The sequence below is a fragment of the Nicotiana tomentosiformis genome, chromosome 6 (genome assembly GCF_000390325.3).
Source record: "Nicotiana tomentosiformis chromosome 6, ASM39032v3, whole genome shotgun sequence".
Lineage (NCBI taxonomy): Eukaryota > Viridiplantae > Streptophyta > Magnoliopsida > Solanales > Solanaceae > Nicotiana > Nicotiana tomentosiformis.
The window spans coordinates 1,187,578-1,331,756 of NC_090817.1; the positions used below are offsets into that span (position 1 = coordinate 1,187,578).

At 35.5% G+C, this 144,179-nt stretch overlaps 10 protein-coding genes across 14 annotated transcripts; 4 read left to right on the forward strand and 6 right to left on the reverse strand.

The window, feature by feature from the left end:
• The first annotated feature begins 7,849 nt into the window (after positions 1–7,849).
• On the forward strand, positions 7,850–12,174 carry LOC104104273 (probable protein phosphatase 2C 27). Of its 3 annotated transcripts, none has more exons than XM_033658211.2 (5): positions 8,274–8,408; positions 9,200–9,283; positions 9,670–9,876; positions 10,944–11,155; positions 11,304–12,174. In XM_033658211.2, the coding sequence occupies exons 3-5, from the start codon at positions 9,670–9,672 to the stop codon at positions 11,860–11,862; spliced, it is 978 nt and encodes a 325-aa protein (XP_033514102.1). In that variant the 5' UTR covers positions 8,274–8,408; positions 9,200–9,283; the 3' UTR covers positions 11,863–12,174. The 3 variants fall into 3 exon arrangements, with proteins under 3 accessions (XP_009610615.1, XP_033514102.1, XP_009610621.1); XM_009612326.4 differs by lacking the exon at positions 8,274–8,408 and adding an exon at positions 8,517–9,080; XM_009612320.4 differs by lacking the exon at positions 9,200–9,283 and having other exon boundaries at positions 7,850–8,408.
• A 2,174-nt stretch (positions 12,175–14,348) lies between these two features.
• On the reverse strand, positions 14,349–16,974 carry LOC104104292 (putative glycerol-3-phosphate transporter 5). Its single transcript, XM_009612340.4, has 2 exons — positions 15,688–16,974; positions 14,349–15,191 (listed from the first exon to the last, which is right to left on the reverse strand). The coding sequence occupies exons 1-2, from the start codon at positions 16,640–16,642 to the stop codon at positions 14,647–14,649; spliced, it is 1,500 nt and encodes a 499-aa protein (XP_009610635.1). The 5' UTR covers positions 16,643–16,974; the 3' UTR covers positions 14,349–14,646.
• Positions 16,975–19,317: 2,343 nt separating this feature from the next.
• Positions 19,318–21,101, reverse strand: LOC104104298 (probable E3 ubiquitin-protein ligase RHY1A). 2 transcript variants are annotated; one of them, XM_009612357.4, is made up of 4 exons: positions 20,970–21,101; positions 20,576–20,739; positions 20,042–20,157; positions 19,318–19,744 (listed from the first exon to the last, which is right to left on the reverse strand). In XM_009612357.4, exons 2-4 carry the CDS (start codon positions 20,726–20,728, stop codon positions 19,432–19,434), a joined length of 582 nt encoding a protein of 193 aa, XP_009610652.1. In that variant the 5' UTR covers positions 20,729–20,739; positions 20,970–21,101; the 3' UTR covers positions 19,318–19,431. The 2 variants fall into 2 exon arrangements, with proteins under 2 accessions (XP_009610652.1, XP_070033136.1); XM_070177035.1 differs by having other exon boundaries at positions 20,576–21,067.
• A 2,862-nt stretch (positions 21,102–23,963) lies between these two features.
• LOC104104336 (uncharacterized) lies at positions 23,964–24,365 on the forward strand. Its single transcript, XM_009612398.1, has one exon. The coding sequence runs from the start codon at positions 23,964–23,966 to the stop codon at positions 24,363–24,365; it is 402 nt and encodes a 133-aa protein (XP_009610693.1).
• A 6,300-nt stretch (positions 24,366–30,665) lies between these two features.
• Positions 30,666–35,583, reverse strand: LOC104104314 (homeobox protein knotted-1-like LET12). 2 transcript variants are annotated; one of them, XM_009612375.4, is made up of 6 exons: positions 35,090–35,583; positions 33,761–33,881; positions 32,849–33,048; positions 32,280–32,411; positions 31,284–31,417; positions 30,666–31,194 (listed from the first exon to the last, which is right to left on the reverse strand). In XM_009612375.4, the coding sequence occupies exons 1-6, from the start codon at positions 35,480–35,482 to the stop codon at positions 31,191–31,193; spliced, it is 984 nt and encodes a 327-aa protein (XP_009610670.1). In that variant the 5' UTR covers positions 35,483–35,583; the 3' UTR covers positions 30,666–31,190. The 2 variants fall into 2 exon arrangements, with proteins under 2 accessions (XP_009610670.1, XP_009610663.1); XM_009612368.4 differs by having other exon boundaries at positions 30,666–31,199.
• A 6,607-nt stretch (positions 35,584–42,190) lies between these two features.
• Positions 42,191–42,550, reverse strand: LOC104104330 (uncharacterized). Its single transcript, XM_009612388.3, has one exon. The coding sequence runs from the start codon at positions 42,548–42,550 to the stop codon at positions 42,191–42,193; it is 360 nt and encodes a 119-aa protein (XP_009610683.1).
• Positions 42,551–48,688: 6,138 nt separating this feature from the next.
• LOC104104537 (transmembrane 9 superfamily member 11) lies at positions 48,689–51,288 on the forward strand. The gene has a single exon (XM_070177036.1). The coding sequence runs from the start codon at positions 49,010–49,012 to the stop codon at positions 50,981–50,983; it is 1,974 nt and encodes a 657-aa protein (XP_070033137.1). The 5' UTR covers positions 48,689–49,009; the 3' UTR covers positions 50,984–51,288.
• Positions 51,289–54,541: 3,253 nt separating this feature from the next.
• LOC104104538 (adenylate kinase 5, chloroplastic) lies at positions 54,542–61,473 on the forward strand. Its single transcript, XM_009612646.4, has 19 exons — positions 54,542–54,903; positions 55,370–55,462; positions 56,084–56,212; positions 56,292–56,426; positions 56,972–57,118; positions 57,377–57,451; positions 57,536–57,629; positions 57,792–57,841; positions 57,971–58,096; positions 58,447–58,482; positions 58,549–58,629; positions 58,733–58,871; positions 59,336–59,415; positions 59,505–59,570; positions 59,970–59,999; positions 60,089–60,198; positions 60,589–60,726; positions 60,845–60,874; positions 61,108–61,473. The coding sequence occupies exons 1-19, from the start codon at positions 54,661–54,663 to the stop codon at positions 61,130–61,132; spliced, it is 1,827 nt and encodes a 608-aa protein (XP_009610941.1). The 5' UTR covers positions 54,542–54,660; the 3' UTR covers positions 61,133–61,473.
• A 2,290-nt stretch (positions 61,474–63,763) lies between these two features.
• On the reverse strand, positions 63,764–69,789 carry LOC104104539 (ATPase 9, plasma membrane-type-like). Its single transcript, XM_070177037.1, has 14 exons — positions 69,475–69,789; positions 68,870–68,989; positions 68,673–68,771; positions 68,072–68,209; positions 67,263–67,577; positions 66,845–67,171; positions 66,639–66,758; positions 66,390–66,512; positions 66,204–66,308; positions 65,799–66,108; positions 65,202–65,716; positions 64,820–64,993; positions 64,530–64,712; positions 63,764–64,258 (listed from the first exon to the last, which is right to left on the reverse strand). Exons 1-14 carry the CDS (start codon positions 69,526–69,528, stop codon positions 64,061–64,063), a joined length of 2,781 nt encoding a protein of 926 aa, XP_070033138.1. The 5' UTR covers positions 69,529–69,789; the 3' UTR covers positions 63,764–64,060.
• Positions 69,790–102,361: 32,572 nt separating this feature from the next.
• On the reverse strand, positions 102,362–103,012 carry LOC104113950 (large ribosomal subunit protein eL39x). The gene is made up of 3 exons (XM_009624272.4): positions 102,879–103,012; positions 102,685–102,788; positions 102,362–102,568 (listed from the first exon to the last, which is right to left on the reverse strand). Exons 1-3 carry the CDS (start codon positions 102,879–102,881, stop codon positions 102,520–102,522), a joined length of 156 nt encoding a protein of 51 aa, XP_009622567.1. The 5' UTR covers positions 102,882–103,012; the 3' UTR covers positions 102,362–102,519.
• Between the last annotated feature and the right edge of the window lie 41,167 nt (positions 103,013–144,179).

A 144,179-nucleotide genomic window follows, 5' to 3' on the forward strand; every position in this document is an offset into this window, starting at 1 on the left:
CCACATGTAAACACATACCCGGTTTGAGATCGAGCTTTATGGGGATCAGATAAATAACCTGCATCTGCATAACCAATAAGATCTGCACTACCTTTGTTAGCATAAAACAAACCCATACCAAGAGTTCCCTTTAAATATCGCAAAATATGCTTAATTTCATTCCAATGTCTCTTTGTAGGAGAAGAGTTATATCTTGCTAGTAAATTAACAGAAAAATGCTATGTCACGCCTTGTAGCATTAGCAAGATACATAAGTGCACCAATTATACTGAGATATGGTGTTTCATGACCAAGGAGTTCTTCTTCCTCTTCTAGAGGTCGGAATTGGTCCTTATTCACTTCAAGTGATCGAACAACCATTGGTGTATAGGCAGATTGATGGATAAAGATCTCGTCTGCTAAATGTTCAATTTACACACCAAGACAAAGTTTTGTCTCTCTAAGATCTTTCATCTCAAATTATTTCTTAAGATATCCAATTGCCTTTTGGAGCTCTTTTGGAGTTCCAACAAAATTCATGTCATCAACATAAAAAGTAAGTATAACAAATTCGGATGCTATTTTCTTTAAAAAAAAAATACATGGACAAATAACATAATTTATGTAACCCTCTTTCAGCAAATATTCACTGAGGCGATTATACCATATGCGCCCATATTGCTTTAAACCGTACAAAGATCTTTGTAATCTGATTGAGTACATTTCCCGAGATTTTCAATATGCTTCAGGCATTTTAAATCCTTCAGGGATTTTCGTATAAATTTCATTATCAAGTAACCCGTACAGATAAGCTGTAACCACATCCATTAGATGTATTTCAAGCCTTTCACGTAAGGCTAAACTGATGAGATATCGAAATGATATGGCATCCATAACGGGTGAACATGTTTCTTCATAATTGACTCCAGGTCATTGTGAGAATCCTTGTGCGACAAGGCGAGCCTTGTATCTTTCAACTTCATTTTTATCATTCCTTTTTCGCACAAAAACCCATTTATGACCAACTGGTTTTATACCAGCAGGTGTTTGGACTACTGGTCCAAAAATCCCTCTTTTAGCAAGTGCGTTCAATTCTGATTGAATTGCCCCTTGCCATTTTGGCCAATCAGATCTTTGTCTACATTCTTTGACAGATCGGGTGCAAAATCCTCACTATCTTCCATAATGTTAAGTACAACATTATATGCCAAAATATTATCCACCACTATTTTAGACCGATTTAAATTAATCCCATCACCAGTAGAACTTATTGAAAGTTCCTCTCTCACTTGAGTCTTGGGTTCATTGATTTCTTCAGGAATCTCAGAACTAATCAGATCTTGGGTCTATTTAGGAGATCCCTTCATAGTATCATTATCATTTGCCGATTTTCTGTGTTGAGGATTTTGATCCTTAGAACCCAAAGGCCTACCACGCTTCAGGCGTGCTTTAGGTTTACTAGATCTCATGCTAGTAGATGGTCATGCTGGGACATCACTTCGGATAGGCACATTCTCTGTAGGGATATGTGACTTAGTTATCCTATTCAAATTAGTAAATGTGTATGGCATTTGATTTTCTATATTTTATAAATGGATGATCTTCTCGACCTCCTGATTACATATAGGGGTACGTGGATCAAAATGAGATAACGATGAAACTTTCCACACAATTTCTCTTTTGATTTCCTTTATCTCTCCCCCTAATTGTGGAAAATTTGTTTTATCAAACCGACAATCTACAAATCGAGTAGTAAATAAATCTCCTGTCAATGGTTCAAGATAGCGAATAATAGAGGGTGATTCAAACCCAATATATATTCCTAACCTTCTTTATGGGCCTATCTTACTGCGTTGTAGTGATGCTACTGACACATATACAACACATCCAAAAATTCGTAGATGGGCAATATCTGGTTCATGACCAAAAACTAATTGTGATGGAGAATATTTATTATAATGTGTCGGTCTGAGATGGATAAGTGATGCTGCATGCAAGATAGCATGGCCTCAAACAGTAGTAGACAATTTTGTTTTCATAAGTAGCGGTCTTGCTATCAATTGCAGGCGTTTAATAAATGACTTTGCAAGGCCATTTTGAGTATGAACATAAGCTACATGATGTTCAACTTTTATCCCAACTGATAGACAATAATCATCAAAAGCTTGAGATGAGAATTCTCCAGCATTATCAAGACGAATAGCCTTTATGGGATAATATGGGAATTGTGCCCTTAATCGAATTATTTGGGCTAATAGCTTTGCAAACACCAGGTTGCGATATGATAGTAGGCTCACATGAGACCATCTTAAAGATATATCTATTAGGACCATAAAATATCTAAACAGCCCACTTGATGGGTGAATAGGTCCATATATATCCCCATTATACGTTCTAAAAAGGCAAGGAATTCAATGTCAACCTTCATTGGTGATGGTCTAGTGATCATTTTGCCTTGATAACAAGCATCACAAGAAAATTCATTATTTGTAAGAATCTTCAGGTTCTTTAATGTATGCCCACTCAAAATTTCAGTAATTCGTCTCATCATTATTGATCCGGGATGGCCCAAATGGCCATGCCAAAATACGAAAATATTTGAATCAGTAAACTTCTGGTTTACGATAGAGCGTGCTTCAACTGTACTAATCTTTGAATAGTATAAGCCAGAAGATAAAGTTGATAACGTTTCTACAATGCACTTCTGGCTAGAACTATTCATTGTAATACAAAGATATTCCATATTCATTTCATCTATCATCTCAACATGATACCCATTTCGGCGGATATTTATAAAACTCATGAAGTTCGACTTGGAGGAGAATAATGCATTGTCTATTATAAGTTTCGTTCCCTTAGACAGAAATATAGTGGCTCTTCCGGAGCCTTCAATTAAACTTATATTACCAAAAATTGTTAAAACATTTGCTTTTTTCTTATGCAAATAAGAAAAGTATTTCTGATCTTTGAATATGGCATGAGTTGTTCCACTATCGATAACACAAATATCTTCATGATTGGTCTTTGATCCAAACATAATTTGAGGATTATCCATATTCTTCAAAATGACATAAACAAAATAAATATGATAGTAAACATCATTATCAAAGCATAACTTTTATTTATGTACAACAATTACATAACCATACTATCTACTACAAACAACAAAAATTAAATTTTACATCTTTACAGATTCATCACCGATACATGACTTGTTTCTCCTTCCGGGAGTGCAAAGTAATCAACCACATCCAAATGCATGAAGTCTAAATTATCTTCATAAATAAAATTTGCTTCAGCATTTTTCTGTCTCCTTCAGGGAGGCTTGATAAAGCTCAACCAGGTGCTTTGGCGTACGACAGGTACGTGACCAATACCCTTTTCCTCCACATCTATAGCATGCATTTTCTGGCTTTGCTGCTTGTACCGCTTCATGCTTTTGTTCTTTCCTTTTCCACTGCTGGTGGTGAGAAGGGTTCTTTGGTGCATTATTATTACCATGATTAGAGTTTTTCCCCTGATCACGACCATGACCACGACTGGGGCCATGTCCTCTTCCACGCTTAGCTTGGTGGAAGTTCATCTCATTCACTTTAGGGAATGGACAAGAACCAGTAGATCGACTTTCATGATTTTTTATTAATAGCCAATTATGTTGCTCAGCTACAAGAAGATATGAGATAAGTTCATAATACTTTTTGAATCTCATCTCTCGATATTGCTGCTACAGGAGCATATTTGAGGCATGAAAAGTGGTGAAAGTTTTCTCCAACATATCATGATCAGTTATATTATTGCCACATAGTTTCAATTGGGAAATAATTCTGAACATAGCAGAATTATACTCACTGATAGATTTAAAATCTTGTAACCTTAGATGAGTCCAATCATAACGTGCTTGTGGAAGAAAGGCCATCTTCAGGTGGTCATATCTATCTTTCAAATTATTTCACAGTATGACTGGATCTTTAATAGTGAGATATTCCATTTTCAAGCCTTCATCAAGGTGATGACGTAGGAATATCATTACTTTGGCATGATCTTGGTTTGATGCTTGATTTTTGTCCTTGATTGTGTCTGCCAGACCCATCACATCAAGATGAATTTCAGCATCAAGCATCCAAGACATGTAGTTTTTGCCCGATATATCCAGGGCTACAAATTTAATTTTAGAAAGATTTGACATTATTTAGAAAAAGAAAGTTCGTACCTCTGATACTTTCAAAGTATTTGCTCGAGATGACAGAGTCTCGTGCTGATAACGTGCTATAAAATAAAGACTATAAAGTAAAGACAAGTATATAGAGGAACTGATATATTATTCATACTTCACACTTCTGTACATAATGAACTGAAAACTCCTCTATTTATAGAAGAAAGGAAGCTGCTACTTAGGGCTGGCAAGTGGTCCGGTCCCGGGCCTAAACGGGCCAAGTGGGCCGGTCCAAACGGTCCCGGTCCCAAATTAAACGTGCCAAACGGGTTATTTGTAGGGACCGGCCCGGGACCGTTTGGTCCCGGGCTAAACGGCCCCGGCCCGCGGGCTAAACGGGCTAAGTGGGCCCAACATATTTTTAAATATATATATAAATTAAATAGATATTAGAGACAAAAGGATGTTTAAAAAAAATATCTAAGAAAATGCTTTGTAAATTTTATTATAGAATTGTGACCTAAATTTTAGTATTCAATATTTAATATCGAATATATATAGTATATAAGATGTATATATAGTATATATATATAAGCTATATTCGATAAGCTATATATACATCTTATTTACTATATATAAGATGTATATATAGTATAGTATATATATATTAAATGTATATATATCGATATAAGATGTATATATAGTATAGTATATATATATTAAATGTATATATATCGATATAAGATGTATATATAGTATAGTATAAGCTATATTCGATAAGCTATATATACATCTTATATACTATATATAAGATGTATATATAGTATAATATAGTATAATATATATATTAAATGTATAATATATATATATATCGATATAAGATGTATATATAAGTAATAAGCTATGTTCGATAAGCTTTATATACATCTTATATACACTGTAAGATATATATATAGTATAGTATAGTATATATATTAAATGTATAATATATATATATATATATATATATATATATATTGATATAATATCTAAGTCTAAAGACAAAAATATTGTAAAGAGATATGCCTTGTAATTTTATTATAGCATTAAAAAATATGGCAATATCTTTCTTAGTGTTCATCCCCCTATGGAATGAGCACAACAAGGTGTTAACATAAGTATCAAATGGGGCATCATTTGGATTAGCAAGGTTTTCACTAGTTGGGTTAACATCAGGAGCAGGACTAGTTGATGTATCATCATCCGGTTGAGTTTCATCAAAATCTATTTCCTCGTCATCATTTTCATCAATAGTTGGATTAGAATAAAGAGCATTCATTAATTCATGGTCTAATTGTTCACCAGCTCTAATATTATGGCAAAATTGACTTTCAGTAAATTGTAATAAACTATTATCGCAATCAAAAATAGCAGGTGTATGATGTATATGGAGTTTGGTTCGGGGAGCTCGGGGCAGTGGAAGAGGAACAAATTGAGCACTAGATTCGTCACTCTTGGATTTTCCCTTATTTTTATCAAAAAGTTTTTTTAAGAAAGTCATCTTAATTAATAAAGTAATAGAAAATAAATAAAACAAACAAAATTATAATATTAAAACTTAAGAGTTGGAACGAGTTTACCGAATTGACGAACAACTTGTTGAAAATTGATTATCGTTGAAGACTTCAATTCACCAACTTCACAATTGTTTCACAAATTGTAACAATAAAGTAAGCAATAGTAGCAATTATAGAAGAAAATTAGAGAGAGATTGTGATAGATTAATGATTTTGTAAGAAAAAATGAAAGAATGATGGGGTATTTATAGTTGAAAATAGGGAAAAAGTGTAATTATAAAAAGTTTGGGATTAAAACAAAGTTGAGGGGTTAGATGACTATTTTATAAATAGCCAACTACTATTTTTGACAGGCCGTTGGGACCGTTTGGCCCGCTGAGGGACCGGGTCGATCCCTGGCGGGCTAAATGATCCCGAGTCTGGCGGGCCCAAATCATAGGACCGGCCCAGGCCCATTAAAATCGGGCCAAACGGTCCTGGCCCGTTTAGCCCGCGCTCCCGGGCCTGGACCGGCCCACTTGCCACCCTTACTGCTACTGCAAGCTGCTGTGTAAGCTGCTACTGCAAGCTGCTGTGTAAGCTGCTACTGTACCAGATATAGATAATCTTCTACCAGAGGTAATGTTTATCCATAACGTACTACCAAAATGATAAACTTCACCAGGAGGCTTATTTTCAATAGAGTACTAAATAGATAAACATATTTACGGCGGAGTCTCATATGGATAAACTTTTTCAGGAAGATTATTCACAACAGAGTACTAAATGAACATATATATATAATATATTTATAACATTTTTCGATTTCCTCTTTTGTTTTTTTGGGTTTTTTAACAAAAGATATGTTAGCTGAGTTCAACTACCACGAAGTACTATGGTACACGTTTATTATGCGGAGATAATTGTGGAATTAATTAATTGTTCCGGCTTTAATAATAATAGGTTATAGGTTGAAACTTAATAAAAAAGCTAAAAGTTTTAATGGATCTCATTTACCACGTGTTTCATAGCAGACACGTATCATTTAGTTAGGTATATTATCCCATTCCTCTTCTTTTACCAACTTTTATTTCTTATATTTTCTAGTAGTACTTTTTATTTCTCTTTCATTTCTTGGCGTGCATTAATTTACAAACAAATAAAAATATTTAAATATGTGTTTTGTTATTTTTCTAGAGAAGTTTTGATATTTTGACCTTTTCCTCCTTCCTCCGTCTATATATGGTGTGTTTTTGTTATATTTCATTTTTTATCATCGCTTCCTGAATCATCATTTTATAATTATTGCTTCGCAAATTTGGATTGTCAAGACTTCAAAATAAATACAATACAATAGATGCAAACCAAAAACAATATTGTAAATTACAACATAATCGAGTTGAAGTAGTTATGATAAGGATAATGGTATCAAATAGTGTAATAATATGTACATACGGTAATATATTAGTATTTACTTGTGTCCAATTGAGAAAATGCTTTTGATCAATTATTTACTATACAATCATATATGTACAATAACATAATGTTGTTTTGGAGTCTACTAAGCTTATGTTGTTAACATGGTTTCCCTTAATATATTTTGTTCTGGGCCAAAAATAATTAAAACCCCCAATTGTTGCGATAGATTTAATCTTTCTCTTAAAAATTGATTATTCATTTTCATTGTAAAATGTAAGAACTCCTTTACTTTCAGAATATCTTTTTCCTTTTTGAAAATTAATTTGCTCAACTTCAGCATTTTAGTCAAAAGCTTCTGAATTCATCTCTCATTTAAAAAAAAAATCAACACTAAAAATCTAACACATATTTTGAAGTACTAAAAATATATTGAATGAATAATGATACAGTCAGACTTCTCTTTTATAACAATCCTTCACTATAACGATTAAATTTTTTTTGAAATTAATTTTTCATGTTATGTTATAATATATATTCTCTATAACAACACTTCACTATAGCAGCAAAAAAATATCGAAACAAACAATATTTTATAAAGAGATTTGACTGTATATACAGATAAAATACAAAATAATATTTCTTTTTCCTTTTTATTTCTTTCCTAAGTTTGAGAATACCTAATTAAATTAACAGGAAAAGAAGCCACTAGTACCCCCCAAAGTTTCCTATAAAGTAGGTACAAACCAACAAATATTAAAAGAGAAATAAAAAGATCTACACCTAAAAACCTCCAAAAACAAAAAGGAAAAAGCCCCTTCTGTTTCATTGCTTTCACAGTAATAATACAGCTATAACTACACTTTTTCTTAGAAAAAATCTGGAAAACTCAAGTTTCCATTTGTCTCTCTTCTATAATATTACTATATTTTGCATTAAACAGTATATATATAATCTTGAGATTAATTATCATCACATCACATATTCCAAGAATCTTCTCCTCAATTCCCAATTCATGTATATTCTCCGCTTCACAAAGTTTTCAACTTGCAGAAAATAAAGTGAAAAAAATTCCAATTTGATTCTCCCAAAAAAAAAAAACCATTTTGGGTATATTTTTATTTGCTAAAACTGATAAAAAAGAAATGTGTGTACAAGAGTCAGAGGAAGTGAGTGAGGAAATGGAGAATTTGGACATTTCAAAGACTGATGATAATGTAAAGATTGGATCTTTACAAGTGGAAGGTGAATTGGGAAATACCCAAAAAGAGAATTGTGAAAAAAACACATCTTCTAGCCTTTCTGTGATCAGAAACTCTTTCCCAGTAAGGATCTCTTTCTTTAATTATTACTACCATTATTGATCTTGTAAATTTTGTAGCTTTGGAATTTTTTCAATATTATATAATTTTGTTTTCTGGTTTACTTATGCATTAATCTCCACTTATATGGATAATTTGAGATTGAGGTGTAGCTGTTGTTGTAGTTATACTTTAGAGTTGTTCTTTGGTTTGCAAATGGATGTTGAGAGCTGTTGCTTTTTTTGTATAATGAATTTGGTCAATTTGGGATTGTTCAATAATCTAGCAAGATGCAAAGATTTGATTTTTTTCCCTTTTATGGTGTAGTAATTATTGGAGATGTACTTTGAAGAAAAAATAATTGGGTTGTTGTCAATTATGGTTTGTTATTTTGGTGGCTTGGGTTTGTCATCCTTCTCTACTGGTTGCTATCAATCATCTTTCTTTCTTTTTTGGTTTTCTCACTCTCTACTGGTTGCTTGGCTATATTAATGCTTTGTTTTTTGTTGTTAATGTTCTTATCTTTAGTATTTCCGACATGACCTTCTTATTACTGTTCTCCTGTTCAAACCCGTTGAGAATTGTTTTCTTGAGACGAGGTTCTTTCGAAAATAGCTGCTCTACCTCCACAAGGTATGGGTAAGGTCTGCGTACACTTTAGCCTCTCCAGACTCCCACAACGTGGGATTACACTGAGTATGTTGTTGTTGTTGTTGGTTTTCTCACTCTCTTTTGTTAGATGGTCTATTTATTAATTATGGGTGTTTATCTTTTGTGATTTGCATATCTTGGGATCCTTTCTTCTTCTTGTTAAGTGTGGGATTCGTCGGAGAGGCTCCAGTATTAGATGGATTTGGAGATCTTTTTCATCTGTTGTACAGTGCTAATCGATCTTTCAGGTAGAAAAAGTTATTGATAAATGGATATTCTTGGTTATATATGGAAATCTTTGTCTTTTGGAAACTAATTTGACTGATGGTACATTTGTAGAATCCTGTTTTTTTTGCTATGTATGCCATAGTAAATCGTTGGAGTTTTTGGGATAAGGTAGCAAATCGTTACAATAACTTGCATTCATCTTGTGTTTCTTTGAGTAGTATCACACATTTCATGTCCCTATGGTTCTTCTGTATTGTTTCCTAAACTAATTCTATTACGTTTCGTGTCTAAATAGAAAGTTCACTTGAACAGTACAACATCTAAGCTGATTGTGGCATGGCTATAAACTTCTTCATTGCGTTATAACTGATTTTTTTTTTCCTTTTCTCTTCCCTTTGTTCTCTAGATGGAAAGTATTTCTGAGGATACAACTATTGCAGACCGTAAGCAGATACTACTCTTCAATAAATTCCTCCCAACTCTTAGGTCTGGGGAGTGGTCGGATATTGGAGGTCGTCTTGATATGGAAGATACTCACATCTGTATTGCGGACTTGGCTAAGAATTTTAGTCATAGTATTCTTGGTGAGGAAGAGGCTATCTCTTTTTATGGAGTAAGTTCTTTAAACTCATTTGACATCACGATATCCATCCTTGACTATTTACTCATTTTACTAGTAGGTGCATTTGTATCTTTCCTTACTATAAGATTTAGTTTAGGTATTGATGTAGGGAAGGTTGTATATTTATGACAGTGTTAGAGCCATTCTTTTAGGTCTTTTCTAGATATTAAAAACTTTATGAAGTATTCCAGCTGCCTCAAACTAAAAGAGAGTGAGGGGACTTTGGTACTAAAGAAGGAAAAAGAGTGCAATACAGAAGCTGGATACGTAGTGTGAATCTTTTGTAATCTCTTTGAAAACTTGATATACAATTCGAAAATATACACATACTCTCACATTCATACTCATGTGTGTACAATTTCAATAAAAAACAGAAAATGGCAGAAAGAAGAACATTAGAAGCAAAACTACAAAGGAGTGCCCTGTGTTCCTCAGGGTTGTGAGATGAAGCACATTGCTGGCGGATTTCATGGTGCTGGCCTTGTGCTATTGCAAAATGGTACAGGATTAGTTATTAACTGTCTAACAAATGTATAAAAACTGTAGGTGGCAACTGATGAATTAGAGCTCTCCTGTCGTTGCTTATCAGATCATGACACTGCTTTGCACCATAAAAGAGCCAAAGAGACCACTCTACTTAAATGCAGAGATAGCATAATGATCAGAAATGTTAGTCCAACTAAAAACACTGCGGAATCAGAAACACCATGACACATTGTTGTTTGTACTTGTTAGTTGTTACTACTCTTGGAAAATGTACCTGCTGAAGCGCAGTCGGTCTAAGCATCGTTGTTACTTGTGGCATAGGAGTTCACACTTGGACCTGCAGCGTATAAGTAGCTTATCTTATTAGTTTCCTATTTAGGACCAAATATAACGTCTAATTATTTTACTAGTTATTTATTAAGAATCACTCATCACTTTCATATAAAATAGGATTTCCATAAGAGGAGTGGAGAAGAATTGGAAAGAGATAATAAGCCGAGTTTTTTACAAATTCTTAGCATATCTAGTATCTGATATTCTCCGACCACTGATGTAAATGGTTTTAGTGACAGGTCTTTGATGGCCATGGTGGGAAGGGAGCAGCAATCTTTGTACGTGACTTCTTACCAAGAATCATTGTTGAGGATGCAGATTTTCCTTTGAAACTCGAAAAAGTGGTCAGTAAATCCTTTTTGGAGACAGATGCTGCTTTTGCCAAGTCATGCTCTGTTGATTCTGCCTTGTCCTCGGGCACGACTGCACTCACTGCTATGATATTTGGAAGGTAACCATTCCTATGCATTCATCTTATATTCTTTTTCGTTTTCTTTTCACTGTTTTCCTTTTATCCTTGTCTTCTTATTTATAGGCTACATTGGAGATCTGTGTCTAATATTAGTTTCTATCTTTCTGTACTAAAATCTGATGGACAGATCATTACTCGTGGCAAATGCTGGCGATTGTCGAGCAGTACTCTCTCGAGGTGGATTGGCTATAGAAATGTCAAAGGATCACAGACCTTGTTGTGTCAGTGAAAGAACACGTGTCGAGTCCTTGGGTGGATTTGTCGATGATGGCTATTTGAACGGACAGTTAGGCGTGACCCGGGCATTGGGTGACTGGCACATTAAGGGACTGAAAGAAGTCGAAAAGGGCGGGCCGTTGAGTGCTGAACCTGAACTAAAGCTGCTTACATTAACAAAGGAGGACGAGTTCCTAATCATCGGTAGTGATGGAATATGGGATGTTTTCAGAAGCCAAAATGCAGTGGATTTTGCCCGACGGAGACTGCAAGAACATAACAACGTAAAATTATGCTGCAAGGAAATCGTGGAGGAGGCCAATAAACGTGGTGCTATCGACAACTTAACAGTAGTCATGGTATGTTTTCACTCTGAACCACCACCAACTATAGTATTCCAAAGATCAAGAATTAGGAAGTGTATATCTGCAGAAGGACTTCAGAACCTGAGATCTTTGCTCGACGGGTAGAGCTGTCGCTTGCAATTACCACTTTTGGCATTAGGAAGCGTATAATGCCACTTACTACATTCTTCTGGAGTACATTGTAAAGTCCTAAGAGGTAGGATATGTTCTACCTTTTAATGCTCCAATTTAGAATTCAAGCAGATGGAATAAATGCTTGAGGGAGAAATGAGCAAGCCAAGGAACCAAAATTTTTGTAAATATATCATTCTTCAATTGTATGCTCCCTTTACACTAAAGGGCACATATCTGAACTTCAATTTTATGGTAACATAAACATTAGATATATCAATGAGTAATAAATTTTCTTTGCTTAAATCTCAAAAAGCTTAGATGAAATTTGAAACAATTATGCTTTAAACGCTCTTGCTTTTACTCATATTGCTCGATCAATTTAGCAGCTTTTTTCTACTGTCAAACCTCTCTATTTATGTCTAAAGTTTCAAAGGAAGCCTTGGAAACACCAGATTATATATGAAAAATAAAAGGAATCATAATCAACATGCATACTTGGATGCTTTATATAAGTCGTACACAGCCATATGATTGAAGCAAAAACAAAGTTTTTCTCATTTCCTCAACCATATTCCACATGCAGAGAACACCTCCTTTTTTCTTTTACAACAGCAACAATAATCTCAGTGTAATTCCACAAGTGGGGTCTGAAGAGGGAACTGTGCGAGTAAGGTGCAAGCAGGCCTTACCCTTACCTTGTGAAGGTAGAGAGGTTGTTTGTGATAGACCCTCGGCTCAAAGAAAGCGAAATCCCGGCAGTAGTAAAAAGGAAATATAATAGTGAAGTAGCCATCCTTATACAATATATTCATAAGCTTATTGCAGCGGAGCAGTAAAGATACTATGATTAGAGATTTACTATGGCTCTCTAACATAACCGGCACTGCCTTAAGATAGCACTGCAAGCATCTTTGACATGAAGAAGATATATTCTAAGAATCATCTCACTATAGTTAAAATGTACAACATGAAGAAGATATTAGCAAAATAGTATCAAGAAATATCTCTCTAGATAGATAGTGGACCACTATAATTGCAATTTGAAATATGATCTACCAAAGAAACTAAACTAAGTTAAAGTAAACTACTAAATGATGCAACGGAATGAAAGCAAGAATAACAATATATATTTTCACTGAACTTAACTAACCTGAATACCTTCATTAAACTTCGATTTCTGATGCTAAGTTGAAAGCAGATTTTGTTGAGATTTTTGCATTAAAGATTTCTTTCTTATTCAACACAGCAGGTCTATTTTTGCTGACTAGAACGTTTAGTGCATTCAACCAATTGAATGTAGTTACATGCAAAGCCATAGTAGGAAACCCCTCATAAAAGATAAGCCAATATGATGTTTCCAGACTCTGCAAAAGCATTCTTTTCCTCTTGTAAACTGCTTTCACCAAGATTATTGGTACATCTTGTTGTTTTGATTTGATAATAAAATACTGGACATTTCTTTGAGAAGTAAAATACCGGTCTTTTTCGCTTTTCGATCTTTGAAAGTCAGTCTGTAATTTGTTTCTCATCTATTGCCTTGCTAGAGAAATTAGCTTTGACTCAAAGTATGCTTTTCTTGCATCTTTGTTGCTGTTAAGCCAACAACTTCGAGCCCTCTCTTCTTTGTGAATCCAAAATATAATCAAAATTTTAAGGCATTTTCTGTTAATCAATTTGACAACATGCCTATACCAAAACCAGGATAACAAAATGAATTGAGTAGTACCTTTTTGGTCATATTCCTACACCTCTTTTGACTGAGCATGAACTCCCTCTGATATCTTCAGAAGCAGCTAAGCTTTCTTTATTTCTAGACTTCGAAACAAGCCAACAGAGAAATCTGCTTTCAACTGGAGCAACTTTACTTGAGGCAATATAAAACTGTCTTTAGCAACACATTTTAGGATCTTGACCTGCTATCAAGTTAAAGTGACTAATGATCCTAAAGAAATCCAGGAAATAAAGGAGGTACAATCACAAGAAACCATAATTGACAACAGATTACAGGATTTACAAGATACACATGAACAGAAAGCCAATTATCTGGGCATGGAACTTGGATATAGAGATATTGAGCACAACATATCGATGCTTCCCACGTTGCGCTATTGAATAAGAAAAAGAACCCACATTCTAGTGAGTTGCCCGAGGTTTCGTCAATCCTAATTAGACCACCAATTACAGCGTACCAAAACTAAGTTTTGAGATCAATTAACTGATCCTGCAAAAGCCCAAGGCCATGCTCAATTCAAGATCCAAGTTAAACCAAATTCTAGCAGCGCACAACAACAACAACAAAAAACTCAGTGTAATCCCACAGGTGGGGTCTGGGGAGGGCAGTGTGTATGCAGACCTTACCCCTATCTTGTGAAGGTAGAGAGGCTGTTTCCGATTGACCCTCAGCTCAAGGAACAGTGAAAGTGGAATCTGATATTTCAGCGGCGCTCAAATATATAAATAAATAAATAGAGAGGAGGTGAGAAAATTATTTCATCAATATGTTTCAAAAGACTAGCATTACATTCACCTCATGCTACAAGAAATCCCAAAGGCACAAAAATGATACTTGAAAGTCAGCTTAATTATACAGAATAATAGTAGTTGTATAAGCATTATCTTGAAAGTCTACTGTTGAATTCCTCATTTCTCTATAGAGAGCTATAAGAATCTATACAAAAAAATAGGAGCTCCTGCACTACTTCAAAGATTCAAATCGTGAACCATTTTCATAATCAAATAGAGGTATTTGTAGCTTTGCCTTCAAGAGGTTCCGAGTCACCTTTTAATCATGCTGATCCAAAGCCATTTCCCCTCATTCAGCTTTTCTTTAATCTCATTTTTCACAATAGGGATTAACAATAGGCTTGCAAAGGATATTGAAAGAATTAGCATAACAAACACACTGTTCCATCCTCTTGTTGAAATATATCCTGCTAAAAGTGGCCCGAGAGCTGCCCCCACCGAACCAGTAGCGTCTATAATTGCACTCACAGTAGCTAATGCACGAGAGTTCCCCTTTATGTCGCTCTGAGTACCAAGATCTGCTGCAACTGCTGTGGTAATAAGGGAGTAAGGACCATTAACAAGTGCACCAGAAACGAGCATCAAAGCAATGTTGGTAAACATAGATACACTCCCATATATGCGATAAAAAAGAAGGGCTGGCATTGATAACAACAAGAATACAATGGAGGTAACCCCACGAGCTTCAATTATGTCCGATGTGACCCCTGCCAAAACCCCTCCAACGACTCCTCCAATATCAAAAACTGTCGAAAGGATCCCAGCACTTTTGTGAGATAGCTGCACACCAGCTACAACTGCAATAACAACAAAATTGTAAGTGTAACCCATGTAGGAGTGGTTGAAACGAAGCTTAAATTTTTTCACAAATGACATAAGATTTAAAAAAAAAAATGTTTTGTTAGGCTCATCAATGTAGAACAGGGGAAGACTTTACTCATAAACAGAGCAATTGTATGTTAATTAATATCATTAGCTCAGCAGATTAAGAGCTGATTTTGAACACCATAACCATTTCAAACCCCAAACTAAGCAAGCGAAGGCTTTGCTACCCCTATGCTCGTCTAGCATAAGCAAATAAATACAATATGCAATGAAACAACCAAACGCATCTCCAATCTCAAATACTCCAGTGTAAGAGGAAAGCAACAAGTTCTTATCATTCAAGTCGAGTTATACATATAGAAAATAGGATGCTAGCGTTGTCAACGACCAAAATGGAAACAATACTCAACTTAATCAAGTAGCATCAAAAAGTAGTTTATCCAAGTAAAAGCTCGGCGAAATGAGTACCTGTGTGCCTTAAGTAGAAGGGCAGCCAATACAAAAAAGTGTAGGCCACTAGCTTAGAGAAAAATAAGCAGAATGCATAGGGTGCAACTCCTGGTAACCTCCAGGCTTGTAAGAACCCAATTGCACCCTCAGTTTCGGGTTCCACGACGACTCCCTCCTCTTCAGTTTCACCTGTCTCTGAACCAACCAATGCAACTCCCTCTACATTCATCTCAATCTCCTTTGAAGGCAATTCTAAACCAATATGATCAGGGCTCACTACAAGAAACATATACACAAACGCTGCCACGACCAAAATGAATATCCCGGGCAATAAAAAAGACCAACCCCAACCAAAACTCAATACAGAGGAAGCAACTAAAGAACCAATAATATTACCAACTGAGGTATTTGAATTCCAAACTCCCATTATCAACCCCCTTTTAGCTTTGCCAAACCAATTTCCCATTACTGCCACAACACAAGGCCAACCAATAGACTGAAACAACCCACATAAAATCTGAACAATTACAAAAAATAACAGCCAATGTATATCAAGAAAATAACCTAAACCAAAAGCAATAACCAAAATGCCACTACCAAGCATTCCAACAGTCAAGAAAAGCCTTAAGTCAATATTATCACCAATATGTCCAGCAAAATACATCCCAATTGAGTATGCTAACAAGAATGCAAGATCAAGCTCCCCTAAACGGTGAGGCCCACTTGGACCCTCAAATGGGGCCCACCCATTAGTGCCATTTTGGGCTTTGATCTCAGGGCCAAGAACTGATTTTACTATACTTGGAGGTTTTCTTGAGGCATGAAAAGCTGCATAGGCTATAAAAGTTAGAAAAAGGACTAAAAATTTGTGGAAAGTTAAAGTCTTTTGTGGTGGATTGAGGTTTGGAAAGAGATTGAGACCTGGTGGGGGTCTATTAGGTGGAACCAAATTAAGGGGTTTGAGTTCCATCATGTTTTTTCTAATTTCATTGATTTAAAAATCCAATCTTTCGTGTTTTTTGGTGTGATTTGGGTCTTGTTTGTATATGGGTTTATGATATTACTGAGAAATTGTGCAAAGGGTTTTTGAATAAGAAGAAGAAATTGTGCAAAGGGTTTTATGAATTCTTTTAGGACAATGTTTGTTCAGATCTAAAAGTTTGAATGATTCTATGTCGTAGAAGTTAAGGAAGGGGAATTTGGGAGTTTTGACTGTCTTCCCTCCCGGGAACCTCCCAGGAAATGCAAACCTTTGCCCTCTCCCTCCCCAACACCCACCCACCCCCTACGACAACAATATTTCACCCCTTCTTTTTTTTTTCTTTTTTTTTGGATTTTGAGGTATGATATAGTATCAATTTGGGACCCGATTAATAGTCTGTAGCTTCTCAAAAATCCAAAAGAATTTATTTTTTTTAAAGCACTTCTTTTTTCCTAAAGTTATTTGGGCCAGCTTTTTTTGAGGAAAAAAAATTCTTTTGAGAAGAAACATAAGTAATTTTTGAGAAGCAGAAAAGAATAGTTTCTTTCCAAAAGTAAAAACAGTTTGACTTTTCTTCTTACCAAAAATACCCTTAAATAAAATATAATATATATCAAAATAACCGTTAAACCTAATACTTAGGATATTAATGTATTAATTTTTTTTATTATTTTTAGGATAACTTTATAATATATAGTGACTTTATGGGTGAATGCTTTTATATTTGTTGAATGTTTTTTAATATATTTAACTTATATTAAAAGAATTAAGTATTTTTAAATTTTATTTTCATATTTTACTTAAATAAAATAAAAATATTTAATTATTGCATGTAATAACAAATTTTTAAGATTATTTATTTACTTATAATATTAACTATTAAGTAAATCTATTCATGTCCTTATTCGTAATTTGATACTTAAAAGCACTTTCTGAAAAGATTGATCAAACATAAATTATTGCTCAAAAGTGTTTTTTAGCGTGATTAGCCAAACACAATCTGCTTCTATCCAAAAGTACTTTTTTTCAAAAAACACTTTTTAAAAAAAGTTTCAAAATTTCTAACGTCATTAAAGTAGAAAATGGTCGTCATGTCTAATCTTAAACCTCTAATTTTCGAAGTATATTATCTCAACTTTGAGACTCTATTAATTTAGTTCAAAATGCCTAACCTCATTAAATGAGGAAACAATTATTATGTCCGTTTACCCGAAAAACGAATAACAATTGAATTGATACGTGATTCTAAGAATACGTAGTATAATTTGGTACAAAGTGAGAAAATATATAAATGAGTATCGAAATTAACTGTAAAAGAGATAAATGCAAGCCAAACAGATCAATTAACTTCGGCTTTCGAGTTAGATTACTCTCTAACCAAATGAAAATTCTGCTAATGTATGAATAGAGTAACAAGGTATTGAAAGCTAAAATAAGGCAGTGTATTGGTTTTCCTTCCAAAAAATATCCCGCCTCTGCAAATGATCAAAAACCTTTTATATATTAGGGAAGTCCTATTTTGAATATAATTAAAGATACAGAAGGAATTCCATGATAAATTAATTAATTGGCATCTCTTTAATATGCGCCGAGATTTCTGCCGAAATTCTCGCCCTAATTGCGGCTATTCTAGCTTTTCTGTTTTTTGGCTCGTTCTCGATCTTGGCCGATCATGATCTTGATTGGGCTCGGTTTTGCTTAGTCTCGATCTTGACCGATCTCGATCAGCCTCTATTTTGCTCGATCTCGATCTTGGTCGGTCTCTGGGTCATGAGTTCAGCAACCTAACTTCGCATCATATCTTGATGTTATACGAGGTTGAACCTTGATCTATCATCTTCCAGTCTCGATCAGTCATACCGAAGGGCAAGATCGATTTTGACCGTATAAAATATCAAATCTTAGACTTAGTAATTAAAAATGTAAGGATTATATTCTTTTCATTTCAATCTTTGATGATTTGTCTCTTTTTTCGATGATAAATTTTATTTTCTAATTTTGTAATTATTTTTGAAGTTTGAATATTTGGTTTAAAGTATAAATTAATCTATTGTCCGATATGATTTTTATATATGAATTCGTATTTCTTTAAGCCAAACCATATCAGTCTTAAAAACCAGGAAATTAAAATAATATTTCTCAGGTAGAATATAAGTAGCTCTTTAAGATATGTTGGAATTGCTCTATTAAGTCAGCATAAACTAGTCTAGTTTGTATTTTTTGAGCTCGGTTCATTTAATAAATAAGTTTAAAACTTCGAGGTAAAAGTTAAATACGGTCAGATTAATGTGTTGTTTCTATCATGTATAATGAAAATAGCATTTCTTCACCGAATTATGACGTTATTTTGATATTGCTCTCTTAAGTTTTTGAATTTAAATAGTTTGAGATAGGAAAAGTTATCTAGTTCTTGATAATAGAAATAAATAGAGTTTATTTCATCATAGCAGAAAGAAATCAATTTTGTGCCAAAATAGAGCTCTATTGATTTTAGTGATTGAGAGTGTTTGATAAACATCAAGTGTTAAATATTACTACCATTTACAGCGCAGTTGAACAAGCTCTCTTAATTAACCTATAGCTCGTAGAAATGATCAATTTGTATATCTTAACTAAGTCCACAACTAATGCAAACAAAGTATCCCAATTACTCAACATCACTAAACTTGGCAACAAGAAAGCTTTTATATTACTATTTTACAAGTTTCGGGCATGAAACAGAAAGATGCAGCTTATTCTTCTTTTTTTCATCCGATAAAATTGGTACGATATAGAAAAGATTACAGAATAGTCAAGATTTCCATTCTGCAACAAGGACAATGCGAATTAGACTCGAGCCATGGCACTAGACACTTGGAATGGAACTTATGGGCACAAGGCAATTGCATTAGGTTGTCCCTTATCCTGAATTTGTCCAAGCAAATGGCACATTCATCTTGTTCTGAAGACTTCCACCTCAGCTCTGTCCAATTGATGAACCTCTTTGTCATACTTTTCTTTAATCTAAACACTTCTTTCTGCAAATTTTTCATCCCCAATATTGGCTTAATCTCCACCACCCCTTGCTTTTTTTGTCTATTATTTACAGTACTCCTGGATTTCATTACAACAAATGAAATAAACTATCAATCCCAAGTGGAATAAACATGGGCGAATCGATTCAACTGAATCCAACATTTTTGACACAGAACATAGATATATATATGAAAAAGTTATTAAATTTACAACAAAAATAAAAATTTTGAACATATATTTCGATAGTGCAATATATTCAGTGATAAGATCGTTACATGTTGAACATATCAAATTTAAACTATTGATCCGCTTAGGTAGATAAAGGGTCAAAAGAAAGACAAAAAATAAGGGGGTTGGGGAAATTTAGACTTTTACCTCTTGTTTTCTGATTTCCATTGTGCACTTAGCCTTTCATCCACCCTTTGCTTGGCTTCTCTTGCAATTTCAACTAGTTTCTCATCTTGGTATACATGGCTTGCTGCACTTCTTTGCTGTTAATTCAGTTTTAAGAATAAGGACATAAGAATTAGTATCAACTCATTCTGTCCACATAAAATATTGAATATGCAGCTGCAAAAAATTTACTATCAACCACCGGCAAGAGTACTAGTGAGACGGATTAGATTCCTCCTCCGCTAATTAGAGGTTTCGAGTCCAAAAAGGAAGAATACTTTTTGGTAGACTCTGCGCACACAAATCCAGATTAATCTAACCATTAAATTATTCCTAATACTAAATGAATAGTCTGGTGCACAAAACATTTCTCATTTATGTAGTGTCCAGATCAGGGCTAAACCCCGTGTGACGTAGATGCAAACATTAGTGGCTACTTCCACAGATCAAACCTGTAAAAAAAAAAATTCTATCTAACAAGGAGGAGTACTAGTAGTCAAAGGAATTTACTAGTACCTTGGAACAGCTTGAACTAAGATGGTATTGATCATGGTTGCTTGTGTAGATGCAAAAAGAGGACTTCCTTGTATTTGATGAATCCAACCAACTTCCCCTTTGATGAAATCTCCTCCTTCTAGCATGCTCAATACCAGGAAGCATACCAGCCATTTTTACACAAACTCAAGAACAGAAAAAAAAATCAGACAAAACAACACCACAAAGGAAATCAGAAACAGTCTTTAATTTGTAGCTACTGTTATAAAGCAGAAGAAAGTTCTTGGCTTATACTGATCAGTTTCTTGCTACAGAACATGATAGTAATGAGAAAAGTGAAAGAACAATCAATAAAGATACACGTCAAGATCATTGTCATTTTCCCTATTAAAAAGAAAGAATATAGTACCCTCACCTGAAAAGCAGAAGTCTTTTTGCAAGTGAGTTTATCTTTGCTCTGAATCTTGGCAGATTTTAGGCCCTAAAGTTTTTGGCATACAAAAAGCATTCCCCACCCATGTTACTCATCTTATAGTATATATAAGCTACCATCATTTCACTTATTTAATATAGAAAAATGAATATAAAGTACTCAATGGTGTGACCTGGTAGTTCATAAACTGATTAAGATCATGAGATTTAAGTTCACAGCTGAGGCAAAAATATATTAGTACCATTTTTTTCAATTTGTCTCTATACTTCTTGAGATAGTATATACCTTGTATAATTAGTGGAGGTGCGTGATTGACCCGAACATCAAGATTGTAGGGAAAAAAGAAAAAAAAACTGATATAGGAAAAATGTGAGATGTAGCTCTACAAGCCTTAGCAGATAAGCAGTGTGACAAGACGCATTTTTGTACTCCATTTGTTTCTGTTTATGTGATCATTTCTTTTATCAATTTGTTAAATTTTAAATTAATGTAATTTATAATTTTTATTGTATTTGTGATAATAAAATTTTATAACCGTACAAAAGGTAAGGCCTATTTGATACTATAAATTATAAAAGTTTTTTATTTTTTATTTTTTATTTTGTATCCAGTCAATTAGGATAACATAAAATAAGATGAATTGAGTAATAAAATAAATTATAATATGCTATTATTACTTTATCCATGTTCATTTGACTGGATACGGAGTTATAGAATATGATTTATTATTCACGACTTTAACATTTGTAAAGTGAGATGGACACAAAATTTATTAAAGGTTAAGGCAAAATTGAAATCAAATATTAAGAACTTATACATATAAAAATGTTTAAATCCTTTTGGGAAGAGAAAATAAAAGAAATCTTGTTAAATAAACTGCGATGGAGAAACAATTGTTCTTATTGTGTTAATTTGTGTAAGCAAGTTAGTATTAAAAACAAAAACAAATTGGTAGGTGCGACTTCCTCTAGGCTGAATTTATTGATATATTACACCATAGTCAAGGCTGAGTTGCATTATCAAATTTATCATATTTAATTGAAAGTGTAGCTATTCAAGAACATTAAAAAAAGACAGTGGAGAAATTCGAAAAAAGTTTGGCAAAAAGTGGAAAAGGAAATGAACAAATAAAAGGCTGAAATTAGGTAATTTAGGCAATGTTTTTTCGAGAAAAATTGCCTTATCCATTTCGTCAAATCTACATCAAGTTGAGATTGCCTCAACAAAGATTGATCAACCTAATTTATTACATATTTTATTTTATGTGACCGTCCTTGACTAAACAGAAAGTTAATAAGAATTTTTTTCTTTTTTACAAATTTATAATTTAAACACATTATAATATATCTATAACTATACAACGTCATTAACAGTACAATAAAAAAAATTCAAATTAAATTACTTTCAAATAAAGAAAATCATTATCCTTTTTCTAAAATAGACTTAAAAAATGAGTGCACATAAAATGTTCTTTTTGTTTTTTGAAAAAAAGAGAGACAAATTAACCTACTAAAATCATATACTGACTAGTAGTAAATGAGTAAAACTCATATATATTTTATAGAAAAAAAATAAATTTCTTGATATTGAGTTATTAATTTATTCCAATTTAACTCCTGATGATATTTGGCTAATTATATTTAACCTTTGATTAACAGAAAATGTGATTTTACTCCAATTATTAATAGTAGAAGTTAAAATGGATTCTTTACTTCTACAAGGGCAATTCATGTCACCTGAATTAAATAAGATTGTGCAATTAAAAAAAAGGAAAAGTAAAAGTACCGCGTATATTTTTATACGGCAAAGGTTCAAATATACCCTTGTACTTTCCAAAATGGTCTACGAATACCCCTCATTATACTATTGGATTATCTATACCCCTACAGTCATACTTTGGGTTCAAATATACCCCTCATTTAAACGGAGGGACACGTGTCATCGTTCTGTTGGCCTAAATATCTCATAATTAATTAAAAAGACACATTATCTATACCCGAAAAGTAATTTTCTAAAGCAATTTTTTTTTTGTAAAAACTGGAAAAAATTATTTTTTTTTTTACTAAAAACTGAAAAAGCGAAAATATATTTGTTTTTCAGTTTTTACAAAAAAGCTGCTTTAAAAAAAAACTGGTTTTTTTTTTTCTAAAACAATATTTTTATAAAAACTGAAAAATAATTTTCTAAAGCAATTAAAAACTGGAAAAAACTGAAATTTTTTTAACTAAAAATTGGAAAAAAAAATATTTGTTTTTTTTGTTTTTACAAAAATATTGCTTTAGAAAATTATTTTTCAGTTGTTGTTTTTAGTTTTTATAAAAAAATTGCTTTAGAAATTATTTTTCAGTTTTTTAAAGCAATATTTTTTTAAAAATTAAAAAAAATATTTTCGATTTTTTCAGTTTTTAGTAAAAATATTTCTGTTTTTTTCAGTTTTTAATTACTTTAAAAAATTATTTTTCATTTTTTTTATCAGTTTTTACAAAAATATTATTTTTAGAAAATATTTTTCAGTTTTTTTAAAGCATTTTTTTGTAAAAATTGGGGAAAAAATATTTTCGTTTTTTTTAGGTTTTAGTAAAAAAAATCAGTTTTTACAAAATAAAAATTGGTTTAGAAAATTACTTTTCGGGTATGGTTAATGAGTTTTTTTAATTAATTAGGAGATATTTAGAATTGGCCAACAAGACGATGACACGTGTCCCTCCGTTTAAATGAAGGACATATTTGAACACAAAGTATATATGTAGGGGTATAGATAACCCAATAATATAACAAAAGTTATTTTTAGATTATTTTCAAAAGTAATAGTATAACGAGATATATTCTTTAATCATTTTCGAAATTACAACCCACCTTTAGCTATTATTATACGAGGTATAGTTAAAACAAATTCGTCATTTTCCATTTCTCTACAAAAACTGTGTAAAACCCCTCAATTTCTCCTCCATTTGCACTCTCAAATCTCAAACTCCAATGGACGAAAATCATCCTTTTTCTGTACCCAATTCAGCTCCATCTCTGAAGCAGAAGTTGAAGAACTCCCTTTGCTTCTCCTGTTGTTTCCCTCACCGCCACCGTTCTCCTCCGCCTCCGCCGTCATCCTCCGATGAGAACCCGGCGCTGATTTGGGAACCCAATAACCTCCCGAATTTTAAAGACAAGGTTTTAATGGTTTTCAACTTTGGATCAAACCGGCACAAGAGACAACACTCCTCCTCTACTGATCAGTTCCGTTATGATCCGTTGAGTTATTCGCTGAATTTTGAAGATGGGTTTGATGATGAAGAGCCCCCTTTGGGTAATTTCACTTCTAGACTCCCTCCTTCCCCGCCTGTGAAACCCATGTCTGTTAGAGAAGTTACTGCTGCTAGTTAAAGTAATTTATGTGTAGTAATATTTGAGTGTTTTTTATTAGCAGTAATTTTACCTTTTTTGCTCTTTTTTATTACAGTTGAGGTTGATTTTGTACATACGTTATATTATAATCGTAAAAATCTTGCCTTTTTGCCCTTTTTATACCTTTTTTGTTTTTATACCTTGTTGCGTATGCGAGATTGTTTGTATATTACCTCTATTGCTGTTTGGCTTGTAGGAAAATTAGGGGGAGAAAAAACTCAAAATTCAGTGACATATTGAATTTTGATTTTGAAATTTTCTCTTTTTGCTGAATTTCATATCCAAGTTGATTTCACCTGTAAATTGTCATAGAATTGCCCTGTCATCCACCTGCCATTTTACTTGGTTCAAAAGGCTCCTTGTTTAATTTTTTAATTATCAGGTAATACTTTGGTTCAAATGCTATTTTTCTTTACTGGTTAGTGCTAATTGAGCTTATGGACTTCTGCTAGCAGATTCAGCTAAATAATGTTCTGAAAATATTCCTATTATTGGATAGACAGAAGCCTTGGTTTTGTTAGTTTTTGAAATACTTGGGTAAAAGGGAGAAGTATATTACTAATAACTAGTTAAATCTAGTACAAACTGGTGAGTTTATGCTTTCTAGAGCATAGTGGTTTCTCAATATTTCTAACAGAAGTTGCTCTCCTTCCTATCTGATTCTAAACTATTTAGTACAAAATGATTTACCCGCTTAATTCCTTCCTTAGCCGGTATATCTGCTACTGCCTTTCGTTCTCGAAAGCTATGCTGGATTTCCCCCCTTCTGCAGCTGGCTCATCAGCAACCTGCCGTCATGCATTTTAGAAATGTAAGCATTTCTATTTGAGTTTAACAAGCTCATAACCTCTGTTGAATCTGTTTAACTTTCCAGAAGTTTTAGGGCGTGCTCTACAGCTTAGCTTTCGCCCATGCAAGCACGGGCAGACCAGGGGATTCGCCTGAAAGTTATACTATATATTCTAGGTCAAAGTTATTCTTTATGTATATATTGTATATGTTGAATTCCCTTAACTTCTTCATATATCTACTTTTATATTTTGAACCCCGTTATTGAAATTCCCGGCTTCGCCATGGCGTGCAATGCCAGTAGTTCAGCTTGTGTATGATTTGATGCGGGTACTACTGTAATAGCCTAACACCCAGGGCTCCTCTTTATTCCTGATTACTCCGCCAATGCCTCCTTTGTTTAGATGTCCCTTCACTGATCCATCTACATGAAAGTTTAAAATATCCAGCTAATGGTGGCTGCCATCTTCCCTGAAAGGTAAGTATAGCGCTGCGCATACGTTCATCATTAGTTAGCAGCTTAAATTCCGCAGCTCTCATATGCACATTTGCTAGGGAGATATTGTTATCACTATTATTATTGTGGTTGTTCTTTCTCTTTATCCATAGGCAGAAAGGGAAACAGTTCCTTAACAAGGTAACCTCTATTTCTTGTTTGGGTTGTATGAACTCAGAATTCAGTCACATGCTGAAATTTGATTTGGAATTTGTGTTTGCTGAATTTGGCATGTATTTCATCTTTATAGTAGAGTTATATACCTGCTATAATTTTAGTTTGGTCCAAAGGCATATTTTTCTTTACTGGTTTAATGCTGCTTGAGATTATGGACTGGTGCAGAGAGATTCAGGTAAATAATATTTTGGAATAATACCTACTGTCGTCTTTTATTATTGGAAAACAGTTGTTCAATAGATGGAGCTCTTGATTCAATGGTATAGGGGAAGTTGAATTTGGTTTTGGTAGTTTTTAAAATATTAGGTATGAGTGAAGTTTTAACTATGAGACAATTGTGAGAACGTTTTTTTTATAATCTAGGAATCCCGAGCAATTCATTTAGCGCACACAATTCAAAATTCAGAGAATAATGGATCTGCATCTTTATTCTTTTCTACTTAAATATCAAACTATATTCTTTTCTACTTAAATATTAAACTTTTGTTTGTAGCACGGTTCGAATCAGAGAGGTTCGCCTACACACATCATGCACCGCGCTCTACAATTTCGACAATATTGCATCTCCAACGTGTTATTTGAACTTTTCTTTGTCAGAGTTTTTTGTCTTCATAAGGTAGGGGTAAGGTCTACATATACATCAATCCCCCAGACTCCACTTGTGAAATTACACTAGATTTATTGTCGTTGTCAAGTTTCTTTAGCTATACAAGTAACTATAATGATTAATGATACATTTTTATTACCATAGTAGTATTTTATTACACCTACCGTATCTGACACTTTATATTAAAATATTATTTTATTAGACCTGCCGTACCTCTTAAAATGGAAAACTTTCGTGTAAATATGTAGTAAAACTTTCAAGATTTCAGACAAAATGGAAGTATTGGTTAATGGTAATTCTTTTTGAACAACACTAAGTAGTTGCTTGCGTTGAGAATGCTGGCACTTATTAGTTTTTAGCTTGTTATGGGCTAATCTTGGAAGTTCAAGTTGGTATGGTATTAGCATGAAGAATTAAGTAATTTTTTTTCCATCGGGCTATGTTATGATTGGCGAAATCATCCCGTACATGTAATAATACGAGTTATAAATATTCGATGAATTAATTGAAATGCACGCAATTTGACCTAAACACCAAAAGAATTTAGCTTTAAAAGATATACTAGCAATTTTGTGTTGAGGAGCTAAAAGATATCTCGAAGTTTCACCTTTGAAAACAAAGATCATTTGGTAAAGATGGTAGCAGTATTTTCACTAAAGAGGTCAAAAGAGAATTCCCTTTTTAAAATATTTTTAATATAATACCATAGTATATTCTGTCATTGCATAAGAATATGACTTGCATATGACTCATACTTTTTGTAAGATCACAAGATGTTGTTTTTTGTCGGCAAAAAAGGAAAAACAAAAAGAAAGAGAAAATAAAAGATTCAGTATTAGATTACACACAAAGAATAGCTAGCATATATTTGGATGAAGGTGGGCATTAGTCAGCACATCATGATGTGCACATGGCATAATCCACAGTATACTTTGGTTAATGAATGACTTGATTAGTATCATTTCAATGTCTTCACTAACAAAGCAAACATCAATTTACACGATTTTAGACCTAACCACCTCCCCCCCCCCTCAAAAAAAAAAACCAAACATACAAAAAGGAAGAAATTGAGAAAGAAAAAAAAAGATGAATAAGAGAAGCATTTGCTAGTCAAAATATCCAAGAATACCATGACTTCATGTTATGGATCCAATATTCACGATCAAATACAAAAATAAGAGATTGATATATTGATACTATAACAAAGGAATTATACTGAAAAGTAACAATAATTAAGGATAATTGGTTATGGATATTGGATCCATAACACTTCATCTCAAGGTAAAGTCTAGGGATGGCAAGCGGTTTCTTTCTTAACTCGCAAAATTTCAACCCGTCCCGCATAACTCTTTTAACCCGCATCCACCCGCCCCGCCCCGCAACTTTTTTTTTCCTTTTCAATTTGTCTTATTTTATTTTTGCGGTCAATGAACGCGGGATCAGCATGTATACACGCATAGTCAGAATAAATATTTTAACATCTTAATTTATTTCAATCAGAAGTAGCGGGTAATTTTCTCATTTTCTGTTATTGTTCAAGTTTTTACTCTGTGTTTTCATACAGTTATCGTAGAGATTTGTATTATACTTATTCGTCAAGTGACCTCATTGTTTTTGTCATAATAGAAGAACATTAATTTATAGTGTATGAGATTGGATTTGTTAAAATTAAATATTTTTTATTCCTTTTCAGTTGTGTGAAAAATGAGTATTTAAACTCACACCCGCACCCGCAAAAAAATATTTTTTTTTAGTTTAACCCGTCCCGCTCCGCTCCCGCATATATATAAATCCGCCCGCCCCGCCCCGCCCCGCATATGTCTAAACCCGCCCCGCCTCGCACTCGCACCGCCCTATCGTCATCCCTCGTAAAATCAGGATAGTCTTTACCGTTGTGCCTAAGACTTAAATAGTACTACTCTCAGAATATTAAGAAAACTTTTAATACGCAAGTTAAATGCATGTGATGTATCAACTTATCATCACACGTTGTAGACGCGACATTCAGAGCCACAACACTCTTTCCATCCGTCTTTACTTTGATGAAGACTAGTGGGATTTACTATACCTAACAGATAAGATATTTGTTTTCGGATAAAGAAATTCATAAAAACAAAATTATTATTATTATTATTATTATTGTTGTTGTTGTTGTTGTTGTTTTTAAGAATTGACCAGTAAACAATAGATGGTATTTTCCTATTTAAAGAAATAAAAAATGCACCGTATGACGCACCGTATGAAACATCTATCCATAATTTTTAATCAGAAATTCCAAGTTTGAATTCAGTGAAATGAAATAAATCTTGGTTGGTATCGTTACTCTTGAAATGGGCACGAAAATGAATTAGTTGCATAAGTGAGTTTTGTCTTATGAATACCAATTTTTTATTTTTTATTTTTTTTAAAAAAAGGTCATTGTATTTTGACAACGTTTATATTAATCTTCAACCTACACTCCTTTCCTTTATTGATGTGGATATGAAAAATAGCAACCCCGTTGCATATTAAATTTTGCTAAGATATATGCCACATTAAATGTTTTTGAAAAGAACCTTCCTTGTACTCCTTTATATTAATCTTTACCCTACACTCCTTTCCTTTATTTATGTGGATAAGGAAACAACAATCCTTTTCCTGTTAGATTTTGCTTTTATTATAAATATAAATACAAAGAACCTTCCTTGTAATCCTATAGGTTTATTATTTCTCTGCTCTTCCTTTTGCAGCCACTTGCCCTCTTCTCACTCCCCTTTTCCTTTCACACACACATTGCACACGCACTAACAAATACATTATAAGTAAACATCCATTCATTCTCCTTCTTCACACCCTCCCCCAACAAACATATACATATTTTTTCTGATTTATTTCACTCGGCGGTCGGTATTCGCTCGACTAATTCAGATTTGCATAGCGTTTTCTATCAAAGCTCAAACTCAAGATTTCTGGTTAAGCATAGAAGTATATAATCTTTCCTCTTGTGCGCGACTAATTTGGATTCGCGTTGTGTAAGTCCTATTAAAAGCGCCTCTTTCAAAATTCTTTTTCGTATTTAAAGCTCGAACCCGAGACCTTTAACAAGAGTGAAAGGATCTTATTCATCCAATATCATGAACAATTATACTCCCATAGCAGAGCAAAAACAAGACGGCGACAAAAATACCAATCTCTACGAGGAATATTCATCATCTTCTCCGACTGGTTGCGAGCCGTGTGGTTGTTTAAAGTTTTCTTGCTTTAATTGGGCCCAAGCCCACGAAGTTCACAGCAGGTCTTTGCTAGAGCAAAAAGAGTCATGGCTAGTAATAAAGATCAAGATTATGAAGAATTTGGTAAAGAAAATTGGAGTACACTGCAATTTGAAGAAATCAAATAAAGCCCAATTTCAATATGATGCTCAAAGTTATGCCTTGAATTTTGATGATGGAGCTCGTGTAGAAGAAGATGGGCTTTTGTGTAATTTCTCATCTAGATTCGCTGTCCCTGTTACTAGTCAAAAAAGAGATGGTTTGTTATAAGGAAAATTTTATTATTGATGTATAGCTCGGAAAAAATTGAAGTATTAGTATGAGCTAAAGATGATAGCTCCAATTTTATATGACACTCTTCTATTACTAGAAATTTAAGATGTTTGATATCATTGTTTTATTGAGCCATACAACTTTCGTACTAATATTTTCACGTGATTTTTCTCTATAAATTTGATTTTTTTTCAATCATTATTAAGAGTATAATCAGATGCGGAGCCAGAATTTGAAATTTATAGGTTTGATGTTGCAATCTTTTTAAGTTATTGAGTTCTAGATTATATTTCTATACATATTCAATGATTTTTTTAAAAATAAATAGAAAGCATGAACAAAAGTTACTGGATTCGGCCAAACCCGCATCCAACTCAGTAGCTCCACCCCTAAGTATGGTATCTTTTTTTCAATATTATTTATTTAATGCATTAGTCAAGTAAAAATTGTGAAAGCATTAATTAGTATCTACACATGTAAAATAAATTAGTCAGTCTATTGGTATTTATTCAATTTAGTGTCACTATATTCGAGATCTTATTGTGTCCTAACCCAATGGCAAAAAAGTATAGCACAGGAAATCAACTATCGTTTTAAAATCTCAAAACCCTAAAGTTAAAGATATGAAAGCAACTTCCACTTAAATGGATAAGCTTCATTCTTGTTAAGTGTACACTATTTGATCATGAGACAATGAAAATAGATATTTGGATTCTATTCAGAATCTGCAACTGGTTCTATTTGAAACAATGAGCAATAGTAGTATCCAAAATTGCAAAGCCTCTAATACATTGTACTAATAAAAATTACATAAACCGGAACCTATTGTGCTTCGTAATAGAACCTCATAAATAATTAAGTGTAGCAGCTTTCAAACATTTATATTAAAGTCGATTACGCTAATCAACCATTACTGTGGTCTAGATCCAGATAGACACTGGCTGCACCTCTAACTGATATACATAACTTTTATTTTAAAAAAAAAAATCTGATTTCTTAAAATATGCGATATACAGTCTAAGTTTGAGATAGTGATGTATGTGCACCCAATATCGTTTCCTGATCATCAGCCGGTTGCCATTGATTTAGTAGTTTTAACCAAAACACTACTAATCAACCGCCAAAAAATACCTTTTAGCACATAAAATGACTTCCATCGTACCAAATACATTCAAGTTCCCTATCATGTAAAGTGATCAGTTCTTGATTTTTCACCTGCACTACTTTTACCAAAAATCAGAATTAGTAAGTATAAACTTTGTAAAGCATATGATAAAGTTATAACAGTAAGTGAATCATCCTACCTCTTTCGTTTGCTTTTCTGTGCAGAAGATGATGATGTAGTGTGCCAGTTCCTTTTCCTTTGGTTGATGAACCAATTGTTGACTTGTTTTAGTTGCAACCCTGTCTCTTGCACTAACTTTGCTTTATCTTCCTCCTAATGTAGTTTTGTTCCCATAAAGTGAATAATGTTATAAAGGATTAACAAGTTATAATACAGGGGATTTTTGGTCTATCAGCACAATTTAATCCATTATACTAGATACTGTTACTTTATCGGTCGAGTTACCATATTTGACTTATTACGAAGAGTTACATGATATTATAACTCAACTTAACATTATGTAACTTAAAATATCATGATACGCGGCACACCAAATTAGATAGGATTAGGAATGAAGTTATTCGAGACAAGGAGGGTGTGACCCCTATTGAGGACAAGATGCGGGAAGCACAACTTAAATGGTTTGGACATATGAGGAGAAGAACCACAGACGCTCCGGTAAAGAGGTGTGAGAGGTTGACATTGGAGGGACTTAGGAGAGGTAGAGGTAGGCCGAAAAAGTTGGGGTGAGGTGATTAGGCATGACATGGTGCAGCTACAGCTGACCGAGGACATGACCTGTGATAGGAAGGTATGGAGGTCGAAAATTAGGATAGTAGGTTAGGTAGTCTAGATTATTCATACCGGTAGTGTTAGGTACTCTCGCATTTGGTTGGTAGTAAGCTTATTTGAATACCTCTCGTTTTTTTGCATTTTGATCATCTTACTGTCTTGTTATGTATGCTGCTTTTACATGGTTTTCGGTGTTGTCCCGTCTTGTTTTCTTGTTATTATTGTGGTACCTATGCTTGTCTGAGCCGAGGGTCTATTGGAAACAGTCTCTCTACATCCACAAGGTAGGGGTAAGGTCTGCGTACACACTACCCTCCCAAGAGGCCACTATGTGAGATTATATTGGGTATGTTGTTATTGTATTACCATATCAAACTTATTTGAAGAGTTACAGTGTACTTACTGTAGGATAAGGCCACTTGGAATGTGACTTCCACCAAGCTTTTAAGGCAGATGTAGTGTCACCAGGCAGCTTTCCTGCTCTTCTTTTGCGTAAAATTTCTTCTCTAATGTCCACAATCTTTTCCTTGTAACCCTAGAAAAGAATAAAGAGGAAACTAATTGTAGTTAACAGAGGAGGCGTATCCAAAATTCAGAACTAATGGATAGAAAGAATGTAAAAAATAAAATAGTTCGGTTTAAAAAGCATTTCGCGTTTATGTAAGGTACAGTTTATCAAAGGGTCACACTCTAAAAAAGTACGATGTAAACAGCCTATCTGATGCATACATTAGTAGCAGATCAATTTCACGGCTCGAACTCATGATCATACGGAGACGAGTTTACCATTATTGTTTCAAGGCTTCGGTGGCTGACGAGTGTGATGTTGTTATATGTATGCTTTTTAATTTAATTTTTTTTCATTTGTACATAATTCGTGCCGAAAGCAAGGGATTCAATTGAACCCGTAAAATTCGTCCTAAATTCTCACACTAACAAATCATTGTACAGAACCAATTTATGATTCTTTACCTGCTTGAACTCCTGTTTCAATTCCTGCCTCACACGCTCCATTAAAAACCTCTCACTTTCAGTAGGTACAAGAGGACCAAAGCCAGTGCTATCTGATCCATCTAAAACTCCATTATAACAGTTTGTGTTTGTCTCACTGTCTGTTTGGTCATCATCATCATCTGACATAGTTGCACCTGTACCTTCTCCTGGTCCTACCCCTGTTAGCAAATTATATCCAATTATCACTCTACCATATAAAATTGACACAAAAATGGATCTAGAATTTAAACTTGATGAGTTTAATTATTAAGTTTTTCGTATTGTATTTGTTGTACTTGTGAAATTATGAGTTCAGACTTCAATATAATAATTATTATGTCTAAGTATCAAACAAATTGGGGTCAGCTATATGAATCCTCACTAAATATGTTCCTCATTTAAATTCATCTTCGACCAACATTATACAAAATAAAAGTAAAAATAAAATGTGGTAAAAGTTCTCTATGTTTCTTACTGGCATCAGAATCTCTTATAGGTTTAAAAGATTCTTCGAAAACATAGGATCTAAAGTAAACGTGCTAATAAATGAAGCATATCTATAAATATTATTCTGTAATGAAAATACTGAATTCAGTCGAATGCGTAGAATGCAAGTTGCATCTATGGTCTATCTCTGCCTACATGTGTATGTAATGGTTGAAAAGATGGAGAAGGGTTTTTTTTTTCCATCTTATGCCAAGAGGTATCAATTGACACCCCTTCGTCTAAGAATTACAGTATTTAGCTAGATCAAAATTTATTTTTATGTATATATAGTAAAGGGTGAACTTAATATAGGTGATGAGTATTTCAGCTAAACACCAAGTAACAAGTGATAGGCAGGTTATAGTAGGAGAAATTTGAAAAAAATAGAGTAGAGAATTGTGTGACCTGTTAAGTTTTGTAGAGATTGATCAAGCTCCCAACAAGCCATGACTGCTTCCATTGCATGGACACGAACATGTTGTTGCAGTTGCTCTTTAAAGGAAGAGAGCAGCAGAACATAATGCGTCTACATCACAAAAAAACAAGATAGTATAAGTTATATATATTGACAGTGTGAAATTTTATTATACGAGAGCAGTAACATCAGACAATGGAACAGAACTAGCAGTAGATAGGCATTCAGTTAGCTTGAAAACGGACTCGTAGTGAGAAATCAGATTATTATATCAGACTTGGCATATAAAATTGCTTGTAATAGACACTTGTGCAAAAAATTTGTACACTACCAAACAATAGAACGTAAAGGGCAAAGACTTAGACGTGAGATAACAAGTCAAACTATCTAAATGAATACACAAACATAATAAAATTCGGAGCACATAGTTTTCTGTTAAGATTAAAAAACAAGAACGTCTAAGGCAGAAATGAATACTGAAATTGTTCAACACACTTACCACAAAACGTAAAACCAAAAACCAAAACAATGAGGGAAGTGCTGCACAGGGTTGATGTGAAGTATTCAACAATTAAACAGTGAATATTTCAGAGAAAATCTGTGTTTACGAGGGAGAAATTTATTATGAAGCTTAAAATAATGACAGTATAACACCTATTGCTCCTTAATTGGTTCTTTGAAATATGAAACATTTTAAGTTTAAAGAGTGAAACCTAAAGGACTAGAATAACATAAAAGAAAGCTATAGTTCTAAATTCAACCACAATCTTGCCCGTGGCATATATTTAAATGAATAAGTACACAAAAGTGAGCCTATTATTAAGATATTGTGATTCGTAATTGCTCACTTGACCTTTAGGGATTTCTCATTTATTCGAAAGATTCAATCACAATTTTCAATATATTGGATTGAAACACACTTTCCGAAAATCAACCAATCATTAAAACATTTAGAACCCAAAGAACCAAAAAAAAAATTAAAGAGCAAGATTATAATAAAACCGAAGCAGAAGCAATATAGAAAACACGAAAATAGTAATACAACTACTGATATAGAAAAGAAAAAACGCTCGACTATCTATTAACCCGGTATTAATTCTGGATCTCAAATGTTTGACTACTTTAGCTAATCGTCGAACCTACACCAACTCTCCTCCGATCCATTTGGAACAACGAGAAAAAACATGTAAACTGCATCATCCGATTTTGCAATGACTTAAATCCAAATTTAATCATATGCATATGGTAACATATAAACCGTATCCATGTACATACAATGGAAATTAAACAAAGAAAGCTTAAAGTGGAAAATTAATTACCATAAATTGATCGAGGTCTTTATCATCGATAGGCCGTTGACTTTGGCCAACAACATAGTACTTAGCCACCGAATTCTGAGACTCCGTCAACTGCTCGTCGATCCTCGGCAGTTGGTCCACCGGCGTCGCGATTCTCAGGCAAGCCACGTGTGCCGACAGCAATTGATCACACAAATGATGGTTCAAAATATCCGCTTTATATTTCTCGCTCTCCCAACTGTCGTTATTATTATTATTATTGTTGTTGTTACTGAACTCGTCGACCCTCTCTCCTCTATATTGTTGACTTAGCTTTATCGAGAAGCTCATCGACTGATCCGAAACATCGTCGGCGTTTTGTTGTTGGTGTTGCTGCAGAGCTAGTTCTTGAGAAAAATGGTCCTGAAACGCCATGTTTAGCGTTATTAGAGCTTCTGTTTACAGTTCTCTCCTCATCTCATAGATACAGAAAGAAAGTGAGAACGTAGAGATAAACAAACAACGTTTACTACAGCAGTCGTGTATGTATGTATATATTTAAAATAAAAAATATCACATTGCGGGCATAATTCTTTTACATGAATCAAGTACTCCCTCCCTCTCAAAAAAAAAATGACGGTATTTCTTTATTTGTTACTTCTAAACGAATGATACAGTACTATTTTTTTATACTGTTGGTTTTGAGAGTGTGTAATCCTTTCTTATGGCTTTAAAATATTTAAAATTATTAATTATTGTGCCTTATAGTATTTTTGTATAGTTTTAAATAAATAAGTTTTATTTGAAAAAAATTAAAGATTCTACATCTGAATTTATGATCAAATTTAAGAAGTTTGACTCTCAAAATTCGAATGATATTACATAAACTGGGACAAAGGGAGTAATATAGTTTGTTTAAAAAAGAATGACACATTTCTGAGTTGAAAATATTTTAACTTGAATTTTACCCGTAATGATAAACTATTATAGTCATAGAAACGTTATGGCATATTTAAAACTACAAGTTTCAAAAATCGATACGAATATTATGACATATTTGAAGCGAAGGAAGCACATGTAACTCTTTTAATGAGAATTTAAGAGTCGGTGAAACTTGAACTTAAATTTTCTAGTGCTTTGATACTATGAAATAATTTTTTTTAGATGATAGTAGTAATTTAGACATAGAAATCAATTGAGATACTATATGTTAAAAAGCTAATACTATTACTTGATCAAAACAAGTTACAAATACTGTTACAAATGACCGATATTATGAAATGAAATGAAATTTTACTATCATTGATAATTAAATCATGACCAAGCTACCAGCTGCTGTTTGGAATAGATGAATTGAATAATTAAGCATTTGAGATAAGTCTCATTTGGCACCTCTTATCCACTAACATTATCTACCTAATTGATTTTCTTCTAGAAAATGTTGATTTTCCAGTGATTAATTAAAGCTTCAATCCCAAAATATTAGCAGAAAAGAAAATTCTTCCTATATGTTGTGTATGCTATTTTTTTTAAATAGTGCAGATATAAAATATCTTTCAATATCGTATTTTTTTTAGCAAAACTTTCTATTTGTTACAACTTACAACCAATGCCTCTTTATTATTGTTTTGATACTATTTTATATAGTGAATTAAATGCCGTAGGCAACTTGACAGATCATGTTGATAATAGTGACAATCATATAATAAGAAAGATTAATTATTAATTAATAAGTATTAGGACCACAATGCCATTAGTTAACTTTTTAAATCAGACATGGAGGTGACGGCTTGTCTTTTTGCTCTATAAAGAGTTAACGTTTCTGGTTGTGATTTGTTGAAGTATTATAATGCTTAATTATTCTAATCAATGGATAGTGATGGAAATTTCTTTTAGCGTATTGAAAAATTTAGTAGCATCTCAATTATTATAACACCTCTACTTTTCCATTTTAGCTTAGTCTTGCATCTTATTAGGCGCGGGTAAGTATTTACCAACTTTCATTATTTAATTGGGTTAGTGCAATGGGCTCCTTCTTTTCAAAATTTTCCAACATTATTTTACTCTACGACTTTATGGTAAGCAAGTAAAAGAATTCACTCGATTATTTATAGAGTTAATAGGTACATATGCTCGTAGAAGGTATCATATATCTAGTGGCATGGGCGGACCCACATAGTGTCAAGCGGGTTCAAATAAATCCGATTCGTTGAAAATTTTAATATTTTGCGTAAGTTAAATTTTAAAAAATGAGAATATATAAGTTATTTGAACTCACTTCATACAAGTTCATCCGGTGAAGGAAGTGGTCTAGTGGGTTCAAGATTAACTTAAGGGTCCTGAGTTCCAAACGGAATGACAGTCTTTTAGGTTTTTTCCTGTGTGTATCCTTAAGTGCACTTGTTTATTCCTTTAGTTTATTTTTATTTTCTTTTATCTCTATTTTCTAATTTATATCTATTTTATTTCATATTTGATCTCCTAATGAAATCCAATAAGAATTAATCTACAGTTTATTTAACTTCAGTAGATGAAATCTTACAATATTTTTTGCTAAAATATGCAAGTGCATATCTTGAAATTATTTGTAATGTGTTAGTTCATATTAAACTAGGTTATCCTAAATTATTTATTTTTGTTACAATTAAATTGTTAGTTCACTTTATAAGCTATCTTCTTTTATAGTTTGTAATAGTTTATTTTAAGTTATAACTTTTTATTTTTTGTTGTCCTATTATTTTTGAAAATTAATAACTTTATTTTTTATTAGAGTTTAATAAAAATCTAAAATATAAATTGGGTAAATAGAATATTTTTTTAAGTTTAAATAAAAATATAAAACTAAGTAACTGTTAACATTTTTAGTTAAAGTAATTAGTTTTTGTTAAACGTTTTAAGTTTCATGCCCTATTTCTTTTTTAAAGAAGAACAGAATTCATATCTCTTTTTATTATTATTTAATTGTTCATTTTAAGATACCTTTATGAACCCCCCCTCCCTCCCCCCAAACAAAGCGGGGGCAAATCCCGCTTATTATAACCATCGTATTAGTTAACGTTAATTTAAATTGAATCTGCTTGTGTAAAATCTTGGATCCGCCACTGTCTGGTGGAACTATTCTGACACTACGGTTATAAAAATAAAAAAGAAATTCAGTAGGCAAATTGGAGCATAAACATTGGTATGATGGGTCTGCAGTTGTATTGCAGGTTTGGCCCATTTGCATAGAGTCCAAAACATGACAGGCTTATTACATTTGACAATAAATTGGGAAAAAATCTCAAGATTTTGGGTGTGTTTGGTATGACGGAAAATATTTTTCGAAAATTATTTTCTCATTTTTTATTGTTTGATTTCACAAAATAGTTTGAAAAATATTTTTCTAGATATTACATTTTCCTGAAATTGAAGAAAAATGACTTTCCTAGAAAAAATTAGGAAAACATTTTCCAAAAAATCCACTTACCCTCACATCTAACCACCAACCCCCTCCCTCTTCTCTCCCCTCTCCCACCCCCTCTCCAAAAATGTTTTTTTTTTTTTCAGATTTCAATTCTTTTTTCTTTTCCGTTACCACTCACCTTGCTACCCCATCTCCGATGCCCCCCGTCCCCCAATTTTTTTCTTTTTTGTATTTTTAATTTTCTATAATTTTTTCTACAACACCTCTCCAGACTCCCCCCCCCCTCCTCACCCGACAAAAAATAAATTTTTTAATATTTTCAGTTTACTGGTTCGAAATACGAGTTCCAAAGTTAAGAGTTTGGAAGTTTGCGGGTTTAGAAATTATAGAGTTTACGGGTTTGAAAGTTTAGCGGTTCTAACGTTTATAGAATTTATGAGTTCGGAAGGTTGTTGGTTTAAAAGTTTATGGTTTCATGTTTATTATATCTAAATTATTTATGAATACTCTTGAGAAGTTATTTTTCTTAATTTTGCGTACCAAACACCAAAAAATGAGTAAGATTATTACTTATTTTCCAGGAAAATATTTTCCACGGAAAATATATTTTCCGTTATACCAAACACACCCTTTATTCTTTACTTCCTACTATTTTTTGTTTTCCAATCAGAAAAGGGTTCAAGTCATAAAAATAACATCTTGAAGAAATACAAGATAAGAAGTATATAATAGACCTTTCGTGGTTCAGCCCGTGCACATAGCAAGAGATTAGTGCACCGAACTATCCGCTTATAATAGAAAAGGTACAAATGGAGATTCTTGAGGATTTATATAATTGACTACAACTAGTTAATTATAGACTGAGACATATTAGTAGAAATAAATGTTATGTAGTGAAGTTTTCAGTTAAGCATGTGTACCATCTCTCAAGTGTAAACAGCAAAACATATACTGTATTCGGTCATAATAACAGTCCATTGTTTCTACTGAAAATTGGTTTCTTTTTTCACCTATATGTTGTCTTGTCTCAGTACCCTTCCATCAAGCAAGTTGATTGATTTAGGCACTTAGCACAATAAAAGTAGTGTTGTTTATACACTCAGCTTCTTCTATGAGTAATTATCCAACTACGTAATTATTAAAGATGAAATTTCAGGGATTAGATAGAAGTATAAACATTAAACGAATCCATCATCTGAATTTTATAAGTTAGAGTTTGAGATTCTACCACATTTTCTTTGATTCATTTGGTTCGAAATTAATTTTTTACTTATTTAATGAGCTTTAAATATAAACATGATCTGAGATAAAATTATTCGGCTCGGGTCAGAGGCGAACCTATATATTGAACAGAGAAGTCATCGAACCATGTTAATTTCGACAATTTTTTCAAATATATGTATATATATATATATATATTAAAAACGGTGGGCAATCCATTCATATGCTTCCGCCACTTTCAAATCCTCGATTTGCCTCTATCTCTTGGGTGGCTGAACTCATAAACTATAGTGTATAACAAAATGAGGTAGAATACGTGGTGGATACAAGTGTTAGATTTTGCATGCAACTTTAAAATTTTAGAAGGAAATAGCAACATCAGAAAAATAGCAATATGTAGAAAAACCAAAAGACAACATGATTCAGTCAGACCTGTCTGCTCGTATTTTGAAACGTGTACAATGAAGCACTAGACCAACATATAACAGAACAGGGATGATTAAATATTACTGCTTATTTCCTGACTTCTTTGTATTTGGCCTACAAAATTCTTTACATGTTGACATAACAACGATAAGAAATCTAGTGATTTAAAAAAAAATTGACATAAGCAGGGAAAAGATCTAAATATGCGCTTTACTATTCAAAATTGCTCAATTTTGCTTTGGTTCATTTCACTCTTATTGTTTGCAGTGGTCTCACATTTGCCCAATCACATGTCGAGTCTTCAAGAAAGAGATAACCCATCTAGATACACTGATAGATGAATCCTTTCACACCAATCTAGGCAATTCTAGTATTGCCAAGGTAACAGTTTGGCATAGAAATCAAGGACGAACGATTCATGATTTTTGAATTCGCACTATACTTCGATACTTATAGCTACTACTTCAAATCATTCAAACTCCAAGAACATGGGTGAACGCCATATGTACGAATTCTTCAAGAAAAGGGATTCAGATTTACCCATCAACTTATAACTTTTTTTTTTAGGACAGCCCGTCGCACTAAGTTTCTGCTATGCGCGGGATCCGAGGAAGGACCAGACCATATAAGTCTATCATATGCATTCTTACCCTGTATTTGTGCAAGAGACTGTTTCTTCGGCTCGAATATGTGACGATCTACTGGTCACATGACAACAACTTTACCAATTAAGCGATGACTCCTTCATATCAACTCACAACTATGGTTTAAATTACCTTCAAGTTGTTGCTCATCCGAGAATAGATTTGCTCAATTTAAAGCAAACCAGCATGATAATATTTGCTTTATGCTTCGTCATTATTCCAACAATATTCGTTAAAATATTAATTAAGTTTGGCATATGATATCCCTCCACGTTTTGACTTTTCACGCTCATTAAAAAATAATAAATGAAGTGCATAACTTACCATGACACTCATATTAATTGATATATATTTTATTGAATTTAAAAAAATATTTGAAATAAATAATAAATACCGTGAATATAATTGAAAAAATAATTTATTTTTTCTTAATATGAATAAAATGACAAATAAAAGCGAACGCAAGTACAATCAATAAGAAAACGAGAGAAAACGACAGAAATCATGAATATGGCCAAGAAAAAGTTAGTGCGTCACATGTGCTGTGCTATTCCAACTCCCAATACAACCTGGTAAACTATCGAATCTCTAGCTCCCATGGCCACGGAGCTTCTACCTTTTTTCCTTTTTATTTTTTTACAATTTCTTCTTGTAAAGTTGAACGCAATTGAATCTTGTCCATAAACAATTTGGTTAAAATGTACTAGCTCTTTTTATTAGAATAAAATGATTTGCAACTGATGGTAAAAATACAAAGCAGTATTATTCAACTTTCACAAAGATTCTTTTTGGTTTTCCATGGTCGATAATCGCGTTGGAACTTGACTAATTCAATTATCTAGCAAGTATTGTAACAGTTTATTCCGCTAATGATATTGTTCGCACAATTTTAAAACGTATCATTTAGGGTGCATCTAATATCTATCTTTTGTCGATGTGTTTCACCTGGGTGTATATTATGCAAATAGGAGGAGTCTCGAAAGTTCTAGAATACAATGAAATGGGCAATACGCATTTAATTTCCGTATTACTTACCAGTTCACGAGAATCAGAATAAAAGCAAATTCAATACGAAAATTTTCTAATAATAATTAGGAGCTAGAAATAATGGAATCATTTAATAGGAATTAAATTTGCGTTGAATACGAAAAATCAAACCAAAATTCATAGAGATGAAAGCGGTTGTCTCTTCCGGGAGATTCATAAAGTTGAAACGATAGAGAACATTAACACTATAACCCAGAAATCGAGAAATGCCAAATTTATTTTATTAATAAAAAATCAACAAAATAAAGATGAAAGCTATTTCTTCAAAAATTTTAACATTTCTTCATGCTGTCCAAATACACCATTAAACAAACAAATCTCAGAGAAACAACCACCATTTTTTGTTTAGTAGAGTAATAAAAAAACAGCAATTATTCCCTTCAAAATAAAAAAATTTATTAATTAAACCTTACAGAAAACAAGATCATCTTCACCATCTTCATTAACCGGAAGCAAATTCCTTTTCCCGTTCCCAATATCAGCCACAGCCGCCACAGCAGGTGAAGAACACGGCGATGAATGGCCGGAACCAGCCGCCGCTGCCGCCGCAACCAGTGACAAACATCCTTCACTCCACGACCGGCGAATCGGATACGAAACATTCAGTCCCCGCGACGAATGAGAGCAATCCCCTCGCGATTTATGCATCGCACAGCTACAGTTCCGATGATACGGCCTTTTTGAAATTTCCATATCGTGACCGGAAATTGATCCCTCGAATATTCCCCGGAATATTCCATCACCGGCTGCTCCGGTTGCCATTTTTAATTAAATTAGACCACCTTACTTTTAATATAGGCTCGTACGAGCTGGGTGGTGGCAGTGGCGAAAGAGAATGAATGAGTTGAAAGGAAGATAAATAGTGAGAACAGAAAAAGAGAGAAAAACGTGTAATGGGGGTGGGGTGGAGGTGGGTGGGTGGGTGGAATGCGTTGGGGGGGGGAGGGAAGCGGCAAAAGCGGCACCATCGAGGTGTTGAACCATGCAACTATTTTAACGTGGTACTTAGCCGTAGCTTGTGGGGTTGGTTGTTTCTTTATTTCCTTAGATCTAGATATTTTGTCGGCATTACAAACACTTTTTCTTAACATAGGCTCATAATTTCGTGAATATTTTCACAATCAAGTAACATAAATATTACTCCGTTATTGTTTCTTTTTTAGTTTGTTTCAAAATATATAATATATTTTTAAATTTAAAAATAATTTAATTTTAAATTCTTCATTTTACTTATTTTAACCTTAATGTGAAACTTTTATAACTATATAAATGTTATTGTCCCACAAAATTTTTACCCTTTAAACATTTAATACTACAAGTTTCAAAAATCTTTTTTTAAAAAATTTCGTGTCGAGTCAAAATAACTCATCTAAATTGAAACAGATGAGTATTAATTACAAATATCTACACTAATACTTTATCTGTTTCAATTTATGTGAACCTATTTCCTTTTTGGTCCGTGCCAAAAAGAATGACCACTTTTCTTATATGAAAACAATATACTTTTATGCAATGATTTATAGCCACACAAAATATATGTGACTCATTTTACACCACAAATTCAAAAGTCTTCTCTCTTTTCTTAAATTTTGTGCCCGATCAAACGAGTTCACATAAATTGAAACGGAGGGAGTATGTTTTTTTGTGATAGCATGACAAAGGGTGGGTTGATAAGGAATAATTAAGGAGAATTAGGGACAGATTTTAGGCTGATAGCTTCCGAAAAAGAGTATCTTGGAAAATCACGAACGTTATTAAGTGATATATAGATGACAAGTTCATATGATAGACGACAATTTTGGCTCGACTGATGAAGCTTTAGGGTTATGACGAACAAATGTGTCATGAGCTTTAGTTGTGAAAAATACGATAATAGAGATGGATATGACGTATATGACGGAAGTGTTGCTGATTAGAGCAAGTTAAAGAGAAAGATAAAGAACTTCCAAAAAAAAAATGCATATGATACTTTAAGCAATCTCATATCAGAAAGGAAGATAATAGTGAAACGACATATAAAGCAAATCATAAGTTAAAATGATATGTGATGTTTTAGGCTAGATATGGTGTAATCATTAATCAAGGAATGAATCCATGAGATCTCCTTTATCAAAAGTATTGAGTCTTTTTCCTTTTTTACAACAATATGGAACGTGCGTTATTAACAACACCACACAAATTGAAAAATAGAGATTATTGATTACATTTCTAATAGGTAAATTCCTTGAATTTGTTTCTAATTGTGAATTGGGAGGACATCAAGTAGAAGATTGTACACAGATATAAAGCTTCTCAATATAATAATTATAACCATTAATTATGATCTATAGATCTATGACGATGTACAAACATTTAGAGTGTTATTTATCATAATAGTGTAATTTCCAATTATTATTTTTTCAAATTAACTTTCTAAACTTACTGTAAAAATATATAGAATAAGACATGTCTAGAAAGCAAAGATGATGCCCCTATCACCGACCAAGAATAAGGAAATAGAATTAATGGTAGGAACAGTGTACCCAAATTCATGTCCCAAATAATGTATCCCAGAAGAGAAACACGCATTGGACACTTGTGGAAGTAACATCTTTCTTTTTTAGGCAAAGATTCAAGTAACTTAGACATCAAAGAAAAAAGAAAATCTAAGAATTTTTTTTGTTAACGAGGGAACTTGCAGCCGTTATTCTTTCGGTGCGTACGGATAAATTTCGTTTCTGTATGATATCCTGCAAACTATACAGGAGAGTATACCGTACTAGACAAGTCCCCGTACTAGACGAGGGGGTGCGACGAGCTCGATTGAGAAGGTATGCAGGTAGATTTCGAACCCTAAACAAATTTAAGAAAAAAATGTACCATTTATTAATAAGCTTTTTCACAATTAGGTAAAATCCCCATATTGTCGTACCTAATGGACCTAATTATCATTGATTTTTATGAAAGGAAAGAGGCTTCTTTGTGTTTCATTTATCTTGCAAGTTTCAATCTTTTAGGTGCCAAAAGACATACGCTTAACAAGTTAGTGGAAATAACTGGAAAATTCATATTCACACTTCTTTTTTGTCCTGTCTAACTCCACTCAAAAACATCATCCGCCTTTTTTCTTATTCTTCACGAGACTCAAATCTCAAATCTATAACAAGAAAAATTATTAAATAGGATTTCAAGTTTATGAGTTTCAGATTTTAATCATTTTAAGTTATTGAGTTCTAAATTATAATAATTTATATATATTTAATGGACTTTTTAAGACAAATACAAAATTTAAATCAAAATTATTGGGTTCGACCGAACTCGCTCCTGACCTTCTAGCTCCGCCCTCGAATGCAACTTTAAAATGCTCCGTGGAAAACAAATACGAGACATTTAATTACGAGATGCTATGTCGAACAACATATGTCATCTAACTATAAGGTCTATTGACTTTTAGTTAGGGACAATTACCTTAGAAAGTAGTAATATATGTTACTCCATTCGTTTCTTCTCTTCCAAATGAATATCCTTTATATAATTTCAAATATCAAACTTAATTACTTTTTATGGCTTTAAAATTATCTTAAATATTTTAAACTTGAAAATTGGCATATCGTAATACCACACTGTCATTAGAATAGAATAGGTAAACTTGGGCCTAATTTCGTAATACACAACTTAAGTATAGTCTTTTATCCAAAAGACTTATCTGTTTTGGGCTTTGATGTTCTAGAATTATGAATATTGACACATTATTACAGTGTTTGCAAATAATGAACTTAGTATTTGAAATACTTGTGAAATATATATTTTTTTAAAATCTTATTAGAGGAATATTTTAAGTGAAAATAATAACTTTCAGTCACATATCTTTCACTTTTTTCCATGTGAAATTCATATGCAAAACAATTGTTGAAAGTTGCCGTGACTGAGGCATTAGTTGTTCAGTTAGAAGTGGAAGGTCCAAGGCAATGGTGATGGAAAAATCTTTTGAGTTCTATTGATGACATCTAATTAATAATGCATCTATGACAACACAAAGAAGATAGCTATCCATCCTTTTGCGGATCGGGTATGCTTTTCTCCGAGGAAAATATTGATTGTGTCCGAGTAAGTAGGTAAAATTGGCCGAACCTCGTAAATTCTGGTGTTCTTTTATTGTTGTCTTATTGTCTTGTTTATTTTTAGTGATTGTCATAATTTTTGGTATAGTAATTGTGACTCATTCACACTATATATATTTGGCTTCCACGATAACAGTCACCTCCAACCCTTTTAGTCAGACAACTACTTCCCAAATGTTATATTGAAGACATTTGATAATGCATCTACGACAATAGAAAGAAGGTAGCTATTCCATTCTTTTGCTAACGGGGATATGCTTTTCTCCTTGATCATTGAGATTTTATGTTGACATCTCGAACATACTCGTGCCATTGGTGATGGACTTGGCGAATGATTTGTCAAGTTTCTGGGCTTGATTTTTTTGGGATGTGTACAACCGCCTCCACTCTTTCAGCTGGACAACTAAATCCTAATGAATAGGTGCCAAAAATTAGAACTCACACGGTCCATTTGGTCTCTATGGATTGATGAAATTCGTACTTTTTTGGATTTGTTAACTACACTAGTTATTTCTGTTGAAGTAATTTTAAGGGTTTTTGCTAATTTAATAACCAGCACTGGGAATTAACTGTTTTTTAATCTTGTAAGTTGTAATGATCACTTCAAATTTTGGGGATAATGACAATTGGGAACTGTGTTATAATCAAGTTGGCATGTTCCCAAGTCGTGAAAGTTTATGTTGCGCACGGCGTCAGGGGTTGACTTTCCTGAAATTGTGAACCAAGACACCTTATTGTAAAAGTTAATCACCCTCCTAAGCGCCCCCTACCCCACCCCCACCTCTCTCCAAATCACGGGGAGGAACATATCGTATTCGTTGAAAAATTATATTATGCATATATTAAATGTTGAATTTTCTTAACTTTTTCGCGTGCTTATTGTTTTAGAATCCTTTTCATGAAAATTTTGCATAGATCATTGTCAGAAATAATACTCCTTTTAGTGAATTTAATTTGAGTCGACATGATTTCCAAAAGCAATTAATATAAATTAAATCCAAACAAAAAGTTTGCATGTTAGGGTATTTGAGGAAAAGCACTTATGGTATTTTTTTACTCCAATAATTTTTAGGTTCTAAATAGGGGCGACACTAGATTCGGTCAAACTTAATAATTTTTACACAAACAGTATATTTATAGTACAATATTTATTAAATATATACAAATATTAAATTTAAAATTCAGTTACTAGAATTTGAAGTTATCGTTCTAAAATTTAGAACTCATAAGTTGAAATCGTCGCTACACCTCTATTCTAAACTTAACTTTTATGTTGTTTTTCAAACTGTTACATAAAATACTAATTATAAACTAATGTAAGAATTAAATAACAGATGCTTTTTTTATAAATCTTAGCTAACCATTTAAGTTAGTTATAAATCTATACATTTTTTGTTATGTTGGAAAACCACATGGGCTAGATATCAAAGTAAGATAAATTGCAGTAGTAGTAAAGCAAATTCCCATTATTTAAGCAAATCTCATTTCTTTATTGCTTTTACTAGGTAAGATCTCTTCTTCAAAGCTTGTATCGTACTTCTTAAGTTTCAGAAAGTTTTTCCTTTTTTAATTATTCATCCTAAAGATATAAAGTCCATTCTCGTTAATTTTTTTCTTTTTCATCAAAATATACTATATAATAAATACATTAATTATCAAACTATTGAAATAATTGATGGCATGACATTCACTTCAGACGTGTCGATACAAAAGCTTTCTATTTCTTTTCTTATAATTCTCAAAAGTCAAAATCATTGGTAACTTAGATAATTATTTGGCAATTAATTATTATTAGGCTTTATATAGATCTAAGCTGCTGTCTTTTTACGTGACAAGCTTGAAAAAGCAAAGGGAAACTCTATTCTTCATTTGGTCAAAAGGGTATTTGCAAGCTGTAAAATATACCATTCAAGATTTTAGGCAATTCTACCTATAATATAAAAACATAGATGTCGGTTACGATTGGTAGTAAATAATGCTTATTTGGCAATAATTGAATTATATTATGTAGGAAATATATAACTAGAATTTGGACATAAAAAATTATTTCTAAAATATGTCTAGAATAGGATTAATCTATCTATTTGGAAGGTGCCTTTTGAAATAAATAGGTAAGTTTATAAATACCATGTTTGATGTTTCTTATCAACTTAATTTGATTCTTCTATTCCTTGTGACTCTGTATTTTACTACATAGAGTTTGGTAACCCTATGTATTAATAGGTGCAATTACATAATGAGTGGTACAATCTTTTTTTCTTTAGAATTTTCTACTGATAGAATGTTTTTTCTTTAAAGATCTCGCATTTCACTTTCCCATTATTTGGTTATAATTACCTTATATAAGTACAACTATTGAAACAAAAGAAAGATATCAAAATATTGTAAAAGACGAAAAGGAGGAAATAATCTCCTATGAGTAGCCGATGATCATCTTATAAAAAAATTTATTTTTATGTTTTATTTAATAATTTCTTATATTATATGCTATTCATTTTATGTGAAAAAGGTCAAGTAACTAAAGAAACATTTGGTATAGGACATAAAACCGATCTTCTTAAAAGAAAGGAGGAAATAATGTCCTATAAGCAATATAATTTAAAAGGAAGAAAATAACTCTATAAAGATATTTTATACTGTTATTTACTGAATTTATTTTTATGTAATAATTTAACGATCTCATGTGAAAAAAATAATCCAAAAAGGAGGAATATTGGGGGCATATAAGTCATTTAATTAAGGGCCTCTAGGCCAAGATCTCCCACCGACGAAGAAAATGAATATATAAATACATATATATTCCCTAGTTATGTACTCTGTACATTGCCACCACCCTTTTGTTAGATCTTCCTCAGCTCAAATGTTACTCTCACAACGCTTCTCCTCTCCATTTTAGCCCATTTTCTTCCATAAGAGGTGAGCAAGATCTGCACTTTTTATCAAACACCTTCCTTTTTTCCTCTTTATATGCTTCATTAATCTTGTTTCAATATTGTCTTGTTTCAATATTAATCAGATCTGATATATATTGAGACCCCTTTTGATAAAGTACTGATCTTTGTATTAGAAATACACCCTTTTTGATTTTTCATTTAGATCTGAGCTGAAAAAAGGTGTAAAAATGGGATCTTTTGATAAATTCAAGATTTGGGTTTTGTTTATCTGCTTGGTTTGTGAATTGGGTCATGGGTTTTATTTGCCTGGAAGTTATCCTCACAAATATGAGGTTGGTGATTTCTTGAATGTTAAGGTCAATTCATTGACTTCAATTGACACTGAATTGCCCTATAGTTATTATAGTTTGCCTTTCTGTAAGCCTGAAGAAGGTGTAAAGGATAGTGCTGAAAATCTAGGTGAGCTTCTTATGGGTGATAGGATTGAGAATTCTCCTTATAGGTTTAAGATGTATACCAATGAGACTGAGGTTTTCTTGTGTCAAACCAAACCTTTGTCTGGTGAGGAATTTAAGCTTTTGAAAGAGAGGATTGATGAGATGTATCAGGTTAATTTGATTCTTGATAATTTGCCTGCTATTCGTTATACCAAGAAGGAGGGTTTCTTCTTGCGTTGGACGGGGTATCCGGTTGGGATTAAGGTTCAAGATCAATACTATGTGTTTAATCATTTGAAGTTTACGGTTCTTGTTCATAAATTCGAGGAGACCAATGTGGCTCGTGTGATGGGTACTGGGGATGGATCAGAGGTGATCTCAACAGTTGGAAATTCAGGATCCGATGCACCTGGATATATGGTCGTCGGTTTTGAGGTTGTACCTTGTAGTTACCAGCATTCACCTGATTCGTTAAAGAACCTTAAAACGTACAATAAGTTTCCGTCTCCAATCAAGTGTGACCCGACAACTGTGTCCATGGCTATTAAAGAAAATGAGCCTGTGGCTTTTACTTATGAGGTGAACTTTGTGGAGAGTGACATTAAGTGGCCATCGAGATGGGATGCTTATTTGAAAATGGAAGGTGCAAAGGTGCATTGGTTCTCGATACTCAATTCTCTTATGGTGATCACTTTCTTGGCTGGTATTGTGCTCGTGATCTTTTTGAGAACAGTCCGAAGGGATCTGGCAAGGTATGATGAGCTCGACAAAGAAGCTCAAGCCCAGATGAACGAGGAGTTATCTGGGTGGAAGCTTGTTGTCGGTGATGTTTTCCGCGCCCCTAGTAATCCTGGCCTTCTATGCGCGATGGTTGGAGATGGTGTTCAAATCTTGGGGATGGCTGTAGTGACTATCATGTTTGCTGCCCTTGGATTCATGTCCCCAGCATCTCGAGGAACGTTGATTACAGGTATGCTATTCTTTTACATGATTCTTGGTGTTGCAGCTGGTTATGTTGCTGTTCGTCTCTGGAGGACAATCTTCTGTGGTGATCACAAGGGCTGGGTTTCAGTCGCATGGAAAGCTGCGTGTTTCTTCCCCGGGATTGCTTTCTTTATCCTAACCACATTGAACTTCTTGCTATGGGGTAGTCACAGCACCGGGGCAATTCCCTTTTCTCTGTTTGTCGTTCTCATTTTACTTTGGTTTTGCATCTCTGTTCCCCTAACCCTGATTGGTGGCTACCTCGGGGCAAAGGCACCTCACATCGAATACCCAGTCCGAACCAACCAGATTCCACGTGAAATTCCACCACAGAAATATCCGTCTTGGCTTTTGGTTCTTGGTGCAGGAACCCTTCCTTTCGGTACTCTATTCATTGAGCTCTTTTTTATCATGTCCAGTCTTTGGATGGGTCGTGTGTACTATGTCTTTGGATTCCTCCTTATTGTCATGCTTCTCCTTGTCATCGTTTGTGCTGAGGTGTCTCTTGTTCTAACCTACATGCATCTATGTGTTGAGGACTGGAAATGGTGGTGGAAGTCATTCTTTGCTTCTGGTTCAGTCGCGATATACATTTTCTTATACTCCATCAACTATCTAATATTCGACCTCAAGAGTTTAAGCGGCCCTGTTTCCGCCACCCTTTACCTCGGATATTCACTCTTCATGGTCTTGGCGATTATGTTTGCAACAGGCACAGTCGGGTTCCTATCCTCTTTCTGGTTTGTACATTATTTGTTCTCTTCAGTGAAGCTGGATTGAAAAAGTCTCTCGGGCTTGAAGATAGAGATTGTAAGGAAAACAAACTATTGAAGAGCAGTGGCAGATGTCAAAAGCATTCTATTTACTTTTAATGTCATTTTGTAGGGTATTTGGAAGAGAAAAACAATAAACTCCTAAAGTTTTGTTAAATTCTTTATAGAAGAAGTCATTGCATGCTAGTGAAGTAAAGTTTCATCATTTGCTAGGATAAACATCTTATGATAGGCAAGCTTGAATGCTTTGCTTTCAAATTTGCCATCATTTCTCTAGATTTCTATTAATAGTGATGAATCTGTTATCCTTAACCTGTTTTTCTTATTATACTAATGATTCTTGTATCTATGTTTAATTTGTTTTTCAAGTTGGATTTGAGATGTGTTTTGAAACGTTGCTAGAAATCAACTAGTAAACTGTTATTCTGTTTAGTGGTTAAATCTACTAATGGATTAGTGTCTGTTCTAAATGACTGTGTTGTGAGAAATTAGGAAATCATCTCACTTTACAATGTACAAGCAATCTTTTGTGGTTTATCAGCCGAAATAAACATGCTGTATGCCTCTGATACTCCTAAGCTATATCATCCATTGTTATCGTAGAGTGACAGGGTGAGATGGACGAAATTCTTTCACCTCTAGTTAGCGGTCTCAGGTTCAAGTACTAGAAATGGAAAAATTTCAAGTGGCGAGCGTTTTCTCCGTTAATGGTCTTTACACGTTGCAAATTTGGATTAATCGAGCTAGTGAATATCGCAAACCACATGGTTAAACCAATCAAAAAGATATTGTCCATAGTTTTATTTTAGATGAAAGAACTTATTTTGATGAGTTATTCACTTATAAAGTTATACTATCTTGGGCAATCACTTTGGAGTTGCTGCAGAAGTAACAAAGGCCCCTGCTCAAAATAAATCAAGTGACATATTACTTAATGAAAATCATAGAGCCAAAAGTTTCTGAATATAAGGATTTGATCTAAGAAAGTTCAGTGTAAAGTGAGCAAACAAACAAAAGAAGGTAATATAAATGGTGGGGTTTCTTGATAGATCTTTAAGCTTTTAAAAAAATATATGAATCTTCAATATAGACTGCACTTCTAACTTCATAGCTTTAAAAGATTAATGAAATACGAGTATTGAAGTTAAGAAAAGAAGTCTCACCTCTAACTACTATTGACAAGGGAACAATTATCATGGAAATGACACAAAGGTAATATGGAGTAGTTTTTTTATCTGCTCAGAATGCCAGTAGAGTTGGCGTCATCTCAGACAAACAAATCTTTTGAAAAAAGCATCTCCCTAACTTGTGAAAATATTTGCTCCCCTCCCATGAACATATACTTAAAGTTATCACGATATTTTATTTAGATACTTCAATTAGGTTTTGTCACGATATTTTATTTAGATACTTCAATTAGGTTTTGTTACGATTGAATAACTGTAGCAGACCCATGGTATACCAATCAAACACATTTTGCACCGACTTGAAAATACCTCAAGCGCATATCTGCAAGCGCTCTTTACGAGGAATAATTAGCTAATAAAAAACGTCGATTACACTTGAAATATGTCATTTTCACACTTTTTGCGTACAATTTTCATTCTTCTTTCTTAGATTCACCTTTCATATCAAAGTGATTTAATTGGCTAATTATTTTACGGGCAACAAATCGTCTAAAATTTTATGGGCTCATCAAAATCGACCTAGTGAACTATTTCATTACTTCTCCATCGATGTTCCTCGTATTTTTAGCGTTTTAGGGCATACAACAGGTATTCAACACGTCGTCTTCATGAATTCAGCCGACTGATCCCGAATCGCCTAGAATTTTGTGGGCCTATCAGAAACGACATAATGAACAACAATCATTGCCTCGCCATAACTGTTTCTCATTTTTAGCGTTTTAGGGCTATAAAACTGGAATTGAGCATGATTTTTCATTTTTCGTGTGCTAAAAATGTTCTGATTGAATGTCTACGTCATCTTCATGAATTCGGATGATCGGCCCCGAATTATCTAAAATTTTGTGAGCCCATCAGAAATGACCTAATGAATAGTAGTCATTGCCTCGCCATGACCGTTTCTCATTTTTTGGCATTTTAGGGTCATAAAACAAGAATTCAACATGATTTTCCATTTTTCGTGTGCTTATATCCACGCCATCTTCATGAATTCGAGCGATCGACCCCAAATCGTCTAAAATTTTGTGAGCCCATAAAAAACGACCTAATGAACAGTAGTCATTGCCTCGCCATGACCGTTCCTCATTTTTTGGCATTTTAGGGCCACAAAACAGGAATTCAGCATGATTTTTGATTTTTCGTGTGCTTATGTCCATGTCATCCTCTTGAATTCGGGCGACCGGTCCTGAATTGCCTAAAATTTTGTGGGTCCATCACTAATGACCTAATGAGAAATAGTCATTGCCTCGCTATGACCGTCCCTTGTTTTTTGGCGTTTTAAGGCCATAAAACAGGCTCCTTTGACCCAAAAGTCAACCAAATTTTTTTTAAAAATCTTGCCAAAATTTATAAAATGTCATAACTATCTCTTAACAACGTTAAGGAGTACAACGATATAAGTACTACTAAGAAGGTTGTTTGGTGGATTGTATAAGAATAATACCGAATAAGGCGTGTTAGTAATGCTATGATTAGTAATATCGAGATTAAGTTACATTGGTATATTTTTTATTGACTATTTAGTTTGATGTATTAAGGATAGTTTTGCCTTTATATATGTTTATCTATGTGTTAAAAATCATGGTATAAATAAGATGTATAACTAATATATTAAAAAAATACTACCAAACAAGAGATTAATAGGGGATACCATCTTTAAAAATGCAAATTGTTAGACAAAAAGATAAAATTAGAATTCAATTTTTAATGAATCATTTGCAGAGATTTTGGTGTGAGAGGCTTATTCACGTCCCTTGTTTGGCAATGCTATGAAGCCCTAAGCCTAACAGGATGCTAGAGCTTTAGCTCAATAGCCTGATTATGTCTTTGCATTTTGCTAATTTGTTATTATGTCCAATTGTTGCACTAAAGTCTAGTTTTTAGTATAACATTTATTTGATTGTAAACCAATTATTATTGTATAAATTCATAAATATCTATAATAAGTATTTAATTGTAAACCCAATTATTATTGTATATTAATCGCCAGATGAATCCATAAACGTTAAATCCTGAATCCACATCTTGCAATCATGCGTTGTAATGGTATGATGCTTATTTGAAGAGAAAAACAAATAATTTAGTACAATAAACATAGAGTGAATTCCACTTTAACCCCTTGGTTGTGGTTAAACAATTTTTATGAATGTGATATTTTATTTGGGCAAAGATCACTTTTAGCCTGCGGTCTAAATTATTTATATTCGGTAAGCGCAAAAGTGTATAAAATTTATGTAGTTTTTATATAGTATAACATAGTACATAAATGTATATACGTACAAAAAAAAAAAAAATTTCAGAGTGTCACCTTCCCTTATTTTTCGATAAAAATAGCACGAGCTAGCCAGTTTTCGTAGACGGGCTAGCCAGTTTTCGTGGCCACTTCGAATCGTGGGAAGCCCAAGCAAATATTGGGAAGGAGAGGATTTTTGTGGTGGCAGTTAATCCGTTAATATCTGACATTTTCTTCCCTCCAAACCACCTGTGTGTCTCTTCTTCCATGGCATTAGCTTCAGTCACAATGAATTTTCCCTTCATTTCTACCCATAATAATTATCACAATCTTTCTTCAAACCTAACTTTCTCTTCTCTCTGTACTAATAATAATAACCCCTCTTCTAATTTCTCACCATCTTCTTTGAATTATATTCATTTTTCATCTTCAACTCTTTACTCAAAGCAACTAACTGTTTCTCGCAATGTCCATCGACAGACTCATTCCACGAAAAATCACAAAATCAAGGTCAGCATATATAGATCGTAATTATTATACATACATTTACATAATTAAATTTATGGAAGTATTTTGTGTGTGTTTTCTCTATAGAACTTGTTTTCCATTTATTAACTAGTTGAAACGTGAAATAGTATTTATGGAAGTAGAACCATGTGTGAAAGTTAACCCTTTTTGGTCTATTTTACCGAAGAGTTACTTATTTTACATTTCTTTTACTGATTAAAATATAAAAAAAGGAAGTAACGGTGTGACCTAGTGGTCAATGAAGTGAGTTGAGAACCATGAAATCTCAAGTTCAAATCCCAACGGACGTCCAACACTTAGTGCATAGAGTTATCTTGATAGTTGTTGCTGGTGGGAGTAGCACGTATCCCGTAGAATTAGTCGAGGTGCACGCAAGCTGCTCGGATACCACGGTTATAAAAAAAATTACAAAATGAAGTCTTTATTTATTTTTTTATTTTTTTTGCAGGTGATTTGTGCTAGAAGTGAACCCTTAAAGGTGATGATATCAGGTGCTCCTGCATCTGGTAAAGGGACTCAATGTGAATTGATTGTACAAAAGGTTTTTCATTCTTGATCCCTCTTGTTTTCTTCAGCTATTTGATGGTCAGAATTATCGCTTGATAGAAAGTTAGTAGCTTATTCCCCGAACCTCAACTAGTTCTGGATTGAGGCATAGTTGATTGATTGATTGATTGTTCACGACGTTGTGTTAAATAAAATTGGTCATGAACCATTGGTGAATATGCTAAAGCAATTAAGTTGTCCAATTTTTCCAGTTATGCGGATCATTTTATGTAGCACATAACGTGCCAAGTGTTTGTTATTTGTTATCCGTGACCATTCAAGGATGTGGTGGGATGGATAGGATCCCTCCACCCTTAACCAAAGGTCATGGATTCGAGCGCTGGGAATGGAGAAATACTTGGTAGGGAGCGCTTCCCCTTTCATTGGCCTTACAGGACATGAATCTGGATTAGTCTGGCCAGTGAGTCCCGTATCAATGGTAGATCTACATTGAACCTTATCAGTGCTTAAGCACCCATTGTATTTTAGCCAGCATACATTTCTATGTTGTGAACTAGCTAGAAATATAAAAATTTGTTGGGAACTAAACAAAATTTGTGGATGGGAATGTTTGTTAAACCTCCCCTTGAATGATATTTATCATGGTCTGTTTCAGTTTGGATTGGTGCACATATCAACTGGTGATCTTCTACGAGCTGAATTATCAGCTGGTACTGATATTGGAAATAAAGCCAAAGAGTACATGAACTCTGGTCGCCTGGTTCCTGATGAGATTGTAACAGCTGTATGAGATCATTCAAGTGTCTTTATATTAATGAATAACTTTCGCTTTTATGATTTTCAATATCGGCTTCTTCTTACAGATGGTGACAGCGCGATTATCAAGGGAAGATGCCAAAGAAAAAGGGTGGCTTCTAGATGGTTATCCACGAACTTTGGCCCAAGCAGAAAGTCTAGAAAGATTGAATATCAGACCAGATGTCTACATCGTGCTTGATGTACGTCCACCATACCATTACATAAGCTGCATTTTCTTTCCATCTTAAGTAAGACGATCTTTTGAAAACATACTAAAGATAGGCCAGATATCTTCAATTACAGTTTAAAATCTTAATGCAGTAAGCGGTATGACCTTGCAATGCTGGATCATATAGGGGGTAGTAGTTTTGCTTCAGAGTCTGTGTTTTATTCTTGTTCATGTATCTTCGAGAGTTGCTAGTCTATTTACTGGGGTAGTAGGGGTAGTAGTTTTTACCATTCATAAGCCAAACACTACTGACCAGAGGATGCATGCGCGAATAAATGTGATCGTCCTATGCGTTCTCTGTTTATACCTAATAGGTATATTAAAGCAAGAGTGAGTGGAAGAAGTAATATTTGAATAGAATCTCCAATTATTAGAGAAGTAATTCGCTAGCAGAACTTAAATTAAGAAAGAAATCCTTACAAGTGCATTGTGGTAATTCAGGTAGAATTTAGCCCACTTCATCTTCCATTTGATTTATATCCAATCTTTTACATAAAAAGCCTTTTTCTTCTACAGGTTCCTGATGAGATTCTTATTGACAGATGTGTTGGTAGAAGGCTCGATCCTCTCACAGGAAGGATATACCACGTTACTAATTTCCCTCCAGACACCGAGGAGATCAAAGCGAGGCTCATAACTCGTCCTGACGATACAGAGGAAAAGGTACTTTTAACCCCCGCATAGTTTGTCTTGCTTTAGTTTACTAGATGAATACTTTCTATTAGGACACGCTTATAAAATTAATCTAGTGTTTGCGAATCTGTTGTTCACTTAATTTCCACTAGAGGATTGTGTCTATCTATTGTCAAGACACCATAATATGGACAATCCTATTATCCATCTTGGAGATATCTAGAAAAGCTGAAGTATCTCATATATCCACACTCTACAGCTTAACCAGGTGTGCTAAATGCGTTTCAGGTGAAATCACGTCTGCAAATATACAAGCAAAATGCTGAAGCAATATTACCAGTGTACTTAAATATAATGAATAAGGTACATTTCACATTTACTCCTCATATAATTTTCAAATGATGTACCTTTTTCTAATGATTTTTACTTATGATCTGTGACAAACAGGTTGATGGGAACCGCGGCAAAGATGCAGTCTTTGAAGAAGTTGATTCCTTGTTGTCACGTGTGAAGAAAGAGGAACAAGATGCAAATAAATTAGGTCTGAAAAAGATGTGTTATTCAACAATAGCGAAGATGTTTTGCAGGACACTTCTTTTCACTTTCTTGTTAGCTATTGTACAGACCAACCGAATTAGCAGTCGTCACTTAGCTTAACGATAATTTGGACCCACTGAAACTTTACTCTAATTTTTGTTTACAGAAAAATCAGAAATTACCAGTACTCAAGTTGATATCGCATCTTCGAGCAAGGTATTCAGTTGCTACCGTAAATTATGGATGTAAATTACCATTTGTCTTTGATTTTTTTAAGGAGAGTTACACAAAAAGAAACAAGAGGCATATTTAGCTTTGACACTTTATTTGCTTATATCTTTACAGGACTGGAGGGGAATACCAACTAGACTAAATAATATTCCTCACTCAAGAGAAATCAGGGAATATTTCTACACTGATGTGCTTCAGGCTACTCAAAGAGCTGTCAATGATGGGAAAACTCGATTAAAGGTATGCTTTCCTCTGATTCTAAATTAATTCAGATAAGGTTGATATCAGAGTAGTTTGAGTTGATAGAGCTGTTTTATAATATAATCTTGATCGGCTATCATTTTACTTAAGACATCACCTTTTGCCACCATTTTTATAAATGCCACATTTTCATTGAGAAATCCACCTTTTTGTGGTGGAAGTAGATACACCGTATTATCTTCTGTTTAGTTTCTTGGAAAGGAAGAAAGGAATTACGTGGTTTGAACTTTGAAGAACAAATTTAGAACCTTTACAAGGAATCCAGGCTTTTTTCCATCTACGTTAGCTTAAATCCAAGTTAGACTAATACCTTTATCTTGAACTGACAGATAGAAATCAGTATCCCAGAGCTGAATCCTGCAACGGTGAGAAAACATTCTTTTATCATATGCCAATAGTTTATTTAGGTTTGACAGTATGTAAATGCACAGGATGTTTATCGAATAGGTACGTTAATGGAACTTATCCGGGTACTTGCTCTTTCATTTGCTGACGATGGAAAGCGTGTCAAGGTATGTCTCTGATGTTTATTCTTTCCCATTCTTATATAGTTAATCTATTATCTGTGAAACAAGGAAAATTATACATATTCATTTCTCCAGATATCATTTGTAGGTTTGTGTCCAAGGATCTATGGGGGAAGGTGCGCTTGCAGGGATGCCGTTGCAACTTGCAGGAAGTCGAAAGATATTAGAGTACATGGATTGGGGTGATTATGGCGCTCTCGGTACATTTGTCAATATTGGTTCTATAGGTATTATACAATTAAAAAGAGCATGTGATGACTTACTCTTTCTATCCAATATCTTGTTTCTAGAATTCGTTCATATATATTTGAAAATCAACTAAATTTTAACAAATATTAGATTTGAACCCGTAAGTTTGGAGGTACAATGAGTACTGTGCTAACAACTTTAAAGATCGAACTAATCAAGTTTAAATCCTGGATCTGCTTCCGTTCGCTTCATTGTGAGCGATATATTTCAGAATGTTGTCCAAGTATTACTGATTGTATAAACTTCGTAATTATATAAATGTTTCTGCAATGTGATGACTATTTTTGTTTGTTGTGTAAGTCTACACATGCTAAGATTAATGCTTAACTGTCAGAGGTTAACTTTGCGATTAAACACGATACAATCACATTTGATATTGGTTCTTTCATTATTAATATTTGGTTAACTCCATATTTACGACCAAATGTTATGTGTTTTTCAGGTGGCAAGGAGGTTGAAAAACAAGATGATTTGTTTATTTTAGTGGCTCCCCAGAATGCTGTGGGAAATTGCATTATAGATGTGATTCACTGTTGACCATCTGCTGTATTTTCCTCATATTACTCTTTATTCAGTTTATTATATTCCTTTTCTGCCGCTGAATAATGCAGGATATGAGAGCTATGACTGATGCTGCTGGTAACCGACCAGTTATTCTTGTCAACCCCAAACTAAAGGTTAGGATCTTAGTTCTCTCTTGTGAATGTGACTTCCTTTGAATTAAATTCAACTCATGGCTTACCATTTTCTCAAATGCAGTAGCAAAAGTTTCTTGAACAGTAAATTATTCTCGTGTCCGTACCAACTCAAATTATCTAAGTATTAGCCATGGATTCAGATTACTATCTATAATGTTTTTTTCTTTTTCTTAGCAAACGATAGTCAATAGAGGCACCAGAAAACCCCGTTAAGTAAGTTTTGCTTGCTCTTCCACTGTTCATAGCTTAGACTCCACTTTTCCTTTCACAGAATTAGTATCAGAATCATACTGAAAATTCGTAATCTTGTTTCGATTCATCAGTGAAGAAACGATTAAAAATGGCATGACGCTAATATCTCACATACTAATTGTGCAGGATTTACCTGGCTCAAGCGGTATCATGCAAGTAAGTAGTAACCATTAATGAGACATAGTGGTGAAAACTGTAGGAACTTCGTCCTATGTTCTGATTATTTTTTCCTGTTTATCTGCAAGACAATGGGTAGAGATAAGAGATTGGAGTATGCTGCATCATTTGAAATATGCTACCACTTCCGACTACTCTACTATGCAGGAACGCAATATCCTATTATGGGTGCCCTCAGGTTAGATTTTTTTCTTTGCCATTACATGATCAAGAAGCAGAAGGGAAATCTAAAATGGCACAAAATGTTTGTTTTGGTTTAGTGTAAAATGCAGATTGTATATAAGTCTGCATTTTTTGAAGTCTTAGCTCTTGAAATTAAAGATGTATCTTATCTTTTTCACTGACTGTCCGGTGGACAGATTGCCGATATAAGTATATAGCAACTTGTTGTTCAAACATTAGTCTTCTCTAATGCGGAATTTTGATTATCGTTTTTCTGCTACATCTACCCACAGTCTGGTATTTTGTACTATTAACGGATAGATTCTTGTTTTAATGGCCTCTGCAAAAAAGAACGGTTGAATATATATCGATGGTCAAGATTCAGTCTAATTAATTCTCATGTCAGGATGTCATATCCATACCCTTATGAGTTATATAAGAGAGTGGATGAATCGCCTGGGAAGGAAAAATACATACCTTTGGCAACATTTGCAAACAGGCCAAGCATTGATGAAATGAACGATGCCTTTGAAGGAAAATCAAGGTATGCCACAAATCATGAACCTGAATTAAACTCATTACAAACTCCTAAACTTTTATAGTCTGTTCATTACCTCTATATCCCTGCATTAACATGATATTTAACGATTACTCTTTTGCAGAAATCAAGAGAAAAAAGCAGTGGGATTTTGGTAAGTGATCCTCTAGTGTTAAAGTTGTCTTCGTGTGATTTATAGGTCATAGGTTCGAGCTGAGGAAACAACCTCTAATGCTTGCATTAGGGTAGGCTGTCTACATCACACCCTGGGGTGCAGCCTTTCCCTGATCCTGTATGAATACAGGATGCTTTGTGCATTATATTGGGCTGCTCTTTGAACTTAAGTTGGTCATATAAATTGATAGATTTATTTTGCCGTTCTTTTAGGGGCTTTTTGAGTGGCATACTGTAAGAGTTGATGGAGAATGCATGAACATCGATCACAAAGGATGCAACACTTACATCTGAACATCCAAAATTGATGGTAAACCAATCATCTTTTGGTTTTTGGATCCTTTGAAATGCAAGTTAAATCAAGTCAAGTTTTTAGTCTCCTAGCACATATCATCCTAAAGTGTATATTTCCTATCTTATGATTTGGCAGAAAATGCATTCCTTAAAAGAATTGTGAAGGACCTTTCTATCTGTATATATTTCCTTTTCTTTTAGTTAAAGAGAGAAACCAACTATGTTAGTCTCATGGTTGTACCTATTTTTCTCTATTGTAAGTTGAAGCGTCTTTAATCTTTTCAAGTTAAGAACATTAAATATTAGACTCATCAAGTTTGATAATGTAAAGAAATTAAGTTATACCCATTGATAACGTAAAGACTTTTCTACGCTACTCCGTATAATTTAACACGTGGTATTACTTACTTTAATGCACTTGGTTGAATGCTGAATTATTTATCCAAGGGAACGTGGATCGATTCACATTTAGTACTTTTATCTCGTCGCACCCACGTCCTAGAAATTCTAGATCCGCCTCTGTCCACACTATTAAATAATGTTACATGCAATTATTTTTTAAGTAATCTGATAATGTATATATTTTATATTATGGTTGCATAAAACTTAAACTCATCCAAATATAATTTAAAAAATAAAATAAAATAATAGTGTAATTTCAGTGACAATCACAATTAATAAGGATTTGGGGTTTAGGGCACGCACAATTTCCTTAATGGTTTACTCCTACTCCTAAAAGGTTTCCAAAGTTAAACCCATACACATTAGGATTTAGGATGATATATATGCATAGAGTTACTCCGATTAATTCCTATAAGGTTTCTAAATAACAACAACTTATATTATAAATATATATAAACCCTTCTTCTTCCTTCTATAAACTCATTAAAAATTTGACCTACATAAAAAAAATGCCAATTCCCACGCAGAGTACTTATTTCTTCCCGCTTATAGTGTTCTTCATTTTTTTTGATTTGATACTTTTATACATTATTATAAAATACTTGCTTTTTTATGGAGTAACACGACGACAACGTTCGAATTATGCAGAAGAATTAGCAGCAGCAATGACAACAGGATTAAGAACACAGCCAAATTCAAGTAGAACAAAATCAGCTATTATTGAAGTGGTGATAGATGTATTAGAAGAAGGAATAACAACTCCAGCAATTAAAGGGAAAAACAGTGACTGCTCTATTTGTATAGCAGAAACTAAATATAGGGAGATGTCTTTGATCCTTCCTATTTGTGGCCATAAGTTTCATAAAGCCTGTATTGAACCTTGGTTAAAAGAAAAAAAGACATGTCCCTTGTGTCGAACTTGTGTTCGCGACGGCCGCATTATTGAAGTAAGACGACTAAATAACGATCAAGACTTACAGTCTAGTGATATCGGTTGAAATTTTCACTTTTATTTTTATTTTTAACACGGTACGTTATTTTACCCCTATCTAAGTAGAACTTACCTTTCCTTTTTCTGTATTTGAGAGAAAAGTTATATATCTGATAATGAGAAGTCATAATATGTTTATCATATTGTCTATCGGGTGTACGTGTATTTGATTTCTTCTCTCTTCCTTTGCATGCATGTAAAATTAATATTGATAATGATAGTGCCTAAGTCCTAACTATTACTACTAGGATTAATTACATTATACACGCCAGCAGTATAAAGATATTATTTTATACCTATCACTAGTGTTCGTTCAACTTAGGTTAATTAACATTCTTACCTGGTTACCCTTTATACTTATCATAAAGCCGATTTATATGTAATTAATTACCTTATAAGTGATTTACTAAAGATGGTAATTAGGGGTGTACAAAGGAACCGATAATCCGAGTCAAACTGAGAAAAAAATCCGACTATGGTTCGGTTTGATTTGTGGCACTGCATTCATCTATAAGTACGTACTTAAAAGAACACGGGGAGAGAGACACATCCTCCCAAAAAAAAACATTTGATTTCCCACCCGGTGTGTGGTGCCCGTATCGGGACCCGACTATATCTGGTTCGTGCCAAAAAATCCAATATTGGGGGGTAAAGCGCTCCCTAACAAAGGCGACTCCATACCCAGGACTCGAACCTGAGACCGCTGGTTAAGGATGAAGCAATACTTACCTCCACCAAAGCCTTTGTGGTACATCCTCCCAAATTTATATTGTCCTTACTTATGATGCAAATTAAAATACAACCAAGTGAAGCATAAAATAATATATCTTTTTGTCCCAAAAAGAATAGATACAATTTAGATTTCAGAAGTCAAATTTCTTAATATTGACCATAAATTCGGACATAAAATCTTTTATTTTAGTTTTTTGAAATAAATTTTATGTATTTAGAAACTATAGAAAAAATATTATAAGTCGCACTAATTAAAAATTCAAAATGTTTAAAAGGCATATAAAAATTAGGGTAAAAAAGCAGCTCATTTATTTGAGTCTCGCAATTTATCATCTGAGTTAGGCAACACTATATTAATAGAGAACAAAACGCAATGTTGATTTCTATATGATAAGTGACGGTTCATCATTTCTTACTATCTCTATTCAAAGGTAACAATATATTATGAAGTAGTAGCAACAAGGCACTTTACTAAAAACATTAATAAATAAATATTTACAGAAAAAAAACAAAAATGATAATGCTATAGTAGATTTTCTTTATGTATATAACTACTAGTTTAATAGTTTTGATAAGCAGCTAGCCTTTGTAGTTCACCAATATTGGATTTCATCCAACATTGAGATACATTCTTGATAAATAGCTGCAAAAATGCCCTTTAACTTGACTACATAGATTTAACATGTCCCTTGAGAGTCTAATATTCCCCTATCTTGCAACATGGTTATTGAGATAATCAAGTTATTTTCATGGCTCATGTGTATATTTTGCAACTTCAGCGCGACGTTTAGCCTGTTCAGCAATCTCATTCAATTCTCTGTAGTTCTTGTCATGGAATAGGCCATTGCTTTCAGCAGTCTGGAGACCGTGTAGTGTTCGTTGCGCCACAGCCCATTGTGCTTCCCTCTCACCTTTTCCATAATCCTTCTTGGTTGTGAAAGCAGTCTAATAGTTTCAAGAAACAAAAATAAGCGGAGTATTATTAATTCAAGAACGGAATTTGAAAAAAGTACTAAGGTTCTAGCCCCGGAAACAGCCTCGAGGGGAGCCATGTGACCAGGAGGTCAAGAGTTCGAGCCGTGAAAACAGTTCTCTTGCAGAAATGCATGGTAAGGTTGAGTACAATAGACCCTTCGTTATCCAGCCCTTTTCCAGATTCTGAGCATAGCTACTAAGGTTTTATAAAATGTGATGGCAATAATCTATGTTTGTTTACCTTATTTTGGATCATTGAATTCCAGGCCTCACCACTCAACGTGTAACGACTGATGAATTTGAGAATATCAAGAGGGATATAGGTGATAATTGTGTAGATCCAGATGATTCCTGCCCATCCCCAACCAATTCCATGGATCCTAGCAAACTTCCAGTTGGCGTAGACAGCGATTAATGTAGCCACCTGAGTTCATCATTCCAGCAGAAAAAACAAGATCTTGATTAGTAAGAATATATACAGAGTTGTGAAAATGAAAATGTTCATTCAGGTTAGTTTTTTTCAAGACTTACAAATTGGGCTAAGAGGAAAGCAGTGACAAGCAAGAAACCCGGGCGTTCCAAAAATGACCAGCTTCTTGATCTTGTCACAAAGATGAGAGCTTGACTGATGATGCTCACTTGAAGGTATACAGCAGCTGTAAGCTCGTAGGGATTATCCCTGATTGATTTAACGTTGAATTTCTCCTGCAGATATGAGCGATAACTTTGTTTATCAAGTTCCAATAGAACGTTTTATTTGTGTTTTGAGCCGTGAAAGCAGTCACTAATGCTTGCATTAAGGTAGGTTGTCCGCATCACACCCCTTGGGGTGCGGCCCTTCACTGGACCTGTGGGACGCCTTATGCACCAGGCTGCCCTTTTAGAGAAGAAAATTGAAAGGGAAAGAACTTACTGTAAAGAAGTCAGTGTCAGCTGCAAGATAGAAGAACACCACAGTCATAATAGCTTGATAGGTTCCGAGGACGATTCCAGTGGCAAAGATTTCGTTGAGCTTCCACGAGTCGGGCAGAGGGGATGGCTTCACCCTGTCCTTAGAGATGGTCATGATAGTTCCGTCGTTTAGGATGGCAATGATGAGGACCATGAAAGGAGGGAAGTCGAATTCCCAAATGAGGGCAATGAGCATGAATCCCATCACGACACGGATTGTGATTGAAACTGCATAGATAGTGTAGTTCTTCATTCTCTGGAAGATGGCTCTACTTGTCAACACAGCACTCACAATGACACCAAGACCTGGTTCAGTCAAAACGATATCAGATGCGCTCCTGGCAGCGTCTGTTGCATCGTCAACTGCAATACCAATGTCTGCTTTCTTCAATGCTGGTGCATCATTGACACCATCTCCAGTCATACCACAGATGTGCTTTCTTTCTTGCAGCTTCTTCACAATCTCATATTTGTGTTCTTAAAAGTTCAAATCCTTGTATTAGTTCGAGTACTACTAATATTTTCTTGATTTTAATTGAATAGTAGTAGTAACATTTACCTGGGAAGACTCCTGCAAAGCCATCAGCCTGCTCAATAAGCTCCTCAACAGGAATTGAAGCAATCGACTCATCCTTATGGTCCCCGAGAAGAGCTGAAGACGGATACATGTTGGTTCCCATACCAAGCCTACGGCCAGTTTCCTTACCAATAGCAAGCTGGTCTCCTGTGATCATCTTAACATTAACACCAAGCTCGAGAGCTTTGCGAATTGTCTCTGCACTGTCATGCCTTGGTGGATCAAAGAGAGGTAAAAGCCCGACAAATTCCCAAGGTGAACCAGCACTGTCCTTGTCTTTTTCTGGCACAGTCTGCATAAATTATCATGCAATTTTATCTAGTGCACTTCAATCAATGATACATTGCAGTAACTCAAACAAAGTTATCTAATATTATGTTGGCTTACCTGTCTTGCAACGCCCAAAGAACGAAGACCGCGGTTGGCAAAGTTGTCGATGATTTCATGAGCTTTCCTTAAAATATCTCCCTTGAGATCACAGAGTTCAATAATCTGGAAAAAGGTTTTGATAGATTAGAAGCTAAAGTTTGACTAAATATATACCGAAATGAAGGATAAAAGAAACTATCTTACTTGCTCAGGAGCGCCTTTGCTAGCCCTGTGCCAGTTTCCACTGTCATCAATATATGTGATTGCAGTGCGCTTATCGACTGGATTGAAAGGGAAGAAATGAACCTCTTGGATGCCTTCTCTTGCCTGCAAATATCGGAACAAGTATTTAAGCTCATTTTCCATTACTACACAGAGAAAAAACAATCTAATGCTCTAATGAGAAAACATAAAATAAAAATAAAAAACAGCATTAGTATTATTTCACATTACCTCTTTGGGATTATTCAACATATTAACAATACAAGCATCAATAGCATCCTGATTCTCAACCCTGGAAGCTCTAGCAGCAAGTAACATAACCGTATCCTTGTCTGCATTCTTAGGGAATACCTGCAACCACAAAGAAACGTCGCTATGAACCTCATCTTTCGCCGTATATGATCATGCTAACACCCTCCTCGATAATGTATACCAACCTCAATCAAGTTTTTGTCGACAGTAAGCTTGTTTAAGGTGAGTGTACCGGTCTTGTCACTGCAGAGGACATCCATACCAGCCATTTCCTCGATAGCAGTCATCCGCTTGGTGATGGCACCTTGTTGGGAAAGCCTATGAGATCCAATAGCCATGGTAACAGACAAGACTGTTGGCATGGCAATTGGAATACCTCCAATAAGCAACACCAATAAATTGTCAATTCCATCTCTATATTTACGCTTTTGAATCGGCCACATCACCAATATCTCAATCACTATTCCCACAACAATAGAGCAGATACAGAAGTTCCCAATAGAAGTCAACACCTGATCATATTGATATAACACAACAAATTTTAGATCCTGAATCCCAATAGTGTATTCAACTTTTAGATCCTAAATCACTAGTTCTTTTCACCTTCTGGAAATGACCAACTTGGTTTGTGCTATCAACAAGATGTGCAGCCTTTCCAAAGAAGGTATGAACACCAGTAGCAATAACAACTGCCTCGATTTCGCCTTGCTTGACAGTGGAACCAGAGAAAACTTGATCACCAGGTTGTTTTGTGACTGGTAAGGACTCACCAGTGAGTGCAGCCTGATCAATCTTAAGGGGATCACCCTCGAGAAGACGAGCATCGGCTGGGATAATATCTCCCAATTTAACACTAATCATATCACCTGGAACCAAGATTGAAGCTTCCTCCTCAGACCATTTTCCATCTCTCAAAATCTGAGAACCACATTCTCAAGATTATCATCCATTGCACATTAAGAAATAAGTACCAAAGTATTTATCTTATATACATCCACTGTAAAGAATTTTTACACTATCGGTTAAAAAGTGTAATATAACATGTCGTTGCAAACAGTGGCGAAGCCAAAAAATTCAATAAGAATGTTCAGAATTTGTACACCCTTCGCTAGTGGGCTATGCAAGGGTGTTCAAAGTCTATTTTTTGATCAATAACAAGTAAATATCTTATCCTATACACAGTATAATTTTTCGGCGAAGGGTATTCAGTTGACCACCCTTGGCTACACATAGCTTCGCCCCTGGTTGCAAGTAAGTTGTTTTATTTTTCAGGTTACAAAACTCACTTTTTATAAACAGTTAGTTACCGATATTTATCTAGTAGGTGATTTGATAATGTAACAATTCTTTTACACCGTCAGTGTATAGACGTTAAAAATCATTACGACAAAGCATGAAGAGTTAAGGGGTACCTTAGTTTTGGGAGCAAGATTAGCCATAAGGGCAGCTGCAGCATTTCCAGCATTGTTTTCTTCAATGAAACTGATAGTAGAGTTGATAATAAGCAAGACCACAATACCTACAAAGTCAGGCCAATCCGGTGGCTTCCCCTGTGAATTGTTTCAAAATTTCACCTTTAATAATTTTGTTTCATTTGTCATAACTCATAAGCAAGAAAAACAGAGGGATTAAGGGTATTTGATATGACAAAAAATAATTTTCTGGAAAAAAAGAAAATATTTCTCACTTTTAGATGAAAGTTATTTGTCTTCACAAATATCTCAAAACTTAACTTCATATCACGGTTTTAACCAACAGTTAGACATTATTATCAACTTTAATATTCAAGAATTTCATCAAACACTATATGGTTTGCCGAAATTATTCTGAATCTTTAATAAATACTATATTTTTTCACAAAATATTTTTACACTCTCCAATCAAACACCAAAATATATTTTCAGAAAAGTATATACTTTTTTTTAAAAATGACTTTCATCATACCAAGCACAACCGGGTTAAAAAGAAGGGGGGTGGGGTGGGGTGGGGGTTATATTTTTAATCTTTTATTACCCCTCCATTTGCCAAGGCAATGGACATGACAGCAGCAGCTTCCATGACCCATGAGAGAGGATTCCACATGAACCCCAAGAATTTAAGGACCTTATTTTCCTGTAATAAATAACAAAAATATTTAGAGCTTATTTAACTTTTTTTTTAAAATTATTAAATGAAGTTTAGCAAACAGTAAAAATAAAAATCATATGTACCTTTTTCTCTTCAAGTTTGTTATGGCCAAAAATTTGAAGTCTATTTTGGCCCTCTTCATTTGTCAAACCCTCTCTGCTACATTTCAGGCACTGGAAAACTTCTTCCACCGGAATGTTTTCCTGCATGGGCATGCAATATCATTTTTAACCTTTCAAATCAAAAAAGAAAAAGAAAAAGACATCTATTCTTTTTGTAATTCGATCTTGTATTCAACATTATTTTCAAGAATTATAACGAAATGATTCAGAAAATTATAAGAATGCCACACTAAGGATTCAATTAAAGTTTGAACCATCTTTCATATTGCACGTAAAGCTTCCCTTATGTTAATGGTATGTAAACTTTATATTTATACAAAAAAATTGTTTTCACACTATTTTTCTATAATATGTAGAGGTGAATCCAAGATTCAGATAATAGATTCAAAATCAGTGTGATCTTATTAAAAAATATATATAAATACACATTTTAAAATACTTTTTATATATGTATACATAATTCGAGACAAAACATTAGATTCGGTTGAATCAGCAAAACCCATCCTGAGTTCCCAAAACCAAATGCAATGCACTTGGAGAGATGTGAGAGGGGAGAATTTACTTACAAGATCAACTTGCTCATTTCTAATATCTTCTAATAAGGATAAATTGGACGCCATAATGATTTATACACTAGAAAAAGAGGGACTAAGAAAAGCAATTAATAAAAGTGAGATTTCAACAAGGAAGAAGGGAGAATGAAGGGAAATCTATTTTAATAGCAATCTCTCTATCTTCTCCCTCATTTAGGCTCACTCTCTTTTGGACACTCTTAATTCAACACAATTCCTCTTTCTCACTCCCTCTTTTGATTAATCAACCCATATAATATGTTAACTAATGCTAATGAGTTTTTGAATGAGGGGTTGGCTCGCTAATTTTGACCCCTTAATCACCCGTTTATATCTAAATACCTTTGGTTAATCCTATTAACAAGGAAAAGCCATGAGATATATTGCAAAAAAATTCTCTCCATTCGTTTCTTTGGAGAATTGGCATTTTGTCCGAATTTTTTGTTTTGCTTGTCCTAAAAAGGTGCAACACCATAAAGCTTAGATCTTTCTCCCTCTTTAGTTCTCTTCTTGAATATTTTTACTATTTTTACAACCATAAATTTAACTTCATCTTTTTTCTTAAGAGGCCTGGTACTTTTTTTTATTAGTACATATACATACATATATGCAAAAAAATTAGTTTTGCCATTTTTTTTCCATACTTGTTGTTTATAATATATATTCTTGAATGACATAAAGTCTTTAACTTCACGTAGTAATATTATTATTTATATTAGAAAAAAGGTAATTTAAATGAATGAGATGTTAGACATTATTTGCAATATGTTACCTTTGATATTGTTGTAAAACGTTTATTTGTTAATATGAAGATTTAAGTAGTTTAATTCAAAGCTTTAAAAATATTTTTACTGTTAAAGAGTAGACATATTTCTTTTTTACAATTTTTTTGTACTTTTTTTATTTTTTTTACAAACATTAATATTGTCTAATTTGAAATAAAATTATAAAATCCAACATTATTAAAAAATTTGGGGACCTAAATCAAGGCTTTACTAGTCTCTTACTAGAGCCACTTCTCCGATCCTGACATTCTCAATCAAATTTATAAAGTCATAAGACAACAATGACAAGAACATTAAAGGCAATAAGTGTGTCATTCAATTACCAAATGTGAATGAAGCTAGTTGAACAGTACGTTCATGGTGGGGCAGTAGTTTGTAAATAATTATTGATCATCAATGAGTGACGACTCAATAGAACTGGTGGCCTAAAACCAAAATATAATAAAAAGTACCTGAAACTTCTTTTATAAAATTCATATAATATTGAGATAAAAAAAATCTACATGACTTTGATCTAGTAGTGAGAGCGAAACTCATTATGTATGGGCTATGCACACGTTATATGATATTGATTTCTTCCCTTAAGTGAAAATAGTGAAGGGGTGAGCCCATTATCCATCGTGTTTTGAACCTTGCGACATTTATCTCGGGATTTCTTAATTTAAAAAGATAAGACACAAAAGAACTTACTTTCTCGTATGTGGATCAATCAAATGTGACAAAAAGGAATAGTTAATTTAGAGAATTTGAGTTGAAATTAGAAAGTAAAATAGTGAGAAACATGAAAAAAGACTATACATAAAGGAAAAAAATAGAATTGATGAGAAGGTAAATATATTATTCAATTTTGTGAGAGAAAATTGTATCATATTAACTCACTTAATCCTACGTCTACCAAATTTTAAAAATTATTAAAATTTAAAATCTTTTATTAATAATTATATAAATATAAATTATGGAGTATATATTATATGATAATATAGTAGTGCTTTATATTTTTGGGGCCTTGAATATAGAGCCGCCCTTGATATTGTACTTGTTAGCTTTACACACCTTGATTGTTCTATTGGAGACTATTATCAACCATTAATGACAACTTTATCTTCCAAAGCTGGATAGAATGGGATCCATCACCTATCGTTTTTTGTTTTTACTGAAATTTAAATTATGGCATAATTTTTGTTCACTTTATTGACTATTAGATCACATAGGGTCCTTAAATTTGGATTCATATTGATAGGAATTTGACTCAAGAAATGTCTATGGTATTCCTTTAAGTTTTTTTTTTTCCTTTTATATTAAGTTTTTTTCCTCTCTTTTTTTTGTGAAGTAATAATGAGTATTATATACATTATTATCCTAAAATTTACCCTTTGTTCGAGCATGGAAAAATACTTAATATACTTTAGTTAGTTAATAGTGAACATTTCAACAGTTGTCGTTACTCTTTACTTGGTTGTTTGAACTTTTCTCCCAATTGAAGTCAAAACTCTTTAGGAGTTTTTGTAGGAGATCAAGTTGTATCCCCAAAGAGTTAACACCTTTGTAAACTCATACTTTGAGACTTTTGTCCAAATCTACTGTATTGCTAGTTGCATTGATTAATAAAAATAAGAGTTTTCTATTTTCTTCATCTCTAATTAAAGTATTAGAAATAAATAATAATTCTACACCTTTTCGAGATTCATAGCCTGTTTGGCCAAGCTTTTTTGGGGCCAAAAATGCTTTTGACCAAGCTTTTAGAAGGAAAAAATGTGCTTTTCGAAAAAAAACAGAAGCAGATTTTGAGAAGCAGAAAAATGTAATTTTTTTCCGGAAACACTTTTCTCAGAAGCACTTTTGAGAAAAATACACTTAGAAGCAATTTTCAAAAGTTTGGTCAAACATTAATTACTGTTCAAAAGTGTTTTTCAAATTAACTAGCCAAACGCAAATCGATTCTCATCAAAAGTACTTTTTTTAAAAGCACTTCTCAAAATAAGCAGATTTTAGAAGTTTGGTCAAACATGCTATCAGTCTTTTATTACTCAGCCAATTTTAGCAGGTGGTAGGAAAATACACTTATGACTTATTACTCTTCCGCAGTCTCGAAAAAATATGTGCAGTCAGACCACTCTGTAACAGTCATCCTTTATAATAATACTTTACTATCACGGTCAAATTTTTCTTAGAACCAATTTCTCATGTTATGTTACTACTAGAAATCCGGTAAAAATCGATCAAAAAAATCGACCAACGTTGGTCGGTAATAGCCAAAAACCGACCAAAACACGACCATTTACATGTGAACGGTATTTTTGTGGTCGGAAAGGAATACCGACCAAAGTTGGTCGGAAATTACCGACCAACTTTGGTCGGTCAATTAAATTCAAAAAAAAGATTATTGCAAAAAAAAAACCGACCAAAGTTGGTCGGTATTTTAATTATGTAAGAAAAAGATTCACCATCTGGGAATCGAACTGGGGTCTGTACTGTGGCAGGATACTATTCTACCACTAGACCATTGGTACATTTTATTTTAAGACTGTCTTTTATTTGATTTATACTCTTTAATTGTATTTTTGCACGAAAATAACCGACCAAAGTTGGTCGGTTTTATTAAAAAGCAAAATTACCCACCAAAGTTGATCGTTTTTTTTAAATGACCCGCGGAATTAACCGACCAATTTTGGTCGGTTTTTTTAATATTAATTTTTATTTATTTTAATTGAAAAACCGACCAAAGTTGGTCGGTTTCTTGAAACATAAATTTCGCGGGACTCAAAAATAGTTTCCCGCATTTTTGCGCCAAAGAAAACTGACCAAAGTTTGGTCGGTTTCGTAAAAAAAAAAAAAAATTGAAAAACCGACCAACTGTTGGTCGGTTTTTTGGTCGACCTTGGTCAATTTTTGCCGAATTTCTAGTAGTGTTCTCTAGAAATAACCTTGGTCGGTTATATATTCTCTATAACAGCACTTTACTATAACAATAAAAAAAAAATAACGAAATAAACGAGACTGTTATAAAGAGGTTTGATATATGACCGGCCCGTTAATTGCACTGTATTGCTAACTAATTTTGCAAGATATACTAGAAAATTACTATTTATACTTTGTTTTCACCTTTGTCGTTGAGAATGTGGAGATGAACAAAAACCAAACTGTCTTTATGAACAGCAGTGAAGATTTAACCAAAGACAGTTGCTTTATGGCAGTATCCTTCAGTTTTGACATTAGGTTGGGAGTGAAAATGGCCAAATCAAAACCTAAGTTGCTCGTTTTGAATTATGATACATACAGATTTCGCTTTTGTCAATGAAGACATCTAATCGGTTTAATACTCCGAAGCAGGGGTGTACAAACCGAACCGGAAGATCACACCAAATCAAAAAGTCAAATCAAACCAAAAAATTCGAGTAGGTTTGGTTTGATTTGAATTGGTATTGAGTAAAAAATTTGAACCAAACCAACATATAAACATATGGAGTAAGTTTTATATATACTTTTAAGTTTTTATAAAGAATTTTCTTTAAAAGATATCTAGAAATATTTGAGATTCTCTTGCGGGATATAATATTTAATAGAATATGAAGTGTTCCATATTTATTAACCTTAAATAATGTGTTATATGATCATTTTTTTATCAAGTGTTACTGTAATACGTCAATCTCTTTGTTCTTCCATATGCATATCATATGTTAAGATCTATTAAACTCTTATATCCTTTTTGAATGTGTAGTGATTATTATTAATTAGGTATTTGATTGATTTTTATGTTTAATTACCAGTTCGGTTAACCTTGAAAGTGTACATCAACAAAAAATTATTATTAAACGACTAAAAAAATAACTATTATGTGTTACTAAGAAAATTCTCCCATAAGAATATTTTAATAGATAATATGTTTGTCAATTTTTTATATTTTTACTAAACATATATTTACTTACCAAAAATTTAACAAAGTAAGATTGAAATAATATTTAAGTAACAAAAAATTCGAAAAATCCGATAAAACCGAACCAATGCAAACCGATATAGTTGACCAACCTGGTCCATGTACACCTCTACATGTAACATTTAAACTCATCTAAATCCGATATTTTATAAAATAAAGTAAAATAAAAATAAAAAACACTAAATGTTCTATATATTTTGTATCATTATATAATTTCCAGTATGATTAAAAGACTATTTAAGAACGTTGGATTAAATTGTTAGATATGAGACAACTAACATTAAAGAAAAAAATGATTTACTGCTAAATTTAAATAAAATAGAAGATTGCAAATAAATTGAATAGAGGATTACAAAAAAAAAATCATTACACTTGAATACTCAAAAGTAAATCTTATATTCAACATTATTTACACCATAAAGCAATTCTAGTACTATTCCACTCAGAAAGATTTGACACCCTTATCACGAAATGCCTTTACAAAACCAATACCGATATATGAATGAATTGAGAAAATATAAATAAAGGAGATCTAAAAAGGTAGTGATACACGGACAACACTTTACAAGAATAATTCAAGACCTCTTGCAATTTATTACATTTATGTTACACCCATATTTTTGTACGTGAAAATACGCCATAAATAAATTGATGGAAGCTTGAAAATGAGATGTTACATCCTGCATTTTCGTACGTTAAAGTTTCGTCGTAAGTTAATCGACGTAAGTTCGGGAATGAGATTATTTTGGGATTATAAGTATTACGCTATTTCAAACAAGTGATGAGTAAATTCGTGAAGGTGAGAGGGAAAACAAATCAAAGAAAATGAATTTCGTCAAAATTTGATATTTCGGGACAAAATACGGTCTAAGCTATAATACCTGGTAATTATGGACTAGTGTCATACAAGGTACCACATGACCATGATAGTGAGGTGAATAATGTGTGCTAAAAATGACCAATATTTTAAATAATTTGAGATAATTCTTAATTATGTAGATAATTAGTTAATTATTAAATTAGTGGGGGATTAATAAACTAATTAAGGAAAGGGGTAAATTATTTTGGATAAACTTGATAAATTTACCCCCCCCCAAACGTGGCTGGCCAAAGAGGCCATGATAATGAGTCTTTTAACTCACAAAACAAGGTGGCACGTTTTGGAGGAGCTCTTGGCTTAGTCATCTTATCAAAGTATGGTCCACACCTAAGGATTTAATACTTCTCTAATTCACTTTGTCTACAAGGTAATAATGAAAAGCTTCGGAAAGGATAAACTTTGCAATAGCAACGTTATCAATTGTTCATCTCTTAAGAAAAAACTTCAAGCAAAATCAAAGTGGAGTCCACACGTAAGGATTTAATACTTCTCTAATTCACTTTGTCTACAAGGTAATAATGGATAAGCTAATACGTGGCAGCCCAAAGAGGCTATGATAGTGAGTCTTAACTCACAAAGAAAGGTGGCATAATTAAGATGACTATGTGGCTTAGTCATACAAAGAGTGGGGCCCACTCTGTTTAATAAAGACTTCAACATAATTCATTAAAATACATATGATACATTGGCACTTTGAAGAGATTTGCAATTCTATATGGATTGAAGGCAAACGGATAGAGCTCACAACATTTAAAGATCTCTTTGCTTCATTAAAGAGAGGTATCTACTTATTTGCAATTCATACATACGTGACAACTTAATGATTTGCTTCAATATTTCAACATTCTAGTAAAGAGATGTATCATACAAAGAGAGGTATCATTATGGTAACCTGATTTTCTTCAACAAATTCATACGAGACTCCATATTGTAATGGCAAAGGGATTTTGCGATTCTAAGAGAGTACGGTGCAATCTTTCTCAAGAATATCATACGGATTTTCCCTACTTCAAGTATATTAAGGTTATCCCTTCTTTCTTTTTGGCATGATCCAAATGATACAAACGAAACGAGCAAAATACGCAACTTTCACAAATGACTCTATTCATAGAAATACTAGGGATGTCTATATTCTTGATTTTCCATGTGAATTATTATTATATCCTCTGTTCATGGGTCTCGGAAAAATATATATTTGATAAAGTTTATCCGAAAGGCATATTGATTTTATGATATTCCGAGAAATCTTATTAATGTATTTCTTATGCATTTCATGCATTTATACATGCACATTGACCCATGACCAGATGGCGTTATAAACGCATATATTATATGTATATGAGATATAAGAAAAGGTTATAGCGTTATATACGCACCACCACCTGTTCAGCTGGTATACGTTGATGATTTGCCCACAGTGGCCGAGATGATATGATGGGATGCCCTCAGAGGCTTGATGATGTTATGAACGCATATATCTAAACATGGTATGATATTTATACGTATTTTGATGACATTGTAAATATTAATGATTCACATAGTTATTCAGACATACATGTTGAGTCTTTTATTTTATGTTTTTCTCATGTCTATTGTTTATTGATTTTCATTCCATATACACTCGGTACATTATTTGTACTGACGTCCCTTGGACACTGCGTTTCATACCCGCAGGTCCCGTTAGATAGGTTGAGAGTCCTCCAAGTAGACTATCAGATCAGCGGAAGATATCGGTGTGCTCTATTTGCTTCGGAGTTGCTTGTTTGGTCAGTATGATTTAGACGTATATTGTTTGGTATGGTGAGGATCTGTCCCGACCTTTATGACAATTATGTATTCTTAGAGGCTTGTATACATATGTCATGTACGTAAAAGATTGTATGGCCTTGTCGGCCTATATTCAGTGTACGAGTGATTATTTTGGTCTTATAGGCCCGTATATCTTATGTATAAATTGATATTACATGTTGTATTCTACTTATCTCACGGCAGCCTCTCTGGCTCAGTTATCTATGATAGTATGATGCGAAATGATACGTTATGTTGGTACTCGGTTGAGTAAGGTACCGGGTGCCCGTCACGGCCCATCGGTTTGGGTCGTGACAAAAGTCGTATCAGAGTAGTTCTATCCTAGGGAGTCTACAAGCCATGTCTAGTAGAGTCTTGTTTATGGGTGTGTTGTGCATCACACTTATAAGCAGGAGGCTACAGGGCATTTAGGACTATCACTCTTTCTTCTTACTCTAGATCATGTGGTAGAGCTCAGTTGTAGGAACTCAATTTCCCTAAACTCTATCTTATTCATAATACGACGATACCTATATCCAGAAAGACGGATGGTAAGAGATATAGATGTGGAAGAGTTGAGTCAGAGGAACTCAATTTTTGCATTATGCTTGTGATGGATAAATATGAGGTATTCAGCAGATCATGTGTGTACTAAGACGTGTAATCTTCTTGATAAGGATCCCTAAGGCAAGAATGTCTATCCACTCTTACGGTAAAAAAGAATAAGAGAATCGGAAGGTAGACACAAGTTTCAGCAAGTAAAAGAAGCAAGGTGAAAAAGGGTACGAGGTACCTAGTTAATGAAGATTAGCAGTATTTACAATTCAAGCAGAGAAATATAAGCATTTTTGAGTTACCTTCAATTGTAACAGAGGTATGTATAATTAGTCACACCCATCTCAGTTATGCTCTATGGGATCCAACAGATATAGTTTAAGAGAAGGACGAGATATCAGGATCCAACTGGGGTTAAAGTAACCCAAAATATTTGATGGATTGTTAGCATTAGCTTACATTCAGAAGGATATTGTGAATGTGCTAATAGATCTCCTTATGAGATACCTAGATGGTGCACTCTAAAATAGTACAGCTAGATATGAGTACTGAAAAGATAGGCACTGGAAGCCTTGAAGGGATAAATATTACCTTAGTGTGGCTCCCGTCCCTAGTAGAGAAAGAATGTTAGGCAACCCGAAGAGCCAGTGGATGGAGCAAGGGGAGCTAAAAGCAAAAGAATGTCTTGTTCGAGTTTTCAGAATAAAGTGATAGACATAAATATTAGTGGGAAACAGCAAGAGAGTTAGTGAAGCATTATGAGTAAGATGTGATACATGTATGACAACGGTAGATCAAGAAGATGACAATATTACATAGTCTATAGTCAAGTGAAGGAAAGTACGAGAGGTAACAGGCGTAAAGACAACAAAAAAGTATAGTCCATAAAGTCATATATTCATTTCGAGAAATAAGTTCGTGACTCTAACGCGACTACCAAAAGGAAAAGTTAGACCCTAGAATGATAAGAAATCATCATGGACTGATGAACAAGATAAACTAAATATGAACTAGGGACTGAGTAATAGTCGGTATCATGAGAATTTCAGAGATTGCATCCCGGCGATAATAGAATGGACGACAGAAGGATACCCTTTAAAGGTCATTTAGGAAGACATTTCCCTAAAGCAAGCTAGGCGAGCAAAGTTAAGCTTAAGGGACTGTATATGCCAGTTATACAAAGTGTCACCCTTGCGAATAAGGAAATTTGTTGTCCTTAGTACAGAATGATTACCGCGAAGTGAGTAAGGATCATCGATGATGTGAAAAGACGCTAAATATGAAGAGTTAAAACATCTATAGGTAGATCGTCGTAGCACTAAATCATAGTACTCCCCTAAAGGAGGGAATATTGAGTAATGTGGCATGAAGTCAAAATTAAATGGTTCTAGTAATTATGGAATGGTAAAGGAAGAATACGGGAAAAAATGAATAAGGAATGAGCGTGCACTTACCTAAATCCTACATATATGCTACTATTCTAGAACATTATGCAAGCACGACGTCAAGTAAAGAAAGTAAGGGTTCATGCCCGAGATGTTATTGATAGAGAAGGAGCTAGTGCTAGACGTAAGTTAAGACAAAGGAAATAACCCAAGAAAGATTACGCGGAATGTTGATATGAGAATGGGCCAACGAATAGTTAGTAGTTGATTCAGGAAGAGTCTAGTTATGGCTAGACAAGAGGATACATGCAAATCAACAGATCATGTAAGATAAACATAGTGAACCCTAACATGGGGAATTCAGTCTTATAGGTCTGGCATTGTGATCCTTGAAAAATATTCAGATAGGAGTTGGGACAGTAAACGTACCGTATGAGTGTTACGAAAATAAATAAGAGTCCCACCGGGAGGACAGTCAATTAGTTCAGAAGCAACCCTACAAGTACAAAGGTGTGGAAATAAGTAACTACGAATAATTATAGGCGGGGAAGATATAAAAAATTCCGCCAAATATATGATGTGATAAGCTTGTAACTTTACAAGAGCCAGAAGGTCTCCCTAAGTAATACAACGAAAGACTAGCTGAGAAAATAAGGAAGAAGGCTTCAACCTAAGAAGATTGACCTAAAGAGGAAATGGTCTTGTAACAACAGTCTCATTACAACATTGTATGCACTCAAAGAGAAAGTGGCATTGTGATGACCCAAAACGTCATTTTTGAATTTAATAAGTAATTCTGTATTCTAAGACCACGAAAAGCACCATTTATCATTCCTCGACTTGCGTGCACAGTCCATACAAATTTCTGGAAAGTTTTTATGTGAAAAATGGATTAAAATATAAAATAGAGCTTTAAACCTCAAATGAGTTGACTTTGGTCAACATTTTGAGCAAACAGACCGTAGTCATAATTCGGACGTCCGGTTGTAAAACTATAAGTTTTAAAGTTTTCTTGAAAAATTCCTTTGATTTGGTGTCTGATTCGTAGTTTTAGGTGTTATTTTGGCGATTTGATCGCGCGAGCAAGTTCGTATGATGTTTTAGGACTTGGATGCATATTTGGTTTGGAGCCCCAAGGGCTCGGGTTGGTTTCAAGAGACATTTTTGGACTTGGGAAAAACTGCAGAAATCTGCTTCTGGTATCCTTCTTCGCTTTCGCGAGAGGGGGCTCACATTCGCGAAGAAGAAACTAGAGGCAGGTGAAAATTACTCTTCGCGTTCGCAAAGAGGGGGATGCGCTCGTGAAGGGAAGAGGGCAGTGTTCATCGCGAACGCATGGAAGCGTTCGTGTTCGCGTAGAAGGAATGAGGCACAAGCTGAAGCACAAACTTTGTGCTATGCGATCGCACAAGGTGGTTCGCGATCGCGGAAGGCTGAGAAGTTGTGCTTCGCGTTCGCATAAGCCCTTTCGTGCTCGCGTAGAGTTAAGAATTTGGGCCGTCAAAATGTGCTCTGCGATTGCGAAGCTATTTCCGCGATCGTAAAGAGTAAAATGAATCTGGGAAAAGTTGTTCTACGCGATCGCGATGAATTTTCGCGACCGCGATGAATAAAAATCTGAAAAATAGAACTTAAGTTTTGGAAATAGGGTTTCGATCCATTTTCAACCATTTCCAATTTTGAGTTTGGGTAAGGCGATTCTTGGGCGATTTTCATTGGAAAATATTGGGGTAAGTGTTCATTATCCTATATTGATTATATTTCATGATTTCATACTCGTTTATATCATGAATCCGTGAATTTATGGAAGAAAAGTCACTTTTTTTCTAAAATCTTCCACAAACTAAAATTTAAGATTTGAAGGTCCATTTGATATCAGAATTGAATAATTTTTATATGGTTGAACTCGTAGCGGAACGGGTCTTCGGATTTCGTGAGTTTTTCCAGAATTTGAGACGTGGGTCCCACTGTCGAATATTTTAATAAATTTTAGATTTTTATCCGGAAAATTAGTAAATTCATATGAAATTAATTCCTATGATTCGTATTGAGTATATTAAATTATTTATGAATAGATTTGAAGCTTTTGGAGACAAATTTAAAAGGAAAAGTCGTGGTCGAATAATTGATTAAAATTTTCTAAGCGAGGTAAGTGTCGTGGTTAACCTTGACTTGAGGGAATAGAATCCTTAAACTATTTGTTATATAAAATGCATGTGAACGACGTATAGGCAAGGTGACGAGTGTCTATACGTCATCAAGTTAATTGTTTGCATAATTACTTGAAAAATCATAAATCGTTTAAATCATGAATTAATTATTATAATAATTATTTCTCTCTTATTCTTTGTAAAATATTAATTCTTGAACTCCAGTATTAATTGTTACATGCTATTTGAATTATGTGTCTTAATTGTTATTTGACATTTAGCATATTAAATATTAAACTGGTTATTTTCTTACTGATTTTCATAATAATTTGTTATTTGTCATTGTTTGTTTCATAATTATTGTATGCTTGTTGTCTTATAATTTTATATTAATTATTGTATTTATTGGGGAAATTTCTTCTATAAAAATTGGTAAATGAATATATTGGAGTAGCAGGTTACACGCCGCAACAGAATTGATTGAAATTGATATATTGGAGGATCGGGTTGCACGCTGCAACAGACTTGATTAAAAGTCCATATTAGAGGATCGGGTTGCACGCCACAACAGACTTGATTAAAAGTCCATATTGGAGGATTGGGTTGCACGCCACAACGGACTTATTAAAAGTCCATATTGGAGGATCGGGTTGCACGCCGCAACAGACTTATTTAAAAGTTGATATATATATTGGAGGATCGGGTTGCACTCCACAACAGAATGAAATATGAATATATTGTGAGAGCGGGTTGCACGCTGCAACGGAAATTGATGGAATGATAATTGATTATGACTGTTGAGTTGGCTTCAATTATTGTAAATGAGTTACCCGATTTATTTCTATTATTTGTTGTTGTTACTAATATTGCCTACAAGTTAATGTGAGTGACCCGCCTTAGCCTCGTCACTACTTTGTCGAGGTTAGGCTCAGCACTTACTAGCACGTGGGATCAGTTGTATTGATACTACATTCTGCACTTATTTTGCAAAATTCGGAGTTGGTCCCAACGGCGCACCATAGACTTGCTCGGATTTCAGCTACCATAGGAGACTTGAGGTATAACAGCATGGCGTCCGCATGTCACAACCCAATTTCCCCTCTGTGTGACGTTGTGACGGCACCTAGTTTCTACAACTAGGTAAGCCTAACATTTTGTGGAATAATGAAATAAAAATGTATGTTTAACCAACTAATAAAAAATACACAACATATCCCAAAACCCGGAACATCGTGAATCACAAACTACAGAAGGAAAAATCTAGTGTCTCTATACATCAGTGTCTCTATACATCAGAGGCTGAAATTTAACAACGATGAAATCATATAAGGTAACAACTTAGTACACAGAAATCACAACAGGGGATCTCCCGAGATACTGTCTCGTAGTCCCAAATGTAAATATGCAGGGGAATCTCCCGGAATACCGTTCTGTAGTCCCAAAGTAAATATGCAGTATATGGGGATCTCCCGGAATACTGTTCCGTAGTCCCAAAGTAAATATGTAGTGCAGGGGGATCTCCCGGAATACCGTTCCGTAGTCCCAAAGTAAATATGCAGTACAGGGGGATCTCCTCGAATACCGTTCCGTAGTCCCAAAATAAATATGCAGTACAGGGGGATCTCCCAGAATATTGTTCCATAGTCTCATAGTAAATATGCAGTACAAGGGGATCTCCCGGAATAGCGTTTCGTAGTCCCAAAGTAAATATGCGGCGCGAATGATAGAAATACAACTACATCACAAAATACTTACAATTTAGACTAAGTACCAGTCAGGGAAGAAGCATGAAATTCACTAAGCATGTTGCACATAATTCACATAAACAATTAAGACACGTAGACATGTTGTATTAGACTAAACATGATATCTACACATATTGGAATAACTCAATTAAGAATGAAAATAGATTAGTACTCATTAAAATGGTACAACTCAAAATAACAAGGAAAACATGTTGCAGCTCGGTAAGAAAATCGGGTTTTACCAAAACTAGCATGTGTACGTACTCGTCACCTCACGTACACGGCGCTCACATAGCACAATAATTCCAAATCTTAAAGGAATTTTCCCCACAAAAAGTTAGGCAAGCAACTTACCTCGAACCAAGCTCAATCAATCAGTCATAATGCCTTTCCCACGAATATCCGGCTCTGAATGGCCCAAATTTAGCCAAAAGCAATTATATATGATAAATACAACCAAAATAGACTCATCTAATTAATGAAATCAATATTTTAACAAAAAATCTGAAATTAACTCAAATATTGCACGTGGGACCCACGTCTCGGAATCGGATAAAGGTTACAAAATAGGAACGCCCATCCCACCACGAGTCTAACCATACCAAAATTACTAAATTCCGATAACAATTCGGCCCTCAAATCCTTAAATTTATCCAAGAGGATTTTTTCAACTTTTCCAATTTAATTCACCAATTAAATAATAAAAACAATCATAGATTCGGGTAATTTAACCAATATTGAGTTAAGAACACTTACCCCGTTGTTTCCTTTGAAAATATTGCAAAAGTCGCCTCAATCCGATTTTCAAATCGTTAAAAAAGGAAAATGGGACGAAGTCCCATTTTTTGAACTTAAACTTTATTTCCAGACCTCTCTTCTTCGCGAACGCGACAGGTCCCTCGCGTTCGCGAAGCACAACTCGACTGCCCACAAATTTAACCCTTTGTGAACGTGACCACGGCTTCGCGAACGCGACCATGGCTTCGCGAACGCGAAGATTTACCAGCTCAGACCTTCGCGAACGGGACCACCACCTCGCGAACGTGTAGAACAAGGACCTGGGGTCGCCAGTAGCCTCACTCCTCTTCGTGAACGCGACACCACTCATGTGTTCGCGATGTACACACAGACCATACCTTTGCGTTCACGTCCTCCTTTTCGCGAACGCGAAGAATAAAACCTCATACTCAGAAAACACTTTTCGCGAACACGTCCTACTCCTCGCGTTCGTGATGCTTCCACTGACCACACCTTCGCGATCGCGAGCTCTTCTTCGCGAACGCGAAGAACAAACTTCTGCAACAAAAACTAAAAAAAATTGTTACTTCTCTAAGTCCAAAAATGACCCGTTGAGCATCCGAAACACACCCGAGGCCCCCTGGACCTCAACTTAGTCAAATCCTCAAATCACGTCAAAAAATGGTAAAATCACAAATCATCCTCTGATTCAAACTTAAAGAACTTGAAACTTCCAAATTTGACAACGGATGCCGAAACTAAACAAACCACGTCTGATTGATCCCAAATTTTGCACAAAAGTCATATTCAACACTACAGACCTACTCCAACTTCCAGAATTGGATTCCGACCCCGATATCAAAATTTTCATTACCGGTCCAAAACTCCAAAATTTCGACTTTCGCCATTTCAAGCCTAAATGAGCTACGGGCCCCCAAAACATATTCTGGACACGCCCCTAAGCCCAAAATCGCCCAACGGTGCTAACAAAATTGACAAAATTCCATTCCAAAACCATCTTCACCTAGTTCCGACTATGGTCCAAATTCTAAGACTTAAGTTATCATTTAAGGACTAAGTGTGCCAAAAGACTCAGAAACGCAAAACCAATCTTTCCGGCAAGTCACAATAGCATAAATAGATATGGGAAAAACAGTTAATAGGGATTCAGAGATCTAACTCTAAAAATGATCGGCCAGGTCGTTACATCCTTCCCCTCTTAAAACAATCATTCGTCCTCAAACGAACATAGATACCTGAAGTGGTGAAAAGATGAGGATGACGGCTGAACATATCCTGCTCGGTATCCCAAGTCGCCTCTTCGACTGGTTGTCCCCTCCAATGAACCTTAACGGAAGCAATGTTCTTTGATCTTAGCTTTTTTACCTGCCTGTCTAAAATAGCCACTGGCTCCTCGACATAGGATAGATCCTTGTCCAATTGAACTGAGTTGAAATCTAACACATGGGACGGATCACCATGATACTTTCGGAGCATAGAAACATGGAATACCGAATGAACTCCTGCTAGACTGGGAGGCAAGGCAAGCTCATAAGCAACCTCCCCAACTCGATGCAACACCTCAAATGGACCGATGAACCTTGGGCTCAGCTTGCCCTTCTTTTCAAACCTCATAACGCCCTTCATAGGCGAAACCCGGAGCAAGACTCGTTCTTCAATCATGAATGCCATATCGCGAACCTTCTGATCTGCATAACTCTTCTGTATGGACTAGGTTGTGCGAAGTCTATCCTGAATCACCTTCACCTTTTCCAAGGCATCCTGAACCAAGTACGTACCCAATAATCTGGCCTCGCCGGGTTCGAACCAACCCACAGGGGACCAACACCGCCTACCGTACAGAGCCTCATACGATGCCATCTGAATGATGGACTGATAAGTGTTGTTGTAAGCAAACTCCGCAAGTGGTAAGAACTAGTCCCAAGCACCCCCAAAGTCTATCCCACATGCATGAAGCATATCCTCTAATATCTTAATAGTGTGCTCGGACTGCTCGTCCATCTAAGGGTGAAATGTTGTGCTCAACTCAGGCCGAGTATCCAATTCATATTGTACAGCTCTCCAGAACTGTGATGTAAACTGCGTACCCCGGTCAGAGATAATAGATATCGGTACGCTAAAAAGCCTGATGATCTCACGGATGTAGATTCGAGCTAGCTGCTCGGAAGAATAGGTAGTCATCACAGGAATGAAATAAGCTGACTTGGTCAGCCTATCCACAATCACCCAAACTGCATCAAACCTCCGCTGAGTCTGTGGGAGTCCAACAACAAAATCCATAGTGATCCGCTCCCATTTCCACTCTGGAATCTCTAACATCTAAAGTAATCCACCTGGTCACTGATGCTCATGTTTTACTTGCTGGATAATAGATATCGGTACGCCAAAAAGCCTGATGATCTCACGGATATAGATTCGAGCTAGTTGCTCGGAAGAATAGGTAGTCATCACAGGAATGAAATGAGCCGACTTGGTCAACCTATCCACAATCACCCAAACTGCATCAAACCTCCGCTGAGTCTGTGGGAGTCCAACAACGAAATCCATAGTGATCCTCTCCCATTTCCACTCCGGAATCTCTAACATCTGAAGTAATCCACCTGGTCGTTGATGCTCATATTTTACCTGCTGGCAATTCAGACATCGAGCCACATACTCTACTATGTTCTTCTTCATTTTCCTCCACCAGTAATGTTGTTTCAAGTCCTGATATATCTTTGCAGCACTCGGATGAATAGAGTACCGTGAACTGTGAGCCTCCTGGAGAATTAACTCACGCAAACCATATACATTGGGCACACATAGTCTACCCTGGATTCGCAATGCACCATCATCTCCAATAATGACCTCCTTAGCATCACTGTGTTGGACCGTGTCCTTAAGGACAAGCAGATGGGGGTCATCATATTGACGCTCCCTGATACGATCATAAAGAGAAGACTGAGAGACAACACAAGCCAATACTCGACTCGGCTCAGAAATATCCAATCTCACAAATTGGATGGCTAAGGCCTGAACATCCAACGCCAATGGCCTCTCTGTTGCTGGTAGATATGCTAAACTCCCCAAATTCTCTATCCAGCGACTCAAAGCATCGATCACCACATTGGCCTTCCCAGGGTGGTACGAAATAGTTATATCATAATCCTTAAGTAGATCCAACCACCTCCGCTGACGTAAGTTAAGATTTTTCTGCTTAAACAGATGCTGCAAACTCCGATGATCGGTGTAAATCATACAAGGAACACCGTACAAATAATGTCGCCATATTTTCAAGACATGAACAATAGCTGCTAACTCAAGGTCATGGACATGATAGTTCTTTTCGTGCACCTTCAGTTGTCTGGACGCGTAGGCAATCACCCTAACATCTTGCATCAACGCCGCGCCAAGACCAATCCGCAATGCATCACAATATACAGTATAAGACCCTGAACCTATAGGTAATACCAATATTGGGGTTGTAGTCATAGTTGTCTTGAGCTTCTGAAAGATCTCCTCATATTCCTCTGTCCACCTGAACAGAGCACCATTCTGGGTCAGACTGGTCATAGGTGCTGCAATAAATGAGAATCCCTCTACAAAGCGACGGTAATACCCTGCCAAACCAAGAAAACTCTGGATCTCTGTAGCTGAGGATAGCCTGGGCCAACTCTACATTTCTTCAATCTTCTTCGGATCTACCTGGATCCCCTCACTCGATACGATATGACCCAAGAATTCCACTGAGTCTAGCCAAAACTCACACTTTGAAAATTTTGCATATAACTTCTTTTCTCTCAAGGTCTGAAGTGCAGTCCTCAAGTTTTGCTCATGATTCTCCCGACTCTGGGAGTATACCAGAATGTTGTCAATAAATACAATGACAAATGAGTCAAGATAAGGACAGAACACACTGTGCATCAAGTGCATAAAAGCTGATGGGGCATTGGTCAGCCCAAAAGACATCACAAGAAACTCATAGTGACCATATCTGGTCCTAAAAGCAGTCTTCAAGATATCCGGCTCCCGAATCTTCAATTGATGATAACATGAACGTAAGTCAATCTTGGAAAACACTAGGACACCTTGTAACTGATCAAATAATTCATCAATACGAGGCAATGGATACATGTTCTTTACTGTGACTTTGTTCAACTAGCGGTAATCAATACACATCTGCATAGAATCATCCTTCTTCTTCACAAATAAGGCAGGAGCACCCCAAGGTGACACACTAGGCCGAATGAATCCTTTATCAAGCAATTCTTTTAACTGCTCTTTCAACTCCTTTAATTCAGGAGGAGCCATACGATATGGAGGAATAGAGATGGGCTGAGTGCCCGACAACAAATCAATGCCAAAATCAATATCTCTATCGGGCGGCATGCCCGGAAGATCAGTTGGAAATACATCTGGAAAGTCTCTCACTACTGGAACTAACTCAACTGTAGGGGTATTAATACTGACATCCCTCACATAAGCTAGATACGCGTCACACCCCTTCTCAACCATTCGTTGAGCTTTAAGAAAAGAAATAACTTTGTTGGGAGTATACTCTAAGGTACCTCTCCACTCTAATCATGGTAAACCTGGCATAGCCAGCGTCACGATTTTGGCGTAACAATCAAAAATAGCATAATGGGGTGACAACCAGTCCATGCCCAAAGTAATATCAAAGTCCACCATGTTGAGCAATAATAAATTGGCTCTGGTCTCAAAACCACTAAGAGAAATCAAACACGATCGATACACGCGGTCCACAACAGAGAATCTCCCACATGAGAAGATACTTAAATAGGGGAACTCAAAGAATCCCGAGATACGTCCAAATACGGGGCAAAATAAGAGGACACATAAGAATATGTAGAGCCTGGGTCAAATAATACAAATGCATCTCTATGACAAACCGGAACAATACATGTAATGACAGAATCAAAAGCAAATGCCTCTGTACAAGCAGGAAGTGCATAATATCTGGCATGGCTTCCCCCTCTAGGGCGACCTCTACCTCCCCGACCTCCACCTCGAGCTGGTTGAGCAAGTAGGGTGGCAGTTGGTGCTGTAATCATAGCCTGAGGACCCGGTGGAGCACGTTGTGGCTGAAAAGTCTGTGGAGGTTCACCCCTCCTAATCCTGGGGCAATCCCTCACCGGGTGGTGAGTGTCGCCACACTCAAAACAAGCTCTGGGAGGGCATAGCTGTTGTGACTGGCTCGGGCCAGGTCTGCTGGACTGGCCACTAGGAACACCCAGTGGAGGAGGCACACTAGATACTAGCGGTACATAATAAGGCTCCTAGGGTCTAGAAGGAGCTGGAACACCGCTGAAGGCTGGAAGAGCTGAATGAACGGGGTGGCTCACATAACTCCTACCATGGCGAGTTGTTGGGGCACGAGCTCCTGAATAATAAGCAGCCTCTCGAGACCTCTTGGCCTCCTTCTCCTCTCTATCCCGGGCAAACATGCCCTCGAATCTCCTGGCAATACCCAAAACCTGCTGATAAGAAATATCCATCTCCAATTCCCTGGCCATACTACTCCGGATGCTGGGATAGAGACCCTCAATAAACCGTTGAACCCTCTCTCGAATTGTGGAAACTAAGGCCGGTGCATATCAGGCCAAATCACAGAAGTGAACTGCATACTCTGACACAATCATAGCACCCTAGCATAGCTGTACAAACTCCATGTGCCATGAGTCCCTGAGGCTCTGATGGACATACTCTCTCAAAAACATATCCGAGAACTGAGTCCATGTAAGTGAAGCTGCCTCAACTGGATTACTCAACTCATAAGCATGCCACCACTGATAGGTTGCTCCTCTAAATTAGAATGTAGTAAAATAAACCCCGCTCGTCTCCGCTACGCCCATTGTACGAAGAATATGATGACACTCCTCCAGAAAACCCTAGGTATCATCTGTAGCCAATCCGCTGAAGGTAGGTGGGTGGTACTTCTTGTACCTCTCAAGTCTGAGCTGCTCCACTCAGAAGCTGATGCCCTAACCCCGGGCTGAGCTAGAGCTACCGGCTGCATTGGTATAACCTCTGGAACCTGGTCGACCTGAACTTGTTGCTCCGGAGTACCGGCGATGGGAGTTTGTGCTCCTCCCCCGGCCTGAGATGTGGCAGGAGCAAGTGGAATCAATCCAGCCTGAGCTAAGGTGTTGTACATGCTCAGAAACTGGGTTAGAGTCTCCTCGAGGGTTGGTGCAAGAACAGGTATCTCAGGTGTCTGCCCTCCAGCTTGAGCTACTACGGGCTCTTCTGTAGCAACTCGTGTGGGGTGCTCTGACTGCACCACGTGGATGTCCTCGGCCTCTACCCCGGCCCCAACCTCTCCCTGCTCGAGAAGAGGGCGCGAGTGCTTGGTCATCAGATCCGCTTGTACGTGTCCTCACCATCTATGATAGAATAGAATACAGAAGTTTAGAATCTTTGAAGTCAACAATTTTCTCACGACAAGGAATCAAAGTAGTGAAATTTTCCTAACAGTTCCATAGCCTCCCGAAGATAAGTACATACGTCTTCGTACCGATCTGCGAGACTCTACTAAACTGGCTTGTGACTAACGACACCTACGAACCTAGAGCACTGATACCAACTTGTCACGACCCAATTTCCCCTCCGTATGACGTCGTGATGGCACCTAGTCGCTACAACTAGGTAAGCCTAACATTTTTCGGAATAATGAAATAAAAATATAAGTTTAACCAACTATTCAAAAATACACAACATATCCCAAAATCCGGAACATCGTGAATCACAAACTACAAAAGGAAAAATCTAGTGTCTCTATACATCAAAGTCTAACAAGGAAAAATACAGAAGATAATGGACATGAGAAAGAGTAGAAGGAGACTCCGAGGTCTGTGGACGCGACAAATATACCTTGAAGTCTCTAAAGTTGTCCTGGCTCACCGATAGTGCGGCTAATAAGGTGCACCTGGATCTGCACACGAAAAACATGTGAAGAGAGGAGCATGAGTACACCACAATCGGTGCCCAGTAAGTGCCAAGCTTAACCTCAGTCGAGTAGTGACGAGGTCAGGTCAGGGCCCTACTGGAAAATAAATAATAAAAACAATATAGAGTGTAATATTGCAATAAAATAAAGGCTGGAATTTAACAACAATGAAATCATAGAAGGTAATAGCTCAGTACATATAAATCACAACAGGGGATCTCCCGAGATACCGTCTCGTAATCCCAAACATAAATGTGCAGGGGGATCTCCTGGAATACCGTTCCATTGTCCCAAAGTAAATATACAGTACAGAGGAATCTTCCGGAATATCGTTCCGTAGTCCCAAAGTAAATATGCAGTACAAGGGAATCTTCCGGAATACCGTTATGTAGTCTCAAAGTAAATATATTGTACATGGGGATCTCCCGAAATATAGTTATGTAGTCCTAAAGTAAATATGCAGTACAGGGGGATCTCTCGAAATACCATTCCGTAGTCCCAAAGTAAATATGCAGTACATGGGGATCTCCCGGAATACTGTTTCATAGTCTAAAGTAAATATGCAGCGCGAATGATAGAAATACAACTACATCATGAAATACTTACAATTTAGACTAAGTACCAGTCAGGGGAGAAGCAGGAAATTCACTAAGCATGTTGCACATAAACAATTAAGACACGTAGACATGTTGTATTATACTAAACATGATAGCTACACATATTGGAATAACTCAATTAAGAATGAAAATAGATTAGTACTCATTAAAATGGTATAACTCAAAATAACAAGGAAGACATGTTGCTGCTCGGTAAGAAAATCGGGTTTTACCACAACTAGCTCGTGTACGTACTCATCACCTCACATACACGGCGCTCACATAGCACAATAATTCCAATTCTTAAAGGGATTTCCCACACACAAAGTTAGGCAAGCCACTCACCTCGAACCAAGCTCAATCAATCAGTCACAATGCCTTTCCCACGAATATCCGGCTCTGAATGGCCCAAATCTAGCCAAAAGCAATTACATATCATAAATGCAACCAAAATAGACTCATCTAATTAATGAAATCAACATTTAAACAAAAATTCCGAAATTAACTCAAATATTGCTCGTGGGGCCCACGTCTCGGAATCGGGTAAAAGTTACAAAATAGGAACGCATATTCCACCACGAGTCTAACCATACCAAAATTACTAAATTCCGATAACAATTCGGCCCTCAAATCCTTAAATTTATTCAAGAGGGTTTTTTCAACTTTTCCAACTTAATTCAACAATTAAATGATAAAAACAATCATGGATTCGGGTAATTTAACCAATATTGAGTTAAGAACACTTACCCCACTATTTCCTCTGAAAATCTCGCAATAATAGCCTCAATCCGTGCTCCAAATCATTAAAAATGGAAAATGGGATGAAGTCCCATTTTTTGAACTTAAACTTTATGTCCAGGCCTATCTTCTTCGCGAACGCGACAGGTCCCTCGCGTTCGCGAAGCATAACTCGACTGTCCACAAATTTAACCCTTCGCAAACGTGACCACGGCTTCGCGAACGCGAAGATTTACCAGCTCAGACCTTTGCGAATATGACCACCACCTCACGAACGCGGCCACCACCTCGCGGACGTGTAAAACAAAGACTTGGGGTCCCCAATAGCCTCACTCCTCTTCGCGAACACGACACCACTCACGCGTTCGCGATGCACACGCAGACCATACCTACCAGGGCAACATTCCATCTCTTTTAAATACCACTACTCTTAGACTCCTTTGAGTTCACTCAGGCTATACTGGGCTTTCTATAACTTAGAAGGACCATTAACTCTCTTGTTTTCATGGGCTTAATCCTAAGGACTTATCCATTCTCATCACCTTCTCACTCACCCTTTCTTATCCTTACTCATGTCTTCTTAAAACTTTGTCGCTTTACCATACTTTAGCTTGCGACCTACAAATATCTAGTTATACTACCCCGCAACCTTCCTTCAACTTGCTTGCATCATAGATTTCCTTATGTTATTCTGGAACATCACGCGAGACATCACATTGTCTCTAACTCTTCTTTACTCTCTTGACTAGATATCTCGGTACCAAGAAACCATAGGCTGGAAGATATGCCTATGACGATGCCGCTATCATTTCTGGATACGGAATCCCAATGCTTCTAGCCCTTCATCTTGAAGTTATAGATTATTCACAATATTCTGCACCCGAGTATCTCGTACGTTGTTCACCTTTACCTTACTTGCCTTAAAATCTCACATCACATCTTGTATTTCCATCATGACTTCCCTTCCATATAGGTATGATTCACATCCACAACTTGAAGATCTATTATAATACTTGCACCTCTGGTGCATATACAATCTGGTGGGAGCTTCATACTGACTTCTTATGAGGCTAGTACTCTTCTAACTGACTTTCCCGTAGAGCTTTTATATAATATGGTTGTTGTACTATCTCTCTTGTACCTCTGACATTGAGGGTAATCCTACAATGTTCTTAATCACAATTTCTATAATTTTCTAGGTCCAATAATCAGACTCCTTATTACTTGGTTTATGTAACTCTTTAGTTTCCTCTTCATTCTGATAAGCTTTTATGTAGGCTTAAGCTATCTTTCGATCTGTGGCTCATAGAATTTAGTTATTGCTTTAGCCATTCATGGATGCAATGGAGTATCCATGATACAATATTCTAACAATTCAATTATTTGTCTATGTCCTAGGCTCAATTTTTTCTTTTAACTTATACCAGAGTCTTCTACGACTGTATGAATGTCAATATATATGTTGCATGGATAATACTCCAAAATTTTAAGTGCGTTCATAACGTAACTAACTCTGGATCATTGATCGAATAATTCCTTTTGTTCCATCTCAACTTTCTTTAAACGTAAGCAATTACTTTTCCTGGTCTTTCTGCCTCCTTGGTGCGTGCATACTTAGCTTATCTTAGTTCCCATGTGCAACTCATATGATCTCGAGTATTACTATTGCTTTTACTTCCCGTTCATTAGCCACGGTTCGTGCATGTCACGACCTGCAATTCCACCCTCGGACCATGATGGCGCCTAACATTTCACTTGCTAGGCAAACCAACGTTAGAATAATATTATCTATTTTTAAATTTATTAATAATCAAAGAAACAAATGCGGAAGTAAAGTCTAAAATAAAGTGAATAATCCATAAAAATAACGTTGTCTAAATACCATCCCAGAATTGGTGTCATAAGTGCACGAGCTTGTAGAATAATACAAATAAAGGTTTGAATAAAATAAAGTTGTCTGGAAATAAACATACAACTAAAGTAAAATAGACGGGGACTTTAGAACTGCAGTGTAACGACCCAACCAGTTGTTTTGAGAGTTAGAGCCCCGAGCCCCTATTAATTTCTTTTCTATATCTATTTCTGCTATTGTGACTTTCCAGGATAATTGGTTTTGAGTTTCAGAGTGTTTTGGGACACTTAGTCCCTAAATGATAGCTTAAGTCTTAGAATTTGGACCGTAGTCAGAACTATGTGAAGACGGTTCCGAAATGCAATTCCGTCAATTTCATTAGCTCCGTTGGGAGATTTTGGGCACAGAAGCGTGTCCGAAATGTATTTTGGGGCCTCATAGCTCATTTAGGCTTGAAATGGCGAAAGTCGAAAGTCAAAATTTTGGAGTTTGGGACCGGTAGTGGAAATTTTGATATTAGGGTCGGAATATGATTCCGGAAGTTGGAGTAGGTCTGTAGTGTTGAATATGACTTGTGTGCAAAATTTGGGATCAATCGTACATGGTTTGGTTGGTTTCGTCATCGGTTGTTGAATTTGGAAGTTTCAAGTTCTTTAAGTTTGAATCGGAGGATGATTTGTGATTTTACCATTTTTTGATGTGATTTGAGGATTCGACTAAGTTCGTATGGTGTTTTAGGATTTGTTGGTATGTTTGGTTGAGGTCTCGGGGGCCTCGGGTGTGTTTTGGATACTCAACGGGTCATTTTTGGACTTAGAGAAGTAACTGATTTTTCTGGTTTTTGTTGCAGAAGTTTGTTCTTCGCGTTCGCAAAGGTGTGGTCAGTGGTAGCATCGCGAACGCGAGGAGTAGGACGTGTTCATGAAGAGTGTTTTCTGAGTGTGAGGTCTTGTTCTTCCGTTCGCGAAAGGGAGGAAGTGAACGAGTAGAATGAGTGTGTAATTGTGATAAATGAAGGATGGCGTTTGGGCCTTCGATTGAGTAATGATTTCATGAATTGTACAGGATTAAAATATTCACGTGAGAAAAACCACATTTAGATGCTATGAAATATGGTTATGAAAGTATAGTATAACCCTCAGGTGGGTCAGAAAAATCACTTCAGATGTTCCCCGATGAGACGTGAGCCCTAGCGGCAGTGTTACAAAAGAGGTCAAGTTATCGGTATTAAGGTGAATTAATAATGGATGGATAAAAGTTGCAAAGTATAAGATGAGATTAGGCCATCAGTCTTAAGATGAACAGTAATGAAAAAGCATTAAAAGACTTAGCTTTATGCACATAGGATATGCCTCAGTAATGATAAATCGAAGTAAGAATTATAGTATAGTATGGCCTACTTATATGAAGTAAAGATAATGACGCCTAGAGGGACAGCTTGATATAATTCTATATATGAACACAAAGTGAAGCCTAGAGATTGGCTAAAAGCTGGAGGAAAGAGAAGAGAATAGTCATATAGACGCACATACAAAGTTAGAGTCGTACAGGCTGCATGATAGAAGGTAGCAACAGTTACGAGATTAGAAGTATTTCGACTACAAGTCATGGTGTGAGAAAGAGGCTTAAAGGGGGGAATGCACTGGCCTTTGTATTTATTCAAAGAACAGTTGCCTAAATGGCAAGGAGAATATTAAAGTATTCAAAAGACATAAGTTATGAAAATGATAAGTGTATCAGTCAACATTCGAGGACGAATTTTCCAAAAGGGGGAATGATGTTACACCCCATATTTTCGTACGTGAAAGTATGCTATAAATAAATAGATGAAAGTTCGAAAATGAGATGTTACATCCCGTATTTTCGTACGTTAAAGTTTCGTCGTAAGTTAATCGACGTAAGTTCAGGAATGAGATTATTTTTGGATTATAAGTATTACGCTATTTCAAATAAGTGATGAGTAAATTCGTGAAGGTGAGAGGGAAAGAAAATAAAAAAAAAAATTTCATCAAAATTTGACATTTTGGGACAAAATACGATCTAAGCTATAATACCCAGTAATTATGGACTAGTGTCATACAAGGTACCACATGACCATGATAGTGAGGTGTATAAGGTGTGCTAAAAATGAGCAATATTTTAAGCAATTTGAGATAAATCTTAATTATGTGGACAATTGGTTCATTATTAAATTAGAGGGGGATTAATAAACTAATTAAGGAAAGGGATAAATTATTTTAGATAAACTTGATAAATTTAAACACACCCCCCTCCCCCCAACATGGCTGGCCAAAGAGGCCATGATAATGAGTCTTTAACTCACAAGACAAGGTGGCACGTTTTGGAGGAGCTCTTGGCTTAGTCATCTTATCAAAGTGGGGTCCACACCTAAGGATTTTAATACTTCTCTAATTCACTTTGTCTACAAGGTAATAATGAAAAGTTTCGGCAAGGATAACCCTTGCAATAGCAACGTTATCAATTGTTCATCTCTTAATAAAAAGCTTCAAGCAAAATCAAAGTGGAGTCCACACCTAAGGATTTAATACTTCTCTAATTCACTTTGTCTATAAGGTAATAATGGATGAGCTAATACGTGGCAGCCCAAAGAGGCTATGATAGTGAGTCTTAACTCACAAAGAAAGGTGGTATAATTAAGATGACTATGTGGCTTAGTCATACAAAGAGTGGAGCCCACTCTCTTTAATAAAAACTTCAACATAATTTATTAAAATACATATGATACATTTGCACTTTGAAGAGATTTGCAATTTTGTATGGATTGAAGGCAAACAGATGGAGCTCACAACATTTAAAGATCTATTTACTGTATCTACTTATTTGCAATTCATACATACGTGACTACTTAATGATTTGCTTTAATATTTCAACATTCTAGTAAAGATATATATCATACAAAGAGAGGTATCATTCTGGTAACCTGATTTTCTTCAACAAATTCATACGAGACTCCATATTATAATAGCAACAGGATTTTGCGATTCTAAGGGAGTACAGTGCAATCTTTCTCAAGAATATCATACGAATTTTCCCTACTCTAGATATGTTAAGGCTATCCCTTCTTTCTTTTTGGCATGATCCAAATAATACAAACGAAACGAGCAAAATACGCAACTTTCATAAATTACTCTATTCATAGAAATACTAGGGGTGTCTATATTCATGATTCCCCATGTGAATTATTATTATATCCTCTGTTCATGGGTCTCAGAAAAATATATATTTGATAAATTTTATCCGAAATGCATACTGATTTTATGATATTCCGAGAAATCTTATTAACGTATTTCTTATGCATTTCATGCATTTATACATGTACATTAATCCATGACCAGATGGCGTTATATACGCGTATATTATATGTATATGGGATATGAAAAAATGTTGTGGCGTTATATACGAACCACCACCTGATCAGCTGGTATACGTTGATGATTTGCCCACAATGGCCGAGATGATATGATGGGATGCCCTCAGAGGCTTGATGATATTATGAACGCATATACCTAAATATGGTATGATATTTATACGCATATACATGACATTGTAAATATTAATGATTCATATAGTTATTCATACATACATGTCGAGTCTTTTACTCCATGCTTTTCTCATGTCTATTGTTTACTGATTTTCATTCCTTACATACTTGGTACATTATTTGTGTTGACGTCCCTTTTACCTGGGGACGCTGCGTTTCATGCCCGCAGGTCTCGTTAGACAGGTTGAGAGTCCTCCAAGTAGATTATTAGCTCAGCAGAAGATATCGGTGCGCTCCATTTGGAGTTGCTTGTTTGGTCGGTATGATTTAGACGTGTATTGTTTGGTATGGCGGGGCTCTGTCCCGATCTTTATGATAATTATGTATTCCTAGAGGCTTGTAGACAGATATCATGTACGTAAAAGATTGTATGGCCTTGTCGTCCTATATTCAGTGTACGAGTGGTTATTTTGGTCTTATAGGTCCGTATATCTTATGTATAAGTTGGTATTACATGTTGTATTCTACTTATCTTACGGCAATCTCTCCGGCTCAGTTATCTATGATATTATGATACAAAAAGATACGTTATGTTGGTACTCGATTGAGTAAGGTACCGGGTGCCCGTCGCGGCCCTTCGGTTTGGGTCGTGACAATTTAATGCGCAAATAATCGTAAGCAAACTAAAGTGTTGCAACGTGTTAATAATTCGTTTGCAACATGTGGCCAACATTTTCGATCACCTTTATCTTGACAGAAGCAGAATATCCTTAGCAGATACCAACTATATGAACTGTTAATGTGACAAAGATATAACTGAGGTACGCAAATAATTAGATATACATTGGATCCTTCTTATTATGCAAATTGTATAGGATCCGAGTTTAATGGTAAAGGCAAAATGCAATGCCTAAACTGTAGGATGACTGGAAAAGGAAACTAGATGTTATTCGTAGATTCTAAAGGTGAAGAACCCAAATCATGGTTCTTCACCTTCAGGACCTACAAATAGCATCCAGTTTCCTTCTTAAGTCATCTTATAGTTTGGGGAATACATTCCGCCCTTACCATTAAATCTGTTCCAATACAGTTTGCATAACCAAAAAAATTCACTATCTAACTTTGTTGTTAGTGTACTTTGAGTGTACCTTTTTCGCATCTACGGTTCAAGTCATGCAGCAGACGGGATAAAAAATAGTGACATTGAGATTTACGTGGCTCAGCCAATATGTTTGCTAGTAGAAAGAATAGTTTCACTATATAAAGTATATAAAGAATGAAATTAAAGATCTCGCTCTACTTTACACAGAAAAAACACAAGAAAGTTTCTCAAAAATTCACTTAAGAAAAAACTTTATACAAATAATGTTTCTCACACTCATTTATCTAATAATATCTCACAATTCTCTCCCAATATTTTTCTTACAACACTCGGGAAGAATTGATAAAAGATTGATAGAAAGATGAGAAGAAGTTGCCTCTATTTATAGGTAAATTTTTCAACATAGTAAAAACATTTTCCATTTGGGCCCATTTGAAATAAATTAGTTTCCAAATTGAAAATGGACAGTTTTCATGAGTTGACTCTAAAACCATATATGTTTTAATTTAACTCCAATCTCCCCCTGTTGGTGCTATTTCTAAATGCCTATTTTACCCCTACATATATGTCATTTTTACTCCACTTATCCTCTTATGTTCAAGAAAATAACGCTATTCTAAAGCCCTTAGTTGAAATGCATTAGATCCTTTTAAATGTTGTGTGCTTGCCACTTTTTGTAAGTATATTTCTGCTTATTGATTAATCCTTTATTACTTCAGTTGTTCTGTACATTTTGTAAATATGGCAAACTTTAAGTGCTTTGCTAATACCTAAAATGACGATCTTGATTAAGTCTGAGGAGTAAATATGCACACAGTTATTTCTTTTCTGTTACCTAATTTGAAAGCTTTAGATCATAATCTGAATGTGATTTACTACTTTCCCAAAATGAGAATTTAAGCTATCATTACTATTAGACACCAAATTATCATTACTACTAGATTTCAAAGTTTGTACAACTATGTTTCATTTTTAGTTTGTGTTTGTCACATGAACAAATTCAACTAACTTTTGTGTAATTTTGATTTAACAAAAAGTGGAGATCCTATTTGTGGAAATAGCATGATGAGAAAAAGAGTATATTTGAAGTTATGCTTTGAAGTGTTATACATTGCGCATATATGATTGAATAATTTTTTTAAGTTGACGCTAAAACGAAATACTTGAATTTACTTCTAACCACACCCCTAGTGCCACAATGAAGGGTAAATCTCATTTTCTTTTCTTTTTCAAAGGTACTCAAGACTTGTCCTAAAGGGTAAATAATCGAGACTTGTTCTAAAGGGTAAATCTCATTTTCTTTTCTTTTTCAAAGGTACTCAAGACTTGTCCTAAAGGGTAAATAATCGAGACTTGTTCTAAAGGGTAAACAATGAAATTAAATGGTAAGATATCATGTCACTTAGAATAAGGAGAAGATTGATAGAATAAATTGAATATAGTAATGACTATCATTAGTTACTAAAAAAAAATTTCCATAAAAATATTTTAATAGACAATATTTTTATCAATTTATTATAGTTTTACTAAACATATATTTACTTAACAAAAATTTAACAAAGTAAAATTGAAAAAATATTTTTAAGTAACAAAAAACCCGATAAAACCTAACCAATCTAAACATGTACACCCCTGCTAAGTAGTGCACAATCGCTTGCAATTATGTTATAGTATCAACCCAACATATTGTTTATGACATTAACCAAAAAAGAAATCAGGACTCTTACACTAATGCATATGAAATTTCCATTTTTTTCAAAAAAGTTTGTTATGAAATTTTTGGGGATACAGATGAGTGTTGCGACCAGCATCGTGTTTGAAGAAAACGAAGGGTAACAAGAATAATCCACAATCAGATTCACAGATTCACAGGGAGACAAGAATAATCCACAATAAGTTACTTGAGGATTACACAAAATTAAAGTCTAGAAACAGTAGAACCAATTGCTGGGTGCAACCATAGTCCAGAATACATTATAAATACCGCACAGTTACAACCTTCTCTGTGTTAAAACAGAAAATTGATCTTCCACCTGGTGATCGAGAGTATCCCATGCATTGCAAAGTTCAAAATCCCAACAAAAACCCCCCAACGCTTCTATACCCTTTAATGAAGCCCAATCCGACCTAAAAAATTAGGAAAAAAGAGCAAAACTATTTGAAAGGGTGACACAGTGGTATGGAAGCTCTGACCAAGTCATGAGGAAATTCAGATGTCTATGCAATCTAATGTATCAGTCCTTGCCTCAAAATTCTTGCAATATGAAGTAAATAGATTGTGGGAGGGCTGGTATACCCTAGAGGTCAATTGGTACAATGGTTGGATAAACAAGGATATCTCATTGAATTAGCTATCCACCTTCTATATGGGATAAGCTAATCCCACTATTTCAGTATAAAACTTATCCCGGGATTAGTTAATACCTATAACCAACAATAGGATAAATACAATCCCAAATTCTATCCCAGGATCATTATCTTCATTCCTTGTACCAAACGACCCCTAAAGAACTATACACCAAAGAGATTGTGTTTTGTCCCCTGTGCATTGCCACGTCATTTCTACAACATGAAAACATCAATCTTCTCATGATCTACACATATATGCATGCATTTACTGGCTTACTGCCAGTAGAATAAACTTTGGAAACCTGAAACCCCTCTCGCACCAACAAACGGTGAGAGCTCAAGCTGGGTTCTGGTTTAAAAGACCCAACGCCGTCAATTACCCAGCAGGTAAATGCTCGGTTAGCACTAGTTGAGGTCATCCTCAAACAAATCCTAGCTAAGCCTTGGCTAGACTATCTAAGGGATAAAGAAAAAATGAAAATTATAAAGAAACTAATATTAATATGCTTCATCAAAAAAGAAACTAATATTACTGTGCAGGTCCAAAGCGTTTATGACCTAATAATTGATGTAAACGCCATTACTCTGCAAGCACATCCCACCAGCCACTAATGAGCAGGTATCAGTGTGCCAAGTAATCCCCGATTGAGAGTTTTAACTAGTTAAGCTTTTGGCCAAAAAATTTAGGTCTCAGACAAGTCAAACTTTTGGTCAATTCACTTCCAAGCACTCAGAAGTCAGAAGGTAAAATGGACTAGCAGAACCCTATAAACTGGAAAAATAAATAAATTACAAGTAAGCATCCACTATGGTCCCTTAACTAAAGAGTAGTTCATTCTAAAAAGGCCCCCATGCTACTAATTAGGTTTGCTCTAATGGCAGAGACAATTGATTCCTCTACAGCTAATGCAAAACTGCCTAAAGGCAAGTTAGTCCAATTACAAGCTTCTCTTTTGTTTCTCTATGAATAAACACCTAGCTCTGTCTCCAAACTCATTGGTGGATAACATTTTTCCAAATTATCTTTACATTTTTCAATTCATCCATAACAGTACCCGATCAAAGTTTTTCCACGTTCTCCAACAAAACATCACCAAATTAAACTACCTTCAACTTAAAATATAGATCTAAAAAGGCAACAAAACAGAACAAGAGAGTATGCTACTCCTTACTTGTGACTAGTAATCCTGGAAATAATACTCGAATTCAAGAGAAAACTTTAGTTATCACTATACTGATAAGTTCAATCCTCTCAATTTATACCATGAATGTAACTCAAAACTTAACTGAACTTAAAGTAAAACAAACTAGGAGCCACCGGTACCCTCGCAGCAACCAAACCAAAACCCAGTACGCTGTCTATTCTTGCTTCTCCTTTGCATTTCTTCTTCACCATTGAGCTCCCCATTACCTCTTCTCCAAAAATTTATTTCTTTATTTCATTTCTTGTCAATCTTGCTTTCCTTTTATACACGGCCATTCTAATAATATCCTAGGTGAACTCTAGTTTTTTTCTCATGACCAAGCAATTGGTTTGGAGCCAACCCTTAGGACCAACTGCAACCTTCGAAACTCGAGGATAATGGGCCAGCCCCTCTACCCTTCTCCACTCAAATACAAAGCTTAGTTCACATGGCACAAGGCTTGAACAGGTCAATTCTAGTATTGAGCAAAGTATATAGGAAAATTTGACCATACAAATTCTAATTTTCACCAATGATGCCCCCCCCACAAGTGAAAATCACATACAGATTATTCAATGCATGAAAGTAATCAACAAATACTACTATTAAACCAGCATTAAAACACCTAGAATTAACCAGAAATAAACTCATAAACTGTCATTCAATATATAAACTTCGTTGAATTAAAAACACATCATGGTTCACACAGCATAAGCTCCTCTAAAACGAAACAACATAGTCCGACAGTTTTTTTCATTAAAATGCTAAATAAAGCACCAATCTTCCACCTTAAAATCCTAGCTTGGTTCTACGCCAGTGCCTGCGCTTAGCATTGTACCTACAAAAACAAAATCAAATTTTCATTAGTGAAATGAACAAAATATAATATCATTAGTGAAATAAACATAAATCGGAGAAAAAAAATTAAAAAATAATAACTGCAAATTAATATACCTGATAGTGTTATCAGTCCTCATACGGATCCAGTAAGGAATGGGCCTGTTTTGCCTCTGCTTCTTCGCCAGCTTCTTCTTAATCATAAATGTCTTATGTGACGGCTACATAAGAAAAATATTGGAATTAAATCAGTAAACAAAATTACGAGCTTACATTTGTATTGATTTAAATAGTTCTGAGTAGAATCGTACCATTTTCACCGGTTGGAGATTCTCGGCGATAAGCTCTGGTGCTGCTTGAACGTTGAAACCCTTAGGAGAAACAAAAACCCTAATTTGTGAGGTTATATACTGATGCGACCCGAGGCCCAGTGGGTTGGAATTTATTGTTGGGCCAAACTTCGCAAATGTGTCTTTTTAGGCCATTGTTTACATTTTGTAGCCAAAACAATGTATAAACTTGTATAATTTTTATATATAACATACATAATGTATATATATACAAAAAATATACAAATATTATATATTTTTTCGGCTATTATTTTTACAACGTTATTTTTCCTTGAAATATTATGCAAATATAGCCCTTGACAATATTAAACTCGGGTCTGTCTGCTCATAAATTATTAGATTATGGTATAACCATTCGTAATAATTTATAAAATTTTAGATCGTAGTCTAAAGTTTTCTTATAAATTAATTAATTTGCGCAAAAGGGATTTTTAAACCGTGGTAAAAAAGGTCTATCAATTGGAAGAGAAATAAGAAGAAAATTATCTACTAAACCACTTACATAAAAAGGAACAATGACAAAAATTCCAAGAACAAACTTTTGTCTGTTGTTGACCCATGGTTTGATGTTTTTGGGTTCATAAAGCAAATAAGCCTCTGAAACCATAATAAATATTAAACAGGTGTTTGGATAATTTTGAGTTAAAATTGTAAAAATAATTTTAAATTGAAGTTGAATACAAAAGGATTGTAAGAGTTGATATAAACTTGAAGTTCAATAAATAGTGGAACCTCACTACAAAACATAAGTGGAAGTTGAGTAGTAGTGTGAAATATAGTGGAACCTATTTTGTTTGAACATTTAGAATTTTCAACCCCATACCTTAAAAAGAAATTTGAAAATTATAATATAATCCCATACCCAATAATTTGGATATAAACTCGGAGTTGAAAAATAGTGGAACCCGACTGCAAAAATATAAGTGGAAGTTGAGTATTTGTGGGAAAGGGCTTATTATTATGCCGACTGTCTAAAAAAGAATGATAGTATCTACCATACAAGAGTCAAAAACATTTAAAAGTTTTTGTGTAAATCAGAAAATTATTTTCTTAAAATTTTAAATAAATTATAGATTTGAAGAATATAAAAGTTATATAACTTGTAATTGTTGCAGTTGAAAATATTCTCAAGAACTTAAAAACCACAGAAAATAATATTTCTCTGAAATAATAATATGCCAATAATTTCTCGTGACAAGATAGATAATTTCATAAGTTAATTGTTTTTATGTTTTTAATATGAATAACCAGTAACCAACATGTTAACTAATTGAGTACGATTAAGTGGACAAGATTTTGCTTATCTTTTACATTATCTCAACGTGATATGAACATTAAAGGAGTTGAAGAATCAATTGTTCTCTTATATAAAAGCACCAACGAGTTCAAATTTAAATTGTGTGTGAAAATTTCTTGAGAAGTAGTACCTTTCTTTGTTTCCTTTGGAATAGATCAATCTAGAAGAAATTAAACTTGTCTTAGTGGAAAATATTCTTCATATGCCACTGCATGTTTACCGACGTATCGTCCCTCGGTAACAAGAATTTCCCGAAGGAAGTCCGTCATTAAGTGATACGTAGGTAAATCTTTTCTCAGTAAAAGCGACTTTCCTCAATAAAAGCGACTGATAAAATTTCTCGGTAATTATCGATGGACCCCATAAATTGTCAAAGACTAAACCGTACCATAACGTCAACTAGTATTAGTACCCGCGTAATGCGCGGACACAAATATTAAATTATGATCTGGGTTATTTGGATTATATGCAATTTACCTTAAAATTTAAACCCTCCGGATAAAAATTATATATAATCATTAGATATCAATTAAGAAGCAGGATATGAAACTGTTTCTCATATCTCGTACTGGATAACATATTTATTTTTTATATTTGTAACATCCTTGATCTTAGTACTTGCATTTATTATGTGGTCGATATTAAAAAGTACTAAACATATCACATTGTAATTTGTCTTGTTTGAGCATATTATTTTAATAAAATTCTTACTACCACTTTATCTTTTACTTCAAAGCCGAATAAGTCTTATCCTTCTACATTTTCACCATAAAAAAAAATCTCTTTAATCTTTACTTATAGTTATTGCATTATTCATTACCTAGCATTATTAAATTGTCATGTGATTTTTTAATTGACTTAATATCTTGCTTATTACCCTTATGATAATCATATATAAATATAGTTTTTTTATTCCTAAAAATTAATGTATTTTTATACATTTATCCTCTTACTTAGAACTCTTTTATCATTTAAATCTATCAATAATATTTTTGACTATTATTTAATATACTTATCCTTAAATTAATTCAAAGTATAAATATTCTCACACTCTCTTTATTTTACTCTTTATATATTTTACCACTATATTAAAATTTAATTAGTTTTTTATATTAGTATTTTCCCAATAATCAAAATATGTCATATCACATTTTATTTTAAGTCATAACTTTGAATCAGTCTAAAATATTGAATACATAAGTTTTTTAATTAGCAATTTTTAAATCTATTGTATTTTCTTATAATTAGTTTATATCACGTGCAATTAAAATTTCTTTCACTTTTAGTTTCAGGATAAAAGTTTAACTTTTATTTTCATTACTAAATTATCTACACGAGACATTTATTTTATATTCTTAATATTTTAATTTGTTATCCTATTATTATTTTTCTTTATCTAGTAAAACCTTAATTTTACGGTCATATCCATAGTTTGAGTATTTTTACCATAATTTTAATTTAATCTCAAGTTCAAATCATCTTTCCCTTCCATTTCTAATTTTAAATGTTTTTAAAATTTTAATTATTGCTATTACATTACCTAATATATATATAGTATTTCATATTTTTATGTGGCCTTCATTAACTTTTCTCATTATTTAGTATCATCATCCATTTATGTCCTTTAATACAATATAGATCAATGTGTGATTTTTTTATCTTGATATAATATTAATTTTATTTTAAAATATTACTCGAAATTATTAATTTTTTTAATTTAATAATAATATTTTAAAGTATTATATAGTAAAATTTCTAATATTTGGGTCTACTTATTTAATATTAATTAGTATATAGATAGATATAGATATAAATATAAATATTATCCAATATTTAGATATTATTGCATTGTTAATAGAAACTTTTATTAGCATATTACTTTATTTAAATTTTTGAAAGCTACTTTATTTTTATAATATAATAAAAGATATGTATTTTTTATTTTTTATTTTATTCTATAATTTTAAATAATAATTTCTGAATAAATAAGTTTTTTATTTTTTAAAAGAAAAATAAAATTATTTTTAAAAAAAAGAAATTTTAAATTTGCAGTTTTTTATTTTTTTTTTAATTTTAGTTTTTTATTTTAAAATAATTTAAAAACTCCAACTTGAAACTACTCTCCAATTTGAATGGACATTCTTTTTTAATTTTCGTTTTTTATTAGAAAGTATTTTATTTTATTATTTTATAGATAGTTAAATTAAAATATAATAACCAATAATTAATTATTAACTAAATAACTAATTATTAACTACTTATACCATGTGATTTTTTTCTAGACTGACACTTGGCTTAAGGGGAGGGTTGTTTCCTATCCTTTTAATAATATATAGAATAGATTATATGATTCTCAATAATATTTTCTGAATAAATAAGCTTTTTATTTTTAAAAATAAAAACTAAATTATTAAAAAAATAAAGAAATTTTAAATTGGCAGTTTTTTTTATTTTTAGTTTTTTATTTTAAAATAATTTAAAAACTCCAACTTGAAACTACTCTCCAATTATTAACTAAATAAATAATTATTAATTATTTATGCCACATGACTTTTTTCTAGGCTGCCACTTGGCTTAAGGAGGGGACTTTTTCCTCTACTTTTAATAATATATATATTTCATGAAAATCATAACTGGCAGTGAAGGTATTTACAAGAAATGCAACTGCTCCTTCAATGACATTAGAGGCGGACCCAGGATTCGACGGTCGCGGGGTACTATGACATTCAATATAAATTTATCATTAATACGTGGTCTATGCTAATATTTGACTATTTTTAAGACATTTGCAAGTATATATGAATTTTGCCGAAGTTTTCGGGTGCCCGTGACCCCTTAACCTATAGTATGAGGCCGCCTCTGAATGACATACTTAAATTGTTCTTGGTATACGTTCATGTATGTATTTATTTAATAATGATATTGTTTGGATCAACTTGAGCGCATCTCGCAGTTTCACTGACTACATATTACAGGCAGTTTCACTGACTACATATTACCTGCCACTAATCATATACTAGAATTTCATATATTTTTTTCTGTGTTTAAATATCCTGATTTCTTTCAAGTTTTTACAAAGTGAAGGAAGATTCTTATAACACAGAGAAAAAATTACAATGCCTAAAATCTTGTTAATTTTTCTAGCCATCTTTCTAACTGCTGGTACAAAGTTTCCAGCATCTTTTGCATCTCAAAATGCAACTACTGTTAAATCAAAGGTGCATGGTTAGCTGAAATAGCCTCTGTATCAAGCATTCCTACTAAATATTTCACTCACATTTTCTATGCATTTGTTGTGCCTGATGCTACATCATTTCAATTGCTCATAATACAATCTGATGAGCAATTTATGCTTAATTTCACAACCACTATTCATTCCATGAGCCCTGAAATAAACACAATACTTTCAATAGCAAGAGGTGTTAGTCTTGACACTCTGTCTAATACTTTCTCCCTATTGTTTCTTATTAGCCGTGTCCAGGACTTATCCAGGACTTATCCTGAAAACGCCATAACAAAAAAAACTTGATTTCTTGATCCCTATACGCTACGATTATCGTGGTGCTTGTAATACTTCTGTAACGACTCGGCCGGTTGTTTTGAGTATTACAACCTCGTTCCTCCATTTACTGCTCAATTTATGCTTTACAATTATTATGTGACTTGCCGGGGTGATTGGTTCGGGTCCGGTGAAAGTTTGGAATGAATTGGAACACTTAGTTCCAAGGTTAAAAACTTAAGTTGAAAAGGTTGAGCGAATATTGATTTATGTGTAAACGACCCCGAAATAAAATTTCAATGATTCCAATAGCTCCGTATGGTGATTTTGGACTTAGAAGCGTGTCTAGATTGTTAATTGGAAGTCCGTAGTTAAATTAGGCTTGAAATAACTAAAATAAAAAATTAAGTTTGAAAGTTTGACCGGAGAGTTGACTTTTTGATAACTGGGTCGAAATCCGATTTTGAATTTTTGAATGGTATGTTATGTCATTTATGACTTGTGTGCAAAATTTAAGGTCAATTGGACTTGATTTGATAGGTTTCGGCAACGAATGTAGAAGTTGGAATTTCTAAGGTTCATTAAACTTGAATTGGAGTATGATTCGTGGTTTTAGCATTGTTTGATGTGATTTAAGGTTTCGACTAAGTTCGAATGATATTTTAGGACTTGTTGGTATATTTATTTGAGGTCCCAAGGGGGGGGGGGGGGGCCTCGGGTGAGTTTCGGATGGTTAACGGATCGAAATTTGGACTTAAAACAAAGTTAGAAACTTTTTGTCATCGAATGCAATCGCACCTGCGGAATTTGGCTCGCAGGTGCGAGCTCACAGAAGCGATCCTAGCATCGAAGAAGCGGATGGCTCGCAGAAGCGGATGAGGCGTCGCAAAAGCGACGCAATGGTCGCAGATGCGGCCTGGGCTAAGGGGGTCTTGGACCGTAGAAGCGGATGCTTCATCGCAGAAGCGAGTCCGTAGAAGCGAAGGCTGTCACAGAAGCCGGGAGAGTTACCGCAAAAGCGGAACCACAGATGCGGTTAAAAATTCCACAGAAGCGGAACCTTTGGGCAGTGTACAAAAACATAAGGTTCCGAGTTTTTGTCATTTTTGGACATTTCCAACTTGGTTTTGGGGCGAATTTCAGAGAGAATTCACGGAAAAACTTGAGGTAACTCACTTATGATCATTGTTAGTCAATAATATTGGATTATCATTGAGTATTTCGACTATATTACATATTTTTGAGGTGAAATTAGAGGATTTTGGCCTAGAGATTTCAAAATAAGAATTTGAGATTTGGAGGTCGAGTTGATGTCAAAATTTGGTAAATTTAGTATGGTTGGACTCGTGATTGAATGGTCGTTGATATTTTATGACTTTTGTCGGGTTCCGAGACGTGGGCCCCACAAACGATTTTTGAGTTAAATTTCGGGTTTTTGTTGAAAAATATGTATTTTCATATGGAATTAATTCCTATACTTTGTATTGACTAAATTGAATTAATTGTGACTAGATTCGAGCCGATGGAAGTCAGAAAATCGAGGAAAAGGCATTCTTATTGACTGATTGAGCTTGGCTTGAGGTAAGTGGCTCATCTAACCCTGTGTGGGAGAAATCTCCTTAGAATTTGATATTGTTGTAACATTTTGTGATATGTGAGCGTCGTGTACGCGAGGTGACGAGTGCGTACACTGGATAAATTTGGAAATATCGGTTCTTGTTGAGTAGTCTTCTTTTTAATTCTTTAATTGAGTTGCTTAAGTATATGTAGTGATCATGTTTAGTCTAGTATCACATGTCTACATGCCCTAACTCTTACTTGGAATATGTGCAATATGCTTAGCTTAATTACCTGCTTATTTGATTTGATTTAAATCTTTAACTGTGAGATTCTTGTTGTAAATTCGTTGTTTTCTTCGGATATCTGTTTTATATTTACTTTGGGACTACGAGGTGGTTACTCGGGAAATTCTCCTGTACTGCATATTTACTTTTGGGACTACGAGGCGGTTCCTTGGGAGATCCCCATGTACTACATATTTACTTTTGGGACTACGAGGTTATTCTTCGGGAGATCCCCATGTACTGTATATTTACTGTTGGGACTGCGAAGCGGTTCCTCAGAAGATCCTCATGTACTGCATATTTACTTTTGGGTCTACGAGGTGGTTCCTCGGGAGATCCCCCTGCACTGCATATTTATTTTTGGGACTACAAGGCAGTACCTCGGGAGCGCCCATGTTATTTACCTTTATTTGATGTGTTGTTCACTTCTAAGTCATTTCGTTATATTATTATATCCTCTGTCTTACTCTTCTATTTTTTTCATAGGGCCTGACCTGACCTCGTCACTACTCTACCGAGGTTAGGCTTGGCACTTACTGGGGTACCGTTGTGGTGTACTCATGCTACACTTCTGCACATCGTTTTGTGTAGATCCAGGTACTTTCTATCAACCAGGTATTAGTGAACTAGTTGTACACAGAGACTTCAAGGTACATATGCCAACGTCCGCAGACCTCGGAGTCCCCTTCTATTCTTCATATATTGTCTTCCTGATTTCTCTTTAGAGTCTGATGTATTGAGACACTCAAAATAAATTCTTAGATGTTTGTGACTTCTTTCTACTGGATTTCGGGAGTTGAAATTATTGAATTGCAGTTTTATATTTATTTCATATGTTGAGAATTGGGCTTCAGTTTTATTTTACGTATTTTTGCAAATTATTAGGCTTACCTAGTCTTACAGACTAGATGCCATCACGACAACCTACGGAGGATGAATTAGGGTCGTGACAAGTTGGTATCAAAGCTCTAGGTTCATAGGTGTTATGAGTCACAAGTAGGTTTAGTAGAGTCTCATTGATCGGTACAGAGACGCCTGTACTTATCCTGGGGAGGTTATGGAACTGTTAGGAAAATGTTCACTTCTTTGATTCCTTATCGTGCGCATTTATTGACTTCGAAATTCTAAACTCTTATCTTTCTATTCTCTCACAGATGGTGAGGACACGCACAACTGGATCCGATGATCATATACCCATGCCCCATGTTGGAGCTGCAAGAGGTCGGGGCCGGGAGAGAGGCCGAGCAAGATCGTGTGGTGCAGCCAGAGCACCTGCACAAGCTGCTGCAGCAGAGCCACCAGTAGCTCCAGTTGGAGAGCAGGAACCTGAGATGCTTCTTACTACCCCTTCACTTCATGAGACTCTTGCCCAGTTTTTGAGTATGTTTGGCACTCTAGCTCAGGCAGTGTTGATTCAACTTTCTCCTACCACATCTCAGGCCGAGGGAGGAGAACAAACTCCATCCGCCCGTACCCTATAGCCACGGGACCAAGTTGACCATGCCCCAGAGGTTATACCAGTACAACCAGTTGTCCCAGTTTGACTCGAGGCTAGGGCAGCAGTTTTGGAGGGGGAGCAACTCAAGCTCTAGAGATACAAGAAGTACCACCCTCCCACTTTCAGCAGTTTGGCTTCAGAGGATGCTCAGGGTTTTCTTAAAGAATGTCATCGCATCCTCCGTACTATGGGGATTGTGGATTCTAGTGGGGTTTCTTTCACGGTATTCCAGCTTAGAGGAGAGGCCTACCAGTGGTGGCAGGCATACGAGTTGGATAGTCCGATTGAGGCAGCCTCACTCACTTAGGCTCAGTTTTCAAATATGTTCTTGAGGGAATATGTTCCTCAAAGTCTTAGAGATACATGGCGCACAGAGTTTGAGCAGTTTTTCCAGGGTTCTATGGTCATGTCAGAGTATACGGTTTGATTCAGTGATTTGGCTAGGCATGCACCAGCCTTGGTTTCTACTGTTCGAGAACAGGTTCATCGATCTATTGATGGGCTCTACCCTAGTATCGGATTTAGTATGCCCCGAGAGCTGTAGATGGACATCGCATACCATTAGGTAGTGTCAATTGCTAGGAGATTAGAGGGTATGCAAATCTGGGAGAGAGAAAAGCTAAGATACCTCGATATTCTAGCACGTATAGCAGTTCTCGTGCCCGAGCTACAACTCGTCAGCGTAGGGATTATAGGAGTCGCCATGTTCATTCAACACTTCCAGCCGCCAACGATACTCCAGCCACTCCTAGGCCCCAGGATCCCTATTATACACTGCCAGTGTCTAGTGTACCTCATGTACATGGTGCTTCTAGTGGTTAGTCCAATCGATTAGGCCAGTCGATCAGGCCCAAGTCAGTCACAACAGCCACGTCCTCCGAGAGCTTGTTTTGAGTGTAGTGACACTCGTCATATGGTGAGGGATTGTCCCAGATTCAGGAGGGGTGCACCTCTACGGATTTTGCAGGCCCCACCTATTCCACAAGGCCCTCAGGCTTCTCAGGCCTTGATTATTGCACCGGTTTCCACTCCACCTGCACAGCCAACTAGAGGTGGAGGTCGGACTTGTAGAGGTCACCCTAAAGGGGGAGGCCAGTCCAGATATTATGCCCTTCCTGCTAGGACCGAGGCAATTGCATCCGATTCGGTTATCATAGGTATTGTTCCGGTCTGTCACAGAGATGCATCAGTCTTATTTGATCCAGGCTCCACTTATTCTTATGTGTCATCTTATTTTGCCCCGTCTTTGGGCGTATCCCATGATTCTTTGAGCTATTCTGTTTATGTATCTACACTCGTGGGTGATTCTATTATTGTTTACCACATGTATCGGTCGTGTTTGATTGTTATAAGTGGTTTTAAGACTAGAGCTGATTTATTATTGCTTAATATGGTGGATTTTGATATTTATTTTGGGCATGGACTGGTTATCGCCCTATCATGCTATCCTTGATTGTTACGCCAAGACGGTGGCATTGGCTATGCCAGGTCTACAACGGCTAGAGTGGAGAGGTACCTTAGATTATGTTCCTAGTAGGGTTGTTTCATTTCTTAAGGCTCAACGAATGGTTAAGAGGGGGTGTGATGCGTATCTGGCCTATGTGAGAGATGTTAGTGTTGATACTCCTACCGTGGAATCAGTTTCGGTGGTAAGGGATTTTCTCGATGTATTTCTAGCGAATCTTTCGGGTATGCCACCAGACAGGGATATTGACTTTGGCATTGATTTGTTACTGGGCACTCAGCTCATTTCTATTCCACTGTATCATTTGGCCCCAGTAAAATTGAAAAAATTAAAAGAGTAGTTACAGGAATTGCTTGATAAGGGTTTTATTCGGCCCAATGTATCGCCTTAGGGTGTTCATGTCTTATTTGTGAAGAAGAAAGATGGTTCTATGCGGATATTTATTGATTACCGCCAGTTGAACAAGGTTACAGTAAAGAACAGGTACCCATTGCCATGTATTGATAACCTTTTTGATCAGCTTCAGGGTGCCAAAGTGTTCTCTAAAGTTGACTTACGTTCAAGCTATGATCAGTTGAAGATTCGGGAGCCAGATATCCCGAAGACTTCTTTCAGGACTCGGTATGGTCATTATGAGTTCCTTGTAATGTCATTTGGGCTTACCAATGCCCAACAACATTTATGCATTTGATGAATAGTTTATTTCAGCCCTATCTTGGCTCCTTCGTCATTGTGTTTATTGACGATATTCTGGTGTATTCCCAGAGTCGGGAGGATCATGAACAACACCTAAGGATTGTTCTTTATACTTTGAGAGAAAAGAAGTTATATGCAAGATTTTCTAAGTGTGAATTCTGGCTTGATTCAGTGGGATTCTTGGGTCATATAATTTCATGTGAAGGGATCAAGGTAGATTCGAATAAGATTGAGGCAATGCAGAGTTGGTCCATACCATCCTCAACTATGGAGATCCAGAGTTTTCTTGGCTTGGCGAGGTATTATTGCAGATTTGTAGAGGGTTTCTCTTCTACTGTCGCACCTATGACTAGATTGACCCAGAAGGGTGCTCCGTTTGCATAGACCGAGGAATATGAGGAGAGCTGTCAAAAGCTCAAGTCTACTTTGACTACAACCCCAATATTGGTGTTGCCTACAGGTTCAGGATCTTATGTTGTATATTGTGATGCGTCGTGTATTGGTCTCGATTCAGTATTGATACAAGATGGTAGGGTGATTGCCTATGCATCTAGACAGTTAAATGTACATGAGAAGAATTATCATGTCCACGACCTTTAGTTAGAAGCTATTGTTCATGCCTTGAAGATTTGGCGGCATTATTTGTACGGTGTCCATTGTGAGGTCTATACCGATCACCGGAGTCTACAACATCTGTTTAAATAGAATGATCTTAATTTGCGGCAACGAAGGTGGTTGGAGTTTCTTAAGGATTATGATATCACTATTCTCTATCATCCCGGAAAGGCCAATGTAGTGGTTGATGCCTTGAGTTGTAAAGCGGAGAGTTTGGGCAGCTTAGCATATTTACTAATAGCAGAGAGGCCTTTAGCCTTGGATGTTCAGGACTTGGCCAACTAGTTTGTTAGATTGGATGTTTCCGACCCGAGCCGAGTTTTGTCTTGTGTGGTTTCTCAGTCTTTTCTTTATGATCGTATTAGAGAACATCAGTATGATGACCCTCATCTATTTGTCCTTAAGGACACGGTTCAATACAGTGATGCCAAGGAAGTCACTATTGGAGATGACAGTGTGTTACAGATATAGGGCAGGCTATGTGTGCCTAATGTAGAGAGTTTACGTGAGTTGATTCTACAGGAGGCTCACAGTTCGCGGTATTCCATTCACCCAGGTGCCACGAAGATATATCAGGATTTGAGGCAGATGAAGGACATAGTGGAATATATAGCTCGTTGCCTAAATTGTCAGCAGGTGAAGTATGAGCATCAACGACCAGGTGGATCGCTTCAAAAGTTAGAGATTCCATAGTGGAAATGGGAGTGGATCACTATGGATTTCATTGTTGGACTCCCACAGACTCAGAAGAAGTTCAATGCAGTTTGGGTGATTGTGGATAGATTGACCAAGTCAACTTATTTCATTCCTGTGATTACTACTTACTCTTCGGAGTAGTTGCTCAGGTTTACATCTGCGAGATTGTCATGATTCATGACATACCAATATTTATCATCTATGACTAGGGAATGCAGTTTACATCACGGTTCTGGAGGGACATACAATTTTAGTTGGGTACTCGTATGGAGTTGAGTACAACATTTCACCCTCAGACGGACGGACAGTCCGAGCGCACTATTCAGATATTGGAAGATATGCTCCGTGCGTGTGTGATTGATTTTGGAGGCGCTTGGGATCAGTTCTTGCCACTTGCGGAGTTTGCCTACAATAACAGTTATCAATCGAGCATTCAGATAGCGACATACGAGGCTTTATATGGTAGACGGTGCCGGTCCCTAATGGATTGGTTTGAGTCGGGTGAGGCTAGACTATTGGGTACAGACTTGGATCAAGATGCCTTGGAGAAGGTTAAATTGATTCAGGATCGACTTCGTACAACCCAGTCCAGACAGAAAAGTTATGCGGATCAGAAGGTTCGCGACGTTGCATTCATGGTTAAGGAGCAGATCTTGCTCCGGGTTTCTCCCATGCAGGGTGTTATGAGGTTTAGGAAGAAGGGAAAGTTGAGCCCTAGGTATGTTGGGCCTTTTGAGATTCTTGAAAGGATTAGAGAGATGGCTTACAGACTTGCACTACCACCTAGTCTCACTACAGTTCATCCAATGTTCCATGTTTCCATGCTCCGAAAGTATCACGATGATCCATCTCATGTGTTAGACTTTAACTCAGTCCAGTTGGACAAGGATCTATCTTATGTTGAGGAACCAATGGCTATTTTGGACAAACATGTTAGAATGTTGAGATCGAAGAGCATTGCTTAAGTAAAAGTACAGTGGATGGGTCATCCGGTCGATGAGGCGACTTGGGAGACCGAGCATGATATGCACAACCATTATCCTTATCTTTTCACCACTTCAGGTATGTCTCTATACTCGTTCGAGGACGAACAATTGTTTTAAGAGAGGGAGGATGTAACAACCCGGCCGGTCGTTTTGAGTATTACAACCCCGTTCCCCCATTTACTGCTCATTTTATGCTTTATAGTTGTTATGTGACTTGCCGGGGTAATTGGTTCGGGTCCGGTGAAGTTTTGGAATGTATTGGAACACTTAGTTCCAAGGTTTAAAACTTAAGTTGAAAGGGTTGACCGAATATTGATTTATGTGTAAACGACCCCAAAATAAAATTTTGATGATTTCAATAGCTTCGCATGGTGATTATGGACTTAGGAGCGTGTCTGTATTGTTAATTGGAAGTTCGTAGTTAAATTTAGCTTGAAATAGCTAAAATAGAAATTTAAGTTTGAAAGTTTGACCGGGGAATTGACTTTTTGATATCGGGGTCGAAATCCGATTTTGAAAATTTGAATGGGTACGTTATGTTATTTATGACTTGTGTGCAAAATTTAAGGTCAATTGGACTTGATTTGAAAGGCTTTGGCATCAAATGTAGAAGTTGAAATTTCTAAATTTCATTAAGCTTGAATTGGAGCATGATTCGTGATTTTAGCGTTATTTGATGTGATTTGAGGTTTCGACTAAGTTTGTATGATATTTTAGGACTTATTGGTATATTTGGTTGAGGTCTTGGGGGGCCTCGGGTGAGTTACGGATGGTTAACGAATTAAAATTTGGACTTAGAACAAAGCTGTAAACTTTTTGTAATCTAATGTAATCGCACCTGCGGAATTTGGCTCGCAGGTGCGAGCTCGCAGAAGCAAGCCTGGCATCGCAGAAGCAGATGGTCCGCAGAAGTGGATGAAGAGTCGTAGAAGCGACGCAATGGTCGCAGATGCGGCCTGGGCTAACGGGGTCTTGGACCGCAGAAGCGAGTCCGCAGAAGCGAAGGCTGTCACAGAAGCCGCGAGAGTTACCGCAAAAGCGAAACCGCATATGCGGTTTAAAATTCCGCAAAAGCGGAACCTTTGGGTAGTGTACAAAAACAGAGGGTTTCGAGGTTTTGTCATTTTTGGACATTTTCAACACGGTTTTGGGGCGATTTTCAGAGAGAATTCACGGGAAAACTTGAGTTAAGTCACTTATGATCATTGTTAGTCAATAATATTGGATTATCATTGAGTATTTCGACTAGATTACATATTTTTGAGGTGAAATTAGAGGATTTGGGCATAGGGATTTCAAAATAAGAATTTGAGATTTGGAGGTCGAGTTGATGTCGGAATTTGGTAAATTTAGTATGGTCGGACTCGTGGTTGAATGGGCGTTCATATTTTATAATTTTTATTGAGTTTCTAGACGTGGTTCCCGCATGCGATTTTTGAGTTAAATTCCAGGTTTTTGTTGAATAATATATATTTTCATATGGAATTAATTTCTATAATTTGTATTAACTGAATAAAATTAATTGTGACTAGATTCGAGCCGATTGAAGTCGGAAAATCAAGGGAAAGGCATTCTTTTTGACTGATTGAGCTTGGATTGAGGTAAGTGGCTTGTCTAACCCTGTGTGGGGGAAATTCCTTTAGAATTTGATACTATTGTAATATTTTGTGATATGTGAGCACCGTGTAAGCGAGGTGACGAGTGCGTACACGGGCTAACTTTGAAAATATCGATTCTTGCTGAGTAGTCTTCTTTTAAACTCTTTAACTGAGTTGCTTTAGTATATGTAGTGATCATGTTTAGTCTATGTAGTGATCATGTTTAGTCTAGTATCACATGTCTACGTGCCCTAACTCTTACTTGCAATATGTGCAACATGCTTAGCTGAATTACCTGCTTATTTGATTTGATTTAAATCTTTAACTGTGAGATTCTTGTTGTAAATTCGTTATTTTCTTCGGATATCTGTTGTATATTTACTTTGGGACTACGAGGTGATTACTCGGGAAATCCCCCTATACTGCATATTTACTTTTGTGACTATGAGGCGGTTTCTTGGGAGATCCCCATGTACTACATATTTACTTTTGGGACTACGGGGTTATTCTTCGGGAGATCCCCATGTACTGTATATTTACTTTTGGGACTGCGAAGCGGTTCCTCGGAAGATCCCCATGTACTACATATTTACTTTTTGGTCTACGAGGTGGTTCCTCGGAAGATCCCCCTGCACTGCATATTTATTTTTGGGACTACGAGGCAGTATCTCGGGAGAGCCCATGTTATTTACCTTTATTTGCTGTGTTGTTCACTTCTAAGTCATTTCATTATATTATTATATCCTCTGTCTTATTCTTCTATTATTTTCATAGGGTCTGACCTGACCTCGTCACTACTCTACTGAGGTTAGTCTTGACACTTACTGGGTACCGCTGTGGTGTACTCATGCTACATTTCTGCACATCTTTTTGTGCAGATTCAGGTACTTTCTATCAAACCAGGTATCAACGAACTAGCTGTACACAGAGACTTCAAGGTAGATATGCAAGCGTCCGCAGACCTCGGAGTCCCCCTCTATTCTTAATATGTTGTCTTCCTGATTTCTTTTTGGACTCTGATGCATTGAGACACTCAGAATAAATTCTTAGATGTTTGTGACTTCTTTCTACCAGATTTCGGGAGTTGAAATTATTGAATTGCAGTTTTATATTTATTTCATATGTTGAGAATTGGGCTTCAGTTTTATTTGACGTATTTTCGCAAATTATTAGGCTTAGCGAAGGATGAATTGGGATCGTGACAACTTTAGGGACTGTTTCACCTGTCTTGTTATATGCCAATTCTAGCAATATTAGTACAAGTTATGGAATTTCATCGTGGGAACAAAATGGGGTTCATTAAAAAAGATAATTATGGGGTTGCCCTCATATGGGGGAACATGGTAATTGAAAGATCCAAATGAACATGGAATTGGAGCACGTGCGGTTGGAATTGGTCCCGGAAACTAATGGAATATTGTCATATGATGATATAGTCAATTTCAATACACAAAATAATGCCAAAGTTGTGCATGATAATGGTACAGTTTCAACATATTCATATGCAGGGACAAGTTGGATTGGATATGATGACATTAGATCTATTACAAGTTTACAACTAAGATTAAGTTTGCTAAAGCTCAGGGTTTTGGTGGTTACTTTTTTTGGACACCTGTCTATGGCAACAATTGGGTTCTTTCTAAAGCAGGTAGATTCCAATATATAGCACTTCAATTTGTATGTGTCCTTATTTTTATTTTTACACTGAGTATATATACTAACTCTGCATGTATAAGCTTGCTCACATTGTCTATCTAAAAGACACTAATGGTTCTTCCACTAGTAAACAAGCTCAATAGGCTAAAAACAATGTAACCATCTCTAAACACAACCACAAATTGCCCTCACTAAAATCCCCACTTAAACTTTGCCTTAACTGTGCCACAAGCAATTCATAAAATCTTATAACTAATACAGTAACATTGCATACAATTCATCAACAATCTTAACAAGAATATAGGTAAAAGAACTATACCCATCAATAATAATTGCATGTAGATGTTTAATATGAATTTTAGCTAAAATAGGGTTGGGTTAAAAGCCCAAAGATTAAAGCTTTATTCAGGTTTGTGTATTCCTTTTGTGTTAGGAAAACAAAAAGGGTTTGGGGGGGGGGGTTAATTGGGTTTACAGGAGATTCTTTTTGGGAGATCAGGTCGAAAGGAGCGAATACATATAGTATTATTTTTCCTAATACATCCTATCAAACAACACATTATAGTTTTATTTAGAGTACATGTTGTTTTCGTGAGGAAAATATATTGTGGATTAAAATGTGGAAACATATTTGGACACAGTTCTGAAATCACTTTATCACCTACTCCCCGTTCACTTTTACTTGTCCAGTAATCATGGGTGGGTCCCTCTTGCAGTGATATTTCAGGCTATTTTGCAGAAGAATTGCCGCCGAACGGGAGGGGAAGCGAAGGTTAATTAAGGAGGGACGGGGCTACCGGCCGGCGGCGGTTGTTACGGTTCAGACGCGACTCCATGGTGTTGGAGGCCTAAAGACAAGTCGTGATAAGAGGCCTTAAACTTATATTTAATAATTTTAAATATCTTTGTTTAAAGTTTATTCCTTTTACTTTTTGAGATGCAATTTAATTTTGACGATGTAACCAACTTTTGATAAGATTTTATTAAGTTTAATTTTGATTTTTTTTCACATTACCGTCAACATAACTCACTATACATGTGGGAATTTGTATTTACAAAGATGATAAACAAATCAATTATTTCTTTTTACGATCTAATTAGCTTGAAGCATATCTACAGAGACCTTGAAAGAAAATATTTTACAAAGTTAAAGTTGTAAATAAAATTTATTCAAGTTAGAGTGAGAAGAACTAGCGCAGAAATTGCTTTTCACTTTCACTAGAATTTTCTCATCAACTATAAAAAAAAAAAGACCACATAATAAGTATAATAAATATTAAAATGACATATAAGAATGTATATGGTATTCATATTTATATAAAACATAATTCACCATTTTGTTTAATCAATAAAATTAACCGAAAATTTATGTGGCAAATTCTTAATTGAATTAAGAGAAAAATAAACAAAAATAGAGGTAAACGCTCAGCTGTAATTATGGCAAAGTCTTGTTACGAAATAATTTAATATACATATTTTATATTTTCTTATAATATCTTAATAATAATTTTATAATTATCTTAAAATCTAAATTAACTAGTATATGTGCAAATTAGCAATCAACCTTGGGAAAAAGAAAATTCTCCAGACGTAATAGTAATGATATGACAACTTTAAAAGAAATATACCAGAAAGCAGAGTGGTGGTAGCTAGTGTGTGTCAGATCGGACTTGAGTAGAAGCTAATTCGTGTTGATAACATATTATAAATATTACTCAAAGTAACAATATGGAACAAGGAAAAACAAGCTAAGAGATATAGAGAAAAAGAGAGGAAGAAAGATTCTTATTTCTTCTTCAATTGTATGTATTTTCTTATCTATTACAAGACCTTTATATATACATGAAAAATAAAAAATAAATATGTCATTAAACATAAAAATATGTCATTGAATATATCATCAATCATTTGACAAGATCACGGAAGATTACTAATATATATATATAGAAATTGGAGTTGAAGTGTACGAACATTGGGACGAACACTGGTGAAATGGTAATTATAGATGTTTGTCATGGGCATTGTTTTAGTTTTCTCTTTAAAATCAACCATTTTATTCTCCTCATTTCATGACACGTGTTGGTCTTTGTATTTTTGTCTTCCACTTTCATATATCAGTCATTTCGCTGCTTTCCTCCTCCTTCGAAAATGCTCTCTTTTTCTTCTCTGGCTTTTCCCTCTTTCTTCATTTTGCTGTTTGATTCTTGGTAAACTCTGAGCTATGTTTCACTATTCTTTTCTATATGTATTCTTGGTTCGTCTGATATCACATATTTTGAAGTGTTGCATGTGAGTAATTTCTTTTACTTCAATGAAATTTTAATTTTAACATAAGATTTGAAATTGGGGTTGTAAAAAAATTCAATGTGACCAAGCAACTGAAACGCGCATAGGGATTGCAAAGAAGCTGCTTTTAAGTAATCTCTGGGCGGCTCATATTGAGAGGTAATGAATGAACGTTTTTCTTCATGAACAAACTATTAAGACCTTTTTTTTGGGTTATTTTAATTTTTCATATCGATTGTCATGATTTTCGTTAAGTGGTATTCCAATGCTTATATATAAAAAGTGGATTGTATGTGCGAGCTTCAGACACATTGATATTTCATTTATACGGAATTGGTTTCAAAATGACAACTTCATAAACATGCTTCATTCGACTTTTTTATGGACTGAAATTGGGTGTTAATATGGTAGTTTCTATGTTCTTTCGGATAGAGGTCTTATTAGATTTTCACATGCATTGGGTAACTTTATCGGATTTATACGCTGATTTAACAAAGGTATTTGATAATGTGCCTAAATGAACTAACCTTGCATTGCATGTGAAAGAGCTATTTGCGGTCTTTTCCTCTTTCAAATAACGGAAAAGGTCCACATATATCCTTATGCTATACGAAATTGAGCACATTTGCCCTTTGTTAATACTTTAGCTCAAATATGTCCTTACCGTCACATAGTTGATTCATATATGCCCTTAGAGTTACACAGTTGGCCCATATATGCCATTTTCGAAACGGAATTCAACCAAACTAATTAACTATTTCGTTAATTGTATTAAAGTGTATTACAAATACTATTTCCTTTTTCTTCTTTAACTTTCTCTTTTCTTTCTTCTTTTTTCTTTTCTTCTTTTTTTTTCCCTTTTTCTTTCTCCCTTATATGTTTCCTCTATTACTGATGTCTTCTCCTTTTTCGTCATCAATTTCAATTGATAAAACTCATAAATTCCAATTATTAAGAAAATTCTCCCATAAGAATATTTTTATAGATCATATATTTTTTAATTTTTTAATTTTTACTGAACATATATTTAGTTCTAAAAGATTTAACAAAGTAAGATTGAAATAATATTTATGTAACAAAAAATTCGAAAATCCAACAAAACCAAACAATCCAAATCGATATAATTGGTTTGGTTTGATTTTGATAAAAATTGAACCAATTTGTTCCATGTACACCCCTAATTTACATAGTTAATAAAAAAAAAAAAAAATGTCCACCTGAAAACAGACTAACAACTCAAATTTATAACACTACAACTTGAAATCTAGGCTTTTAATCATTAAATTATCTTTCTGAAAACTATTTAAATATTTTAGTCTTTTGAGTATTGTTAAAGGTTGAGATATTTTTATTATTTTAAAGTTTAAACCATAATTTTTGGAATAATTTAATTTTATTTATTTAGAGGGCCAGTGAAATTGGAACTTGATTACCTTATAGGATAATTTTCTTAATAATTGAAATTCATGAGTTTTGTCAAGTGAAATTGGTGACGAAAATGGAGAAGACATCAGTAATGGAGGAAACGGATAAGGAAAAAAGAAAAAGGAAAAAAAAAGAGAAGAAAAGAAAGAAAGAAGAAAGAAGAAAGAAGAAAGAAGAGAAAGGTAAAGAAAAAAAGTACTAATAAAAAGAAAATAGTGTTTGTAATACACTTTAATACAATTAACGAAAAAATTAATTAGTTTGGGTGGATTCCTTTTCGAAAAGGGCATATATGGGCCAACTGTGTAACTCTAAGGACATATATGGACCAACTATGTGACGGTAAGAGTATATTTGAGCTAAAATAATAATGAAGAGCAAATGTGCTCAATTTCATATAGTACAAGGGCATATTTGGACCTTTGTCCTTCAAATAACGATGTAAATGCATATTTATAAAGAAGTAAACATGCTTCTAACTATCTTAATTGCCATTAAAGGACATCTTCAAAAATTCAATTTGAAAATTATGTTTATATTCTTCAGGGAAAAAGGTTATGGTGTATTTGGATAAGAGACAACCCATCGAAAACAATGTCAAAGAAATCCTTTTCATTTACTTAGTACTTCTTCCACATATTTATCTGGCTTTGCTCCATCTCTCAGCAAATTTAAAGTGTCACTTGCTACTGCATATACATCAAAAGAACATTAGCAGGACTATGCCATCTCAAAATGACAACTTTTTACATGGTATTGAAGGAAAGCAAATTGCAGACACTTTAAACTTAAACAAGCTACCTAATTACAAAAGGTTAAATGAAAAATTAAAAAATATATCAAAACTTTTATATCACTTTACATGATCGATAAACTCTATATGATGTCTCTGCTCAGTCTTTACTTCAGCTAAAATGTAATGAGAATTGTAAATAAACTGCAGTTTAAATTTTTAGTTAAAAGCTGTGGTACCCCAAATGATTATAAAAAGAATGGAGAAAGAGGGTAAAAAATAAAAAGTAACTTAACATAAATTGAGCCAACAATCTGAAAGTTTGTTCCCTGTTGTAAATTGAGCTCTACTTCTTCACTTTTCATTCCAAAGTTACATGAGATTTGTCAGATTTTTGAACACGTTTAAACATTATAACAAGCATAATATTGTTTTTGTTCTTTGGTTATCTGCTAGAAGTTGTATCAGTGTGCTTTTGTCACCTTATGCTCCACTAATGATTGTTATATGAAGATTTATTTGAGGCTCGAAATATAACCCATAAATGATTGTATATTTCAGAAGAACATTGGTAGGAAGATATTCATGCTCACAACTCTAACTCGATCGTTTTTAATGCATCGACACATTAGATTTTACGTGACATGATATCATTCTTCATTAGTAAACACCAGTATTTACTTTGTTTTCTTTCGGTATGCATTAAATCATTAATGACCTCATTCAGAACTACACTGACATTATTGTATATATGTACTCTTCTTAAGTGTTGCCAGTCCTGATGATTAATAACTCCATTTAAGATGTAATAATATACTGTCATTCAAGAAATCGAACTTGAAATCAGTCCCCAAGTATGATTTTGCATTTGAATGAATGACTTGAACATGAGGTTCAACTCTTTTGTTTTGCGTATTTATCTGGTGCTTTTGAAATCTATTCTAAGGAAAAAAAGTAAAAAGTTCAAAAGTTGCAGAACTAATGAGGATTATCTCTTTGTTCACTTAAAGGACATTGGTGACATCTTATTTTTTCGATATTTTGGACAATTAGATACATATGTTTCTGTGATACATTTGGATTTCTTTTTTAGATCGTTTCATCTTTTCCCCATGTTGTTGTGGTAGATTTTCATGTGGACTGTATCTTAAGTTCACTATGGGTGATTGGCACGTGTATTTGCTTGAACAAGGTATTTCTATATTCGAATCTATGGCGTTTTACATCAATATCTAAAAGCCATCACCAATAGCTCTCTCAGTAACTTTTATCCTTGCAAGGCGACAAGACTTCAGACTATATGACCTTTCTACTACTCATGGGGCTGGTTGGTGCTTGACCCATCCCAACTGATTGGAAAAAGCATTGCAGGTAAGTCATCGACTTTCAAAAGTTGAAGGTTAATAATTCAGAGATGAGTGCATTTCATGGTGCGATTTTTGTCACGACCCGAAATTCCCGCATTCGGATCGTGATGGTGCCTAACATTTCACTTACTAGGCAAACCAATGTTAGAATAATATTAACCATTTCTAAACAATTTTTTTAAATTTATTAATAACAAAGAAATAAATGCGAAAGTAAGGTCTGAAATATAGTGAATAATCCATAAAATTAACGGTGTCTAAATACCATCCTAGAATTGTTGTCACAAGTGCACGGGCTTCTAGAATAATATAAATAAGGGCCTGAATAAAATAAAGTTCTCTGAAAATAAAAACACAGCTAAACTAAATAGACGGGGACTTCAAAACTGCGAACGCTGTGCAGTTATACCTCAAGTCTCCTCGGAGTAGCTGAAATCCAAGCAAGTCTATAGTACGCCGCTTTGACAAATTCCGAAATCTGCACAAGAAGTGCAGAGTGTAGTAACAGTACAACCGACCCCATGTACTGGTAAGTGCTGAGCCTAACCTCGACGAAGTAGTGACGATGCTAGGGCGGTTCACTTACATTAACCTGTACGCAATAGTAGTAACAACAACAAATAATAGAAATAAATCACGTAACTTATTTATAATAATTGAAGCCAATTCAGCAGTCATAACCAATTATCATTTCCATCAATTCTCCATTACCACGTGCAACCCGCTCTCACAATATATTCATATTCCATTCTGTTGCAGCGTGCAACCCGCTCCACAATATATTCATTTTAATTAAGTCTGTTGCGGCGTGCACACACACGCACACACACACACACACACACACACACACACATATATATATATATATATATATATATATATATATATATATATATATATTGAAGGATCGGGTTGCACGCCACAACAGACTTATATATATATATATATATTGAAGGATCGGGTTGCACGCCACAACAGACTTATATATATATATATATATATTGGAGGATCGGGTTGCATATATATTGGAGGATCGGGTTGCACGCCGCAACAGACTTATATATATATATATATATGCAACCTGATCCTCCAATATGGACTTTTAATAAGTCTGTTGCGGCGTGCAACCCGATCCTCCAATATATCCATTTCAATCAATTCTGTTGCGGCGTGCAACCCGCTCCTCCAATATATTCATTTACCAATTCTTGTAGAAGAAATTTCCGTAATAAATGCAATAATTAATATAAAATTATAAGATAACAAGCATACAATAAGTATGATTTAATTATGAAACAAACAATGACAAATAGCAAGTTATTATGGAAATCAGAGAGAAATTAGGCAGTTTAATATTTAATATGCTAAATGTCAAATAACAATTAAGACACATAATTCAAATAACATGTAACAATTTATGCAAGAATTCAAGGATTAATATTTGACAAAGAATAGGAGAGAAACAATTATTATAATAATTAATTAATGATTTAAAATAATTTATGATTTTTTAAGTAAGTAGGAAAATAATTAATTTGACAATGTATGGACACTCGTCACCTCACCTATACGTCGTTCATATGCATTTCACATAACAAATAATTTAAGGGTTATATTCCCTCAAGTGAAGGTTAGCCACGATACTTATCTCGCTTTATAAATTCCAATCAATTACTCAACCATAACTTTTCCTTTTAAATTTGTCTCCAAAAGCTTCAAATCTATTCACAAACAATTCGATATATTCAATACGAATTATAGGAATTAATTTCAGATGAATTTATTAATTTTACGGATAAAAATCTAAAATTCATTTAAATATTAGACAGTGGGACCCACGTATCAAATCCCAGAAAATACGCGAAATCTGAACACCCGTTCCGCTACGAGTTCAACCATACAAAAATTATCCAATTCCGATGTCAAATGGACCTTCAAATCTAAATTTTCATTTTTGAAAAGTTATACAAAAATTCTAATTTCTTGCATCTAAATCCGAAATAAGTGATGAATATAGACATGGATTCATGAAATATAATCACTTTTGGTTATAGAACACTTACCCAATTCAAAGTCATGAAAATCACCTTTGAAATCGCCCAAATCCGAGATTTAAAACTCAAAAATGAGTAAAAATGACGATTTCCTAATTTATGGGCTCTGCCCAGTCATGTTCGCATTTGCGAGACAAAGCTCGCATTTGCGATGCATCTGCGGACATTACTGTCGCACCTGCGACATCCGCTTCTGCGCAAAATGGCCGCACCTGCAGCCAAGACCCTCGCATGTGCGATTGCATCAGAGGCAGCAAATTTCCAGAATTTGCTTTAGTTCACAATTTGATCCGATTTCGATCCGAATCTCACTTGGGGTACTCGGGACCCCGTCTGAATATACCAACAAGTCCCGTAACATAATACGGACTTACTCGGGGTCTCATATCACATCAAATAACATCAAAATTGTAATTCACACCTCGATTCGAACTTTTAAGTTTTAAACTTTTCAATTTGTAAATCTCGTGCCAAAACATATTAAATGAATATGGAATGACTTCAAATTTGGCACACATGTCATAAATGACATAACATAGCTATTCAAATTTCCAGAATCGGATTCTGGCTCCGATATAAAAAAGTCAACCCCGTGGTCAAACTTGGAAATCTTTAGCCTTTAAATTACTAGTTCCGTTAAATTGTCATAACTTGAGCTAGGGACCTCCAAATTAAATTTTGGGCATACGCCTAAGTCGCGAATCACGATACGGAACTACAGGAACTGTCAAAATAATGATTTGGTTCCGTTTACTCAAAATATTGACCAAAATCAACTCAGTTGAGTTTTAAGGCTCTATTTCACATTTTAATCCATTTTTCACTTGAAAACTTTGCGGTAAATTGTACGGATTGTGCACGCAAATCAAAGAATGATAATTAGTGCTTTTCAAGGTCTTAGAATACAGAATTACTTATTAAATTTAAAGATGACATTTTGGGTCATCACATTCTCCACCCCTAAAACAAACGTTCGTCCTCGAACGGTGTTAGAAAAAGTACCTGAGCTGGAGAAAAGATGTGGATATTTACTCAGCATGTCCGACTCGGACTTCCAGGTAGATGACTCTACTGGCTGACCTTTCCATTGCACTCGAACTGAAGGATAACTCTTAGATCTCAACTGTCGGACCTGCCGGGATAGAATAGTAACCGACTCCTCCTCGTAAGTCAAATATTTGTACAATTGGAATGAGTTGAAATCTAACACATGAGACGGATCACCATGATATTTTCGGAGCATAGACACATAGAATATCGGATGAAATGCTGATAAACTAGGTGGTAATGCAAGCCTGTAGGCTACTTCACTCACCCTTTCAAGAATTTCAAAGGGTCCGATATACCTAGGGCTCAACTTGCCCTTCTTTCTGAATCTCATTACACCTTTCATAGGTGAAACTCGGAGTAATATTCTTTCTCCAGCGATGAATGCAATATCACTAAATTTATGGTCGGCATAACTCTTTTGCCTAGATTGAGCTGTGCGAAGTCGATCCTAAATAATCTTGACCTTATCCAAGGCATCTTGTACCAAATCGGTATCCAATAACCGAGCCTCTCACGGTTCAAACCAGCCAACTGGCGAACGATATCGCCTTCCGTATAATGCCTCATATGGAGCCATCTGAATGCTCAATTGGTAGCTATTATTATAAGCAAACTCAGCAAGTAGCAAGAACTGATCCCAAGAACCTCCAAAGTCTATAACACAAGCGCGAAACATATCTTCCAATATCTGAATAGTGCACTCTGACTGTCCGCCTGTCTGTGGATGAAATGCTGTATTCAACTCAATCCGTGTGCCTAACTCACGCTGTACTCAACCCGCGTGCCTAACTCATGTTGTACAACCCTCCAGAAGTGTGAGGTAAATTGGGTACCTCGATCTAAAATAATAGACACGGGCACACAGTATAGGCAGACGATCTCACGAATGTAAATTTCAGCTAACCTTTCTGAAGAATAGGTAACTGCCACTGGAATGAAATGTGCTGACTTGGTCAACCTGTCCACAATGACCCAAACTGCGTCAAATTTTTTATAAGTCTGTGGGAGCTCAAAAACAAAATCCATAGTGATACGCTCCCACTTCCACTAATGAATTTCTAACTTCTGAAGTAAACCACCAAGTCTCTGATGCTCGTATTTAACTTGCTGAAAATTCAGACATCGAGCTACATATGCAACTATATCGTTCTTCATTCTCCTCCACCAATAATATTGCTATAAATCTTGATACATTTTAGCGGTACCTGGATGAATAGAATATCTGGAACTGTGTACCTCTTCAAAAATTAATCCACGAAGCCCATCCACATTAGGCACACAAATACGATCCTGCATTCGCAGAACTCCATCTTCCCCCATAACAACCTGTTTGGCATCACCGTGCCGTACCATGTCCTTAAGGATAAGTAAATGAGGATCATCAGGCTTCCTCTCTCTAATGCACTCATATAATGAAGACTGAGCGACTGTGCAAGCTAGAACCCGATTGGGTTCTGAAATATCTAACCTCACGAACTGATTAGCCTAAGTCTAAACATCTGCAGCTAATGGCCTCTCACCAACCGGAATATACGCAAGACTGCTCATACTCACAACCTTTCTACTGAAAGCATTGGCCACCACATTAGCCTTTCCGGGGTGATACAAAATGGTGATATCATAGTCTTTCAACAATTCCAACCATCTTCTCTATCTCAAATTAAGATCTTTTTGTTTGAACAGATACTGAAGGCTACGATGATCAGTAAATACCTCACATGAGACACCGTAGAGGTAATGCCTCCAAATCTTCAGTGCGTGAACAGTGGTTGCTAATTCTAAATCATGAACATGTTAATTCTTCTCGTGAACTTTCAACTGCCGTAACGCATATGCAATCACCTTTCCATCTTGCATTAATACTGCACCAAGCCCAATGTGATATGCGTTACAATATACCGAATACGATCCTGAACCTGTGGGTAATACCAACACTGGCGCCGTAGTCAAAGTAGTCTTGAGCTTCTGAAATCTCAACTCACACTCGTCTGACCATCTGAATGGGACACCTTTCAGGGTTAGTCTGGTCAATGAGCTTACTATAGATGAAAACCCTTCCATAAATCGACGATAATAACCTGCCAAACCCAGGAAACTCCGGATCTCTGTAACTGAAGTAAGTCTAGGCCAATTATGAACAACCTCAATCTTCTTAGGATCCACCTTTATGCCTTCTGCCAATACAACATGCCCCAAAAAGGCAACTGAGTCTAACCAAAACTCACATTTTGAAAATTTGGCATATAACTGATTATTCTTCAAAGTCTGAAGCACACTCCGAATATGCTGCTCATTTTCCTCTCGACTGCTGAAGTAAATCAAGATATCATCAATGAATACAACCATAAAAGAATCCAAATCGGGCTTGAATACCCGATTCATCAAATCCATAAATGCTGCTGGGGTATTTGTCAACCCAAATGACATCACTAGAAATTTGTAATGCCTATACCTAGTCCGAAAAGCTGTCTTAGGGATATCAGATGCCCTAATCTTCAACTGATGGTAACCATACCTCAAATCAATCTTCAAAAATACCTTGGCACCCTGAAATTGATCAATATAGTGGTCTTGTTCAACTGCCGATAATCTATATACATACGCATAGAGCCATTTTTCTTCTTTGCAAATAATACTGGTGCACCCCAGTGCGAGATACTGGGTCTAATAAATCCCTGATCAAGCAAGTTTTGTAACTGCTCTTTCAATTCTTTCAACTCCAGCGGGGCCATACGGTATGGTGGAATATAAATGGGATGAGTGCCCGGAGCCAAATTAATACAGAAGTCAATATCTCTGTCGGGTGGCATCCCTGAAAAATCTGCAGGAAATACTTCTGGAAGTTCACGAACAACTGGTACTGAGTCCATAGAAGGAACATCTGCACTGGGATCGCGAATATAAGCCAAATAGGCTAGACACCCTTTCTTTACCATACACCGAGCTTTCATATAAGAAATAACCCTGCTGGCAGAATGACCAGGAGTTCCTTTCCACTCTAACCGAGGTAACCCCAACATGGCTAGGGTCACTGTCTTGGCATGACAATCCAACATAGCATGATAAGGGGACAACCAATCCATACCCAAGATGACATCAGAATCCACCATGTCAAGAAGTAGAAGATCCACACTAGTCTCAAGATTATCAATAGTAACCACACATGAATGATAGACATGATCTACTACAATAGAATCTCCCACCGGTGTAGATACATACACAATAGCATTCAGAGAATCACAACGCACAACCAAATATGAAGCAAAATAGGAGGACACATAGGAATAAGTAGATCCTGGATCAAATAGAACCGAAGCATCTCTATGGAAAACTGGAATAATACCTGTGATCATAACATCAGATGACTCGGCCTCAGGCCTAGCTAGAAAAGCATAAAATCGGGGCTGAACCCCACCACTCTGAACTGTGTCTCCAGGACGACCTCTAACTGGCTGGCCTCCACCTTTAACGGTCTGACCTCCACCTCTAATGGCCTAACCTCCACCTCTAATGGCCTGACCACCTCTAGCTGCCTGACCCCTACCTCTAGATGACTGGGCAGGCGCTGAAGCAACTGGTGCCGGTATGATGACACGTGAATCCTGCCGATATCTGTTACTCGCCAATCAATGGCAATACCTCCTAATGTGACCAGTGTTCTCACACTCATAACACCTATCCTGATGCCGTGGCTGCTGAAGCAGAAGCTGACCTAGATAGTCCGGATAATTGCTGTAGTAACTCTGGAGTGGTGGTGCACTGATAGGAGCTGAATGTGCACTAAATGCTAGCTGTCCATAGTTAGGCATAATAGGACCGTGACTCCTTGAAGCCCCGGGAGATGCATGGAGTGCTGAATGAAATGGTCTGGGAGGATGACCCCTACCAAAGTTACCCCTGCCTCCAGACGAGGCACCACCGAAATCACCAAACTGACGAGGCCTCTTATCAGACCTGAAACCACCGAACTGACGAGGCCTCTTATCAGACCTCTGCCATCTCTTTTGTGCAAGAGCCATATCGATCCTCCTCGCGACATTAGCAGCCGCCTGAAAAGAAATCTCACTTCCGGTCTCCTTGGCCATTTGAAGTCTGATAGGGTGAGTGAGTCCCTCAATAAACCTCCCCCCCCTCTCTCTCTCCCTCAGTAGGTAGTAAAGGGAGAGCATGACGGGCCAAATCCACAAAACGGGACTCATACTGAGTAACAGTCATACTGATCCTGATGTAGACGCTAAAATTGCTTGCAGAATTCCTCTCTCAGTGTGTTAGGGAGGAACTTCTCTAGAAATAACTGAGAGAACTGCTCCTAGGTAAGTGCAGGTAATCCGACTGGTCGGGTTAATGTATAATCTCTTCACCACCTCTTGGCGGAACCCATCATCTAAAATATAGCAAAATCAACCCCATTGGTCTCAACTATTCTGCAGCACCTCATGACAGCGTTCAAGATAATCCTATAGGTCCTCAAAAGGTTTACCACTGAAGTGAACTGGAAAGAGCTTAGTAAATTTATCCAGTCTCAATAAGGCCTCAAAATACATGACGGGCCTAACACCGGTCTGTGCCGCAACAACTGACTGAACTACCTCAACTGGCGGGGCTGTTCGAGCCTGATTCTGGGGAGCCATCTGCTCCGGAGCGGGAGTAGTGAGAGTTTGTGTTCCTCTCCCATCTTGTGAGACGGCTGGTGCCACCGGAAATGTACCATTCTGGGCCACGCCCTCCATAAGACTCGCCAATCATACTAGAGCGTCCTGAAGCACTAGAGTGGCTATAAATCCTTCCGGGACCTGAACTGGTCCAACTAGTACATTCTGAACTGGAACCTCCTCCTGAAGGTCTACCTGAGGTTCTACAAAAGGTGAGAATAATATTAACCATTTCTAAACAATATTTTTAAATTTATTAATAACAAAAAAATAAATGCGGAAGTAAGGTCTGAAATATAGTGAATAATCCATAAAATTAACGGTGTCTAAATATCATCCCATAATTGGTGTCACAAGTGCACGAGCTTCTAGAATAATACAAATAAGGGCCTGAATAAAATAAAGTTGTCTGGAAATAAATACACAGCTAAAGTAAAATAGACGGGGACTTCAGAACTGTGAACACCATGCAATTATACTTCAAGTCTCCTCTGAGTAGCTCAAATCCGAGCAAGTCTATGATATGCCGCTGGGACAAACTTCAAAATTTGCACAAGAAGTGTAAAGTGTAGTATTAGTACAACCGACCCCATGTACTGGTAAGTGTTGAGCCTAACCTCGACGAAGTAGTGATGAGGTTAATGTGGTTCACTTACATTAATCTGTACGCAATATTAGTAACAACAACAAATAATAGAAATAAATCAGGTAACTCGTTTATAATAATTGAAGCCAATTCAGTAGTCATAACCAATTATCATTTCCATCAATTCTCCATTTCCGCGTGCAACCCACTCTTACAATATATTCATACTCCATTCTATTACGGCATGCAACCCACTCCACAATATATTCATTTTAATTAAGTATGTTGCGGCGTGCAACCCGATCTCCCAATTATCATGGCCGCACCTGCGAAGACTCCAGGCCAGCGCAGTCCCGCATCTGCGCAACCGCCGCACCTGCAGCCAAGACCCTCGCAGGTGTGATTACATCAGAGGCAACAACTTTTCAGAATTTGCTTAAGTTCACAATTTGATCCTATTTCGATCCGAATCACACTCGAGGTACTCGGGACCCCGTTTGAATATACCAACAAGTCCCATAAAATAATACAGTCTTACTCGGGGTCTCATATCACATCAAATAATATCGAAATTGTAATTCACACCTCGATTCGAACTTTTAAGTTTTAAACTTTTCAATTTGTAAATCTCATGCCAAAACATATTAAATAAATCCGGAATGACTTCAAATTTGGCACGCAAGTCATAAATGACATAACAGAGCTATTCAAATTTCCAGAATCGGATTACGGCTCCGATATCAAAAAGTCAACCCTGTGGTCAAACTTGAAAATCTTTTGCCTTTAAATTTCTAGTTCCGTTAAATGGTCATAACTTGAGATAGGGACATCCAAATTAAATTTCAGGGCATACGCCCAAGTCCTCAATCACGATACGGAGCTACCGACACTGTCAAAATAGTGATCCGGGTCCATTTGCTCAAAACAAGAAGTGTAAAGTGTAGTATTAGTACAACCGACCCCATGTACGGGTAAGTGTTGAGCCTAACCTCGACGAAGTAGTGATGAGGTTAATGTGGTTCACTTACATTAATCTGTACGCAATATTAGTAATAACAACAAATAATAGAAATAAATCAGGTAACTCGTTTATAATAATTGAAGCCAATTCAGTAGTCATAACCAATTATCATTTCCATCAATTCTCCATTTCCGCGTGCAACCCACTCTTACAATATATTCATACTCCATTTTGTTACGGCATGCAACCCACTCCACAATATATTCATTTTAATTAAGTATGTTGCGGCGTGCAACCCGATCTCCTAATTATCACGGCCGCACCTGCGAAGACTCCAGGCCAGCGCAGTCCCGCATCTGCGCAACCGCCGCACCTGCAGCCAAGACCCTCGCAGGTGTGATTACATCAGAGGCAACAACTTTTCAGAATTTGCTTAAGTTCACAATTTGATCCTATTTCGATCCGAATCATACTCGGGGTACTCGGGACCCCGTTTGAATATACCAACAAGTCCCATAACATAATACAGACTTACTCGGGGTCTCATATCACATCTAATAATATCGAAATTGCAATTCACACCTCGATTCGAACTTTTAAGTTTTAAACTTTTCAATTTGTAAATCTCATGCCAAGCCATATTAAATGAATCCAGAATGACTTCAAATTTGGCACGCAAGTCATAAATGACATAACGAAGCTATTCAAAATTCCAGAATCGGATTCCGGCTCCGATATCAAAAAGTCAACCCCGTGGTCAAACGTGAAAATCTTTAGCCTTTAAATTTTTAGTTCCGTTAAATGGTCATAACTTGAGTTAGGGACATCCAAATTAAATTCCAGGTTATACGCCCAAGTCCTCAATCACGATACGGAGCTACCGGCACTGTCAAAATAGTGATCCGGGTCCGTTTGCTCAAAATATTGACCAAAGTCAATTCAGTAGAATTAGTGCACACATAAGTGCGGACTGCACACATAAGTCAAGGAATGATAATTAGTGCTTTTTGAGGTCTTAGAACACATAATTACTTATTAAATTTAAAGATGACATTTTGGGTCATCACAATTTTTGAGTTTCAAAATCATCCATATCATTAGATAAGTCCATTCCTTATTAAAGATTTATTAGTCTATCATACAATTTATTGATAGTCTCATAATACAAGGACAAGTGTGATGACCCGATAGGTTATCTTATATTTTAGAACCTAATTATGCATTTCGAGGTCTCAAAAATCTCATCTTAGCCTTCTTCGATTTACGTGCGCAGTCAGAGTGTTCTTTCGGAAGGCTTATATGTTAAAAACTGATAAAAAGAGAATTGTTGCCTTAAAAATCAATTTAAGTTAACTTTGGTCTTATTTTTAGCAAACGGACCCGGATCCGTGTTTTGACGGTCCCGTAGGTCCGTATCATAATTTGGGACCTGATCGTATGCCCGGAATCGAATTCCGAGGTCCCTAGCTCGAGATATAAAATTTTGATAAAACATTAAAAGTTTGGAAGTTTAAGGATTTTTAGAATTGACTGATGTTTGGTCTTGTTGATAATGGGTCCATATTTTGGTTCCGGAACTCGGTACAGGTTCACTATAATATTTAAGACTTGTCTATGAAATTTGGTGAGAAACGGAGTTGGTTTGACGTGATTCGGACATCCAGTTGTGAAAATAGAAATTTTAAAGTTTTCTTGAAAATTCCATTTGATTTGGTGTTCAATTCATAGTTCTAGATTTTATTTTGGCTATTTGATCACGCGAGCGAGTTCGTATGATGTTTTAGGGCTTGCGTACCTGTTTGGTTTGGAGCCTCGAGGGCTCGAGTGAATTTCAGATAGGCTTCAGGGTGTTTTGCACTTAGAAAAATATGATTTTTCTGCAGTTTCAGGTGCCTTCTGGTTTCCTTCTTCACGTTCGTGAAGGCACTCTCGCGAACACGAAGTAGAAACTGTGATAATCTGGGTTTTTCTTCTTCGCGAATGCGAAGGTTGGGTCGCAAACGCGGAGCGATGAGGGCTTTACCCTTCGCGAACGCGACCAGCTCAATGCGAACGCGTAGTGTTTGGGACATGGGGGAGGGAGTCCGTCACTCTTTATCGCGAACGCGATAAAAGTTTCGCGATCGTGCAAGCTTGTCAAGCTCTGCTCTTCGCGAACACGACAATGTCCTCGCGAACGCGATGAACACTGTCGCCTAGCTATTAAACAGTCCCATTACGGGACTTAAGCCATTCTTTCAACTTTTAAAAAGCCAAACGGCCTAGAGACGATTCTCCCAAGCTAAATTCTTCCCTAAAGTATTGGTAAATAATTCTAAACCATTTTCGTTTAATTACCTATTACATTTCATGAATTTTCAACCTAAAATGTAGGATTTCCATGATAGAAATTAGGGTTTGGGTAGAATTAGGGATTTTTGGAAACTTGGGATTTAAACCTTATATTGAGGTCGGATTCCAAAACTAATTGCATATTCGGACTCGGGGGGTGAATGGGTAAATAAATTTTGGTCAGAATCTCGGGTTTTGACCAAGCAGGCCCGGGTTTGATTTTTGACTTTTTTGGGGAAAGTTTGGGAATTCTAAATCTATGCAATGTAATTGATTTCTTTAGCAATATTTGATATTATTGAGTCGTTTTTGAATAGACACGAGTGGTTTGGAGGTGGATTTTAGAGGAAAAGTTGTGATTGAGTATTGAGTGGACTTTAGAGCGAGGTAAGTGTCGTGGTTAACCTTGACTTGAGGAATTAGGTATTATTCGTTTATTTGCTACGAGTTTGTATATTGAGTACAACGTATAGGTAATGTGACGATTACCTATGCATTGTTGTCGAGTCATAACATGTGAGTGAGTCTTATTATTGTAATCGTGGTATTCCTTGATCATATTGTTCATGATTAGACTAACTATTCGTTATGTTGAACAACTCTTATTATGTTTCACGGAAATTGGTATTGATAGGGTATTGACTCAAAGTTGAGGTTAGTAATGTGGAATTGAATGTTGGAGTAAGACTTGTTATTGATATTTCTATCTCCCTGTTGTTATTGTTCATTGTCTTGGTAAGAGAGAGTGTTAAAGCATGAAGGGTGATGTCGTGCAACGTTTTGTGAGTGAGTGATAATGTACAAAGGGTGATGCCGTGCCATGCTATGAGACAGAGAGAGAGTTAATGCATGAAGGGTGATGCCGTGCTGTTTTTATTGTTTCTTATGGTGAGGTTGAGAGTAAAAGCACGAAGTGTGATGCCGTGCACTTTCCTTTAGTGTGTTTACTTGTTTCTTTCTGTTAAAGATACATCGATTGATCATGTTCTCATTCCTGTTGTGATTCTTTGCTATGTAATCCCCTCAGCATGCCCCCTTGCCAATATTTCTTGCCTTGCTTCTTTAGTTGTTGTTATTGTTGTATATATTGATATATATTGCACAGGTTTATTTGTAGGTGTCTTGTCCTAGCCTCATCACTATTTCATCGAGGTTAGACTCGACATTTACCAGTACATGGGGTGAGTTGTACTGATACTGCACTCTGCACTTTCTGTGCAGATTTTGGTATCAGACCGAGTTGACCCTGAGTCTAGCAGCTGGCTTGATCTGTTTGGAGACCCAAGGTAGTCTTGTTGGCGTCCGCAGGCCCTGGCGTCCCTTTCTATGCATTTCCTTTATTGTTTCATTTGTATCGAAAACAATTGTATTTCCTTCAGACACCTTACTTGTAGCTAAATCTTAGTAGTTCGTGGATTGTGACACCAGTTTTTGGGTAGTTGTGTATAAGCATTAAAGTTGTTATGAATTTCCGCGCTTTTCTTTTACCTTGTTATAGCTTTTTTTTTACTGTTAATTATTGAAATGTATGAGAATTTGGCTTAATAATTGGCTTGCCTAGCAAGTGAAATGTTAGGCGCCATCACGGTCGTGACAACAAGTAAAAGTTACTAGACGATCTTTTTCACCGTTATATTTATTCTGAATATTTTTCTCTAGCTTCCTTTATTAAGACAAAAATGTGCCCTTTAATGAACCTTACACCTATAATATTAGAATAACAGTTCAACTAGAAGATAAATTTTGGTATTCATTCATAGTAGTTATGGGTCTTTTTGTGTGTTTCATACGCAGACTATAGAATCTTATCCCCTTAAAATGATTTTTTTCTCCAAGTATACTTCTTGAAGTAATTACGTGCGCTCTGCAATTTGTGGCTTCATTTCAGTGATCTTTCAGAATAGATCAAAGAACGTATGGAAGAGTAATTCTTTTGTAGCTTATGATGATTCTATTTTCTTTCTGTAGCCGGTTTTGCATTGCCACTATGCATATACCCTTTTCTTGAGGGTCTTGCACAAAGGCGAGTCAACGGATTTAGGGGCCTAAAGCCAAGCTATATTAAAAGACCTCTTAAATTTATTTCGTAAAATTCATATAATAATGAGACAAATACAAATTTGCTTTCTGATCTATTGATCCATCAAACTATGACTAAATAAAGTAGCTAAGTCAGAGACCGTGAATTAAAGTTAGAAAATAAAATAGTAAAAAATATGAAAAGAAATGAGGAAGACAAAATACGCTAACTACTAAGAGAAAAAATTTAAGCGATGACACAAATTATCAGTGACCTCCTACATAACATATGCGAGCCTTACGTGGACGATTTAAAATATGAAAAGAAATGAGGAAGACAAAATACGCTAACTACTAAGAGAAAAGATTTATTGTTATTTTCTAACTCATCTTTATAACCTCAACAAAATAGATAAGTTGTTAAAACTTGAAATCTCATATTAATAATTATTATATAAAATTAAGTATATGTTATGCTTAATAATATAGTATACTCTTAATAATACATTTGGGGCCTTTAGTTTTGGGGGGCCTAAGGCAATGGCTTTAGTAGCCTTAGCCGCCGCCCCTGGTCTTGCATATTGCAGCTTTACGATTGCTTTGTTGGTCCATTAATGAATAGAGTATAAATCTTTCTAATGTTTGATAATGAGACATTTGTGCATATTTACTTTATATACTCATCTCACTGGCTTATATCTATATATGGATAGATCAGTGCACTTGCATTAAGTTTCATGCCTTCTCTTTGCATGACTTAGCAAATGTATACCAACTTCATGATTCGGCAAATACTACTTTTGTATATTTGGAGCTGGTAAGTGAAGAGGTATGGTGTCGAAATTTTTAGATTACTTTAAACATCCACACTTACATAATAATTGTTTATATGTTAGGGTCGACATCAAGAATGTGTACTGAACAATATAATACTAACTTGCATATCGTTGCGGAGAGAGGTGTTTTATCTGCTTAGAGTGATTTTAGTCACTTATTTTCCTTAACTGTAATGACCCAAAATCTCACCTGTCATGATGACGCCTATCTCAATACTAGGCAAGCCGACAATCACAATATACCACCATATCTTTTAAGTTTGAGAACAAAATAATTAAATTCAGCGGAAGAAACTCACAATTTCAAATATAATACTCCCAAAACCCGGTATCACTAAGTACATGAGCATCTAATTGAATACAAAGTCTGACTGATAAAAATCACTGTCTGAAATATAGAACAATACAATAACTAAACAGGAAGGGAATCAAGTCTGCGGTCGTCAAGCAACTACCTTGATAGTCTCCAACGGAAACAACTCCGAATTCTAGCAGTCGTCGTATCAGGAAGCACCTGGATCTGCACACGAGGTGCAGAGTGTAGTATGAGTACAACTAACTCAATAAGTAACAAGACTAACCTCTGGGCTGAAAGAAATGATGAGCTCCGCAGGTACAGTCCAATATAAATAATGGTACAAAAATGTAGGCATGCTTTCAAGTTCAACAGTTAAACTCAATACAAGTAAAATAGATCAATACTGCATGATATGAGGAATATGACATCTCAGTAGAAAGATTTCATGTAAATACTAGTCACAAATTATTCGGTCACTCGGTACTGTTTATGGCCAATCCAGCCCAAGGGTATTCCAACCCGTATAGATATACACATCGACTGACCGTCAGTCACTCAGTACCGGATAAGGCCAATTCAGCCCTGGAGTAATTTATCCCCAAATATAAATGATACGGACAAGATCCATGTCCAGGTAAACTCATTACAATATAAATAAGTAAGGCAAGTTCATGCCCTCGAAAATCCATTGTCACGAACCAAAATCCCAACCTGTCGTGATGGCGCCTATCTCAATACTAGGCAAGCCAATAATCTCCATAAACCATAATTTCTCTTTAAGTTTGAAAATGCAAAATTTAAATACAGTACAAAATCCCACAAATACTGATACGAACACTTCCCAAAACCTGGTGTCACTGAGTACATGAACATCTAATATGAATACAAGTCTGGAAAATACGGTCTATGATAATCTGAGGCCAAATATAGTAACAAGGAGATAGGGAAAGACAAACAAGGTCTGTGAAACACGTCAGCTACCTCTGAATCTCTTGAAAATTAACCGTGCGAGAGAATCAACACCCGCTATATTCGAAAATACCTGAATTTGTACACGAAGTACAGGGTGTAGTATGAGTACATCCAACTCAGTAAGTAACAATAATAAATAAGGAACTAAAGATAATGACGAGCTACACATTTAAAGGTCATTTTCAGTAATTCCAGCAAAGAATAGACACGCTTTCAAATCCGTCAGTTTAAGTCAAATCAATTTTATATAGTTCAAGTTCATGTAATCCTGATATAAAATCTTTCAGATAATTTCACAACAATGACAGATAGCAACTAAGTGCAACAACAAATGAAAAACAAGTATAATCTCTCAGGCAACAAATACTCAACTTGTCACAACGGCTCAACCACTCGGCTCTCAGCCCTCAACACTCACACTCAATAGGTACCCGCGCTCATTGGGGGTGTTCAGACTCATGAGGGGCTCCTACAACCCAAACGCTATAATCTACACGGACAACTCACGTGCCATAGTATAAATATCTGGATTCGCACGGACAACTCACGTGCTGCACGAACAACTCATGTGCTATAGTATAATATAAGGATCCGCACGGACAACTCACGTGCTGCACGGACAACGCTCGTGCTATAGTATAATATCTCACAAACATGCCCTCAGCCTTACTCAATCATAAATCTCTCCAGTCTCTCGGGCTCTCAATAATCATGAAATCAGCCCAAACAACAATGATATGATGCATCAATAATGAATAATAGAGACTGAAAAAAAATAAACAAGTAAACTGTGACTGAGTACCAAACAACAATTTAACAGATAATTCAATATGTACACGACCTCTGTGGGTCCCAGTAGTACCAACATATAGCCTAAACATGGTTTCTAACATGTCTTACAGTCAAATTTTCACAACACATAGAGCACATATAGTTAACAACAAATCATTCAACTTTACAGTTTTACGGGACGGACCAAGTCACAATCCTCTCGGTGCACGCCCACACGCCCATCACCTAGCATGTGCGTCACCTCCAAAGTAATCACATGATACAAAACATCCGAGGTTTTATAGCCTCAGAGCCAGATTTAAAACTGTTACTTACCTCAAACCGCATAATTCTTTATTCCGCTATGCCCTTGCCACGAGAATTGGTCTCTGAAATCCTTGAATATAGTCACAAACAATAAAATACAATCAATATGAGCTAAAGAATGAATCCCACAAGGAAAGTACCAAATTATGGGCCAAAACCCGATATTCACTCAAACCCCGCCCCCGGGCCCACGTCTCAAAATCTGACAAAAGTCATAAAACTTGAAAGCCAATTCACTCACGAGTCTACTCATACTAAATTCATCAAAATCCGACCTCATTTGGTCCCTCAAATCCCCAAATTACTCTCTCCAAAATCCCAAGCCCTAACCCCTTATTTCACTCCAAAAATCCTACTAATTAGGTGAGAAATTAATGGGAAAACACCATAGCTAATGATAATAGAGCTCAATAAACTTACCTCAGTGAATACCCTTGAATCCCCTTCCAAATATCACTCCAAAAGCTCCAAACACCGACTTGAAAATGGTGGAAATGAACCAAAATTCGCGAAGTGTTCAATTTATAGTTTCTGCCCAGGTCTTTTGCACTTGCGACCAAATATATGCGCACCTGCGCAAAAATCTCCACACCTGCGGAAAATCATTAAAGCCCAAAACTTCGCACCTGTGCTCCATATCCGCATCTGCGACCACACAGGTACGGAAAAGACCTCGTACCTACGACCACTGCCTGACCTCCTCACTTCCGCTTCTACGGACATCTATCCGCATCTGCGGACTCGCAGATAAAACTTCCTCTATGAACATGTGGACCCAGCCTACCTCAACACCGTCCGCACCTGAAAACTCCTACGCGCACCTGCGACTCCCCCTTCGCAGGTGCGGAAATATCAGTAGCAGCAACTTCAGCTACATTTTCCAACTTCATTCAATCCGTTAACCACCCGGAATCACCCCGAGCCCCTCGGGACCTCAACCAAACATACCAACAAGTCATATATCAACATACGAACTTAGTCGAATCTTAGAATCACTCAAAACAACATCAAAACACCAAATTACCCTCGAATTCAAGCCTAAGAACTTCTAAACTTCCAAATTCGACAACTAATGCCGAAACCAACCAAATCACGTCCTAATGACCTCAAATTTTACATATACGTCACAAATGATACCACGAACCTACTCCCACTTCCGGAATTCCATACCGACCCCGATATCAAATTTTCCACTGCCGACCGAAATCGCCAAGTTTCCAACTTTCGCCAATTCAAGTCTAATTCTACTACGAATCTCCAAATCACATTCCGAACGCACTCCTAAGTCCAATATCACCTAACGAAGCTAATGGAACCAATAAAATTCAAATCTGAGGTCGTTTACACATAAGTCAACGTACTTTTGACTTTTCCAACTTAAGCTTATACTTTAGAGACCAAGTGTCTCAATTCACTCTGAAACCACTCTGGACCCGAACCAACTAATCCGATAAAGCATAAATTGAGCAGTAAATGGGGGAACGTGGCTGTAATACTCAAAAATACGTTCTTCTTCGAATGTGCCAAGAGTTGTTTCCAAGCCACCACATCACTATTACTTCTTACCACGCACATACCCGGGATGATCTCATGTCAACCTATTATATATAGGCCTCACGGTACAATATAACTTAAAATCATTAATTTAACCTTAGCCCAAAAACCTTTGAGCCAAATTTCTAACTTCCGAAATTCTTTTCAAGACCCGAATCTCATATCTACGCACTGTATAAGCCTGGACAAGTTGTATCCTGCCCTAACCATAATCCCAGACATAATCGCATAACATACTACACAACTCGCATACTCGTAGCACCATTTCTGATCACAGTAACTACTCAAAACCAACCAAGTACTAGTATAAAACCCCGCATTCAACAAAATTTCATTCCAAAAACTTCGTACACTGCCAATAATGAAATAAACAATCAAAATCTCATAACCACTCATCACATTGACAAGTCATGGAGTTCTCCCGCCCCAACCAGAACCATAATCACTTTTTAAGCCGACTTTCAATATTATCCTTCCAATATACCATAATCCAACCTGATAGTACCCATTCTTAGTCCAATGACCTTATATTATTAAACACAACTATCCCATTGACATGCCACACCAATACAACTCAATCCACAACTACGCAACCTTGTACCCAAAATGGAAAATGTCTCAAGGAAGAGAACCGTATTGCAAGTCCAACAAGCACTACCACAACCACAATGTTACCACCAACTCCTCAAACTTCGTGAAGAGGATAACCGTAGGTGCATGTGCACAATTATAGAGGAAGGAAATTAATAAATTATTATAGAAATAGAATTCCTACACACTGCACAGACAACTTACGTGCCAATAATATGAATTGCCAGACATGGTCACAGGCCTCTAGTCCCAGCATATCATACTGGAGAAATTAAACAAGTACACATGTATATGATAATGAAATAAGATTATTAGGCTCCTGGACTGGTATAAATAATACGCCATAGCATAAGCATGTGGAAAGTCTGCTATCACACTTCAAATCGGCAAGTTAAACATAAATAGTAACTACCCCCATTTATTCAGGGGAATTAGTCTCTTTGTAACCTCAAATGTAGCCCAGATAGTTCTCAATAAAGGTACGAACATGAAACGTTATAATTTTACGCTTAACGGTCAACTCTAGGCATATAATAGCCTAAGCATTCTTTTGAGTATGAATACTTGCTCCGATGCCCGCACATTGGCTCAAACCTCAC

Excerpts from the sequence above, each read along its gene's own strand:
- LOC104104273 (XM_009612320.4), top strand. The coding sequence starts at position 8,229 with ATGTGTGTACAAGAGTCAGAGGAAGTGAGTGAGGAAATGGAGAATTTG. Across the intron at positions 9,877-10,943 it reads AGGCTATCTCTTTTTATGGA|GTCTTTGATGGCCATGGTGG; the intron begins GTAAGTTCTTTA and ends TTTTAGTGACAG. Across the intron at positions 11,156-11,303 it reads ACTGCTATGATATTTGGAAG|ATCATTACTCGTGGCAAATG; the intron begins GTAACCATTCCT and ends TCTGATGGACAG.
- LOC104104292 (XM_009612340.4), bottom strand. The coding sequence starts at position 16,642 with ATGATGGAACTCAAACCCCTTAATTTGGTTCCACCTAATAGACCCCCA. Across the intron at positions 15,192-15,687 it reads CTTCTACTTAAGGCACACAG|TTGTAGCTGGTGTGCAGCTA; the intron begins GTACTCATTTCG and ends TTGTTATTGCAG.
- LOC104104298 (XM_009612357.4), bottom strand. The coding sequence starts at position 20,728 with ATGGCTGGTATGCTTCCTGGTATTGAGCATGCTAGAAGGAGGAGATTT. Across the intron at positions 20,158-20,575 it reads TTAGTTCAAGCTGTTCCAAG|CAAAGAAGTGCAGCAAGCCA; the intron begins GTACTAGTAAAT and ends CTGAATTAACAG. Across the intron at positions 19,745-20,041 it reads TGGAAATCAGAAAACAAGAG|GAGTACTGTAAATAATAGAC; the intron begins GTAAAAGTCTAA and ends AATGAAATCCAG.
- LOC104104336 (XM_009612398.1), top strand. The coding sequence starts at position 23,964 with ATGGACGAAAATCATCCTTTTTCTGTACCCAATTCAGCTCCATCTCTG.
- LOC104104314 (XM_009612368.4), bottom strand. The coding sequence starts at position 35,482 with ATGGCGTTTCAGGACCATTTTTCTCAAGAACTAGCTCTGCAGCAACAC. Across the intron at positions 32,412-32,848 it reads TGAAACAGGAGTTCAAGCAG|GGTTACAAGGAAAAGATTGT; the intron begins GTAAAGAATCAT and ends ATTCTTTTCTAG. Across the intron at positions 31,418-32,279 it reads CCAAGTGGCCTTATCCTACA|GAGGAAGATAAAGCAAAGTT; the intron begins GTAAGTACACTG and ends AAACTACATTAG.
- LOC104104330 (XM_009612388.3), bottom strand. The coding sequence starts at position 42,550 with ATGGCAACCGGAGCAGCCGGTGATGGAATATTCCGGGGAATATTCGAG.
- LOC104104537 (XM_070177036.1), top strand. The coding sequence starts at position 49,010 with ATGGGATCTTTTGATAAATTCAAGATTTGGGTTTTGTTTATCTGCTTG.
- LOC104104538 (XM_009612646.4), top strand. The coding sequence starts at position 54,661 with ATGGCATTAGCTTCAGTCACAATGAATTTTCCCTTCATTTCTACCCAT. Across the intron at positions 54,904-55,369 it reads CGAAAAATCACAAAATCAAG|GTGATTTGTGCTAGAAGTGA; the intron begins GTCAGCATATAT and ends TTTTTTTTGCAG. Across the intron at positions 59,416-59,504 it reads TGGGAAATTGCATTATAGAT|GATATGAGAGCTATGACTGA; the intron begins GTGATTCACTGT and ends TGAATAATGCAG.
- LOC104104539 (XM_070177037.1), bottom strand. The coding sequence starts at position 69,528 with ATGGCGTCCAATTTATCCTTATTAGAAGATATTAGAAATGAGCAAGTT. Across the intron at positions 68,210-68,672 it reads TTGCCTTGGCAAATGGAGGG|GGGAAGCCACCGGATTGGCC; the intron begins GTAATAAAAGAT and ends AACAATTCACAG. Across the intron at positions 66,309-66,389 it reads GCAAAGGCGCTCCTGAGCAA|ATTATTGAACTCTGTGATCT; the intron begins GTAAGATAGTTT and ends ACCTTTTTCCAG.
- LOC104113950 (XM_009624272.4), bottom strand. Across the intron at positions 102,569-102,684 it reads AGGACTGATAACACTATCAG|GTACAATGCTAAGCGCAGGC; the intron begins GTATATTAATTT and ends TTGTTTTTGTAG.